This window comes from the organism of the source record quoted next, unplaced genomic scaffold (assembly GCF_019419815.1).
Source record: "Pyrus x bretschneideri cultivar Hongxiangsu unplaced genomic scaffold, Pyrus_bretschneideri_v1 Contig6, whole genome shotgun sequence".
Lineage (NCBI taxonomy): Eukaryota > Viridiplantae > Streptophyta > Magnoliopsida > Rosales > Rosaceae > Pyrus > Pyrus x bretschneideri.
The window spans coordinates 2,671,965-2,806,833 of record NW_025999798.1 but is presented as its reverse complement, the minus strand read 5'-3'; the positions used below and the strand labels follow the sequence as shown (position 1 = coordinate 2,806,833).

Sequence of the window (134,869 nt, the reverse complement as noted above, 5' to 3'; positions counted from 1 at the left end):
ATTGGCAGTCAAATTTCAACAAATACTAAATTACTCTAAAATGTCAATACATTCTGTCACATTTTGACAGAATCTCAATAAAATGTTGTGAAATTGCATTTCGGCGTGTAAATTGCCGATATTTTTGTTTAAGAAAAAATGGTGAGATTAAGTTGGAGTTTAATGGCATAACAAAAAATAAGCCTATATAGATTATAAAACGTCAATAATTAAAGTAGCCATTCTCGGATAGCCATGATATAATGGGAATGATTTTCCAATTAGATGTGGAATTATTAAATTAACTTTTTCATGTTGATGATGACAACCCCGTCCCATTCACGAATTCACAATTTCAAATTCGTGTGAAGGTGAATAATTCTAGTGGCTTAATTCACAAAATGTCTAGATCAAGAGAGGTTGCTGCTTCGAGAAGATATTGTCAAACGAGAAATGCTTAAGAGACTCTTAAAAGGTAAATTATTTATGAATTATTTATTACTTTATATTTTTGACATAAAATTTAACAATATGACATAAAAATTAACGTTAAAATATAAAGTGACATAAATTTATAAAAAAAAAATTACACTTTAAAGGACTCGCTTTAACTTTTCTCTTATCAAACAGTATAAAATGTACGTTAACTCGCAACAATAATAAAGGTGTTTAATATTTATATTTATAATGTCCGCTCGTATTTGTCTCCGGTCTGAACTCTGAAAGTCACTTGCCATTTGAGAACAACCAGGCAATGAAATTGTTGGGCCGGGTCCCAGCTAAACCAATTAAATATGATCTCACGTCAGCCCAGCTCTGTGGTTATTGACTGGTCAACAAGTCAAGGTGGGAACTGGGAAGTACTGACGGTCAAAATATGTAAGATCCAGAAACCCTACCGCCAGTTGCAAACCAACAAGAAGTAGCCTAACGTTAGCCCTGCGGGTTAACGTGAAGGGTTGAGATAAAACGTCTGACATTTGATACAGGTTTATGGACCATATTTGAATTTTAAGAACGTTAGGGTTCATCGTACACAAGCGCATACAAATCGTTTATATTTGCGTGGGATGATTTAAAGTTTTTTTTTTTTAACAAACGATATTATTTGCGCTAAAGAATGAAAAGGCGGGCTTAGTCTCATAATAAGTTAGTAATAATGTAGTTCAATTCAGTTTTAACGATAATCAAACTTAAGACCTTTCATTTACAAGTAAAGAAGAATTCTACTAAATTATAGCACTATGTGATAAATGATTCAGGGTTATGATTCAATACTATTAAGTAAGCAACTGATCATGGCATTGTTCTGTACTCTGTTGAAAATGGCATTAAGTCGCATCAGGTTGTTGGACTGTATTGTGTTTTCCTCAACTACACATAATGAGTAAGTTGACTCACTTCAAATCCAATACGGTGGTAGCTTTGGCCATTTAATTGAGTCATATGACACCGATATGTGTGTGGAAACACATACTGACACACACACATGTGTATATACATTGGCTAGTACTTAGGAGACAAGGATAAACGTTATATATTTTTACATTCATTTTTTTAGCCAACTTCTTAATGTATTTTAATAATTCGAATCGATTATATTTTAGTCATTTGTTTTTTTTGCCAAAAAAATTAGATAAATTTAAAATCATTAAAATATTTATTTTGTTGTGAAGAAAATAGACGAATATAGTTCTACAAAAAAATATTAAATTTAATCTCACGATCATATGATTCTAGATTTTAGTGATTTTGGGCTCGTTTGGAAAGTGCTTTTAAATGATTGAAAAGCGTTTCTAGAAAAAAAATATTTTTGAGTTTCAAAAGCACTTGAAGACTTCCTGAAAGAAGCACCTGTTATGTGCTTCTTGCAGAAAACACTTCATTGTTTTTTCCATAATTAAATTTCATTTTTACTAATGATTTTAAAAAATATTTTATCTAAAAACACTTTCTGTAACATCCCGTCCCGGGATTTATAGAAACGTACATTGAATTTACGATTTTACCCCTAGATCGTTTTTGTCACGTTATTAGTTGTTGGTGTGGTGTGGAATGTATTGGATTACACCCACACACACACACACTTTAACTTTCCGGGATTCCCTCCCTCATTCCCTCACTCTGTCTCTTCTCTCTTCTCTCTTCTCTCAGTCTCTCTCTCTCTCTCTCTTCCTCCCCGAGTTCACCTTCTTCTTCTTCTTCCTCTACACACGGACACACTTACAAACCTAATCAAATCTTCACCAAACAAGAAACCAAGACCACCATCGTGTTCGTGGAGCTGAGAGGAGTTCAAAGGTGCCATTTTCAGGTAAGGAAAACACCATTTTCACGTCGATATCGCTTTGGCCGATTTGAACACTGTTCATGCACAATTAATCTAGCTTGTTTTGGGAGATTCTAAGCTTGTAGTTGTGTTTGTGAGGTTCCCAGGAGCTTGGGAGTGGTTCGTTGGGTGAATTTGGACGTTGGGAAGGCTAGGTTCGAAGTTGGCCGAACTTGGATCGTTGTTGCAGGTGAGATTCTTTAATTTTTAGGCCTTAAAACTAGTCTAACGTTGTTCTACTAGTCCTAGGCTTCATTTTGGTATAAAGAACGTGAAATTTGGTTGAAAAACGAAGGAGAAAACAAGGTTTGAAATTTTCCCAGTTTTCCGGCGACGGCGCCGGCGACGGCGCCGGCGACGGCGCCGGCGAAGGCTCGCCGGAGAAGACAGGGGAATATTCCGTTAAGTTTAACGGAATATTCCTAACGGCAGTGACGGCGTCAGTTAGGGAATATTCCGTCAGGTTAACGGAATATTCCTGACGGCGTCAGTTGACGCCGTCAGTGTGCAGTGCACGTGGGCCGCGCGTGGGGGCGCGTAGGTCCGTGCGTGGTCAGGCGCGTGGGGGCGCGTGCGTGGTCCAAAAATTATTTTAAAAATATGGGTGTGATCCTGAGGTTGTGTAGATCACATTGGTATATTCAATTGTCCAATTTGAGCAATGTATGAGAAGTTATTACGAGAAGTTGCTTAGGTGCTTTTAAATTAATGTTGTCGTAACTTTGTCGCGTATAGGTGATTCGTTTTCCGAGGACGAGCGTACGCATTCGAGGCAGGGGGGCTACGACCCTTCTAATTATCAGTGAGTGGGCTTTTGTTTTCCGTATATACCTATATACAGTTATATTCCCAGAAATTAAATAGAAAATGTTATTTGTTTTATGCCATGCATTATATGAATGTTGTTTACGCATCATTGCATGTATTATTGGTGATATATATACATATATACATGTGCATTTGGTGCGGTGGATGCACAGGTAAGTGCTAGGTAAGCGGTATTCAGGTGGTTATGCATTCCTGTTTATTATGCAATAGTAGTTTGAGATGCTTAGAGAGTTCATAATCTGCACCCCCGGTGTTAGTGCTCCCGCCCGAGGCCAGGGCCCAGCCTTCACGTGTATGTTCACCAGCACCGCATGCTCGCCTTGGATCCAAGATAGGTGCAAGCCTGTCGTACAGACCACATTAGGTGGTTCCGACTTGTAGGTGACCCGCGATTTATCGCCCAGCTTCACGTGATCGTAGCACTAGAGCATACATATATATTACACCCAGCTTGTCGTACAGACCACAATAGGTGGTTCCGACTCGTGTGCAGATTCAGTGATTGAGTTGAGCGTGGAGCTCTATCTACAGCCGTACAGGTCACGTTAGGTGACTCCCGGCTGCTAGATTATATGATATTGATGTGATTTACGTTTGAGCATTTATATTTGATTATGAGTTTCAGAATGGCATATTATGGAGCATGAATGACATATCATGGAGCATGATTGACATATCTATACATACGTATATATGTTCATTTTCTGGGAAGTATACAGGTTTTACGGCGAGGGGTTAGAATGTGTTTTGCTAAAGAGTTTTCAAAGAACTTTGTTTTTGCCCACTCACGCTTTTGTTTTTCGCCCCTCCAGGTTCTAGTGGTCTAGCAAGTTCAGTGGTCTATCCCAGAGGGCGTCCCGGCATTTCTGACAGACACTCACCATTGTAGGGTCACCTTCGGGTGTAATTATGTCGTATCTTTTCCTTTTGGACTGTTGTAGAATTGCTCTGATTTGTGTCTCACATACACTAGTACTTTGTATGCTATTAGGTTTTTATTTATTCGTACTTTTATATTACTATTTTAATAGCTTCCGCACGCGCACATGGTTACGTCACCTTCGTGTGACGGCCAGCATGCCCTGATCTCGGTCGGGGTGTGTCAGCTTGGTATCAGAGCCTAGGTTTGGCAGTCCTGTGTCTTTGTGAGTATTCTAATAGTTGGTGTCTTCTGTCAGAATCATGCCGCCTCGTCGGGAACCACGTCGCTCAGACGAGCCTAATTTCCCTGATCTTACTCAGTTGGGGGAAGTGATTGCTACAGCCCTTCAAACAGTGATGCGCCCTCCCCAGAGGACTCCTCTGGAGACCATGTATAACCTGAAGTTGGATAAGTTTAAAGGTAACGAGGGTCATGAAGGCGCAGAACGTTGGTTGGAACACATAGAGAAGACTTTCCGTGTGTTACATAACCAGGGGAACCTTCCTATGGAAAGGTGGGTCGAGACAACGTCATGGTTTCTGGAAATGGAGTCTGCAGCTTGGTGGGAGCAAGAACTTCGTATGTTGACTCCAGCTCAGAGGACCGATTGGAATGTTTTCAAGGATGTGTTTCAAAGGAGATTTGTACCCCCTGAGTATATCGACCGTAAGAAACAGGAATTTACTGAGTTGAAACAACGAAAGATGACGGCTAACGAGTATTATCGTAAGTTCACTGATTTGTCTCGTTACTATCCTGATGTCGCTGGTAATCCGGCGGAGATGCTTCGTCGTTTTCGCTTGGGCACAAAGAAGAGATGGCGTTCCATGGTAACTACTACTCACTGTGAGTCCTATCAGGAGTTCTATGAAATATTGTTGAGGGTAGAGGACTCTGAGAATATGTCAAGTGATAGTGACGAAGAGAAAAACGGCAATCAGAAGAAAGACGACAAAGGAAAAGGTCAAACATCGCTTGGGCCTCGCCAAACTCAGAACTTTAAAAGGGGTGGTGCAAGTTCAAGTTCGTCTAGTGGTGGTTTCAGTGCCTCTGGACAAGGACGTGGAGGTAGGTTTTATGGAGGTGCTCGAGGTCAGAGACAAGGTGATGGTGGCCGAAACCGAATTCCATTTTGCCGTAGGTGTAATAACCGACACTTCGGCGAGTGCAGGCAGTTTAGCGGTGGTTGTTTCACGTGTGGACAGGTGGGACATAGAGCGGTGAATTGTCCCCAGAGTCAACAGCAGAAGCCGCAGCAGACCTTTATGCCGCCACCTGCACCGATTCGACAAATCCAGGGTCCGAGTAATTATGGTCAAGCAGGTAGAGGTGGTGCCTATCATTATCAGGGTGATGCTGTTCCCTATGCCCCGGGACCGTATCAGTACCCCCAGGATCCGTATTCACAAGGTGGTTATCCCCCGTATCCCAGCAACTACATGCCGTATCCTCCAGCTCCAGTTGGTAGTTCTCAGTGGTACCAAGGAGGACAATATCAGCAGAGTGAGAATGCCACTAGTAGTGCAGGATCTTCGAGACAGATGGGTCAGCCCAGTCAGGGGCGTGGAGCTCAAGGTCGCGGTGTTCATGCGAGCAGAGGTCGTGGTGGACGACAGCAGGGCCAGGGGCGTATTCACAATATTTCCCTGCAGGATGCTCAGAACAACCCGGACTTGATAATGGGTACGTTAAATATTCTTGGTTATTTTGCTAGAGTCTTAATTGATTGTGGAGCTACACATTCCGTTATTTCTCATACATTTGCTCAATTGACGCAACCTCACCCCACACCTCTAGGGTACGATTTAGAATTCGCTATGCCTAGAGGAGAGAGATGTGTCGTAGATTGTATGTACCCAGGATGTCCAGTGATAGTAGAGGATGTGGTTATGCCAGCGGATCTTATCCCGTTAGATATTGTTGATTTTGATGTGATTTTGGGCACAGATTGGTTGCACTTCTATCGTGCTAACATTGATTGTTACGGGAAAGTAGTTACGTTTCACCGTCCTGGATTACCTGAGGTTACTTTTGTGGGTGAGCAGAGCGGAGTAAGACACGGTGTTATTTCGGCTTTGCGAGCGAAAAAGATGTTGTCTAAAGGTTGTCAGGGGTATCTAGCTCATGTGGTGCTGGAAGAGACCGTTCCTAGCAGAATTGAGGATGTGAGAGTGGTTAGACACTTCCCTGATGTTTTTCCTGAGGATTTACCTGGTTTACCCCCAGATCGAGATGTGGAGTTCAATGTTGAGTTGCTTCCAGGTACCAATCCTATTTCTTTAACTCCTTATCGTATGGCTCCTGCTGAGTTAAGGGAATTAAAAGTGCAGTTACAGGAATTAGTGGATAAGGGATTCATTCAGCCTAGTATTTCACCTTGGGGAGCTCCAGTGTTGTTTGTGAGAAAGAAAGATGGGACTTTGAGGCTATGTATCGATTACAGACAATTGAATCGGGTGACGATTAAAAACCGTTATCCATTACCTCGTATCGACGATTTGTTTGATCAGCTGAGAGGTGCTTGTGTATTTTCTAAGATAGACTTGAGGTCTGGGTACTATCAGCTGAAGATTTGTAGGAATGATGTTCCTAAGACGGCGTTCAGGACTCGTTACGGTCATTACGAGTTTCTGGTTATGCCATTTGGATTGACGAATGCACCAGCAGCTTTTATGGATTTGATGAACCGGGTATTCCAGCCTTACCTGGATAGATTTGTCATTGTCTTCATTGACGATATTCTGGTGTATTCTAAGTCCAAAGCAGAGCATGTCCGACATCTTACTTTGGTGTTGAAGAGGTTGAGAGAACACCAATTGTATGCTAAGTTTACCAAGTGCCAGTTCTGGTTAAATCAAGTCGCATTTTTGGGGCACATCATTTCTGCTCAAGGTATTCTGGTTGATCCTCAAAAGGTTGCAGCTGTGGAGAGTTGGGAGCAACCACGAACCGTCACTGAGGTGAGAAGTTTCATTGGTTTGGCGGGATATTATCGGAGATTCGTTAAGGATTTTTCGGTGATTGCCTTGCCACTGACGAGGTTAACAAGGAAAGATGTTAAGTTTGAATGGAATGATAAGTGTGAGCAAAGTTTCCAGCAGTTGAAGCATTGTCTTACTAATGCACCTGTTTTGGCACTTCCGGACGATAGTGGTGATTTCGAGGTTTATAGCGATGCTTCCTTGAATGGTCTGGGATGTGTATTGATGCAGCATGGTAGGGTGATTGCTTATGCTTCGCGGCAGTTGAAACCCCATGAGATGAATTACCCTACACATGATTTGGAATTGGCTGCTATCATCTTTGCGTTGAAGTTGTGGAGACATTATCTTTACGGAGAGAAGTGTAGGATCTTCACAGATCACAAGAGTCTTCAGTATCTCTTCACCCAGAAGGAACTAAATCTTCGTCAACGGAGGTGGTTGGAGTTGCTCAGCGATTACGATTGCACGATTGACTATCACCCAGGTCGTGCGAACGTAGTGGCCGATGCACTTAGCAGGAAGTCACGGGGCCGTATTAATGCATTGTACGCTAGTCGTATTCCTCTTTTGGTAGACTTGCGTGCTACGGGAGTAAGGTTAGAAGCAGAAGATTGAGAAGTGGCATTACTTGCTAATTTTCAAGTTAGGCCAATCTTAGTTGATCGGGTGCTTGAAGCTCAAGTAGCTGATGAACAGACTCAAGAACTAATTCGAGCTCGAGATCAAGGAAGGAGGCGAGACCTCAGAGTTCGTGATTCTGATGGCATGTTGATGTTAGAGGGTAGAATGTTCGTGCCTAGTAATGTGGAGTTGAAGAAGGAAATTCTCGATGAAGCACATATCTCGGCTTATGCCATGCACCCAGGAGCAACTAAAATGTATCATACCATTCGACCATTTTACTATTGGCCGGGTATAAAAAGGGAGATAGCTGAGTATGTGAGCAGTTGTGCTGTTTGTCAGCAGGTTAAAGCAGAAAGAAAGAAGCCGTTTGGATTGTTGCAGCCGCTTCCCGTTCCAGAGTGGAAGTGGGAAAATATCACTATGGATTTTGTGTACAAGTTGCCGCGTACACATAATGGCTTTGATGGCATTTGGGTGATCGTTGATCGGCTCACTAAGTCGGCACATTTCATTCCAGTGAGAGAGAAGTATTCTTTGAACCGGTTAGCGGAATTGTTTATCTCAAGGGTTGTAAAGTACCATGGTGTCCCTGTAAGTATTGTCTCGGATCGTGATCCACGATTCACATCGAAGTTTTGGGTAGCTTTTCAGGAAGCTTTGGGTACGAGACTACTTTACAGTACGGCATATCATCCACAGACGGACGGACAATCCGAGAGAACTATTCAGACCTTGGAAGATATGCTGCGAGCATCAGTGTTACAGTTCAGTGATGCTTGGCACCAGCGATTGGATTTGATGGAATTTGCTTACAACAACAGTTTCCATTCGAGCATTGGCATGGCGCCATTTGAAGCCTTGTATGGTAGATCTTGTCGCACTCCGTTATGTTGGTCGGAGGTTGGCGAAAGAGTCTTAGTAGGTCCGGAGATTGTTGAGGAGACTACTCAAAATATTCAGGTAATTAGGTCTAACCTGAAGGCAGCTCAGGACAGACAGAAAAGTTTAGCAGATCGACATGCTACGGACAGGGTGTATAAGGTCGGAGATTGGGTATTTCTGAAGCTTTCACCATGGAGAGGTGTTGTGCGGTTTGGAAAGAAAGGGAAGTTGAGTCCCAGGTACATTGGACCGTACACGGTCACAGAACGAGTTGGTGAGGTAGCTTACAGGTTGGAGTTGCCTCCGGAGTTAGCTAAAGTGCATAACGTTTTTCACGTGTCTATGCTCCGACACTATGTTGCCGATCCGTTACATGTGATACCTCCTCAACCGTTAGAGATAAATCCAGATTTGACGTACGACGAGGAACCGTTAACGATCTTAGATTGGAAAGAGAAGGTTCTGAGGAACAAAACAGTGAATTTGGTGAAAGTTCTGTGGAGGAATCACTCGGTTGAAGAAGCGACATGGGAGACAGAAAATAGGATGAGGGATTTATATCCTAGATTATTCTTTGACCGTTAGGGGTGTAATTAGTTATTTTGAATTTCGGGACGAAATTCTATTAAGGTGGGTAGGTTGTAACATCCCGTCCCGGGATTTATAGAAACGTACATTGAATTTACGATTTTACCCCTAGATCGTTTTTGTCACGTTATTAGTTGTTGGTGTGGTGTGGAATGTATTGGATTACACCCACACACACACACACTTTAACTTTCCGGGATTCCCTCCCTCATTCCCTCACTCTGTCTCTTCTCTCTTCTCTCTTCTCTCAGTCTCTCTCTCTCTCTCTCTTCCTCCCCGAGTTCACCTTCTTCTTCTTCTTCCTCTACACACGGACACACTTACAAACCTAATCAAATCTTCACCAAACAAGAAACCAAGACCACCATCGTGTTCGTGGAGCTGAGAGGAGTTCAAAGGTGCCATTTTCAGGTAAGGAAAACACCATTTTCACGTCGATATCGCTTTGGCCGATTTGAACACTGTTCATGCACAATTAATCTAGCTTGTTTTGGGAGATTCTAAGCTTGTAGTTGTGTTTGTGAGGTTCCCAGGAGCTTGGGAGTGGTTCGTTGGGTGAATTTGGACGTTGGGAAGGCTAGGTTCGAAGTTGGCCGAACTTGGATCGTTGTTGCAGGTGAGATTCTTTAATTTTTAGGCCTTAAAACTAGTCTAACGTTGTTCTACTAGTCCTAGGCTTCATTTTGGTATAAAGAACGTGAAATTTGGTTGAAAAACGAAGGAGAAAACAAGGTTTGAAATTTTCCCAGTTTTCCGGCGACGGCGCCGGCGACGGCGCCGGCGACGGCGCCGGCGAAGGCTCGCCGGAGAAGACAGGGGAATATTCCGTTAAGTTTAACGGAATATTCCTAACGGCAGTGACGGCGTCAGTTAGGGAATATTCCGTCAGGTTAACGGAATATTCCTGACGGCGTCAGTTGACGCCGTCAGTGTGCAGTGCACGTGGGCCGCGCGTGGGGGCGCGTAGGTCCGTGCGTGGTCAGGCGCGTGGGGGCGCGTGCGTGGTCCAAAAATTATTTTAAAAATATGGGTGTGATCCTGAGGTTGTGTAGATCACATTGGTATATTCAATTGTCCAATTTGAGCAATGTATGAGAAGTTATTACGAGAAGTTGCTTAGGTGCTTTTAAATTAATGTTGTCGTAACTTTGTCGCGTATAGGTGATTCGTTTTCCGAGGACGAGCGTACGCATTCGAGGCAGGGGGGCTACGACCCTTCTAATTATCAGTGAGTGGGCTTTTGTTTTCCGTATATACCTATATACAGTTATATTCCCAGAAATTAAATAGAAAATGTTATTTGTTTTATGCCATGCATTATATGAATGTTGTTTACGCATCATTGCATGTATTATTGGTGATATATATACATATATACATGTGCATTTGGTGCGGTGGATGCACAGGTAAGTGCTAGGTAAGCGGTATTCAGGTGGTTATGCATTCCTGTTTATTATGCAATAGTAGTTTGAGATGCTTAGAGAGTTCATAATCTGCACCCCCGGTGTTAGTGCTCCCGCCCGAGGCCAGGGCCCAGCCTTCACGTGTATGTTCACCAGCACCGCATGCTCGCCTTGGATCCAAGATAGGTGCAAGCCTGTCGTACAGACCACATTAGGTGGTTCCGACTTGTAGGTGACCCGCGATTTATCGCCCAGCTTCACGTGATCGTAGCACTAGAGCATACATATATATTACACCCAGCTTGTCGTACAGACCACAATAGGTGGTTCCGACTCGTGTGCAGATTCAGTGATTGAGTTGAGCGTGGAGCTCTATCTACAGCCGTACAGGTCACGTTAGGTGACTCCCGGCTGCTAGATTATATGATATTGATGTGATTTACGTTTGAGCATTTATATTTGATTATGAGTTTCAGAATGGCATATTATGGAGCATGAATGACATATCATGGAGCATGATTGACATATCTATACATACGTATATATGTTCATTTTCTGGGAAGTATACAGGTTTTACGGCGAGGGGTTAGAATGTGTTTTGCTAAAGAGTTTTCAAAGAACTTTGTTTTTGCCCACTCACGCTTTTGTTTTTCGCCCCTCCAGGTTCTAGTGGTCTAGCAAGTTCAGTGGTCTATCCCAGAGGGCGTCCCGGCATTTCTGACAGACACTCACCATTGTAGGGTCACCTTCGGGTGTAATTATGTCGTATCTTTTCCTTTTGGACTGTTGTAGAATTGCTCTGATTTGTGTCTCACATACACTAGTACTTTGTATGCTATTAGGTTTTTATTTATTCGTACTTTTATATTACTATTTTAATAGCTTCCGCACGCGCACATGGTTACGTCACCTTCGTGTGACGGCCAGCATGCCCTGATCTCGGTCGGGGTGTGTCACTTTCAGTCATTAAAAAAAACTTTCCAAATGAGCCATTTAATTTGTAAATATGATCTTTAAGAAAATACCTAAAAGATAGACAGTTTGGATCATTAAAGTACATTTTAGAATGAATCCTACAAAAAAAACGTGTGTCCAAACTGTGTGTATTCAGAACCTAACCATATATACACACACACACAACTATGTTTCGACATCATGCTTTGGAATGGAGGCAATGGCACTTAAAGTTGGCTTTTGATGGTACATGTCGTGTGGAGGGGATTGAATAAACGATCTACAGCTGTATATATAGGTGTTTCGATTAAAAGAGATTGTAATAAATCTCTGTCATTATTTATTGATAACGAAGATTCAATGGATATTAAAGACTAAACAACGTTTGAATGAATTGTAAATCTAGAAAGGTTCATTGATCATTTTACAAGTTGTAAGAGTAACTCCAACATTGCAAAGGCCCCTAGGACAACTTACTATTGGATCCCCTCATTGAACAGTAACTGTCTTTAATGAATAGTAATTGCCTTTTGCTCTCCACATCTAAACTGAATAACCATGACAATAGGTAATAAAATATTAGTGTTTTATTGATAACGAAGATTCAATGGATATTAAAGACTAAATAATGAATCTCTGTCATTATTTATTGATAACGAAGATTCAATGGATATTAAAGACTAAACAACGTTTGAATGAATTGTAAATCTAGAAAGGTTCATTGATCATTTTACAAGTTGTACGAGCAACTCCAACATTGCAAAGGCCCCTAGGACAACTCACTATTGGATCCCCTTAGTGAACAGTAACTGCCTTTAATGAATAGTAACTGGCTTTTGCATCTCCACCTCTAAACTAAATAGCCATGGTAATGGGTAACAATATATTAGTATTTTTATTTTATAAAATAATAAAAAATAATTTTATTTCAAATTTCGGATATGATTTTTAATCGATCTCGTTGTACCACGTTTCATTAAATAAGAAATTACAACCCAAAGTATTTGAGAAAATATAAAATTGTGGTGTAAGGCGGAAGATAATGATAAGATATTTATAGAAAAATTAAATCTTTTTTTTTGTTATTTTAAATTTTTTAAATTTATTTTTTACATTTTTTAATTAATTTTATAATGTGGCTGACATCAGCACCAATTCGAGCCGGGCCTCTCACTCGGGCCTCTCACTCGGGCCTCCCCCGAGCCCCATTGCCTACATGGGCTGGAGCAAATTGCTGGGACTATCGGGTCATTTTTGTCGCCGGTCCATCGAGCTTCAGCTCCCGCTAGAGTTGCTCTAAGGCCGATTCATAGAACCCGAATTTGTCTTCTTTCCTCTTTGATGTACAACAACTTTCGGAGCTTGTTGCTCGAAAGAATAGGTTAATTACAAAAAAAAAAAAGGCTTGTGGATTGGCTGTCATCAGTGTCACGGATGTGTACTGCACTTGCACTAGCAATGTCGCGCGATCGACTTTTTCCAATGTCAATGCTAACATTATCCCCCCTACTATGCATCACCATAGTCACGAACCCCATCATTACCACCGTCGTCATGACGTACCACCGTCGTTTAAATTCTCACGTTAATTTCCTTATATATATATATATATTATATGTATATAATATGTATGTATATGTGTATATATATAGGAAAAAAGGAATTGAGCAAGTAGCTGGTTGTAAAATGGTAACTGTGTGTGACCGGAATATTAGGTGGCCATTTGAAGTTTTTTAGACTTTTGTGAACTCGCTGCTGTGCATGCATGCCCCATACATGCAGCAGGTTGATGTATATATCTAGTTCACAGCCCTACTTTCCATGGCCCAACCCTCCCTGAAAATTCAGCTCAATTCATCTGTCTCTTGTCCAAAATAATTGAACCCTTGTTTTCTTCCTTTTATTACTTTTCTAACGTACAGCTTAACAGTTATACAAATTTATTGTATGATCTAAAATGTCAGAAGACTTCACTCTGAAAGTAAAACTATGAGTTCCTATTACGCTTGTTACATGCATTACGTAACGAGTGTTAAAGAAGAAGATACATCGCGATGAAATAAGTATTATCAAGAATCACCATGTTTGCGATGAGAAAAAAAAAAAAAAATCTGATGAGTTCTCTACGTGTACCTTATTTCTTCTAAGCACTTGGTCAAAGGTTACAGCCTCATAGGTACCACTGCTAGTCTGCTAGCTCTGTGTGTATGTCCAACTCTGCTGCCCCATGACATGTCCTAAAATTGTAAATTAAACACAAAGTGGGTTCAGCACTGTTTTTTTGCTTTTGATTTTTTCTCCTTTTTATCCGCTTCGGCCTTGTATTATCTACCACTCTCAGACAAAGATTATTGGAGAGAGGGCATTATTTTTCCTTTTTTTTTTTTGGTTAGAATGATTGAAGAATAAGCTAGATTTGGGATGAATAGACTCCATTGATGCTGAAATTAATTAATTAATTAATCAAATCAAATAAAAATCAAAAGAGTATGTTTTAGTGCCTTTGAATTCTGGTATCAGTTCCTTTCTTAGCTGTGCTTTTAGTTTTAGACTCAAACACAGGACCCATAATACACTTCCTTTAGAAGTTTTGGTCTTTTTTTTTTTCACCAAATGATATTCTATTCTAAATTTGAAAAATGAACCTCGAACTTGGCTACAAAAGAAAGCACACAATATTTTAACCAAATGACTTAAAAGACTTACGTACGTAAAACTATATGTTTTGGAATATTAGCTAGGTTTGTAAGAAATTTGACCATTGCTTAATTCTAAACTCTAGTGCAACTAATCATGATTTTGGGGAATATGTATCAATAAGTAAATGATTCCATAAGGACTCTCAAAATTAACAACATGATTAACAATCTGTCTTCTTTGTGAATTGGCTAGAACTAGGTAGTAGATTAATTATGTTACCTTGATTTATTTTAATTTATATTTGAGTTGATGGTGTCAAAAGCCCCCATACGCCAAAATAATGGATTCAGAAGTTGCATCTTTGTCATGCAACTGACAAAACCGGCTTGTCCTTGATTACAACTCTTCTCATGTTTGATAGAAGACAATTAAATAATGAAAATTGCTAGTAGTGTTATAATAACTAATTAGTTGTTAACTTGCTTGCTGGATATTGGATAAGAAAGCTCAAAACCAGCTTCATTTGAAACGATTAGTTTTCAGTATATCATTGATATGTGAATGTTATTTTCATTAATATTTCATCGATATGTCATTCATATTCGACCAATATGTAGTCTATATTTGATTATGATTAGGTCAACAATAGAAATTTGATTTCTCATCGTTTTTAACCGATTTTAGATAAAAACTAATAGAGCTAGTAGTGCTTCATTTGAAACAATTAGTTTTCAGTTTATCATTGATATGTGATGGTTATGTCATCAGCATTTCACTGCTATGTCATTCATATCCAACCAATATGTCATTTATATTTGATTTTGATCAGTTCAACAACAAATTTGATTTCGAATCATTTTAACCGATTTCTCAAATAAAAAACTAATAATTTGGTATATAGAAAAGAACAAAAATACTAGACCTCTAATTATGATTTATCAGTATTTAGTATATGGATGATCAATCATATTCATACGTTTCAACTAAAATGTCAAACAAGTGATAATTAAAGATTGGAGAGCGATGGAAAGCTGTCACTCACCTAATCCTAATGCCAACAAGTAAACATGGTTGGAAATGGAAGGTGGAACCATGACCCTCAGCACCGGGGGAGCGTCTTGCTCTATTTTTTATATTGCCAAGTCCATGCTTGATGCTGACTTCTGTGTTGTTTGAGTAAATTGTAGCAATAATCCTTTAATTTTAACTTAATTGGAGCAATGGTCCATCAACTAAAAATTCATTATCATTGGTTCCTCAACTCATCAAAACGTGCAGTTATGGTCCATTAACTAAAAATTCATTACCATTGGTCCCTTAACTTTAATCTAACTGGAGAAATGGTCCCTCAAATTTAACCTAATTGGAACAATGATCCCTCAACTTTAATCCAATTGTAGCAATGATCCTTCCAACATAACTTATTTTGACAAAATTCTAACGAAGTTGACAAAAATGATCATAGCTGCATATTTTGATGAGTTGAGGGACCAATCATAATGGATTTTTAGTTGAGGGAGCATTGTTCCAATTTGATTAAAGTTAAGGGAACATTGCTACAATTTACTTGTGTTGTTTCTACTAAACAGTGTTTGAAATATCATGGATATGTTCGATATTTCCACATAAATATCTAAAAATTTAGGGAACGATATGACAAGAAGGGTGGAAGTCTAAACTTCACCTCATATCCAGGATATTTCAGGAAATCGGTCAATTTCCTTGATATTTTTTATATTTCCAGAGAATATCTAGTGTTTGCAGACAATTTGCAAAAAGTTTGCAGGAAATATCCATGAGCCTATGCATTCTTTATTTTTTTTAATTTCTTTCTTTATGGTATTAGCTTACTTCAATAAAACTTGTGCTGCTTTCATCACGAAAATTTTAATGAAGTTATGTATAATTTATTCTTTATAGTGAAATGCTTTATTTTATTACTTGTCATCATAAGGAAGTTTTTCTTCTCACATATCACATACTTATTGTTTACACATTATCTAATCATTAATTCTTGATTCATACGTGTGTTGTGACTTCATATGACATTCCCTAAAAAATAATTATAAATTTCCATGTTTTTGAGAAAATTTTCATCATTTCCATCAAAGACAATTGATATCGATATACGATATATCCATTGATATTTCCACAAATTTACCTATCAATATTTCTACCAATACCGATATTTTAAACAATACTACTAAATAATGCCTTCTGATTCTCTGATGAGTCGACTTATTTTCATATCAAAAAAATAAATTTGAGAATAGAAAATATTGCCAAACAAGGCAGAGACTGTGCGGCCTAAAGGGTAGAAAATAATATTTTCCTTAACGTCTTAGACATTAACAAGCTTGCAGATGATGTTTTATCACAGTGCAAGAAGGTAATGATGCATATGTACTTTGGTGCAGATTCGATCTTTACTAATTCTCCTTCCTTCTATCAACTAACAATTTAATCTATAAACAATGTCGTTTGTCGAAAATAAAATAAAATAACAAACCTTGAAAAATTGGTTGGGTACCGTATGAAAGAGCAACCAAACCCAATAAATAATTCGTTTGCTCTAAACCCAGCCCAACTGAAGAAAGCCTCAAAAGAGTCCAACTCAAAAAATTTGATTTACTTTCAAAATTCATGGCTTCGCCCGGGTTCGAACCGGAGACCTTCAGTGTGTTAGACTGACGTGATAACCAACTACACCACGAAACCTTGATGCAATTATTTCTCAATTTTAATATTAAATTATATGTGTGGCTAATACCAAAGCGGTTGATCCACTTGCTCAGTAGCAGGGTGAGCAAAGAGAAACAGGAAGCGGGGACTGAGCGGTAAAGATGATAAGCACCGGCAGGTTTCCACCTCCGTGCACTTCCAAATCCCTTCTCGCTGCCGCCCTCTCATTCCCACCACACAAATCCCAATTGGGTTTCGTCTTCCCGCACCCATCTTCTTCAACTGCCTCCCTCCACACCGCCATTTTCAAAACCAGCTTCTTTCGACAAACCCACCACGCGCTTATCGGTTTTCTTGCTGTCCACGCCTCGAGAAGTAGCGGGTCGGGAGTCTCCGGTTTGGTTAGCATAAACCGTGCGGTCTCCGGAAACAAAACTAAGGACCCCATTTGTAGGGGTTCATTTCAAGACGGAGAACGATGCAACTAGGTATGTGCGGGTTTAGGGTTTATGAAATGGAATTCTAATTTGAGAATGCAACCATTGAATTGTACCTGAGTTTAAATCCCTTTAATGTAGATATAGAGTTCGAATCCCGTCATTGTGAATACAGTAGTAGAATATCGTCTCTTTAAAAAAAGAAACATGAAGAAAGGTAGTGACTGACAAGAAGGGTGCGGAAGTTTTCGGGCTATGTGGATATGTGTGGTTGTGAAATACCTGATAGGGCACCGTTTTAAGTATGAATGTTGACAGTTGAGAATACTATCAAGCATATGGATACCAGCATTTACTTTTGAATCTTGGTTGTATGCATTGTGGTCTAAATTTTATTACAATGCCGGTTTTCTGTTACATACGAGTTGATTGGTTTTTCTATCATGGCAGTTTCGTTGAGATGTTTTCTTCGCAGAGTGTTACATTTGGTAAGATTCAAAAGCAGATAAAATGTGAGCTTAGATACGCCACCGCTGAATTTGGATAAAATACAATCAACGAATAACCGTAGTGCTCTCCCACTAATTGTTTCTGGATTGGAAGAAGATCATAAAGCTGATTTTGACTCGGACAATTGTTCCATGGACACATCGGAGGAGTCTATCCTTGATGAATATGAGGGCTCTGATGTTGAGATTGATGGACCAGAACTGGAAGACGCCATAAAACAATCATCGGATAACGATAATGCTCGTCAACTAACTGTTTCTGAATTGGAAGAAGATCAGAAAGCTGATTCTGACTTGGATGATTCTTCCCTGGACACACGGGAGGAGAGCATAGTTGATGAACACGACGGCTCTGATTTTGAACTCGATGAACCAGAACTGGAAGATTCCATAGAGAATCTGGAATCTATCAGTGGCTCAGACCTAGATGGACGAGACAGAGATAGCATGGAATCATGGACGGAATCCGAGTCTTTATCAGCAGATTCATCCTCCTCTAACCAGCTACTTGTTAAAGCTAAAGAAGAGAAGCTTCCCCGCCAAAAGCCAGTTGTGAAAGGGAAAGTAGAAAGCTCCCCTAAGAAGAAGAAGCAGCTTACTGGCGGATCCCCCAGGAGGTAATCAGTTTCAGCTGCATATTTACTGAGACTTTTCAGTCTGGTTTGTTTTTTAAGGGACAAAATTAGTAAATTACATCAAGATTGTTTCTTGTGCTGTAGGCTAAGGTGAAGGAGAAGGCTGTGCTCGGTGACGTGTTCGCAAAATATGGGTCCAGAGAAGCTGCTTTGGCTTCAAAGGGAGATAGCTAACCAGTAACCGAAGTTGACTTTAGACCATCTCCAATCGATGGTTGGCCAGATGACTTGTTTTAACCATCTGGTCATCTAAGATATTAATATTTTAATGAACATTACATGATCATATTTGCCTTCGTTTCCAACCGAGGGCTAAATGGCTCGTTTTAGCCCTGTCACAAAAAACAGTCTCTAATCGAGGGTCAAAATGTCAAACATAATTTATTATTTAAATTTAAAAACTACAACGGTAATTAGCCCAAACAACCAAAAAAATTATACTTAAATTTAATGAATGATATAGGTATTTATAGGGGGAAAAAAATTAGAATTTTTAAGATTTTTTATTTTTTTTTACAAAAAAAATTGATCCCAAAAAAAAATAATGAATGCAACGGCTAATCAACTAGCCGTTGGATTCAATATTTTGTTTAAGCTATAACCGACATGATTTTTTGAATTTTTGGCTAGCCCTTTCAGATTCCATGGGGCTCACGAGCCCTCTGGCCTAGCCCTCGGTTGGAGACGGTTTTCGGACTATTTTTAGCCCTCTGAACTTTTCGGTTGGAGATGGTCTTTGCAAATTAAACGGTGAAAATTGTTTTAAAGGTCGGACTATTTGGTAGATTGGACTACTGAAGACAAAACCCAAATTACTGAGGCAAAAAGTCTATACTACATAAATTTTTTAGGATAATTCAAGTGGTGAGGGTGGGTGGGTGGACAAATGGTTTAAAATTAAGTGAGTTTTCTTCCATTATAACCAAAAGAAAGAAGGCATGCACAACATTTTGGTTTATACATGAAAAATGAAAATGGCAAAAAATTTCTGTGCAGGATGTTCCAACGCGTCATCGTTTTTGCTAATAATGACAAACCCAAACATTAAAATTGGGTTAGATTGTGTTTGCCATCCAATTTGTCCAACCCGTTCGAATTGCACTCAAATTGAACCAAGTAATTTTTTATTTTATGGCTAAATTGGATTAATGGTGTTTGGGATGAGAGGGTAATCAGAAGATAGTCCTCGTAGTGAAAAAATTTGGATTTAAATTCTTGTGGTGAACTCCGTTAGAATTTAAGTCAAAATTAACATTTATGTGAACTCTCCGTTAACCCAAAATTAACAATCGGTGTCTTCCCCCCAAAGATTTCATTGGATTTTAAATTTTCTGGTCCAAAGCAGTGTCACTTTTTGTGTTCTCTGGGTTAATTCAACCCGAGCGAGTTTTTAAATTTCAGCTCTTTCTCTAAGTAGAATACCCAGAAGAAAAAAAAGGAGCTTTCTTTACGATAAAACCAGAAAAAGGAGCTTGCTTTCATGCTCAGGGTGGCATCTGCGGCTGAGATTTGATATGGGTTGTGAAGTTTTAAGCTTTTGGCTCCAATCCCTTGTAATTTATTAACCTTTAGATTTTGTAAAGTTTGAGTAAGTTTATATTTACCACCCAAATTGCGGTTCGTTCTTATTTTTACAAATCCTGAAGCTTCTTTTACTGCAGAGAGGCTCCAACCACACCATCCTCAATCTGTAGGTCAGTTTTCACAACCCAATATTTCATTTTTCAGTATTTGAATGGAATTGAAGCATGGATCAACGAATTCATAACCTTGGATGAATGAGTTTTTTTCTCTTTTGGTTATAAAGGTGGAATGGGTTAACAGAGAGACGAGAAAGATGTTAATTTTGAGCTTAAATCCTAACGGAGTTCACTACGAGAGTTTAAATCCGAATTTTTTCACCATGACGGCTATCTTCCGATTACCCTCTCACCACGGGGGTCATTAATCCGATTTAGCCTTATTTTATTTATAGAAGCAATTTTTTTTAAACACAATGTATTCACATTTAAAAAATGGGAAATAAATTAATTTTAAACAATTATTCATCATCACGAGATTCAAACTTAAAATTTTTTACATACGTAAGAGTGAATATATATGTGGAGTGTAAAATTAAACTAATAATCCGATCTAACCAGTGTAGCTACGATTAAATGTGTGAAACAAACAAATTAATTGAGTCAAAATGTTCAGCCCAAAACTTGGAAACCAAGCAAACGGATGGCCCTAGAATGAGAGAAATTTTTCATTGTGACGGGAATACGGATGTGGTACATCTGTTTTTATGTAAGTGGTGGAAAATTTTATTTTTAAAATTATTAACATTTTAACATATAAATCCCAATATTTGTATAATAATACGTAGTATATCACTTCTTGTACCGAACATATTGAAAAATCTCTTTCTAGAATGATCTGATCCCATTTTCTTTCTGTGGGAATACAAACTTTGAACGACAGTCGGGGCCGCCGCTAAAAGCCCTAAAAAACCAGAGCCAAAGATGACGGCGGCAAGGCTGATCAGATTGTTGCCGAAACTTACAAAAGCAAGAGCTTCACTTTCTTCTCCATCTCCTTCGTTCAAATGTCTATTTTCTTCCAACTCACCGTCTCCCCGCGACGTCGTTTCGAGCACTGCCGCCAACGTCGTTGATCTGGGCGAAGAAGAAGATGATGACGTGCCCGTCTACAGTAACCCGACTGCTTCCGCGGCTGCGAAGATCGTGCAACCCACTCTCCTTCAGCCAGGCGTCGTGGTGTACGATGGGGTCTGCCATCTCTGCCATGGAGGTATTTCAGAAACCCCATTTCCCCTTTCTCTTTTCTTGTGCGTTTTGAGGGATATGAATTTCTAGGGTTTTCAATTTGATCGGAAATGGGAAATTGGGGTTTGGTCTGAAATGTTGTTGAAAACAGGGGTGAAGTGGGTGATCAAAGCGGACAAGTACAGGAAGATCAAATTCTGTTGCGTTCAATCGGAGACTGCTGAGCCTTACCTGAGATTATGTGGTCTGGATCGAGAGGACGTTCTTCGTCGATTCTTGTTTGTCGAAGGCCCCGGGCTTTACCACCAAGGCTCTACTGGTTAGAATCTTTCGGCTTTCTCGAACTTTGTAATTGTTAATGTGCTTTAGAATTCATATGATCGCATTGCGTATTACAAATAGTTAGCAATTTTCCATTTTGGTTCTGGGTTTGAAAAAATAGTTCATTGTTCCGTTTACCAACTCGGAATTTATGAAGTGACAAGCTAAAATTGGGTAATGCAAAGTGATAGGAAGCAAATAGGGCTTGGTTTTCTTTTTTGTTTATATATACACGTGATATTCGTGGAGGGGGATTTGAACAGAGGACCTCGAGTGCAGGGGTATGCGCTCCTAACTAATTGAGCTACAAACCCTTTTGCGAATGCTTGGTTTTCTTAATATGGTGCGGTGAGGAATAATGCCAAGTGATTATGAAGTATCTTCATAAACAACCCGTACTAGACATCCATATTCTTTGAGTGTTGTTTCTGGATTGTATATGGGGAATCCATTAGATTGGTTTTTTAAGCAACTCTGTTTTAATGCTGTGTCATAATTTGTTGACGCTGTTTGGTAAATAAACTCGATTAAGGAAATTATGATGAAATAATGTATATCATATGAGAAGATAGACACAAGATTGGAAGCATGCTGCCTAAGGTCAGTTAAGTAACTTAGGTTTGTACTATTGAATTTACAGTTTATAAACTTTGGATTTGTACGGAGTTCCTTTTGCTCGGACCGGTGTATGGATCATGGGTTATCTATTTGGTAGATTTATTCTGTACAGCTATGTTTAAAACAGAATGAACAATTTATCTTCCCAGATATTAGGAGTTAGCTAGAAAACTTTGGTTTCTTGCTATTCTTCTATAAACACAAATGTGATGTTAAACTGTCCATCTTGTATGTTATTCTTTTCCTTTTTGTATTAGTAACAGAAAATCCAGTCGTATCGGAACCTTGCCATAGTCCATCTTTTCAAATCCAAGGATCTATTAATAGCATTAAGACTCCCTTGGGATGATGTCTTTAATCTTCAAGGAATTCTTCTGTTGTTGTTGTTGTTGTTTTTTTTTTTTTTTTTTTTTTTTCCTGATTGTAAATAGTAGCAACAAACTTATTGGATTTTCGAACTTTGTTGATCGAGAATACTAGTCCTATGTCTCCACAGAATACTAGTTCTAAGCCTTGTTGATTTGGACGAATTTTCTGCTCTCAGCTTTCAAGGAACAAGACTTTAAACATGGGAAGATTTTATGCAAACATATTATACATTTATGTGAATGTCAATCATGTCAATTGCGATTGCTTTTCCTGTTGGCCTGCATCTTATATTTTCCCCTTGTAATTAGCTTCTTAAAATATAGTCTTAAATTTTCAGTTTATTTATACAATTGAATTCCAAAATTTCATTTGATATGATTCTGCAGCTGCACTGAAAGTTTTGTCATACTTGCCTCTCCCTTACTCTGCTTTGAGTGCTTTCATGGTGATCCCAACTCCTCTGAGAGAGATGGTTTATGATTATGTTGCCAAGCGGCGCTACGACATCTTTGGCAAGTCTGAAGATTGCTTAGTTTTGCGGGAAAAAGAGTTGTTAGAGCGTTTCATTGATAGGGAAGAGATTATGGATCGATCTCCACCAGATTTGTAATTAGCTCCCCGAGAGCTAATCATCATCCACGTATGTTTTGCTTACGAGTTGGATGGAACGAAATGAAATATGACTTTGTGTGTACAGCCTCATGAATTACAGCACTATCCTGTTACATGGATCAAAACTTTTCATATTACCACGTTGTGATGCAACAGTTTAGTCCTTCGTTGCAGCTTAGCTTCGGGGTACGCATTTCTACATTCTGCTTTCTTTTTATTTCCCTTTTACTAAAGGCTGCTGTTTTCGAAGCGGCAGGCTTCTATGTACCTTCTGGCGTATAATCCTTTGACGGGACAAAATGTTGCATCGGTAAAAGCATTGGTCCTCGGCTATTCGGCATCATCAACAGTTATGGCTGTTCGGGGCATCACAAGAAGAAAGATAGGCAGCTGCGAAGGCGTGGATATTCTCCGGTTATAGCCGCATATCCTTCCACATTGCACTTGTCACATTTTACTATCGAATATTAGACTTTAATTTGTAGGGCATTTCAATATAGAAATACCCTTAAAAAAAAAAAAAAAACAGGCGTATGCCATTATTGGCGGTGTGCACACGGTATTCTTTAGTAAAAGGCGAAAGAATAGTTCGCTTTGTGCTCACCGCACAGCTCCGTGAGTAAACAGTTGGCTGGAGAAGCACTATGTCGTGGCTCTCCAGTGGTTTGTGCCCTTCTCCTAAGCGATGTGGGACATCGTGGCAAATTATTCCTCAACACTTATACTCTGTCTTCGTCTATGTTCACCGAAAATCACATAGGCAGTATGAGACATTTATTAATATTTTGGTGGTTTTCGAAAGGGGAACTGTTATTAGCAGTTCTAAAATCTTATTTGACACTCCTCACAACTGTACATTTCCTTCTAAATATAGAAAGTTTGGAGTGCAAAATGAGACTTCTGAAGTGCCAATAACAATTCCCTTCTAAAGTGAACTTGTTTATTTCACAAATATACATCCATTAAGTAGCTTTTAAGCTTAACAACTGTCTATTTAGACCCTTTACTGTGAGTTCGTCCAAGAGAAGAAACGAACTATCAGTCTTCCATCGGTTGACAAAGATAAACATGATTGTATACAATTGGTGATTAAAAAAAATCTACTCGCGACTAATGCCCTTGCACGACATTAAGTGAGAGCGGCTCAAGAATCAACCCGAAAGCCAGGCCTCTGGTGCTAAGTTGAGTTTGCCCAAGATATGCCGAAGTTTCACTGTAAGAACACAGAAGATGTCCTGCCTCACTACACTGCTACGTAAAACTACACCCATGCTCACAGAGCAAAACAAATCAGCGAGTGAATTCATTTGCGGCGAACGATGATTTCGATTAAACTGGATTAAGCCTTGTACTTACGAAAAATCATTCGAAACAAAATGCGAAAACTAACTCGAAAATTTCAACACCGAATAACAGTAGAAGATGATCATGGGATCATAAGGCCGAAGGAAAAGCTCTTCATTGTTAGACCTCAGGAATACATTTTCACAGCATAATGTTACAACAAAAGCAAACTAACACACGTTCAAATTTCCCTTGCCATCAAGTTTTACAAGCACAACAGATATCAAAACTGCTTGACCAACTCTATAACCTATCCTTCAACTAGCAAACTACAACGAAACAACCTCGCATAACATGAGCTTGAGCTTCCTGTTAACTTTCATCACCGCCAGTCCATTCGTTCCAGTCCTTGTCGACATGATTTTGTGCCCATTTGATTGCCGCACGAGCTGCTTGGGGGCCTCCAGGTAATCCCCGTTCATTTAGGGTATCGGCCATGTCAATGAACGGAACTACCAGGAGTGTCCCCGGACCACCATACTCGGTGTGCAAGAAAGTACTTAATATCTGTTCAAAGAACGATTCATCATAGGGAAAAACAGTATAGTGCCCTTGTATTCTACGAATCAACAAGGTTCTTCCCTAGATATGATATCGAAAACAAAGTATATAAGTCCATACACAACAAAGGTGGCTTCGAAAATCCAAGCTCCTTAACGACAAAAGTTCAGTGCAAGAACATTTCTATAAGCAACCTAAGAACTCGGTCACAAAGTGGTTCTGTTATCCAGAAACTGTAACGTGCAAATCCTGCATTTTGCTTTGGATGAACATTTCTTAAACCCACCTAGCAGCTATGCAACTGCAAAAACGTGCTTGGGGGGCGGGGATTTGGTCCGTTGTTGCGCATTTCAATAAGTTCATCAAACAGCGGCCAGAACATTAGTCTAATTTAATCGAAATAGTCCGGTCCAGGGCGAGCCACCCAACGAGGCAATGATGTAATGTACATATATTAAGCAAATTAAACAGCCTAAAAAGATAATTAAGTCAAGTTTAAATCCAAAAGTGGTTCAAGTACCTCAGTGCAGATCCCTACGATTTCTTCAACCGAGTCTTCATACGTTTCTTTCTTGGAGAGCTTGTTCAAGAGATGGGTCCTCAACTTTTCTGTCTCCTGCACCCGAAGAATCGACAAATAGAATAAAAAATCAAATCTTTTGGGAAAACTAACGAGTAACTTACACAAAAATTTACGGAATCAGCGAACTCGGGAATTGGGTCGGGAAATTTGTATTCGCCCGCTGCTCTGCATATCTGCTGCTTTCTTAACGACAAAAATGGCGAAGTAGAAGAGAAGTGTATGCTACTGGTTGTTAAAACCCGAACACTTGGAATCGAAGACGTCGACCAAGAAGGAGAGAGGAAGGAGGAGGAAGGGTGCAGCTTTGGAGGAGGCAGTGATAGAAGCGGAGTTACACTAGCCCAGCTCATTTCTTTCCTCCTTCTCTTATCTAAAACGTCCTCTAAATCCTGGTGTCGTATATACTCGTCGATTTCTCCTGAGGGCCTTTGACTGTTCGGAATTTACAGTTGAGCCCCATGACTGAAGGCGTCAGTGTGAGAGAAAGACATCGTCAGACATGGGCTTATCTCGAGTTACTAATTTATCACGTGTCAATAATTTACTTAATATATAGCACAAGTGGCATACATTACCAAAAGTAGACATTACTAAGGCCTGGTTTGGTACTGAGGTGATTCTGAAAAAAACTGGGATAAAAAAAAAGCTGGGAGCTGTTTTTGTGTTTGGTAAACATTCAGCTTCAGCTTTTTTTAACAGTTTTGGATGAAAAAAAGCCAAAAACAAGAAGTTGCAAAACTTAGCTTTGAAAAACTGGCTTTTTTTCACATCTGTTTTACATAAAAGTTTACCAAACACTATAATACTGCTTTTTTTTTTAAAAGCACTTTTACAAAAAAGTTTACCAAACACTCTGCTGCTTTATTTCACAGCTGCTTATTCTCACAGCACAGCAGAAGCAGTTTTTTTTCAAAGCACAGCAATACCAAACCAACCCTAATACTAATGGGTGGCAATCCAGTGAATCTACAGCACGTTGAGACGTCCTATGTCAATAAAACAAAGGCACATGAATAAAAACGTGCATATGTACTTGTGTTGGAAAAGAATATCACTGTAGTGATATTGGTGCTATATAAGTTATCCTTGTGGGTTAGAGTTTAAGTCAAGAAAAACACGAGTAGGGTTTTTCGAATCCGGATTTTCTTTGTGAGAATTCTGAAAATTCATAAATCGTGTATGTTCATCATACATCGTGCATTCATATATTATTTTAAATATTTTTATTTAAAAATAAACATAAACACTATTTAACAAAAACTGATCGTACGATGTACGATAAACGTACACGATTCACGAATCTCTAGAATCAGTAATGTTCTAAACTACTCACTTGATTAGCAAATGATCCAACGGACCAAAATGCGTCAGTCACGAAACACGCCCGCTTGTTGCTGCCACCGTATTCGCCTCCTAAACTTCTCCCTCCATCTCCAAACCCAATCTTCACACAGCAACAAGGGTTTATCCACATTCCATAAACCCTAATCCCAAAAACCCATCGCTCCGCCACAAAAATGCTTCCGTTCTACAAACTCTCTTCATCTCCGCCCAGGTTCCTCTCCCAGTTCCGGCACTCCTTCTCTCTTCTCTCCAATTCTTCGTCTCCGTTTCGGATCAGCTTGCTCTGGGTCAGTCACCCTCGCCGTTTCGGAACCGCCACCACCGCCGCGTACCGGAAGGAAGGCAGAGATACGTTTTTCACCGAAGAAAGCGTTTCGTGGACGTCCCTCGGCGTATCCGATAAGGTTTCTCAAGCTCTTTACAATGCCGGCCTCGGCCAACCGTCTCTGGTTCAGGTGACAAGTTCAGTCCTAAGACTTCCATTTCTCAATTTTCTCCATTCGGGCAGTGAAAACTCGAACTGGGTCTTCAGATTATTGATCCCAATTTGTGAAATCGCTTCGAAGTTTGAATTTTTATTGATGCATTTTTGTTGTATTGGGAGTTTAGGCTGCTAGCATACCATCTATACTTTCAGGGAAGGATGTTGTTGTGGCAGCTGAAACTGGTAGTGGTAAAACGCACAGCTTTCTTGTCCCTTTGATTGATAAGCTGTGCAATGAGCACGACGAGTCTGCGAATGTTGCTTCTTCTGATCAAGGAGTGTCCCAACCCCGAAAGATTTCTCTTGTTCTTTGTCCAAATGTGACACTTGCAGACCAAGTGGTTCGGATGGCCAATGGTCTTTGTGGCGAAAATGGCGAACCACTTCTGAGTGTCGTATCTCTTTGTGGGAGACAGGTATTGATGTTATTGTTATTCGGTTTTGGATATAGAATGATGCACTTGTATGGTGTTACTTGTATTACTAGATGGATGTGGTTCACCTTCTCTTTTCTCTGTGCCTATCAAATGTTTGTGATACTGTTCTCTCACAAAAAAACAAACTTTGATTGCAGGGATGGCCAGTTAATGAACCTGATATTATTGTTTCGACACCAGCTGCTCTTCTGAATAATATTGACCCAAAAAATTTCCGTCGTACGGATTTTATAAGGAGTGTAAAATATGTGGTATGTTTATTTCTCCATTCAAAATCACATATCTATAATTGCATGCATATAGAAAAAGGAATCACATGATTTATGGCCAATTTGGCATTGGCAGGTATTTGATGAAGCAGATATGCTTCTCTCTGGGGGTTACCAGAATAAGGTTATCCGTCTCATACACATGCTCCGGTTTGATGAAAAACTATTGTCACGGTCAAGTGAGGAGAATCCATCAGAACCCACTTCCTCACATTTCAGTTCAGAAGATGAAGACGATCTTCAGACTGAAGACGTATTTGAAGAAGAGGGAGATTCTGAGAAAGATGGCAACGTACATGAGGAGGAGGTTGAGGCTGGGCACGTAAAAAGTTTAGACTGGAGGAGAGTGAGAAAAGTTTACAAGCGCAGTAAACAGTACGTTTTTGTTGCAGCTACTCTTCCAGCGAATGGAAAGAGAACTGCCGGGGCAGTGTTGAAGAAGATGTTTCCAGAGGCCGATTGGGTTAGTGGAAACTACCTCCATTGCCACAACCCCAGGTGGGACGCCTTTTTTTTATCTACCAGTTACTGTTTATATTCTCCTTTGCTCCCTAGATAACTGCTGTAGTGCTATATTGTGCTCATTTTGCTGCATTTATGGGGATTTGTTTGGAGTCAATTCTGTTAATAGTAGATGTTTTAACATTGATGTGTTTGTAAGTGTTGTTAATTTGTTGCTTCTGTTATATTTCAGATTGAAGCAAAGGTGGATTGAAGTTACTTTTGATACTCAGGTGGATGAACTTATAAAGGCTGTGAAACATGGAATTGAGACGAGATCCACTTCCGGTCAGTGCCGAACTATGGTGTTTGCAAATACTGTTGAGGCTGTGGAATCGGTGGCAAAGATATTGATGAAAGCTGGGATTGAATGTTACCAATACCATAAAGATTGCTCCTTGGAAGACCGTGCAAAGACATTGGTTGATTTCCAAGAGAAAGGTGGCATTCTCGTGTGCACTGATTCTGCCGCACGTGGTGTTGACATTCCAAATGTATCACATGTTATCCAGGTGTGTCTAAGGTTTTTATACTGTTTCAAGTATTCATCGGGTATTTATTAGTATGAACAGAGCTAACTCTTGGCGTCAATTACTCATTTCAGGCAGATTTTGCTACTTCTGCTGTGGACTTTATACACAGGGTTGGTCGCACAGCCAGAGCTGGTCAATATGGACTTGTGACTAGCATGTATACAGAATCTGACCGTGACCTGGTTGCTGCAGTTCGTAGAGCAGGAGAACTTGATCTGCCTGTGGTAAGTATAAAAACATACAATTCGAAACAAGATATTCTTAATTATGATTCAACCGTTTTGCTTCCACCTAATCCTCACTTTTAGACAATGGATTGCATATTGCTGTGTTTTTACTGCTCTGATTGAAGATGGAGTCTTTTTGGTGCATCTTGGTAATTATTAGTTTGCTTTCTTATTATAGGAGACGGCATTTAGCAGGAAAAGAAGCTTTCGAAATAAGCTTAAGAAAAAAGGTAAAAGTTCAGATCTTCAACTGTCCAAAACTCAGGAATACAAAGTTGAGATAAAAATCAAGTGTACATGCTTAAAAAACTGTAGTGCATTAGAAGTTTATTAGAAATTTGGTTAACTTATTCGATGAATTGTTATGGTTGGAAACAGATTGGTTATGATATATGGGGCCTGATTCTATCATTTTTGTTCTTATAGCTGCTTTGCGGAGGATCAAGGATTCATCATCGAATGAGGAGAGCGTTCTAGCATAAGACTGGCTAGGTTAGTAGAATAGAACTTTGCATCTTGAATAATTTCGTTATGATTTGAGTACATATTGGTTATGATACAAGGGACGGTACTGATTATGATGTTTGTACTTTTAGCAGGTCTGCCGAAAAATCACTCTCACAGATGTTGATGAGGATGTTGTAGCATAAGAAAGCTAGGCTGCGAGGAAACTGATGTAAAAAGAAGCACATTCGATTCATATTTATAGATATTTAACGTTTTACGACTATGCCATGGTGCTTCAGCAAGATTAACTTGTCAATTTTATTGACAACATCTCTCTCCGCTTCTCCTGTGGTGATCGATAAGAAATAAGCTCGTAAGAGGCATAGTCTAGTTCAATCTGTGCCGTTCATAAACTCCTTTACTTCTCCTTTCTTATTAGCAAGCCTCAGATGCTCTACAAAATCACCAATGTTCTTGATAGAGCTCCCCCCTTCACTTAATTCGTTCTTAGCCATCTCCCCCCATTTACTCGAATTCTTCTTAATGTCTTTGCTTCTCTCTTCCTCCATTACTTCCTTCAAGCACCCGACAAATGCTTCTTTCCTCATCACTCCCTCCTCGTCTTCCTTAACTTTCACGCCAACCTCCCATATCTCCTCCCCAAACAGCTGATCAGCCCACTGAGGCACAGCCGCCATCGGCACCCCAAGGCTATCGAATTCCCCCCGCAATGAGTCACAAAGCACCCAACTGCTCCATGTGCCAGTGCTGGGTTGCACCATGTCGCAAGCCAACCCTTTTCTTTCGCCGAGTAGATGATTTCACCGGGCAGCTTACTGCGTTCCGATTCTCTTACCATCCACGGGAAATGCACTCCACTTTCTCAATCCCAATGCCAACTACTCCATCTGCTTCGGAGTCAAAGAAACCATACTTCCGAAGGAAACATACACGACGGATTTGGGTAGCTTTGCTTCTAACCATCTGGTGCATTCTTCGCTGAGAGGCATGGACGGATTTGGGTAGCTTTGCTTCTAACCATCTGGTGCATTCTTCGCTGAGAGGCTTGCATGCCTCTCAGCATTGGCTCGCTCCATATTATAGTGAAATCTGACTAAACTAATCTGATAAAATTTGTTCCCCCAACATGCATTCAAAAATTTACAAACTTAAGTTGTTAAGAGCATTTAAATCATGCTTCGTGTTTTGAAGTTACTCCAAATGAAATTGCATAACGAAATAATGTGTATTAACAATTTTCGGCACATTGAAAACTCACTCTTACAGTATCAATACACTTTTACTAAATTAACGTACATTCACATAATTAACATCGACAGAAAATACAAATAACGAAATACATATACAAAAACATCATACAGCATTTAAGTTTTCTGAAATTTATTTATTCCCGATTAATTAAGGCGGTAATTGATAACTAGTGGTAATTAAGGGCACTTGATGTGGTGGTGGTGAGTAGTCATATCAGTGTAGCAGGTCCCGCAGGCTTCTCTGTTGCCGGCGGTGCCGGGAGGAACACACTTGCACCTCATGCAACAGGTCCCACATGCCCTCGTGCACACGTTTGGCCTCGAGTGCTTACTGCACCTCTGATTGCACAACCCTTCACAGTCTGCAAATTAAAACAAACACACATGCGAACCCTATTCATTAACACTAATTAACAATTGATCACTATGTACTAAATCAATTGAATAAGTCACGCACAAATATATCCATGCACGTTGTTTAGAGTTGATATGCTTCTCGATTCGAATACTCCTTCTCACACCATTTAGATCAATTTATAGTAAATAAAATAATTTACATACACTATTTTTCTCTCTCGTCAGTACACTAAGTGCTATTTATCTTTTGCCTTTAGAATATTCAATCCAAAGAAAACTTAAAAGATGAAAATACACACCATTGTGCGGAAGGAAAAAATGAGCGTTCAGAAATCATTTCCTAAGTAAAATATTGATTATAAAAAAGAAAAAGCTAAGTCATTGATTTTTAAGTTAATTAACTACACGCAGCAATAGAAAGATTTAAATTTTGAAAGCACATGAAAATTAAGGCCATGCATGCATACTCAGGAATGGTAAAAGCCTTCTGTTAGCTCCTTTCACCACCGCCTACAAAAAACACATAAGTAATTAATAACTGGTAAGAAATAGTTACAGAAATTCCAGAAACAGAACCCAAAGAGAAAAAACGAAAGCAGTCATGCATGACCAGTGGCTGGTGAGTGGTGACTAATTAGTTAACCTGCGTTTCATGGTCTTCAATGGTAGAATGTTCAGACGGAACCACCGCCATGCAGCCGAAGAGCAAAACCGCCACAACGAGAAGCAAGCGTGACGACATTTTTTTTTGTGACAGTATATATATTTACTCTCTCTGTTTAGCTTACTCACAGGCTCACTGCAGTCGAAACTAGTGTTTCTGAAAACTTAAGTCTTGAAGTACATAGAGAAAGAGTTGTCCCCTTTTGTTTATATAGTCGTTCTCGTCTTGGTAGAGTTACGTCATTGCCCATGTCTCTTGCACCGTATTTGCATGCCCCCATGCCCTGCTGTTCGGCATGTCTTGAACTAATACGACGCCATATCGGTGTCTGAACCATGACGGACCACGCACTTTGGTGACATAAAATATTTGTCGATATTTCCAAAAAAAAACAAAACTCGATTTTAATTTCCACTTCAGTTGTTTGGTGTACGTGGCACCCAGCTAGGTTCTTGCTTGATAAATCATTCATGAATATCGCATGCAGGTAGAATGCGGCTACTTCTTTCGATTAACTCATGGCTTAGCCTTGACGGATATCCACATATGACCCTGTTGGTGCTGGACCCTTTTAGTCGGGAAAAGCGTTTATGAAGGTCTTTCAGGACCTTTACTCAATGAGTGTTTCATGGAATGTCTTTTTAAGAATATTTTAATAACATTTAACATGACGTGTACCATACTCAACAGATTGCTTTAGCATTTGTCAACATCAGTGAAGATGAACATATGCCTATTAATTAAATTCTGGATCTTCCGGAACTAGTATGCATGGCATGCACACGGGCATTACACTTTTCTTGATTCTGCTTAAATATATTTTTTGTCTCTTTATTCTGTGTATCGGTTTTTTCACTCCAAATACATGAAATAAGTGCAGAAGTCACTATCGATAAAACCAAGGGCAAAAAGAAGAAAGGGCCATTACATTTCCATGAGCACCAACACGCATGGGTCGTGGGATAAGGAAGGACATGGATTGTTCATGGCCAATGAGGGGGATTGAGATTCTATGAATGCATGCATGCATGAATGAATGAACGAGTCGGTTGGAAAGCAGTACTGAAGCCCAGCTGGATGGAACTACTTATCAATAATAATTATAATCTGATTTCGTATTCAGCAGAGGACAGCTCAAGTCCAGTTGGATGGATTGATATCAAGAGAATGGGAAGTCACTCTCTTTGTACTATAACGCGTACGAGAAAAATTGATACACGAGGATGAAATTATGTCGATATTTCAAGTCAATTTATATTTTGTACATCAAATTTTTTCATATAATAATGCATCATTGATTTGAAGTACCGTAAGGGTATAACAGCTCTTGACACACTGCAATATTAATCTCATGTTGAGCTGGAGGAAGCCTTCACCTTCTTCTTACTAAACGGACGCCCAAAAACTTCTTGCATTTCTGTTCAGGACATTTTTTCAAGGGTGTTATTCACTTTTTTCGTACTCTTTTTGAAAAATAATTTGCATGAAACGTGTTTTTCATTACGTAAATTTAATAATATAATATAATTTATGTGTTGAAAAATTTATTATAACGAGATGCTATGGTAATAATGAACGGTTATATGTAAAGTTCTTTTTCCTTGGAAATAAAAAAATTGCGGGTCAGGGGTAGGCACGGGAACTGAAACAGTGCGTCGTCCAAGGACAGCCACGAAGTACCAGTCCGACTCCCATGACACGAGTGTTGTTTCCAAGGACAGCCACGAACTCTGTTCACCGCTTCCACGTCATAAAATAGACAATATGGACAGTGGGAGACAACTTTCATGGCCTCATACACCGCCACCATGTCACCGGAATTTTCACGTAATGAAAGTTCTCGGATAGTGGCACTTTCAAATCGGTTCAAATATAATTTAAGCATTATTTGGTTCCTTAGTTGTACACAAAATAAGACATTGAAAACACGAAAATATTATGTGCACGTGTTAAACTAAAATTTACGATAAATGAATTAATGCCGCGAGGAACCAAGTATTTTGCTGGAGAACTGCTAAGGAAACTCTCACAGTAGGACTCTTCATAAACTCTGTCACCTCATAGTTTAACATTAAATCTCATACAAATATAAAATATTGTACCAAAAACATGAGACAGTAGATAATTCCACTCTTTAGACTCTCCTTAGTCCTTCCCATTTCTCATTTTCCTACAAGACACTAGTCATCTTTAACACAAAAATCTTTACAAAACTTGTACGAGTATTTATCAGTTCATTTGACAGATACAAGCTTGCAGAATTATTTTTAACTCGAGTGATGAACACCACCTCCCACTCCCACCCCGACCTCCAAATTCAAAAAAATAAAAATTGACAACCTTTTAAGAACAAACAATGCCTACCACTGAAGAGCTAACTATGATCTCTCAACGTCAAAATTTCCAATTGTCAATTGTTCCTGGTAAGTTGAAGTTGATAAGAACCCAAAAACTTCAACCAAGTGCCTGGACTTTCGAGTTCCTGCCGATGCTTCCAAGGGAAAGAATGAACCGCGAGAACGGTGTTGTTTCGAGTTTCTGCATCCACATTTCTGGTCTAAAAAGTAAGCCTGCTAGAAAAAAATGTTGATTTCCTTTTCACTCATCTCGTACACATGGTCTCTTGCGTCCGTCAAAGCACTCTGCAGCATGAACCAGAACACCGTTGTACAGCGAAAACAAAATGGCAAACATAAATGGTGAAACTCGAAGATCCTTGACGCCGAAAGGGATACCTGACCGAATTTGGTGAGGAAGTTGCTGGCTACGTTCAGAGATGTAACCGTCACGTCTTCATTAGCCTTGAGTGCTTGAGCGATTGCAAAAGCGCCGTCGTCCTGAATACAAAACCAATGTCAGATGGTGTGCAAAAGACCACTAACATGTGAAGGGGTAAACAGAAAACACAACGCCAATACATACCCTAATTTCGTTGAACCCTAAATCCAATGAAGTTAAAGCTTCATTAACCACTTTTAAGCTACGAGCCAGGCACGATGCACCCTGCATTTTTAACGTATAAAATAACATAAGATTTGAGTGATCATAAAGGGTTAAATGGAGTACGAAGACATTGTTTATCTACATTAACGCACTTCATTTCGAAGTCCATTCGCCCGCAAGTCCAGAACACGGATGGTGGTATTATATTTTAACATATCTGCGATGAACTCTGCACCTTTTGCACCAATCTGCAAAACAAAGTTTACAATACACGTTAAAAGCTCAGATCCAAGATTATAAATAGATAAGCGCATATGCAAAACTATAGATTACCTGGCACCAGCCAAGCTTAAGGGTTTCTATGTTTCCATTAAATTTGAGAACTTCGGATAAAGCCTTCACCCCATCAGGTCCCATGGGATTGTAACCGAGTTCCAACTGTGCGAGGAAAGAAGTGTGTGCCATTACATTCATGAATAAAAACGGAAAGATGGAAGAAAAGGTAGTTGACAAAGATTAAGGACTTACAAATGTAATGACGGAGTTATCTTTCAATGCTTCAGCTATTGCAGTGACTCCCTCGGCATGGATGTTGTTCCCCCCCTGTAAGAACGATCCCCATGTTTACTAAACTAGCACGTTAAGGACACCGTTTTTCACAGATACATTGAAAAAAAAATGCTGCTAACAAAGACGCATGCTCTTCTCACCATGTCTATGGTTGTTATCGTCCGGTTTTGCTTCAAAGCATCTGCAATTTTTTCAGCTCCCTAGATATGAACAGGATTTACACATCAGCAAGGAACTTGACTTGGTTTTTGAAGTTATAAAACTCTAGACTAGTCAATGAAGTACTGTTTAGTTACTTGGTATGTTTTATAGCACAAACAATGTACCAAATTGCAGAATGGAGATACTAAAACTAAGTCCAAACTTCCTTTTTGTGTGTTTTTTTTTTTTTTTTTCGGTCGGTCAAATTCTCTGTTCTGTCTTAAGACTGTGAAATGCCAGAAAATCCAAACAGTGATAGCGTAGCAGTAGAAAGTTCAATGCAAGCTGATAACCTTGAAATGAAAAACATATGCTTAATGACTTCATTCATCATAATCTACTTTGTACACAAAATTCCCAAATATTCTAGATTGGCTATTGATTAATTTTCACAATTGAAAAGGAAACCAGACAAATTATGAATTCAGATAATTGTGTAGCAGAAGTGATCAACAACTTGAAAATACTATACCTCGTCGCCTATATCATTCATGTAAAGGTTCAACCATAACAAGTTTTTGGTCTTTTTGATATATCCACCAACATGGAAAGCACCTTTTGCAGTAAAAGAGTTGTTGCCAATGTCCAGAAGTGTAAGTTTACCTAAGAAAATATGCATATGAGATAAACTGCAGGAAACCGAAGAAGTCTGACCAAAAATTGGCAATTAATATAGTGAAACACAAACCTTTATGTAATGATAAACCTGACATCAAAGCATTCACTCCTTCATCTCCAATAGAATTTCCATGCAAATGAAGTTCCTGCATATATATCATAGCTATTAATACCAGAGCCCTCTCAAAAACTTAACCAAATCTGTTGCAAGCTCATATATTTTATGCAGCAACATTGTGGCAGCTAAAAAGAAGAATAATAAGCGGTGTTTCTTGGAAACAATAAACAGAGTTCCGTCAATCTTTAAAATTGCTTAAGAATAGATTTTTGTGGATTACTGTCACTGAATGTCTTCCTCAGGCTTATTATCGTATGAAAATTCACTTATCTAACTTATCGTATTTCCAGTTAACACAGATGTAAAATACCTTGAAAATTTATGCAACATTCAGAGTCATCATCAACATGAGTAGTAATTTAATTTTCTCGCATTGCAATACAGAAAGAAGAGTGGTAGTGAAGAGACAGGTACCCTTAAAGATTTGTTCCCCTCAAGTCCTTTAGCTAAAGCATTGGCCCCCAGGGCGCCACCATAATTGCCACTTCAATCAAATAAAAGATTGTCAGAAGAATTTCTTTAAAAGAAGCCAAAGCCATAGCCAAGCAATACGCACGAACAAGCATTACATAAAATGATAAAAACCAGAAAGTTTGTATTATATGAGAAAAAAAAGGGAACTTGACTAACTTCAGATGTATATTACGTAGTGTGTTATTCTCAGCAAGAGCTCCAGCAAGACTTGTAAATCCCTACCTCCATTTTGTAAATTATAAATAGAATCAGTTAGTGAACTATGACTGAATTCGTTGAAGATTATTATCTTAGAATATCTGGAAGCCATTCCTTACAGAGTAGTCGATCATATTGTTGTTAAGTTCGAGAACACGTAAGGTTGAATTTTTCTTCAACATTTCGGCAATAGCCTTTGCACCCTGCACAGTGAAATGAGCAGCATGCATCTTAAGTGTACCATTCATGAACAAGCCTTTCCTCTTCCATCTTTTGAGAGCACATGAATGTAGTCATTAGGACACCAGCTTGGATAGAAGAAATAATCTAACCTCATCCCCTATGTCAGTACTGTTTAGCTGGAGCTTTTCAATACCATCATTATTCACCAATACCTCGCATAGGCACTGTGAACAATAGTACGCCACACAAACAATCAGCTCTCTAATTTAAGAAAGCACAACAATGTACAATTGTAAGTTGTGACTGAGGTGGACCGAAAAATGTTAGTGGGAGGAATTTGTACTGACCTTAGCTCCCTCATCTCCAATAGGGTTTCCAGAAAGATTAAGAGTTTTTAACATGACGTTAGATTGAAGAACACCATCAAAGGCTTTCATTCCAGTTCCAGTTATGCCATTTGCAGCAAAACTTACTTCTTCAGCAGTCTGGAACACAATAAAGCACGCAATTATAGTCCACAGTAACAGTTTCTTAGTAAACTAAAAAGGTAACAAAAATATATATAACAAAAGCAGAGAGCTTTAGTGTTTGACTGATGAACTCAAACCTGATTGTAACCCAAGCTCTCTGCAAGAAAAAACAATCCTTCATCTCCAAAGTTACGACCTGTCAAAACAAAGTGTTGCCAGAACATGCATGAGTTATTACATTTAGTTAGTAGATATATTAGAACCTTCAAATGACAATGACTGGCATACTAAACCCGGTTTAACTCCAACAAAAAGGAAGGTACAATCAATGAGGAAGTTAGCAAACAATAATAAACCTCTAATAAAAAAAAATATCATACAACATATGATTTCAAATATCAATTGTTCCAGAAATTAGTGCGATTCCAGTTGGTATTCGGATAAAAACTGGTATAAATAAGGAAAAAAACAAAAATAAAGCAGAATATGATTTTTGTTTTTTTTTAGCTGGCTAGTGTTCTCCAAAAGGCTGGCAAAGATAGAGAAACTACGTTCATGAGTACTACAGCATCTACCTGACAGGTCAACACTTCTGAATGACTTAAGTTCCTTGGCAAAGTCATTGAGCTTCAGCTTGGACTCTCTTTCAATCTTTGCACCCAGACCCGATAATAAATTCGTACCAGCGGCAAAAGACCATTTCATTCCTTGTGCACGCGTACTGCTCTCTACCGAGGAAGTCCTCTGCCGCTTTGGAACAAGGATTTTCTCCACCAATTTCCACAAAACTGTCAGCTGAAGACATAAATTAGTGCACCAATTTGAGCGACAAGGCAAATATAATGACGAAACAACAATGCCGGACCACAAATGACTCTGATAACACAAGCATAATAAAGGTATCTATTGATTATGACAAAAATTTAAAGCAAATGCCATTTTCCAGTAGAAATTTGCTAATAATTAAAAATAAATGCATCCTCTATTCGACATTTCAAATTTTCAACCAAGTTAAAGTTTTCAAATTTCTATCCAACATTTAACCAAATTAAAGTTTTTCAATTTCTACCCCACATTTTAACCAAGTTAAAGTTTTCTAGTTTCTATCCAACATTCAACCAAGTCAATTTTTTTGCTGAATAGACAGTATAAAAGGCAGTTGAAAGCAAAAGCAGTACCAAAAGTGACGGCGAAGAAGGAGGCGACGGGACCGACGAAGGAAGCGAGCTGCTTGACGGGAGCAACAGACAATGAGCTCCCACTCTGTGATTCTCTGTACACTCTTCGAGCACCGGATGGCCTAGAAGCAGCTTTTACCGCCAAGCATCTCCTCGGTCGCGGAAGGATAGGAGGTAAAAACACGCCCTGCGCACGATACCCAAGCCAAGCACTTCCTGGACCTTGGGATTCGAATTGAGATTGCAACCTCTGCGGCCGCAGTAGTATCTGCAAACCCAACACGAATTTCAGCACTCAAGTAAGAGAGAGAGAGAGAGAGAGAGAGAGAACCTTGGGACGAGAGCAGAGAAAGATGGCGGAAGTGGAGCCCATAGGGTGAGAGTGAGTGGGAAGTTAGAAGGGCATAGAGATATATGTACGGATACGGCTATGGAGGTTTTGTTGTTGTTGCAGAGAGCGAAAGCTGCGGGGGGACTCTGAAGATTGTTATCGAACAAACGAGCGAGCAGACGATCACTCTATCAACTACCAATACACCTTTCCATAACTTTTGCTTTCGCTTCTTGAAATTTGTTGGGCGTTTTGCCTTTACGGCCCAAAACGAACAGTCTCAATTTGGGCCCTTTGCGATTTCTCTAACACTGGTTACATGTACACCCAAGTTTCTAGACACCCTGCTTATCCGGACACCCAAATTATTCCCACATATATTTTTAGGCACCCAAAATGATTTACTAAAATTTCAAAAATACCCTTCTTTTCCTTTTTTTCATAAATATATTTTTCTCTAAACACCTCTTTTGGCCAATCAACAACGATTTGAATAATAACTACTTAGTTTGAGCCTACAAAAGGAAATTCCATTAGAACATATAACAGAAGCGTGAATGGGGGAATACGATACCATAAGAAGGAATAGAACTTCATATTCTACTACCTGAAGGAGGAGGTATATGACAAATAGCCAAGTTTACGATAAAAGAATAGGACAAAAGTATGTATTAGAAGTCTAAAGTCGCTAAGTCTTTTATAGTAATTTTATATGTAGGCACAAGAGTTTCTTTTAAATAAAATTAATAGGTGTCTAGAGATGAAATTTGAGCGTATAAAGAACCATTCTTTCTCTAATTTTTTTACTAGTCAGGTCTGATTGATAATTCATCTATAATGTGTACATTGTATTTGCTACTATAATACCGAAACACTATCAATGACATATTGACAATCAGCTTTGAACCAATATATTACTGTTTGGATTATTTCATTTAGGCCTCTCATCACTAGCTTAATTTAAACCAATCAATCCATCCATTCAATGGTCTTATTGTATGTTTGAGATTGTTTTAAAATATCTAAAGACATTTCTCAGATGGTGAACTGCTTGTGATAGTGATTATCAAAACAAAAAAAAAAACTTAAAAAATGCTTTTGGGTCACTTCCAAATGAATTTCAAAGCACTTGGGAATTCACTAAAAAATTCACCGTTCTTCTAGGAAAAAACATAATACTTGTAAGCAGAAGTAATTCCAAAGAAACTCTTTAAACAAAAGAAATAATTAAGCAATTATTCCCAACTCAACATGTTACCGTCATGCTTAAAATTTCCTAGATAAAATTGACAAACCAGCAAGCAACTACTGCAGGCAGAAATAAATTTGACAAAACCATAAACCTAGATGGGTACAGAAGGTGACAGCTTCTAGCCTTGTACATTTCTCCCTAACAATTAACGAGTTCCTAGAAACGACCGGCCAATCTAACCCCTTCATCTTTTATATATAGTCTCAGTCCCTGTATTGTTGTAAGCCATAAACCAAATAGTCAACTGCAAGTCTGCAAGTCTGCAAGTCATCATTCCATATATCAGTCATGGCCTCAAGGGCAACGTATGCTCTGTGCTTTGCCCTACTAGTTGTGATTGCTACTGCAGCTGACATGCCGGGTATGCCCGGTATGGCGGCCCCCCCAGCAGCACCACCCTCTGGCAGCAGCTTCACATATCCATCCATGGTTGTTGGATTCCTAGCTTTCGTTGCCGCCGCGGTTCTTGTCTAGAGGGAGGGAGGAAGGTTCTGATCGGCTCTACTATTCTTAGTCTTTTGTTATCTGTATTATTATGTAATTTGGGGGAATTTCACATGTCATAGTTTATGTTTTGCTTTTGTAATTTTGGTTGACATGTTGGTGTAATAATGTATGCTCTCTAAACTTGTTCAAGCATTGATCATTGAATCCTTCTACCGCAAAAATAAAGGTCTAAAATAATAAAATCTGGAATGTGTTAACTTGCCGTGATGAAAAAGTAAAAATAAAAGGAAAAATTTCATTTACCATCCGACTGATGTGATTAGACCTAACAACTTGTCGTGTTTTACTATATTCATGTAACGCGGTGTTAATTACAGTTTGAAATTTTGCCAAACCCAATACCAACTCTTTAACTTACCGTGTGCAAACATATAAATTAAAATCATGTACATATCAATGGAATCGTATTGTGTTGACCCGAACAACTGCAAATTTAATTGCCATTTTTGCAAACTTGGTTATCAAGCAAGTAAATCCAAATGAAGTCAGTCATTGATCCTTTAAATCATAAATCACAAGATCCTATACACCATTTCAAGACAATCTGGATGCATCGATCTTTTTAATAACTTTTAAGGATGACACAAAATGAACATATAATAAGAAGATGGACTTTCAGAAATTATTGCAACTTTGCAGTTGAATCTGATAGGAAAGAATGGGCAAAAGCTGCATGTATGGCAGCCCCAATGGGAAAGACATCCTCATCGATGATGTAGTTAGGACTATGCGGTGCATGTATGGCTCCTATCTTCTCATTTCTTGTGCCTAAAAACAGCATGAATCCAGGCACCTTGTCTAAGTAAAAAGCAAAATCCTCACTCCCCATGGAGGTATGAGCTAATTGTATGTTTTCTTCTCCTACTATTTCGCTCGAGATTCCCCTTACTTGTTCATAAATTCTCTCGTCGTTTACTGTAGGAGGGATGGTAGGATGTTCCTTTCCTAAAAACTCGACCTCAGCGGAGCACCGGTGCACGGCTGCCTGCCCTTTTACAACCTGTCAGCAAGAATGAATTTCAGTTGTCTGTTTACGCTTAGTTGGACGCGGTTACAATTTGCTAAACAAACAATAACTCGTACATAATAAATCGGGTTAGCGTTTCTTTGTTTCTGTTTAGTTCATATGCAATTTTGAATTTTGATAAAAAGTTTGCAACCGGTTCTATATGTGCCTACCTCTTCGATTCTACTCATGAGTCCTTTGAAGTTCTTCTTGCTAAAAGCTCTAAAAGTACCAGAAATTGTAGCAGATTCCGGGATGACATTAAAGGAAGACCCCGCTTTAATCACAGCAACAGAAACCACCTGCATTAATGTTCAAGCAAAATCCTGCATTTTCTTCAAAATAATCACAGACGAAATTACACAAAAAAAAAAAAAACGAAAGAAAAAAAAGAAACAGTATACATACCTGGGAATCTAGAGGGTCCGTTTCTCTCGAGACGATGCTCTGCAAACTGATTACAGATGTTGATGCTGCCAAAATCGGATCAATGGATTGCTGAGGAATTGCTGCATGACCCCCTTTCCCGTGAATTTTCGCTTTGAAGCTCCCACAACCGGCTAGAAATTCTCCAGGCCTCAATCCAACAACGCCAGTCGGATAATCAAGCACTATGTGCATCCCAAAAACTGCCTCCACATTATCAAGCACCCCTTCTTCAATCATGTCCTTTGCGCCGACACCGCGTTCCTCAGCCGGTTGAAATATAAGTACAACAGTTCCCTGCAATAATCTGACAGATTTAAAATATGACATACGTGCGGATAAAATGAGTGGTTAGCGTCGCATTAATTAGTTAGCTTTCAGCGTTCGAGCGCTTGTATATATCGGCAAATGAGTTTTTATTAATTAACTTAATATTTCACTTCACCTGCAATGTGTCTTGCAGTTGTTTTAGTATTTTTGCAGCGCCAAGAAGCATGGCGACGTGGCCGTCGTGGCCGCAAGCATGCATTTTTCCCTCCGCTTTGCTCTTGTTCTCCCAGTCCACCATTTCCTATACTCATATGCAGAAAAGTGCTGTCAACATGACAGTGCTTTTTTAAAAAGCATCAATTTTTTTTTTTCAACATTCCACTTTTAATACCTTGTTACAAACACTTTGATTAAAAGCCAGTGAAAAGGAATAAAGTAGCAACAGAATATATATCAATCAATCTGATCAAAACCCAACAATTTAAATTGCCTTTGAGAAAAGAAGGTTAAACAAAAAAAAACAATTAAATTAAATATAGTGAGAAATAATTAATTAACCTCAATAGGCAAAGCATCCATATCAGCTCTCAGAGCAACAAAGGGAGAAGAGCCAGAGCCAATCGTGGCTACAACGCCAGTTTTAGCCACGGGCCATTTATAAGCAACACCGAGTTTTTCGAGCTCGCGGCGAATGAGTGCACTTGTTTCGAATTCTTCATATGAAAGTTCTGGGTTCTCATGCATTTCCCTCCTCACATTTTTCATCCAATTCACTGTGCTGGGTTCATTGGCCAGCCTAACTATCTGATCTTTCACTGAAGAAGTCTGATATGTGGAGGACAGTTTGAGATGATCGGTTGGGTTACTTTGGAGTTTCAGAGAAAAGCACAAGGGCATGGCGATGGAGATTATTAGGAACAAAAGTTGAAGAAGAAGAAAGTCCATGTTGCACAAATTGCAGATGGAATAATGAGCAAGTAGCTTTGCCAGGTATAGTCAAATATATACATCTATACACACACACACACACACACACACACACACACACACACAAAAATTAAAATTAAAATGATACAGTGATTTGCAAGACTTTTCAGCTTTGAAATGAATGAAAATGACACCAGCACGGAAAAAAAAAGAAGAAAAAGAAATGCTCTTTCGTTGAGGAAAATCAAATCTCAGGCTTTTTTCACACTCACTTTCGTACTTTATTCTTCTTCACCTCGAAGAATTTATAGTAAAGTAAAAGAACAATCGTAAAAATAAATTCAAACGATAACCTAGAATCTAAGTGGAATTAATATTAAGAAATAAATCTAATCCACACAACAAAAAAATCTAAACTTCAAAAGAAAATATAGAAAATAAAACAAAATTCCCAATTTTACTCGAACTTAAAAGGAACCAGAACCCTTTCGGATCAAAGGAACTAAGTTTACTAATCAATGCATTCGAAATATTGAAATTTGATCTAACGGTTACAAACAGATGATCCTTCTAAATTTTACAATAATTATAATTGTTAGATCAAATTTCAATTATCCGAATTTATTGATTAGTGTGCTCAGTTCTCTTGTATCCGAAAAAGATCCGGTACCAACTTAAAATATCAGAGATGATGTAAGCATGGATTCTACTTAGTAATGGTAATACGGTTTCTTTTTCTTGTTTCTCTGACTTTATCCACCATAGGTCGGCTGAGGAATTGAATGGTGGCTGTGGTCGATTGGACCCGACCGCATTATGTGGAGCAGATTGGAACAGCAGGGAGATGCATGCAACTGTACTGATTAGGGACTACCTACCTAAGAGGGGAAAATAGGTCACGTGTTGAAATTTCGATTAGTGGACTTCTCAAATGTAAGAGAATTTTCGTGTTGAAATTGAGGGACAACGATTGTCTGCCTTTCTATTTTCGTTGTTATTTCGTGTCCTTTTATTTTGTGTATTATGATTAAATCATATCAATATTTTTTATTATTTTTTATAAAAATAATTAGATAAAAATAAATAGCAATATAAAATGTTGACGTGATTTAATCGTGATCACACAAACAGAAGGGTACAGAAAGGCACATGAAGTGAGAGAGTAGACAATTCTCGTTCGAAATGGAGACATCAATCGGCCGTGTTACTATTTTATTTAAAGGGAATAGATCTATGACATATTTTTTTACATAATTTTGTACATACATTTTTGTTGAGCTTATTTTGTACTGTATTTTATCGATTTGAACACTTTATTTTTTAGTTCTTTTTTTAAAGATTATGTCTATTAAAAATCACTCATATCTAAAATTATATGACTGTTGGATTAAGGGTTTAGGGAATCTTTGTAGAATCGTATTCTTCTATTTTCTTTACTACAAATGAATGTCTCGATAATTTTTTATTTGTCTAATTTTTTGCAAGAAAAATTCATGAATGATGTTTTAAAATATAGACGTTCGGGTTGTTAAAATACATTAGGAAGTGGGTCTCACAAAAAACATGTGTAAAAAAAATTATCTAAAAAAACGATGCCATGAATCCGCCCCTTACTTAAATTATAATGTATGCATGTATTTTACTTTTAAATACATGAACTATGTTGATCATGGATTATATTATAGATAAAGTAATGCTATATTTACTACCTATTTGTATTATCATTGTACCATCTTTTTGATAGATGTTGAGTTTGCCAACGCATGTAGGTCTTATTTTTATTGGAAAGATAATGTAATTGATAGTATAAATATGTGATAAGAGTATCATTTTTGTTAGACATAACATGTGGAATATTGATATGCAATGTAACGAGTGTTCCCTAAAAATATAATTAAGAAACGTGTATTACATGGATTGGAAAAATCGCACGGAATTTACCTGGAAGAACATATGTAATTTAGCCTAACTAATCCAATACGCAAGCAAGATGATGTGTTAATTTGTAGCGTTTTCAATCTCTTGTTTCTCTTAATTTCAGTCATAAAAAACGTGCGATATTTTCCAGTGCATCCATCATCCGATGAGTTAATTGTCAAACTTAAGTTGGACCTTTTTTCAATTTGCACGTGAAGAAAATGATTCACCTGCGCATTTTGTAAGAGAAAATCGTCTGCACCAAGTCAATTTCAACTAAAAGCTCAGGTATCACGGCGAAAGAAAAAACCACGGGTTGCATATTTAACAACAATGAATCGTGCACCATTTTCTGAGATTTTTCATCGTCTATATAAGGTTCAAAATATACTCAAAACCAAAACTTATCATCACAATTGTATTTAGTTTCAGTAATTTTCAAATTCTATCACAAAAATACATGTATTGTGATTGTATATCTGCTAGAATCATCGTACAGTTCCAACTTATTTTAAGGAACTTTAATCAACGTATATGTTTGAGTACTATAAATTATAGGAAGTTTTAATGAAATACTTTTGATATTGTTCACTTCTAACGTTAATGACATTTTTAATCTAAAAAGTCACTTATGATACTATTCGCTTACAACACATTTTTATCCTTTTGGTTAAATCTCGAAGTTGTCAAACCCCTTTTATTGAATTTTGATGTATATTTGCTTGATCTCAACAATTACAAGATGAAACATATATATAGGGAAGAAAAAGATCATAAGCCTAATTTTGCCTAACTTACCTATCTTGCTTGACTAACTTAACTTGCCTAACTTTGAACAAGAAAATTGACTAGCCTACCATTATTCCAACATGTTTATTTCATGCATTTTAACACTCCCCCTCAAGTTGGAGTGTGAATGTCGATGACACCCAACTTGCTAATTAAGACCTCAAATTGTGCCGAGCTTAGTGGTTTGGTGAACAAGTCTGCAGGTTGATTCGAGGTCCGTATGTAAGCTGTTTGCACCATTCCCATTTGAATCTTCTCACGTACTAAGTGACAGTCTATCTCTATATGCTTCGTTCGTTCATGAAACACTGGGTTCGAAACAATGTGCATGGCAGCTTGATTATCACAAAACATTGTGACTGGTTGTGCATGATTTACTTGCAAGTCCTTCAAAATGTTTCTTAGCCATATAACTTCACAACAAGTAGCAGCCATAGAACGGTATTCTGCCTCTGCACTGGAACGAGATATTGTGTTTTGTTTCTTCGTTTTCCAAGATATCGGTGCTTGTCCAAGGAAGATACAATAACCGGTTATTGACCTTCTAGTGTCTTTACATCGAGCCCAATCAGCATCACAAAAGGCTTGTAGTTGTAGTGAACCTGTAGAAGGCAAAAGAATTCCCTGTCCAGGAGATTGTTTGATGTACCTGAGAACCTTATGCACTGCTTCAAGGTGTGGTTGTCGTGGCTTGTCCATGAATTGGCTCAACATATTAACCACATAAGTCAGGTCAGGTCGCGTGATGGTTAAGTAAATCAGCCTTCCTACGAGTCGCCTGTATGAAGAAGGATCATGTAGGAGCGTCCCATCAGTTTGTGTAAGGGACAGGTTTGGTTCCATTGGTAATCGTGAGGGCTTCGCACCAAGGAACCCAGCATCTTCTAGTATCTCCAACGCATATTTGCGTTGGCACAAGGCAATCCCTTGTTTAGATCTTGCAACTTCTATCCCCAAAAAGTATTTGAGTTTTCCCAAATCCTTTAGTTTAAAATGTTGGGAAAGGAAGAGTTTAGTCTCTTCAATTTCTCTCAAATTGTTACCTGCAAGTATCACGTCATCAACATACACAAGTAATGCCATGAAACTGCCTTGACGGTTTCGGACGAACAATGAGTAATCTGACCATGATTGATGAAAACCAGTAGTCTTGAGAACACTAGACAGCTTGATAAACCATTGTCTCGAGGCCTGTTTTAAACCATAAATGGATTTGTGTAATTTGCATACTCGTGTCTCCCCCTTTCGTCCGAACCCAGGAGGCAGGGACATATAAACCTCCTCGTATAAGTCACCATGCAAGAATGCGTTGTTCACATCAAGTTGATGAAGATGCCAGCCTCGTATGGAGGCAATACTCAGGAGGACGCGGACGGTGGTGAGCTTGGCAACTGGAGCAAAAGTTTCCCGATAATCAAGCCCCTCAATTTGACTGTAGCCTTTAGCAACGAGACGAGCTTTGTAGCGTTCAACACTGCCGTCAGGTTTAAGCTTCACCTTATAGATCCATTTGCAACCGATGGGATGTTTGTGAGGTGGTAAGGGCACAAGAGTCCAAGTGCGATTGTCATGAAGGGCAACAATCTCTTTTTGCATGGCGTCACGCCATTTTGGATCCTGAACAGCCTGCGAAAAACTGGTGGGTTCTTTGATAATGGTGAGGGTTGTGAGAAAGGTTTTGTGAGTAGGGGATACATGGTCATAAGATAAATAATGAGATATGGGGTGAGATGTACCTGATGACTGGACCATGCTTGTGGAAGATGTGGGAGCAACACGGGAAGGGAGGGCCACCTCAACATGAAAGTCCTGCAAAAATGTGGAAGTTTTGGTTGGTCGAGTGCTACGACGGAGTGGAGGTGGTTGGTCTGGTGATGGAGTGGTTGGAGGTGGTGAAGAGTGTAGAGTATGTGTAGGGTATGTGGAGGTGGGTAAGAATGGTGAAGGTGTTGATAAGGTATCTGGTGGTGGAGTTGTAGTAGGTAAAGGAGATGAAAGTGGTGTGATGTCGGTAAGTGTGGGATAGGTGGTGTTTATGTCTTCGGGTGCAAGGCTTGAGTGCGACTCAATGGGAGAGGTCAAGTCAAACGTGATGGATGAGGGTGTAATGTTTGATGGAGACGGGGCAGCGGAAGTGGTATGATTTTGGAATGGAAAATGATTTTCAAAAAAAACAACATCCCTAGAAACAAAAGTCTTATTGTGTTTTATATCAAACAATTTATAACCCTTTTGACCATAAGGATACCCAAGAAAAATGCATTGAATTGCACGGGGGTCGAATTTAGAGGGCCTTTGGGCATGTGTAGAAGCAAAACATAAACTACCGAAAACCTTCAAATGGGAATAGTTAGGTGCTTTGTGAAACAGTTTTTCGTAAGGTGTTTTACCTTGGAGAAGTGGAGTGGGTGTTCTATTGATGAGGTAAGCTGAGGTTAAGATTGCATCCCCCCAAAAACGTTTTGGCAAACAAGCTTGAAAGAGCAAAGCCCGAGCAACATTGAGCAAATGTCGGTGTTTACGTTCGGCAACACCATTTTGTTGTGGTGTGTTGACATAACTAGATTGATGTATGATGCCTTTGAGAACATAAAATTGCTCAAGCTTAAACTCAGGGCCATTGTCACTTCGTATGATTTGAACTCTGGTATTGAATTGAGTCTCAATCATTTGAATGAATCCGACTAAAATGTCTTTTGTGTCAGATTTATGTTTCATCAAATAAACCCAAGTGCTTCTAGTGTAGTCATCTACGATGGTAAGGAAATACTTGGCACTTGAAATAGAAGCAACTTGATAACCACCCCAAATATCAATATGCAATAATTCAAAACATGATTTGGTAGAAATAGAGCTCAAAGGAAAGGGTGATCTTGTTTGTTTGGCCAATGGGCAAATTAAACATTTTTCCAAATCACAAGCCTTATTGTTAAATAAAGGTAATAACGAAGTGGCTTTATGAGATGGGTGTCCTAGGCGTTGGTGCCAAAGCTTTGGTGAGACGGTTTGAATATTGTTGCATGTTCCTTTCTTTGATGGGTCGAGGTAGTAAAGTCCATCCCTTTCAGTTCCTGTCCCAATCATCTTCCCCGAGCGAAGGTCCTGAATGACACAAAATTGGGTGAAGAAAATGGTGACATATAAGGAATCATAGGCTAGTTTACTGATAGATATTAAATTCAACCTAAAGAACGACACACATAGGACATTTTCAAGGATGAGATTATGAGAGAAAACAACTTGTCCAATGTGAGTGACTTTGGCAACGGAACCATCTGGCAGTTCAACTGTATGATTTTCAACAGCTCGTGAGTGTGTAAGGAGACTAGGACTGCAAACTATGTGATCTGTGGCACCACTGTCCAGGATCCAAATACTTTTGGTTCCTTTACATGGAAAAGAGAAGACTTTACCTGAAAGTTCTTCATGACTAGAAGGCTTACTGACTTGATTGGCAAATGATGATTTGTTCTTGTTCAACATCTGAAGGATTTGCTTGTAGTCCTCCTGAGAGAACGGGAAATTAGGCACTGTCTTTTGCTTATTACTTTGTGAAACTTGATTGCCCTTTGAAGAAAAGAGACGATTGGATTCGGTCTCTGTGGCTGCTTTCCGTTTTCGACAGAAATCGAAGGTGTGGCCTTTCCATCCGCAAAAAGTGCACTTGAGATGTGCACGACAATTTTTGGTGATGTGATTGGTTTTATTGCACTTTCCACATCGCATCTCCTTGTCTTCAGGTGTAGGTTCTCGCGACAGATTCTTCACTGCAAAGACAGCAGTTTCTAGTTGTGTGCTTTTTCCATTGGAAACCTCTGCCTGGCGTTCATGTCGAATGACCAATGCATATGCCTTGTTCACCGTAGGCAGTGGTTCGAGAAGAAGAGTATTGCTTCGAACCGTATCATACGATTCGTTTAGTCCCATAAGGAACTTCATGGTTTTCTGAGTTTCAACATATGAGTTCATCTCATTCTTTGTTCCACAACTGCATGCTGGAATGGAACACAAAGTATCACGTTCATCCCATAAACTTTTAAGTTTAGTGAAGTAAGAACTTACACTCATATTGCTTTGGACGCAATCATGAATCTCGTTCTCAACATGGAACAGCTGAACTATATTCACATGTGAGAACCTCTCCTGCAGATCGGTCCACATTTGTCGAGCATCCTTGTAGTTGATGACACTCCCTGAAATCTCCTTTGACATGGAGCCTAGTAGCCATGTCTTGACCAAGTTGTTGCAGCGATTCCATTGCTGCAGCTCCTCAAAATTATCCTCACTTGGTTTGTTGATCGTCCCATCAACAAAACCAAGTTTGTTCTTGACCGTTAAGGCCATACTCATGGATTGAACCCATGTGTTGTAGTTGTCTTCCACCAATGGTTGTGGTACGAGGATTGCACCAGGTTGATCCGAGTGGTGGAGATAGAGCGGGTGGTTGGGACTTTCCCATTTTGAATGAGAGGCCATGCCTAGAATGGTTGACCTCGTGGCTGCTTTAGAGCTGTGTTTTGTGGTTTTTTTTTTTTTTTTTTTTTTTTTTTTTTTTTTTTTTTTTTTTTTCAGATCACAGCTCTGATACCATATTGAATTTTGATGTATATTTGCTTGATCTCAACAATTACAAGATGAAACATATATATAGGGAAGAAAAAGATCATAAGCCTAATTTTGCCTAACTTACCTATCTTGCTTGACTAACCTAACTTGCCTAACTTTGAACAAGAAAATTGACTAGCCTACCATTATTCCAACATGTTTATTTCATGCATTTTAACACCTTTCATTGGTTTTTCTAAAATTATATGATCTATCTCAATGTGTGGTGTCTCATTTTCTTAAATAGAGGCAAGATGCACACAACTTCATTTGTCAAATATCCACACGTAATTGGGTCTTATATTTAGTGGAGAGATAATGGAATGCATCTTTTAAGGGCATTCATTTTGGCGAAGAGTTGGAATTTGAATGTATTATAATTAGCGCAGGAGTTAATACTCTTAACCACTTATGCAATACGTCATTCTTTCACTTCTAGTCAATTTTTCTTCAACTTTTGATCCGTTATTGACATCACTGATTCTTTGAAGGTGTAATATAATCACCTAAAGCTTAGGTTTCTAGTCTAGGATTTCTTAATGGCCTCATAATTTAAAAGTTTTTGTAAGATGTCTTGCCTTTCTTAAAAACATGACATTATCTTGTACAAAGAATTTCTGTTGCAAATCAACATTGATATAATCATTCAGTTAAGATGGTATAAATACAAAATGTAAATCTCACATTCGTTTTATTAAAGAGTTAAAAGGAAAACGTGGTCCAAATAACAATTCCGCTTTGTCAAACAAATTCTTGGGCCTATAGAACTATAATCATGGTCCTATAGACCTACAATCATGGTGCACTAAAAATGGGGACTCACTGCGAAAATAGATGGAGTAGAAAATCATGCCCCCTCGCAAGTCCAACTCAAATCCATGCACATAGAACAGGGTCGACCGCATGCATGCACAGCCGTCCCTTCCCCTGTAATTCCTCTCTTCCACAGAAAACAATTCGCAACACTCTCATACCTTCTTCTCCCCACCCTCCATTCCCCACCCCGCACAAACACAAGAAGGAAACCCAACATACATTCCCCCCATTGATTCCTGCACTTCTCCATCTCCAACATCCCTCTCACTAACTAACCATGGCATTCCATTCCCATTCCCTTTTCTCCCTTCTCACCCTAGTATTTCTCATTCCCACCCTAACAGCGACCCATGCCCAACTCTCCGAAAACTATTACGAGCAAACATGCCCCAAATTCCACGAAACCGTCCACCATGTCGTCATCGAAAAGCAAATGGCCACCCCCACTACTGCCGCTGCCGTCCTTCGCCTCTTCTTCCACGACTGCGTCCTTGAAGGCTGCGATGCCTCCCTCCTGATCGCCTCCAACTCCTTCAACAAGGCGGAGAAGGACGCCGAGATCAACGCCGCCATCCCCGGCGACGGCTTTGACATGATCACCCGTATCAAGACCGCCCTGGAGCTCCAGTGCCCCGGCATTGTCTCCTGCTCCGACATCCTCGCCGCCGCCACCCGCAACCTTATCAACATGGTCGGGGGACCCCACTACACCCTCCTATTCGGCCGCAAGGACGGTCTCATCTCCCGGGCCGATCGCACGGAGGGGCACTACGCCAAGGCCAGCATGACCGTCTCCGAGCTCATCAACCTCTTCGCCTCCATCAACCTCTCTGTCCAGGACCTCGTCGCCCTAAGCGGGGCCCACACCATCGGCTTCTCCCACTGCAGCGAGTTCGCCAACCGCATCTTCAAATTCAGTCCGACGTCGGAGATTGACCCCGCCCTCAACCGCAACTACGCGGAGGGGCTGAGGAAGCTATGCGCCAATCACACGACCAACCCCGGGATGTCGGCGTTCAACGACGTCATGACCCCGGGGAAGTTCGACAACTTGTATTTCCAAAACTTGCAAAGGGGGCTAGGGTTACTGGCGACAGACCACGCCCTGGGGACGGATCCTCGTACGAAGCCGTTCGTGGATCTCTATGCCACCAACCAGGCAAAGTTTTTCGAGGATTTCGTCCAGGCAATACAGAGGGTCAGCTTGATGAACGTGAAAACTGGGAACCAGGGCGAGGTCCGCCGCCGATGCGACGCCTTCAACAACCTCAAGACTTGAACAAGAAGAAAAGAAAACCTTCAGCTTAATTTGAGCTCACCTATTGCTGTTGTAACCAATGTAATTTTTTTTTTTTTTTTTTTTTGGGTAGAGTTTACAAATACGAAAATGTTGTGTCTCCCAGGCATGTACCTGCAAATTTTGCAAGCAATTAAGCGTATCTTATGAAATTACAAGCTTACAAATTCATAAACAAAAAGAAAACTACTTCTAATGTAATGTCTGTTTCGTGTGGCGAAATCGCGGGTACAACAAAATAAACTTAGCAAAGAACAGTTGGGCGCTTGTGCAGAAGCAAATACAATCCTGCCATACTTTTTCATTCCTTAATCCAAAATGACTAGTACCCACGCAACGAGTTCATCGAACAAATTGTGCCAATTTACATGTGTGATTTGATGACAATGCCGACGCAAAAGGAACAGGATAAATAACAAGCGCATTAAGAAAAAAAAAAAAAAAAAATTAAAGAATTTTACATTAACAATGAGCTGCCGTCATCATGCCATGCTTGACTAATGGAGCCAAATCGTATCCTTACGCGGTTGTTTAACGCAATTCTGGTCACCTTGTACTTTGCTTAAATGGATGCCAAAACCACCAGAACCAAGAACTGGAAAGAGACTGCCTGATTGATTCCCTGCAGCATTAGCATACATAGCGCCTCTTAAAGTAAAATCAAGGTATCATCGATATGGAAGGCTGCAAAGCTAATAAAAGAAATTATGACACTCACCCCGGTCAGCAAGGTTTTCTTTTGTCAACCTTTAAGTGAAGGTTGAACCATTTGCTCTTCTTAGATCGATCTCTAAACGAAGGTTTCTTATCTCTCACTTGACCATCTTCTTTGACCTCCTTAGGCTGACCCTTATTTCTACTCCTACTTGAACTCCGCTTCATTGGAGGAGCAAGAGTATAAGAGGCATGAATTTCATTCCTCTGCCTGAGAAGCTCGTCAATCTGAGAAACCCAACGTAAAGAGGGGGAAAAGGAAACAAAATGAAAACAATGGAAACTGAGTGTTGTTCAATATTACCAATATGCTTGAACATTGACATCCAAATGGAGTTCACATAAAATAGGATAAAGAGTGTCACCTCTTGCATTTCTTGTGTGTATCTGGAGGTCATCTCTGTAAATTGTGCTAGAACCTGTCAACAAAGCCATGCGAAAATTAAGGTGAAGGTATTTACAATTTACAAAGGGTATATGCAGTGTCATGTACAGACCTCTCTGTACTCGGTTTCAAATTTGGACAACTCCACTCTTTTTGAAAGTATTTGAGCTTCCACCGCCCTTAAACTTTCCTTTTCTTCTGCAAAAGGTCCACAAGAAAGAACTTCTATCGTGTAGCTTGCACTTTTAAAAAAATTGTCACCTACAATCAAATTTGCGATGAAACCGAGGTGGTAGTGAGCTTTAGCAGAGTACGGTATAACTAATAAACATAATAACCTGGACATACAAGTCGTTAAACAGAAGTAACAAACCATAAACAGCAAACACATGGGTGCCTGCTTTCAGTTCCGTTAATTCACATGGCTGAAACCCATCCAGCTTTTTGAAGAATGCAGCATCAGGATCCTTTGCACTAGCCATCTAGAGCCAAAAGATTTCCAGAAATCATAATAAGAACAATTAGGATAACAAACCTGAAACCATATCAACAAAAACTAGAAACATGGAATTCAAAGGTAGAATTAATAATTACGACTCCAACAGCTCACCGAGTTGGATGTTTGATCCAATCGATATACAGGGAAACCAAGAAAATACATCCCAGCAGATGTGACCTTCCCTGTTTTTGCACTATCCTCCTGCACCAGAAGTAAATACAAATGAGCAACTTAGACTAACATGATAAAACAGGCGTACGCCCCAGCCAACATTATAGACATGAGAAGTTGGTAGTTAGGACAGTATTGTCTAGAATGAAACTAACAGTGGCCATAACAATTATTCATAAGAAGCATTGTGGAAGGTTCCCAATATAATATTGCAGCTGATATGCAACTGTAATTCTTACGCATATATTAGTCAGTAATTGAAAATAATAGCACTGTAGCCCCACTTTCATTCTCCGTTCCACGCCTCCAACTCCAAAGAAAGATCAATTAGGAAAGAAGATGATATTAACATGCAAACCCTTGATTTTACATGACTTTATCCAAAAGAAAGACCATGTTCTTTTAAGATAAGAAACCGTCCCACTCTTCAATTCGTCCTATCTGCCACCTAGCTCTATATCTAAATTCTATAGTTCAGTCATAGGAAGAAGCTTATTGTGGTGCCTGGCTACACTAATGATTCATAACCCAAACAAAATTAAAGGTGAAAAGTCTTGGTACCTGTAGGCAAAGGCTCAATCCACCCGTCTCTTCCTGATCAAAATATAATAGCTACAAAAAGACAATTTCGTCCACAAAACTTGATAAGTTAAAAGAGCAGAACATAAATGAATAGTTACTTTCTAGGTAAACCATGTGTGAAGAGATCTAAGATTTAACCTTGAACTTGCTTTTGTCTGACGATTGCACTTGGCACACAAATCCAGCTCTTGCTTCTGCTTCCGTTATTGTAACAGAATAGAAGTGAGCACATTGCTTTTCAACCTGTTAAAAGACAGAAATATAAATGAATAAATAGAAAACTATAATTAAAATAATAAACCAGGCCAAAAAAGGATAGCTTACCTTTTTCGTTATAGAGTGCCCCAATGGAAGTGGACGGGCAGTGACCATGCCATTTAGTGCCTCCTCCAAGACAGTAGCTGATACGGTGGTCTTTATTGGCACTCCTAGTTTACTGAAGCGTAAAACATTGTTACATCATCAGGAATTCTTTCATAAGTTCAGAGAAGAGAAGAAAATTCTGAAGAACAAAAAGAGCAGAATAAACCAACCAAACCTAAAAAGGGCAGCAAAAATGGTATTTACAGCACCCAAACTTGAAAGATCTAGCTCCAAGTCGTGGCTTTCTGTTTCAACAGCCTAGACAACCAACAAAGAAATCATGTCCAGCAAAAAATATTCATGTTAACCAAAAGATAAAATGCATCGACATAATCCCATAGTTCACAACAGGCCAAATTGTGGGATGAATAATTTGACTCTGATTAAAGCAAAGGTGAATGAATCTTCAATAGTGCACAACAATAAGCACCCCAAAAATTCTCACCTGAAAGCCGGCTGTGTCATACTGACGCCGTTTGTCTGGATCAGACAACATATTATAAGAAAACGTGACCTCCTTGAAGATATCAGCTGCTTTAGGGTCATTAGCATTTTTGTCAGGATGGTACCTGAATGATACATTGTAACATTTATCAATAATTTTTCTCTCTTTTACTCTGTTAGATTTGAACCCACTCAAGCCACCAAACTACAACATGGAATCACGGACCAAGGCCCAGCTCATTTTCAAAATCCTTTACATAATACAAGATTGTCGAGGAAAAACATATACGAAACTGCTATCTGATGCCTTAAACTAACCCATCACATAAATTGAACATTCAATTTAAAACCATATTTTGGATACCAAGCTCATTGACCTCACGCAACAACGTACCTAGGAAACTTCTATCTTTCTACTGTAAATCCAACACCTAAACATCTGAAACTCATGCCTTTGTCTTTGTTTGCATCTAAGTTGCATTTGACTTTGGAATGCGCAAATTACCAGCATTTATTACAATCCAATTAACAACAAGAATCTGTGCGGCCAATTTCACACTCTGGTATTCTCAACTACATAAGCTACAGCTCAAATTTAGGAAATTAAATACAAATTAGCTTCAAAAATTACTGCAGCCATAAGCTCGAACTCATCGAAAAATAAATAAACAAAGTCTAACAAAGTACCTCAGAACTCAAAAGCTGATTAAAAAAATCGACAAATAGGAATAAAATGGAAGAAGAACATACTTGAGAGCCATTTTTCGGTAAGCACTTTTGATTTCCTGGTCGGTGGAATTCCTATTGAGGCCGAGGACCTCATAAGGGTCTCGCCGGAGATGCTTCTCAGCTTCCCGTTTCTCCGACTTCGATCCGCTGCCTGGCATTTTCGAAATTAACGGCCGATTTCTTCACAAAACCCTAGAAATTTCCTCTCGATTACCTCCGAAACACCGAATTCACGACTCCGGGTTGAAAATTTCCCTCATTTCAAAGAAGTGGCGGAGGCAAATCACCTGTCGCACAGCACCGGAGCATCAGAAAAACCTAGAAAACCAGGAGGCAGAGAGACTCCATGCACATCCAAGCTGGAGCCTTGCGGGAGAGAGCAGAGAGAAAGAGACAATAGAGATGGAGGGAGGAATTAGGTGTCATATGGTTTTTATTGTTATAAAGAAATGTGAACTCCTGACAAATTTGAAAAGCAGGGGTTTGCTGATAACGTACGCCGGGGTGCGTAATACGCAGCGGGAAAAGTTAACGTCCTTTCCTTTGCACGGTAGCGTTCGCACGCGATCGGCGTGTGTGGTGTACAAATCCCGCATGTTTTATGTTCCTTTTCAAGATTTAATTTTCTTAATGCGACTACTAAATTTTTTGAAAGCGATCACAAATTCACAAATTCACAATCACAATTAGGTGTGTTGAATGTGAAATATCCGTGATGTCATTTTGATAATATTTCAAGTAAATAACGCATCGTTGAAAAATAATTAAAATGCATAATAATTTTTAATTGACTTTGATACCTTAACAATATAATCCCGTTTTGTAAGTGGATTTTTCACATCAAAGGAAGACAATCATCACTAAACAAAAGACTAATCAATATTGGTATAAATTCTTGATGTTCGTTCGTTTGTATTATGATATTTTTCATCTGATACAGATGATAGTAGAGGATAAAGATTTGAACTTAGAATCTTGCGTACGAGGGGAATGTTATTGGCCAACTAAGTTACAAACTCTTTGCAAACTTACATTATTGGTGAGAAACTTCTTAAGTCTCAAGGGATTGAGGTCAAAATTTGCAAGGGTTTGATTACAAAATATTATAAATGAATTAGAAATGCACCACTTGTGCATCACGAAAACTAATCAATTTTAATATAAATTTATTATGTTTCGTTTTATGGCATGTGCCAATACAATTGATGACTAAATGTACAATCAATTGCAAGAATCTTGTGTACGCTATACGTCGGTGCATACTCTGCATAATAAATTAAGTCACCCAAAACTTTGTGCCTTTTTAAGAGGGACCTGGATTGTCTGCCCTCCCCATCCTATACCTTTTCCATCCTTTTCTATTTCTGTGGTCACGATTAAGTCACCTCAATATTTTATATTCTCATTGCTTTTTGTCTTATTATTTCTATAAAAAAAAATTAATATAAAATATTTACGTGGTCTAACTGTAACCACAAAAATATGAGAGGATGGAAAAGGTATAAGATGGGAAGATGTCCTTTTAAGAGTGCGCGCTGCGCACCAAGTGCAAGATACACACACCTATTCTTGAGGCTTATGGTGATAGGGAGCTGGGTTGCATCATTGCCTCATAGGCATAATCAAAGCTAAAAAGGCTATTAAGGGATTCAAATCGCAATCAGTGGGGTGGGATTGAGTTAGAAACTTGACCTCACACTTTTATAGATTATTTATTAATTATAATTAAAATTTTATCGTTTAAAGTTGATAAAATATTTATTCTTCCTATTTCTGGGGAAATTTTTAAATTATTAGTACGATTTATGGACCGATTTATGGACCCTTCAAACTTAAGCATATAATATCATCATATGATCCGCTTGCTTCATACATTGAAATATAATAATATATAATCTATCATCACCCTTTTTGTTGAAAAAAAATTGAGAGCGGAACATTTTCCTTTTATTTTCGTTTTATTTATTTATTTTATTATTTATTTCTGGAATTAGAAATGCCGATATGATTAAACATAAATATGACAGGCTTGAAATTTCTTGTTGTCTGCAAATTACTGATTGGTGTGAAACTACAATTTTGTTGTTTATTCGATTAATATTTTATAATTTATTTTGTTTTAAAAAATATAAGTACAGCGGTTTTGAAATTTCTTGCACGACTTGTTAACTTGATATGAAAATAATAAGTTTCGGGTACTCTTTAACGAGTCTGGTCATTATCGATTCACACGTTAATGATACATAAACAAATCAGGTTGTTATCGTTTTACTAGTCAAGAACCAGTTAAGATAATGGGTGTGACACGAATGCAACATGTTTGTAAGGTTTAGACATTAGTCATGTCAATTTCTTGTTTGACTCATTAACTTGACACAAACCGACACAAATCATTAAGGAGTCGGGTCGTTATTAGATTGTTTGTTGAGAACACGTAACATAACGAATTTGACACAACAAAATCTATTAAAATAAAGAATATGACGACAAACACGATCTGTTCGTTAGGCCTACGTAAAACAAAGCAATAGGTATGAATGTGTGAGATATATTTGGGCAAAGTATGGGGGTGGCACCAATAAAAGGTGTTAGGATGCAAGAAAAAGTTTGATGAGGGTGGATGGCTTGCATAATATAAGCCACATGCAATGCCCTGCAAATTTTAATTATTTGAGCATAAATGTATGGTAAAAAAATCATTAATTTATAATTACAACTGAATTCTATATGTAGCTCAGAGAACAATGGAGAGATATAATATGAAAGTTTACTGTCATGACAGAGAATAAAAGGTTAAGTAACAATAGCCAACATCGGCCAGCTTCATGAGGGATGTGTATTTACCTACTAAGACGTATGCTTTGCTGGACTTCTCATATAATGATAGATACTTTTAATTATTTGAGTTACAAGTTGCGACATTTTTTATATTATACTTGTGTTTAGCTATTTTTTAATTATTTATGTGCTTGGGTGGTTTAGTTAGAATTTTGTGGGTTTAGTTAACAAAGAAAAAGACTAGCAGATGAATATGAGTTGAAAGAAACATAAATTGTGTTCTCAAATTTTGTAAGGTTTTGTTATATTTATATATATATATATATATATATATATATATATTATATACATGTATATTATTATTTTTTTGTGAGCTTTGGCATGAAGGTTTCTTTCTTGTAGGGAGAAGTCAGACCGTTAAGAGGGCGACCCACTGCCTAATCAAGCACTAAGGAATCAACTACTGTCACTAAATAATTAAGCAATCAATTTTGTCTTATTAGAATTAATCTAATGTGTTAGTGTGAGACAGCGAAAATGAGAGATGTAATGTAACACCTTCTCATCCTTATCCACGTCACATTGATCCATTCTTTTGACAATTCCAGAAAAATATATCATATGAAACGGAATATTCATCCATACATTTATGTCATATGTTCAGTTCTCTATCTTTTTATTCAGAAGATAAAAAAATATATAAATACATCTTTTTAGCTTTTGACACACTCGCATTTAATCTCGGGTGTTATTTCTGCTTGACTTATTCAATATCAAAAATCAAAAGCGATGTGTGAGAGCCTAAAATACTCTGAAAATCATCTTCTTAAAATAAAAACTCATGAGACTAGTTCGTTTAAGTTGTCCAGGCCCATATTGTAGAAAAAGGTTTTTGAGGCCCAACTGAATTTTGATACCAATTTAAAGATTTGAGGCCCATTAGGCTATCATTCCAAGTTTTTGTATTTGTTGGGGTCTGGATTTCATTCAAAGTTGAGTGTTAACTTTATATGGGCCATCTAGACCACTTTCAAGTTGAATATTATTTGTGTCAATGAACTAACTGGATCTTCAACTTCGTCAGCTGAACTAAAACTCCAACGTCGACACCTCTTCTTTATGCCCAAGCCGCACTCATGACTTAAATTGTAATTTTCCTTCAAAAGGATGGTACTAATTTGTTAGATTCTAAAAAGATAACACGAGCTAATTGGCAGCGAACAGGGCCTAAAGCTTAAGTAGTTTTTTTATTTTAATTAAATTTATTATATAATATGTGTATATATATAAGTTTACTTATACTAAAAAATATATACTTACTTATACTAAAAAACATATAATTGTATTGAGAGTATAAATTGCAAAACAGAATGACGTATAGATTATAAGGTAATAACTTATGAAAAAACATGAGGAACAAATGTATAACGTGCGTTCATTAAAGTATTCAACAAATCTCTTATAAATTGAAAAAATAAAATGGATGATGAAAGTTATTTACTTTTTGTTGAAGAGTTCATCTAAGTATTCAATAATTCTCTTAATTTCAAACATCTAGAAATTAATCGGACATTTTTAGAACAATGATTTTCCTTTGTGCATAGTACTCTTTTTCCTTCGATCATATTAAGAGTCTCAACAAGATTTTAGCGAGGTCATCTTGGTGCTTCGTATCTTGTTATGTATTTTTTTAATAAAAAATAAAATAAACACAGAATACGGGATCAAAACTGATAAAATTGAAACCACGCCAGGCCACTGAATTTGATATTTGTGACCAAACATATGTACCATAAACAACACAAATGCTTATTTATTTATTTATTTAATTAACAACTTGTACATACTTATTAAGATATAAAATTGCATTCGTTAATACTTAATAAATATTAGAAGAAAAGAAAAGGAAAAGGTTTCGTACGTCACGTGGGTGTTTTTATATGCAATGTGCATGGAACGCGTACCAGGCTTAGTTTCTCATCGTACGTACGTAACACGATTTTAAATACATACTTGCATTACTTAAGATTAAGAAGGCAATTAAGTCAATCTATAGATAATTAATAATTTAATAGATATGCTGCTTTAAGTAATAGTGTGAGCATATCTGCAATTAAAAAATCAATTAGGTGAGGAGGGTTATTGGACCGATCGACTACCACCACTACCAGTTTTAAATTTTATTAATTAAAAGCATGATTAATTTTGGGATTTAGTTTTGATTAATTTACAACCATATGAACTATATGATATGATCAGACGGAAGGAAAGCTTCATCGTAACCGTGAATCCAACTCCACCTTTTTATATTAGCAATGACAAAATGTGAAAGAAAAGCCATCGAATCAAAGCCTTTTATATGCCACTAGAAAAAGCCATCAGCTTTATTTCAGTGACAAGAATAATTCAAACAAGTTGTTTATAATTAATTACAAATTAAGGTTGTTCAAACTAACACTTATGTTAAGAATTAATTAAGACATACTTAAGTGTTTTTAATTACTTAACTAGTAGACGACTAAGCAGTGTTCTTTGTTTATTATAACATCCATATATTCCATGATCTGAATTCAAGACCCTTTCTAGAGTATTATGATTATACCGGAATGGGTCAAAACCAATAAATTAGAAGAAAAAAATTACAAATTATCATACGTTAACCTAGTTGTTTAGAATTTTTTTTGGTGTAATAAACAAACATGCGATGTCACTAATCCACACGCTATAATATTGTACATAGACGGCAATTAATATACTTCATAGGGCTGTTAGAGAAATAGACGTTTTGTAGCATGAGAGAATTGCGAAAACACCAAAATCGCACTAAAAAAATTTGTTGTTATGCTATTCGAAATATTTCACTTCGAAGTTTTTTATTTTTGTTGAAAGAAATTACTGTGGGGCTCACGATTTTTGTTTGTTTGTTTTTGCCTTGTTATAATTAACGGAGATGAAGAACTTCTGGCGATAGAAAAGAAGTATTATTAGATTAAGACCTAGTTCATCACACTTGAAAATAAAAGAAAATAATTCTTGTAATTAGTTGACTCCTCGAGTCATATAAAGAAAATTGAGTCGGATATAAAGTGGCTACAATCAACTTTCACTTTTACACTAGGTTTTTTTTTTTGAAAAATTAGATCTGTTTTAGGGATGCTAATCTGGATTTCAGAATGAAAAAGAAAACATATATATAGCACGCACATAACAAATAAAGAACATATAATTTTCTCCATATCAACATATCAAATTTAAACGATAAGAAAAATGTCCTTTAACATTAGAACTTGAGAACAGAATGAAGTGTAATATCCAGTTATATATCCACGTACACAAGAAGTCTGAATTTAAATTCTGAGTTAGTATTCAACTGCTAATACAGTACAAAACAATTGTCAGCATACTATATATATAATGCAATCCATATATTTTTTCTTTGTTTCAAGTTGGAAGATGTTAAAGTAAAAATAAAAAAATCTCAAACTACTGGAGAAGAAATGGCAGCGTTTGTAATGAACAACCATGCTAAACCTCACTTCTAGACGATCTCTGAATCTTCGCCGGCGAGCTGAGCCCTAACTGAAGATCCAACGGCTTACAGCTCTGATGAGTCGAAGCAGACAAAGGGGAAGGCGTGAAGACGACAGGCCTGCTTTCTCCCGACCTGTCCGTTTGCGTCAACGTAAACTTACTAGGGTTTGTAAGATGATCTTGTTCTCCTGTCTGGCAAGGAGGAAACTGCTGCTGAGGTGGCATGGAATACCAATTGGAAACCTTGGAGTGGGACCCGCTCGACGACCCATAATTTTGATCGAACGGGATGAAACTGATCTGGGACTCTTCGTGAAGGGTGAATGGATGGTCAGAACTGAGACATGAGGAAGGGTCGTAGAACCACGACGGTGCCGCTGTAGAACCCTGGTGGTGGAAGGTTTGGAAAGGCTGGAGGTAACAGTTGATGCTGGCTTTTCTAGCTTGAAGCTGGAGCCTTTTCTTCTTCATTCTCTCCTTTTTGTGTGCATTTTGATGTCCACCGAGTGCTTGTGAATTTGCAAACTCCTTGAAGCAATATTGGCACTCGAATTTCTTGTCATCTGGTTCACTTGTTGAGCTCTTCTCATTCTCTCTAGATCGTTCCAATTTTATCGGATGTGAGACAGAGTTTGATGAATTTACACTTTCATCCCCACCACCTTCTGCTGATGACCCTCCTCCTTTGATGGAGGTTTCTTCATTCCTAAGTGGATTCAGTTCAAACCCGAAAAGCCTGAGCTTCTTCTCAACACAAGATCCTGCGGAATAGGTTTCCGATTGCATTTCTAATTTTGTAATGTGGGGGAGGAAAAATATAGGAAGAAGAGATTTTGAGTGGTTGTTTTGTAGGGATTAGTTGTTTGGGTTCTCTTCCTTTTATAGTAAACTCTATGGGTTCCAACGATGCACTGCATCTCAAATTATATTGATTTTTTTAATGTTCATGATGGTATTAAGAAATGCACACCAGGCGCCAATAAAAAAGACAGAAAAAAGAAAAGTCAGATCGGAGAAGCCGTCTCATGCAAATATCAGTTTTTTAATCCCTTTCAAATTAAGTTAGATGTAGAACAGTAGAAGTAGATGCACACTTGGAAAAGTATGGAACTTTTCTCCAATATCATCATCAAAGGATTCATACTGTACGTTTGCATTGTTAAGCAAGAAAGAAGTCTATTTGTTTGGGTCTGACTAATTTATCTGCGGTTTCATTGTTAACATGAAATAATCTATTTGTTTATTTATTCGAGCAATTTTTTAATTGAATTTTTGAACTTTGGGGAGAGCGATTTTAAAATTTTGGCATATAAGAAAGATATATTGCGTAATCAATTGAGCTATGTTCAAGTGTTTATTCATTAAACCATAATTAATGTGATATAATTATAGCACTTAGAATATATAAAACATGCCATCATAAACCCCCACTTGGTTTACCAAAAAAATAAAAATATAAAAACCCCACCTCAGGCGTTTTAAAAATGTTTTTTTTTAGCCAAAATGGTCCAAAGATTGACATAACTTCTCACTTTGGTTATTGACATTAAAACCGATAGAAGTAATTCTTAAGTTTGTCCATTGTCAATCATTTGGTTTTTCTATGAAAAATCTCTATTAAATTGAGGGTACTTTTTGTCCAATCAACCCCTCCACTTGTTTTTCTATTTGAATGAGATTTTTCATAGAAATACTAAAATGATTCACAGTGCACAAACTCAAAACTATGAAGCAAGGGTTAATTGCACGTGATTCGTTGAAATGGCAAATCTTTTCGAGAATGAATAACTTATATCGATTTTTAATATCAGATATCAAAGTAAAGAATTATATGAATTTCAAATAACATTTTAGCTAAAAAGTCCTTTAAAAACCTTTATTCCATGCTTAAAGTTACTGAGAACATAATTAACTGCATCTAATTAACAAAAGTCAAAGAAAGATGGGAATTTTTAAAAGAAACAGGAGGTTAACTTTGCAGCAACCAACAAAATCTTTTTCACTGTACTCAAATGCATATCTTAGATTATGTTACAACGACTTAATGAGTCATGAGTGGATTCATGTATTGTCATCTACCAAAGAACCCTAATCATAATATTAAAAAAAAAAAAAAACAAAAGAGCATTAAAATATAGTTTATTTTACAGGTGTTGGTGCCCAGTCCCATCCACCCCAGGAAACCAATAATGTAATTAATATACAATTTTGGGATCTGTAGCTTTGTGATTAATCAGCACTAAAATGAAGCTTCTTGGTAATTAGAATGATTATCCTGAACCAACAAACACAATTAAAATATGTGTATTTTGACCATGTTTCTGAATTAATATATACTTAATAGGAACATAGCAAGGCAGATTAGTTGATAAACAAAGGGAATATTTAAGAAGTGGGCAATGAGGTCAGCATATATACTAATTAGGGTCTTGGATGAGATCTGGGCATATCTTGTTAGAGCGGGCAAAACCCTAATTTTTCATCCCCAAAAAGCATATGTGGTGAAGCAAGTCATCATGTAAATATTATTTTTATGAATTAAGAGAAGCATTTGGGGTGGACACTTGTTCTGTTTGGACCCCAGATTTTGTAGCTTTGGGTTACACAGATTTTATAAACTTATATTGTGTTGTTATTCCGTTGTCTTTACTTGAGATCTTGTTCATGGTGGACTTCTTCCACCAATTGATATTTTTCTCATGCTCATCAAATTCTCACTCCTATTTCTTTCCACTCTCTCTCTCTCTCTCTCTCTCTCTCTCTCTCTCTCTCTCTCTCTAAAATCGTGTTCTTTTGTTACTCAATATTATGATTTGGGGTATTCTTTCTTACTTGTAAGTGAGATGTCTTAGGTTCAAATCTCGTAGATGACGATTCGACACTAAATTATGTTGTTCATTATGTAACTTAACCGAACTCTCTCTTCTCTTAATCTAAAATATATCGGTGTACTCAATCAAAAAAGCCATATTCTCTTTCTCTAAATTCCAAATCTTTTTTCCTGCTTTTGGGAGAAGAATTCACAATTCCAACCAGACATGCTGTCATCAAATCATTTTCAATCGTTTGTGGAATAAAAATCAGACCGTATAGAGATGGTGGGTTGGTTTTGAATGGTTGATTTCATATAATTCCATTTGATTTGTCCATAATTCGGTTCATATTTGATAACTTGATATATGATCACAAATGGTGGCCCCTAAACCACCCTATTAAAAAAAAAACCTATTTCCATCCACTACCCTCTATTGCTTTGCTTCCCCTTCTGGACTACTTCCCAAACTAATATTCTCTCTGATCTTATTAATCTACAAAGAAAACCAAAATTGACTGAGGCCAAGTAGTTCGCCAAGAGAAATAATATATGGATTACCTGTTTCATTAAAGATCAGAACTACTAAAGTTAAATGAGAGAGTGACAGTTTATATATGTAGTTAATTGGATTGGATGTTTGTCCCTTTGAGGAGAAAATTTTCCTTAGATTCGGGATGTCATGCTGACGGGAATACACTAATTAAAGGTATTTACACATTGTTATATGAAAACATTAATAGTAGCATATGATTCGTTTATAATAATACCAACTGGTGTTCCAGTTGCATAAAAGTTCTTTTCATCTTTTTAACTCTGTTAATAAGAGATATCTATGCCATCCAATGTATACAAATGATTACGTACAAGACTTTCTATAGCTGGTACAACTGAATTTGAATCCAAAAGCCTCCGGAGTACAAAGGAAGTTGCGTGGCTATCTGCTGCATAAACAAATTAACCAATGCATTAGAGAATAAGTGCCTTTTGGTTAGAAATTTGTCACCCATATTTTCATGTAATAATTAATTCAACCATTACTTGGACATAGTTCATGAAAGTGATGGGCAATTGGGAAGCAACAAGCCTGTGTCCAAACTGATGCCGCCTTAGTCATTTCAAGGAAAGAGCCAGGTGTGGGGAAACTTATCTTCATATAAGTGGACCACAACATTATAAACACGTGCCTTTATCATTTTAAACTATTAATTGTATTCCTAGTTAATTTTGCATTAGGGTTCGAAGAAAAACCAGTACTGATAGTGATAGAAGAAACTTCATATGATTTGAACTTTCATCAAAATAATGAGCAGTAGAATATGCACTAGCAGAAATAGGTATTATTTTTTGTTTTGGTACATTCCTTTATAAATATGTATTTTAAATATGCTTTTAGAGTAGTCATGTTGAAAGTGAATCTCACATCGGAGAAACAATGAATGTTGTAGGTGCTTATAAGATATTGGGCTACTCCCACCTAACTTTCTTTATAGTATCAGAACAGGTTGTCTCATGTGCGACACCCAACGACCATTTATAGACTTGAAAATTCGTTACACATGAGAATACGTGTAGAGAATGAATTCCACATCGGAGAAAGAATGAACCTTGTATGTGCTTATAAGAGATTTGGTCGGTTACTCTATAATAACAACTAACATTATAGTAAAACTCCAACTTTCTTCAAGTAAAAGGTTGACTTCTGGCCTTTTTTCAGCCGCAGGTTATCCAAGTCCAAATATTAATCTGAAAGAGTAGGTTTAGGCACAGAGCTGGGTACTGCCGACATCTTATGTATGTGTATATAATATGCAATAACTCGTCTTTACATAACGCGTGCAACTTCCAGGTGCTTGGCATGTATATGATTAGGATAGACGGAAGCCAAAACTAAATTACTTGGGGCATTTGAATATCTAACATGGAGTTTCTTATTTTAAAGTCTCTAATACTCTGCACCTTGAACTGCAATAGCATTCTAATTGCTTTGGGTATGTCACTACTTTGGAAACGTTGAAATTGCATTTTGACAATCAAAATCGCTTCTAACAATGTATAGTACGTAAAAATTAAATGTGCATGCAGATCATAAAAGCGCTCCTAGGAGAAGCAATTTGAAGTTTTTCTTTCTTTCTTTTTTTTTCCCAAAAAGCAATTCAATTTTAACTAAAATTTCCCCGCATTTATAGTAAAACGAACTTATGAGCGACAGTATAAAACAACCACCACATTTTGAAAGATCATTTACATAAAATTCTAAAAGTTTTAAGCAGAAAAGTTGTTGATGAAAACATTAAAGCAATCGAATTTTCCAATTAAAAGGGGAAAAGGAGCAAGGGACAAATCATTCTACATCTCAAAATTTTCTGGTACCATCAATTACTATATAAACCAACAACGATTTCTAATCCAAAAATGTGGCAACTGGTTGAGGGGCCAGTTTATAACACCCCGATTGTGAGCAAGTACATTATGATCATTTCATAAAGAAAGGAGCTCTCTAATATGCGCTTTCAATCACCTAACAGTAACTAATGGCCCCAAAATATCTTGGTTTTCAACGTATATTTGTAGTTGATGGCCGCTTGGAACGAGGCAGGAGGGCAAGAAGAAGCTTCTTCCTAGGTCCCTGCAACAAAATCGATCTTCATAAGAACCATCAATGCATTATAATTCGAGCATGTTACCTCTATATTCTAAAACGAGAACCTCTAATACATTCACAACCCACATCCAAAGGTCACAAGGCAAAACACAGACACGCACCCAGACTGCTGACGAGGTGCCAGGTTGATCCACATAAAAGTGGGGATTTGAACAAGTACCACAATAAGACACTTTCCTAGATAGTATCATGCATGCAACACAATGCTACTCGGAAAACTAATAAAGTAGGATTAAACAAAACCCATAAAACACCTGAGTTGGACATCATTTAAAAGTAAACTAACAAGAAAAGTGAAAAAAAAAAAAAAAAAAAAATACTGGGGAATGGCAAGTACCATAGGTATTCCCAGCTCTTTGAGGTCATATTCTCCCATCTGCTTCAATGCAGTCATATCAATCTGTGTAAGATCAGATATATCAATTATAAGTTGAATCCGAGAGAAGCTATTAACTTATTTATGTCCACAGCAAGCACCCAAACTCCAAAAGTTAGCTATCTGGGCAAGTCTCATAAAGGTTAAAACACTTCCAAACATTATTTTAGAAGCACGTGCTGTTTCACTCATATGGTTTAGAAACAATGCTTATAAAACGAGCGGCGCTATGCATAAAAAGTGTGATGCCGAAGAAACAAAAAAGGGTTTCACTGAATGCAAAACAATCTATAAACTTAGGAACGGAAAAAAATGCATTAGATAAATTATAAAACTACAGGCCAAATGCTCATGAATTTCGGGTTAATGTAACCAAAGAAATAATTAGAAAACAACGATATGAAGCAACATACTTCCTCAGCCTTAAAAATAATGGCATATTTTCCCAACCCCAGCGCATGTAGCAAGCCATCTACAGTCTGTTGTTCATCACTCTGCAAACACCAAACACCCAGAAAGTTCCTAAGTCCATAAACTGAGGTGGTTATCAATCCAAATTTGAAACATGTCAAATAATACACGTTCTATAGCAGAATATCACTTTCAGGTACAGACTGAAGAATATGTAGTTTAATACATAGCCAACGTTTAGGTAATTATAGTTACAGAGCATAAAAACATTCAAATACAGCCATAGAAAAGTACTTAATTTCCTACTGCTTCCAGGAACCAAGGCTAAAAAATAGCTGCCATAGGCACAGGTGAGACACGAGCATGGTGCAATTTCTCATGTCGTTAAGAATTTTAACCTTACAACTACTAGTGAATATTTTGGTGGTTTTCAAAAACATACCACAAACTCTTTAAACTGGTATCTGCTTCGAATTTATGGCCTGACTGGACCTCTACATCTAAAACCACGTACAATGATTACTCATCCTCCAAATGCATGGCAACATAAGGGTGTGGACTAACAAATTCTATTTTGTTCTCTTGGTAGTTTTGTCAGTATTTCAGACTGTAAACTAACAAATAGCTTTTATGGCGATGGACCAATTTTCTAGAAAACAACACCAACTTTTAATAGGTTTTTGTATTTTAAACAAACTTACCTCTCCAAATTCAATGATTTAATTTCAGCAAGAAATTGAGTCACTTAATCTATCTAATCTTGACAAACTGCCTAACCACTGTTTTCTTTATCATGCAGGCAGAGCAAGTTTTTGCATCATGAAAGATAGAAAAGGTTCTAATTTTGTGTGAGTGTGTTTTGGGGGGAGGGGGAGGGGGAGGGAGGGAGCTTTGATACAGGCATGAAAATGATGATGATAAGATCAGCATTGCTGAAAACACAATTTGGCCCTATAAGCATAGACAAGTTTAAAGAGTTTATTCTTAGACATTCAATTCAGTTACTATTACATACAGCTACAAATGCAGAGCATATTTGCAATTGGATATACAATTGAAGAAAATAGCGAAAGGCAAGTAGCATGTACCACATATGAACTTTTCTGTACAATGCTGCTCAGAGGAGGAATTTGGCTCAAATGAGGTGGGGGTGGGGCCACAGGCTTCGCAGATACAGGAGGCAATGGAGAACTGGACATGAAAGGAGTTGTACTTGCAGGCCTTGTAGCATTTAGAACATCTTTGCTCATATATGGAACCGATCTGACATCATCAAATGCCCTACTTACTGGCCTTCTCTGCAATTCTTTGGGATTCCTCGGAGGGGAGAGACCCCTCGAAGTGACTACAACTCTATCTGGGGATCTTCGTCTTATATGGTCCAGTGTCCAAGGGGAATAAGAATTTCTTAATGAATCCACACGAGGTAAATCATCTGCCCTTGAAGAAGGAATTCGGCCCATAAAGCTAGTCTCTTTTATTTCGGAATGGTGCTGACGTGGGTCATGGCCAGTAACAGGGCGCTGAACTGCCTTTGACAGCTTTTCACGGAGGTCCCCATGCCTATGACCATCATCACTCTGAGCTCGTCTAAACGCATTTTTTTGCATGAGTTTAATTCGAAGATCACCTTTACCAATGCGTGCATCTTGGAGATTTAAAGCAAAGGTTAGAAAAAGGAAATTAATTCAGAAATACAGTACTGCAGCAATTTTTCAATTGCTCCGGAGTAAGCTTATTACCATCATAACCATTGGAACTCATACTTGACCTACCATTGTCTCCTCGCTGGCTGCAAAAAAGGTATGATGATAAATTATTTTGAAAATTTGACTTGTTTAGGGAATTTCTGACACATTGGATGTAAGAACTAAACATATGAAATCCCTTTAGCTCTGTTTCCAACTCATACACAAATTTTGCAACTTATACCAACATTTCAATTTAACTCGATAGGCATGTTATTCAATTTCATATCAGTAGTATAATCTATAGGAACACAACCACTGAGTCAGACATGACAATATTCCAAAGCAACGGTAGATTTCAGCAGCAGATAAAATTTAACTTTATAAGTAACAAGGGTCACACCGTTTATTGCTGTGTAGGCTTCCGTGTGACAAAGCACCGTCTACATTACCTCCTAACCTATCTCTAACAGAACGCTTGGCCCCAGCCGCAGGTATATGATCAGCTAATGAAGACCCCGAAACAGACCTCTTCACCACCTGTCAAATGGTGATACAAGTCATTGCACTTTCAAGAACAAGAAAACCAGGAAGAAAAAAACTTCAAACTCTAACCAATTGTTGATATATAATCAAGTAAACGCATAAAATTTATTACTTTACTTCATGTTTCTATACTTTCTCTTCACTAACTCAAAAAGTATGCTTATTTAGTTCTATAAATCCCCCAATATACATATTTATACATATATACACACATAGACACAAACACACACATGTACAGGTCTCACTTTTGTACAGGAGAAAATGAGAAATTGGATACCTGACCACCGCGCCCAAGCGTTATGGTGACTCGGCCCCTCGAATTCCCTGACATAGTTTCAAATCAGAAACACTAGGTAATCAATCGGCTAATCAAGCTTTTACTGCAAGGCATCACCGCCGCAGAAACCCTAATCCGATAGCCGATGCCAGGCAAAGCGAAGCTCGGGGAGATTGATTGATAAGCGCCTGCTTGTCTGCGACGTCTGGGGAGCAATTAGGGTTAGAGAGAGAGAGAGAGAGAGAGAGATTGGTGTTTTTTGGGTAGAAAATTCGAAATGAATCGAAAACGATGACGCAGCGTTGCAGAGGAATATCAAAAGGCCGGAGTCGCGAAAATCAGAGAGAGATGGGTGTCGTTATTGATCGGCCAATACGAGCCGTCTGATTACTGGCGCACTCTAAGTCTCAAGCTTTTTTCCTTCCACAAATCAAAACCACCTTTTTAAGTGTTTTGACCCCTTTTCAAATGAAAGGCTTAAAATTAAAAATTGAAAATGTCCTTTTTAGTGAAAAAAATCTTTAGATTGGCATAATAAAAATGGTTTCTAAGTTTGTTTATCATTAACTATTTTGATTTAATTTTTTTTTTTTAAATAAGAGTTAAAATGATTTGGCAAAAATTGGGGTATTTTTATCATTTTATTCTTATTCAATAAAGATTTTCACGAAATGATCAAAATGATTGACGGTGGACAAACTCAAAGATTACTTCTATTAATTTCAAATCTCAGTGGCTAAAGTGAATAGTTATGCAAAACTTAAGGACCATTAAATATTTTGACTAAAAAGTCCTAAAAAAAATTGCGCGCACAAATTATAAGAAATGCAAGGAAAGGAGAGGACCATGTTTTCTTTGGTAAATAGCCTTTTTTTTTTTTTTTCATACTTTGGTAAATAGTTAAATAATTATCTTATTTTTTGTAATTAAGTCGCAAATTTGCAAGAGACATAATTATACTTACAACATGATTTTTTTTTAATCCCTAAAAATAAAACCACAAATTAAGCCACTCATTACTATGATTTTTACTTGTAAGTGAGAGATCTTCAATTCAAATACCGTGGATGATGAATTTAATACCAAATTAGGTTGTCTATTATGTGGCATAACCAAACTCCCATTCTTCTTAGTGTAAAAATATAAGGTTGTACTAAAAAAAAAAAAAAAAAAATCAAAACCAGAAATTACATATAAATTTGTTGCATTAAGGGCCGGTAGTCTCATCGGGCTTCATTAATATAAAAGCCCACCATAAACATACAAAGCCCAACTCAACGTCAAAACACAACTCAATTATCAGGAGAAACTTCAATGTTAGAGTACGCAAAGAACAGTTTTCATGCAACGAGAATTTTTACTGTGAAAGTATGTCTCTCTGTGCTATCGCTTTCTAGCATTTTAATTGGTACTCGAATATTGTTCGTTCATTTAACCTTAGTTAAATCACTTAATTGCAAGTTTACGAGACCGTCTTCTTAATTATGAAAAAGTGCACATCAAATCATTGGTAACGTATAAAACAATCATTTAGAGTTTGATTGTGTATGCTTTCAGCTACTGGACTCTCCCCATACAGGGTGCGACACTCCACTGCTTCGCCTAGCAGCACAACACTTGTATTGTAGTGAGCTCCCTCTAATGTGTGACTTCCAGTCACACAAAATATGAGAATATATACAGAGACGAAGTCAAATAAGATTTAACTTAAACTTTTTACATCACATTACACAATACTATAAGACCTTGTTTGGCATGATGTTTGAGACACTCTCATATTAAATAGTCACCGATCAAATAACATTTTTGTATACATGGTAGGTAAATTATTTTTCGTGTATTATTACATATATTAGCCTATTAGGGACCTTTTTTGGTAAAAATATATAAAGTAATATGTATATGATTGTTTGTAGGTAAAAGATAAAATCAAAAGCATGATCCAATTCCTAAGTTTATACAATATTTTGTTGTTGGTATACAATATTTTGCATAATTGGAAATTAACATTTCAAATGGTAGGTAGGTAAATTAATTTGGTCTAATATATAAATAAACACACACACACACACACACACACAAACAGAGATATATATATACACACACACACACATATTTATACACATTTTGAATCAAATAACATTTTTGTACATGGTAGGTAAATTACTTTTTATTTTATTTTATGTATTATTGCATATATTAGGTTTTTTCTTTTTTTTTTTTTGTGAATATATATATATATATATATATATATGAACTCATAATGCCAGATACATAGAATTAAGCCATCAATTCTCATATTTGATATTAATATGCAATGAACATTTTAGCATTAATGTCTTATTTTTCTTTTTGCAAAATCATTAACTCTCTCCTTACAATCTGCATAGAATTAATTATGCACATCAAATATGCAATAGGGGCATTTTAGGCATCTAAAAATATAAAATATGTAAAGTAATATGTAATTAATGAATTCACTTAGGTGGGTCCTAGTCACTAGGTTTTTTTTTTTTAGTAAAAAAATTATGTCGAATTTTATATGAAAAATTTTGAATTTGAAAGGTTAAAGTCATATTTTCAGTTTTTATAATTCTATTAGAGTTCTCTCGTTTCCACTCTTCGGACTCATTAAAGCAACAGGATGACCGTATGTAATAAAATTATTCCAATTAACTAGTTAGCAAAACTATTTAGCTCACACTAATTGATGATCATATCATGACGCAGTTATATGATCATCACCGGAGAGCAACAACCATGAGGAAAGGAATCATGACATCATGCATGCAGTCATCGGCTTGAAGAACTTAACTAGATATATATAAGCTAGCGTTAGATGCATGTGCATGGAGTCACATCATCATCATCATCACCATCATGCTGTACTATATGGAGAAAATGTAAGCTAGAAATAGAAGGCATATGGTCAGTCCTTCAAAAAATGTCATGATTAAGAATCCTAATTAATGATTAATACTTCCTTAAGTATAAATGTAAACTGTGCTAGGATCTATATTGAGATTTAGAGGTCTAAAATGTGGAAATCAAGTGAGCCATTCATGATTCTCCTTTTCTCTGTAAATATGTAGAGATGGAAATTCGATGAATCAAAATTAATGAGGATCGACTAATTAAGCCAATCAAACCACTCATGGTTTCCAGTCCAAGTATTAGGTCAGAAAACAAATTTGATTAAGATACTTTGAGGCCCCTAAACGAAGAACAAGTAACAAACCCTAATGTAATCAATATATTGCAGATCGAGCTTATATGATCACTCGATGGATGTGCAGGCATACGATACAGCTCTCTCGAAAATTGAATCCACTAGCATCCACAGGTGACAAATAACAACCATAGATTCATAGAATCACAATATTCATTTGTAGGAAGAGATCGATCGAGAGAGAAATTGAGAGAGAAATTGAGAGAGAACGTACATAATATTCTTTTACAGCATAAGCAGCACACAACACAACATATGGTATATCAGTTATTCAATCAACCAAACTTTAAAGCTCAAAACATACATACATACATACATATATATATATATATGACTAACCCTTACAAATCCAATTAAGAGACCAACAAATTAAAAGCAATCCATCGTTCATATAGAGAAAACTTTCAACCTTGCGTAGAGATTTGCTTGATCTAGCAAACAATCGGACCACAACGCTTCAATTCCCCAAGAGATCTCAAAAGAAGAAAGAAACTAACATCAAAATCTGCTGCTAGTCTATATCGATCCAAGAAGAAGATCAGGGGAGAGAGCACCCTAGCTAGCTAGCTAGGGTTTCTTCTTCTTGAGTGAACCGATATCTTCTCAATCTAGTAGTCGTCTGATCTCTCTCTGGCTTTCTTCTTTCGCTTTCTTTGAGTGGAGTTGGAGGTGGAGAGCGGTCTTGGTGGGTGGTTTAAGGAGGAGCACTGGTGATGATGATAAGAGTGAGGAGGGGTTAATGATGAGAGGAAGAGGGGAGAAGAAGACATGATGATTATTGCTGAGCTTGTTGTGGTTATTGTGTTTTATTTATTTATTTATTTATTTTTGCGTTGAAGGGAGTGAAGAGATTTAAAGAGAAAATTTGATGGCTAATATTACTTGTTGTTCCACATGGATAGGTAATTATCACAATGCTATACCATCACACTGTCGACTTTCTCTCTCCGAAACTCCAGAAAGTTTTTGATCTAATAACCCTTTGTTGTATTGTACTTCGACCACCTAAAAGGCTAAAAGAGAGGCGTTGTTTTTTAATGTACAGAGAAGAGGGAGAGAGAGAGAGTAGGGCACCGGAGAAATATGCTTGTGTTTTTACCTTTACAATCTTTTGCCTCTTTTTCTGTTAATTATTATTATTTTTTTTTAAGATGGAAACATTACTTAATTAATTGGACATTGATAGCCTTGTGCTTGTGAAGTAATTTTTTTTACATTGTTCCTTAAATTTTTTTTTTTTTTTTTTTTTTTGTTGGTAGATATTTTCCCTTTCAAAAGTAATTTGTTAACGCGGGTTTCTGGAATGACTCGGCTCCACTCTTGCCATGTCATCATTATGAGGGAAGACTCTTTAACTTAGGACCAGGTCAATGTTGTTGGATGGAGGAGACTCTTTGACACATGATAGACCATCTCTTCCAAATGATTAGCTCTCTAATGGCCTACTCTCTAGTGGTCGGTGTTGTACCATACAAGGGTTCTCCACTGAGACCACCAGACCAGGATGCTCTACTGAGACCACTAGACCAAGGTGTGCTACCAAGACCACCAGATAAGGGTGCTCTACTGAGACCACAACATCGCCTCTCCTGAACGCTCTATTGAATGAATATCCGTTAACCTAGACTACATATTTGTTGGTCTAGATATTTATTGGTGGATATGAAGAGGCTGCATCTTGCCCTACGAATATTTGTATCTGTCGGCAAACATATCTTAGGACAGCTTTTGCGCGACCAAGTTTACCCGACGGAAGTCAGTCGCCTTAATTGCTTCGCAACGAACGTTATCCTTAAGACATGAATTCTTTTTGTCTCCTACGTCGTTTCTTTTTGTAGTGAAAGCGCACAAAAATAAAAAACTGAAAAAGAAAAACAAAATGGTTATTCAACCAGCCTTTAATTACTTAATTTTCTATATATTTGCCTTTTATTAGATATCTGCTACAAATTATTACATTCCAATTCGATTCAATATATCTACGTTGTATAAGTTCTATTACATATTGGGCATAATTTGCTTCTATATGATTATGAGTCATGATCCGTATATGGTTAGAAAACAAAGTTTCATCTGTACAATGAAGGTAGAGTTACAGAAATGAGAAGGACTGGTTAAAAGGCAGATAAAATGACTGAATCACTGGATTTTATCTAATATATATTAATTGTCGGTTTTGCCCTAATCATGAAATGTTGATTGCGATGAGAATAATTACAAAACTGAATGATTATGGTTAGGACCATAGGAAGCTGAAGATAATTAAGCAATTGAAAGGAGCTGGATAAAACAGATCGAGATTAATAGCTCAAGGTGATGATTTCAGCTCCTGATTGAGGCCAGTTCTTCTGTCATCTCATTGATAAAAAGTGACCAGATACTTAAGTAACTTTTGTTTCCTTTTCTTTCTGCTTGCTAGCTACGAACTTCTACAAAGTTGAAGGGGGAAACTTAATTAAGCAAAACATTTGGTGTAAGGGTTAATTAGGTTCTACAATGCAATTAACCACGTTTTATTAAATTACAGAGATTTAAGACGAACTTCACAAAAATGATTGAAGAGCAAGAATGTACAAGAATTTTGGCTAAGTCATATATAGAAGGGGAAGCATCAGCATGTGAGGCTCATTAATCGATTGTTCATATAAGCTACATAAATTTTTGCTGAATTTAAAATCTTCCAGAGCTACAAGAAGAAGGTGATCATCATGTCAATACATTTAGTTACTTTGCCACGGCTATGATTATGATTCCATTTCCTGGGCCAACCCAAAAAGTCATACTCTTTGGAATCAAATTTAATCCTTTTCATAAATTTGGGGGAGCCATGGAGTAGAATACTGCATAAAGGATAAGAGAAATGTTATGGGGCTCTCTCAAACGTGAGATTTTTTATGGACTCTCTGATTCTTCACAGTTTAATATCAATTCTCGTTCCAACATATAAAACAATGTGGCAAAAACATGAAATGACAAAGAGTCATAAAGAGTCTCATCTTATAAAGAGTCCCCCTAGCATTTCTCAAAAAATAAAGACACGGCAGCCACCATGTCGGGCTCCACAACAAATTTACTCCAGCCCTAGGTAATTCTTTCTTTCTTTTGTTAAACTTCAAAACCAGTTAAACCAAAGGACTATAGTTTTGATTAAAAATAGAGCTTTGAACCATGCAGTTCTGGTTTATTCTTACCCGTTATTATATTCACCCTCATCAACGGACTAAATAGAATAATTTCTACAAGGGAGTTAAAACGGAAGTTATAAAATGGACTATTTCATAAAATGGACAGAGATTTATGACCATTATGATTACTTAGCCAGAAATTCAATTATTAAGAGGCCAACGATCATATGCTCCAGTCCATATTATGAGCCGTCCCACACTAGTCAAATTTCTCTCATGAGTATAATCTCTTACGTAAGATTGCACCAGCACAGAGGTATTCATCTTTTTTGTCTCTTTACTTCATTTTTCTTTGCTTATGAGGAAATTTTTCTTGGTAGATTTGGAGGTGGGGACTAACTAGTTTCATTCCTCATCTATATCTTTAGGACAGAAGAGAGGAATTTGCGGTGCAATGAGAATGTGGGTTAAAGTTGGACATGATTGTTGTGTGGTAGAGATGATAACGTAGAAGTGTGACTAGAAAGCAACTAGGAACCGAAACGAAAAGGAATAAAAAGTCAAACCACTTGTTGACTTCACACCATACTTCGTTTTTACTTCTTCGTCGGCTAACTCGAAACGTCTTCTCAAACAGGTCCGAAAACATAGCCAAATAGCCCAAAATTTGGGATCATGGGACGAGACATGCAGCAATGAGCTCAGCCCAAAATACTTCCAGTAGGGAATGATTTCCATTCCGGTTTTCTCCTTCTCACATTAAATAAACAAAAAAGAAGATTTGAAAAAGGAAATCAGAGTGCGAAAATAACACACAAATAAAACTCAGCAATAATTGAGCCACTAGGTTTAATTATTGTTTGTCCTCATAAACATAAAATATATGGCACCAAACTGCAGTTACTTAAATTTGATATTCATAGGATTAATCTCTAATAAGTTAAGAAGTAGGTTAATGTCAACGTTTAAGGAACTTTGTTATGAACAGGCACGTAAGCATTACTTGCATAATTAATATTATTAATCTTTTCTACTATTATATGATATTGTGTTAGGTTAAATGGTTTCTCCGTCCATTCTCAAACAACGAATCGAATATTATTTTTCAACACGCACGTACTCATGATTTGACAAATTGTGGACTTCTTCATTTGCAAAATATATTTCAAATATTTAAACCTACGTTAGGTAGGTTGAACCGAAGGTTAGGTTGAATTTTGAAAGTGGTGATTTTACTTTATCAAATATAGAAGTATTTAAAAACGCTTAATTAGCTTTCTTCATGTAATTAAAAGCTTTGAATAGAAGACATTGTATATGGGTGCAGTAGTATGCTAGCGTTTCAACGTGCATGACAGCTGATGGGGGTGTTTCAAGAAAATGGGGCAATGGATGTTTGGCATGTTTTCTAAAAATCAAGTAAATATGTTAGGTAGACTAATTTTTTAGACCGAATTTACAGATTATGTGATGTTTCATCAATAAAAAATAAGCATGTTAATCAACATTTAAATAATAATCAAATTATTAACCACTATGTCATATAGTTTACAAAATTTGATTTAAATAGTTGATTTCCTTAGCATCCTCCAAAAGTTCATGAGTAAAATAAGTTGTCTTTAAGAGGAATATTATCAATTGATTAGATGGGGTTATCATATTGTCTCCCAAAATTCCATCTCCAGAATCTTCACATGTAACAACAAAGAAAAGGAAAACTGTAACACTTATTAAAAAATTAGGTTCAATGGATTCTAACCTAATTTCAAGTAATTCATCACTTGCTTAGAAAAGTAATCAGTAATGTGATGAGTAAGTTTGATTGAAATAGCAGCATTATGTATATGTTAATGGCAAACGCAAACTTTGTAGTACTAGTTTTATTTTCTCGATCGTTTTGTACAGCTTTGGAGAGCTATATACATGAGGATTTTTTCTCACTCTAATAATATGTAGAACCAAAATAAATAAAAAATTGTTTAAAGTCCAGAAAAAAATATTGTAGAACCTAAATAAATACAAATTATGAAAAGGGGACCCGTATTTGCCAGACCTTAATATAACAATCCAAGCTGCCACTATAAACAAAATAAGAATCACCAGAATAATCAGAATCAGTATTATCAACAGCTGCAGTCAAACACTTCACCGGCCGCCTGTGACCTTCCAACACAGCCAAACAGCAATAACTCCTATTACGATAATCGCCAACTAGCCCTGACGATAATCTCCTCCAAACCCTAACACTATAATCTGCCGACCCACTACACACCAAATCTGCCACCACCGACAAACACAATACCGCCTTTGTGTGTCCCCTCAAAGCACCCACCACCACCATGTGCCCCCCACCGCCGTCCGCACCACCATCTCTTTCCCAAACCAAAATCGACCGGTCGCAGGCACCGGAGTACAGCACGGACCCGTCGGTGTTAAAAGCCAAGGCATTCACAGCTGACTTGTGCTTCTCTAGAGTTCCAACAAGCCTCACTGACATTGACTTGTCTTTCTTCCACGTCCACACCTTTATTTTCTTATCCGCGGAGCCGGTGTATACAAACGTTCCGTCACGTGAAAAAGTGACGGCGTTGATGGCGTCGTCGTGGGCGTTGCTCACCGACTCCAAGCATTTAAAATCGGAAGTCCGCCATATTTTGAGTGTCCGGTCCCATGAAACGGAGTAGAGAAACGACCCGTCGTTGGATATGGCTAGAGCGGAGACGGTGTCGACGTGGTGCACCCAGGTGTACTTCTTGTGGCGCCGGATTTGCACGTAGTTCTTGGGGAAGAAGAATCTTGTGGCACGGTCATTTAGAGTTGGGAGTGTGGCTATACATTTTAGTTTTTCATGCGTGTCGGTCGTGTTGATTTTCCAGACTCGGATTTTATGGTCTTGGTGAGCACTGAATAAGAGCTTGTTGCGGTCGTCCCCGCTCCCAACAACCACCAGAGACTTTACAGTGCTGGGAGTGGCTACCACCTTGTTGTACCGTGGATTTGAAGGATGTGATAGGATACTACTCCACGCTGTAATCCGGCCGTCGGATGAGCCACTGTATAAGAAGTTTCCAGAAAGGGCTAAGGTACAGATGTATGACTGGGATTGGAGGGTGGCTATGCAGTGGTGGTGGACACTTGGGGATCCCAGTACTTCTAATTGGTTGGATTTTGATGGAGTAAGAGAAAGAACAGAAGGGAGACTTGGCTGGGACGATAGGGAGGAGGAGGTTGATGACACAGAGTGAAGACCGGATGTCGTGGAGCTAGAGGTTAAGGATTCTTCAGTAGATTCTTTTGTGTGACAGGGCAAGGGGAAAGGAACAAGTCCCATAATATTGAAAAGGAAAATAGAGAAAACGCAGCTACAACTATATGATGGAGTTTACATTCTTATACAGAGATCGAAATGACCTGAAACGTAGAGAAGCTTAATTTGTCGATCGAGTCTCGAAATGTGCAAGTACCTTCTTTTGAGACGCTAGGTTATTATATATATAATATAGAATTTCAAGAGAAAGCCAGATTCTTCCACCAAAAGTAGGTACTGGTGTAGGATGGCAGCGAGGGGGCAGATTCTCTTCTCTTCCACACTTTTCGTCTCTTTCTGTTTGTGCTGTTACGATTAAATTATGTTAAAATTTTATATTACTATTTCTTTTTATCTTATTATCTCTATAAAAAAAAAATATAAAATGTTGATGTAGTTTAACCGTGACCACACAAAATAGGAAGGCACGGAAAGTGGAAGGGCAGAGAATCTGCCTCCGGCAGTGAGATGTCCTATCGTATCAATCGGCCGTGCCTAATAATTAGTTAAGGATTTATGGGTTCACGTACGATTTGATGAACGCCACTGGCTTTGTATGCTGGTGCTAATACAGCTGAAGTAGCAATATTATGGGGTCTGTGTAGTCCGTAGCTGATTAGGTTGAAGCGCTTAGAAGTTGGGACATATATACATCCCATGTGAAATTGATCCTTTGATGATGGGCTGTATTCTATACTTTAACATGTAGCGTGCTTTGGATTGTTTCTTAAGAAACACTAAAATCAACTCATGAAGGAGCTGACCTTTATAAAGGTATTCTTCACTGAGAAAACAAAAAAAGATTATTAGATTAGTTTGCACTGATGCACGATTGATCTATATATGTTCTCGTCTAAAACTGAAAAGGTTGAATAATCTGGTGGACGTGGGTCCAGTGCTTTTCTTCTTTCAAACTCTTGAACTTGTCGACCAAGTAACATCATCAATGTCATTTCACATTGTTTTTTGTAAGATTCCGCTGGTATATATTTTCTTTACCGGCTGCCAAACTTTGGCTCATTGAGGGTGACCAGTAGTACCTAAATGCAAAAGAAATTAGTTACCCTTAATTTCGTCAAAATTGGAGAAGAAAAGGATAAGTTAAGATCGAAGGTTCCTATAAGATCAGCTGCGGGGATGCCATGGAGTCATATATTACATGTAACCAGGATTAGGGATCATTCGTTGTAATTATTATTATTTTGGGAAAATTAGAATTCCTACAGTTTTTTTATATATATCATTTAGATTAAACATGTGTGTCTTTTTTAAATTTGATTAAAGTGTTTTGACCAATAGTCACCTCTATTTTTTAAAATTAAAATAATTTCTAAATTTATCCTTTTATCTACATGATGCACTTTTCCTTATTTAGTAGAGATATTAGTAATTAAATTATATCTTCTCTTCTTCCAAATATATTTTTTCAATCACAGTTTTTTTTTTTTTGGTTATGTAAAAATTTAATATTATTTTTTTTCCAAATGGTTTTTTCTTTTTCAAATAGTTGGTGATCAACATAAAAGCTCTGTGTAGTTTTTTCAATTTTTTTGTGAAATTATATATATATTTTTGCTGTTTTTTTAATTATAGTTGTTGACGAATTGTTATTAGGTACAATACATTACGTATATATTATATGCAGGTACGTTTGAATTTACAAAAATTATTAATTGGTACGTTTATTTGCAATTTTGGTACGTTTGATTTAATAGATATTGTTAATATTGGTACATTATTTTTTTTTGTACACATTGTGTATTGGTACGTTTATATTATTCTTAATCCTATTTTTTCTTAAAGTACTAAAAGAAAATTTTCTTTCGCTTGATTTTGGGGGATTTAAAAATATTTTAAATTATTTTGGAAAGAAAATATCTTAAATCGTAGATAATTATTGCTAATGTCACATCCCGGGCTCGACTCCACCGTAGCACGATATTGTCTGCTTTGGGTCCCTACCATGCCCTCACGGTTTTGTTTCTGAGAACTCACACGAGAACTTCCCAGTGGGTCACCCATCCTGGGATTGACCTCGCACGAACTCGCTTAACTTCGGAGTTCCTACGGAATCCGAAGCTAGTGAACTCCCAAAAGGCCTCGTGCTAGGTACAGATGGGAATATACATATAAGGCTTCAGGATCCACACCTATGGGCTATGTGGGATCTTATAGCTAAATTGTAGCATTATTGTGAAAATAATTTTGAATCAAACCAACTTTTTTAAAAAAAAAAAAAATTTAATTTAATTTTTTTTTTACAATTATCTCTAATAGAGGAGAGTGTAATCAAAATGCTAGATTATAGGAATTTTGTTACAATATAATGTGCATATAGAACCAAAATTATGACAAAAAAAAACAGTTTAATCAAATCACTAAAAGCAAAATTAAGGCGCCTATGTCAAAAGATCTCTATTATTTTTTCAAAAAAGGGCTGATTAAATCAACGTTATGTTGTGTTAGCTTTCATTTAAACAAAAATTTAAGAATAGTGTTAAAGAAAAAGTAGAATATATAATAGCACAAAAATCAGATTGTTTAAATATCTATATGAATTAAAGAAATTAACAGTTATGATCATAAGTAATATCTTTATGATTAACGGGTCAATTTTTTTCTAATTCATTCGAACGCTTAAAAGTTACTACGTAAAAAGAACAAATGACTTCAATCATAACATCTGTAGGGCTAAATGATGTAATATTATCAAAGAAAAACATTTTTCCTTGTTACTGAAAATGAGAGGACCAATTATTGGCTCGGTGGACAAGTCACGAACAAGCAAACATTGTAAGGATATTGGTGGAAGAAAATAAAAATATAATTTTCTTTATAAAAAAAAATGAAAAAACTGTATATTCAACTATACTGCTGACAGTATCTGTTCGTCCTAACTGTATTCAACTGTATCTGTGTACGGTGCCAAATCCAAACCAAAAAATGTAATAAATAATCGGTAAATCTAATCCTAGTCAATAAACCAGAAATTAAAGAGAAAAACTAAAACAATAGTAACAGGAATCCAACTGCCAACACGACACTGGGGCCCCACAAACGCGGAGTGGAACCCAGGTGGTCCCCTGCAGCAGACGTGTCCCTCGCCTGGTTGGACGGCGTAGACGAACTAGTCGTACCGTCGTAACTGGGATTGGCGCCGTACAGCGACTGGATTCCCAAGACGTCGTCGTTTGCTAGCTCAACCTTCTTCGTCCGCGACGCGATCGTCGGGTACATAATCGCCCCCTCCACCGACGAGTGCCCCAACCCCAACAGATGTCCGATCTCGTGCACCGCGACGGACTCCAGATCAACGGCCGACGTCATGGAGGATTTGCTGATGTCACCGGTGATGACCCAGTTCTCGTCGCCGTCCAAGTGGAACCTCCCGCTCGGGGGCGAGAACGCGTGCGCAAGAGTCCCCAAAACCCCGTCGAACGGCTCGCCGTCGCCGTGGTCGCCCTTAAAGAATCCTATCTTGATGTCCGCCGAGTCGAAAGTGGTAGTTTCTGTAAAAGTCAACGTCGTCGCCTCCGACCACCGTTGGAAGGCGCTGACGAACACGGCTTTTACCGGGTCGGAGAGCTCATTCTCTGGCACGAAAGCGTAAGTGAGGTCGCGGCGGTTCTGCGGCCAGACGGGCGTGCCGGGGAAGAAAGTGTAGTGAGAGACGGTATGGAACTTGGTGGCGTTGTACGACGCTGGTTTTCCGGAGTTCATGGTGGTGGTGCCGTTGACTATGTCGGGGTTGCCGCATCGGGGTTTGACGAGGTGTTCGACGGTGGGGCCGTCGAGCTCACCGGTGACATTGAGGTTGAAGTTCGTTTGGTAGGTTTTAAGGGCGGCTTCGAGGTCGTCGTCGAAGTCGTCGGTGAGGTTGGCTGTAGGTAAATTTGGAATGTAGCCAAAGCGGTTGAAGTACTTTTTGAGCTTACCGAGGCCATCGACTTTTTCGCCGGCGTGGCAGTTGCCGAAGTTTTTGAAGGCGTCCCAAGCACCAGGAATGGTGGCATTTGGGACGAGGTAGGATGGTATGGAGGAGATGTTGGGGAAGAAGCGAGCTGAGGTTTGCGAAAGTGATGAGAGGCATAGGGCAATGGCGAAAAGGTGGAGTGGAAATTGGAGATTCGTCATGATTAACTTTAGGTTTTTTGTTTTGTTTGGATTTTTAGTGGTTGTGAGGTTTTTGAAGATTGATTTTAAGAGGGAAGTTTGGAGTTTGAGAAAGTAAGAGTGGAGATGGAGATATTAAAAAGAAAAGTTAGGGGCGGCGAAGACTTTGTGTAGGGTTCAATATTTGTCCAACTTGGTGAATATGTCTTTAGAAGTCTTTGTCAATCAAAATTAATAAATTGAATTGCGTGTTTGATTTTTATTTTCTTTTAGGTGTGGGTTTCAAACGGAGCTTCGAATGCTTGTGTGATAGAAGCTTCTTTGTAGATTCTTATAGGATTTTTTAGCATGTTATAATGTATTTTGCATTCAAATGCTCACGGTTACATCATTTGTTAAGAACACAATGAACATGATTTGACGATAAAAAAAACTCTATACACTGGAATTTGATAAAATACTCAACATTATTTTTAAGAAAGTTAAGTACGCACAACTTTGAATAATTTGGTCTTATACGATACTACATTGATTTTAACCAATACCAGCATGACCCTAATCAAGTGACGCTATCCGAAATAATTTTTATCTGATTCTACGTATTTGTATTCATGAAAATTAAAATGATGGATACAGTATATGTGTGAAAACAAAAAGAAATAGAAAGAAAAAGGAAAATGAATGGAAGATGGATATATGTTTTGACTTGGATCGTTTAATTTAGTGATGATATGCGAATTGAAAGTGAAAAACGGTCAAAGTTGGGGGTTGAACTGCTTTTGCACTCCTGATCACGTAACGATCGATCCCCAGGAGGAGTTGTGGATGTTGTTGAGCTTATAAACGTCGACGTGTAACAAAATAACTGATTAAGAAATGTACATCTGGTTGGCCCCATCCCCGAAGATTCATCTTTCTATATCAATCATATTATCTGTTGGTCGCGCACACAGCCAATAATGTTATGGGGTCTTTATGTAGGTTAACTTGTTCAACTAGTATTTGGTACGTATTTGTATATTTTATAAAGCGATTTCAATTACAGTAGCACGTTCATATATTACTAACAGTCGTTCATGCAACAGTCTCTTTGTTTATTTTGATTAGTTTATCGTCTGCTGCACTTTTGGGATATATGTGTCCCAGTCAGCACAGTTTGGTTCTCTCCATTTGCATGTTGGACATTATTAAGGAGTTTGTTTATCTGCACACCAAAACTGATCATTTGTTTTCCCCCTTTTCAATTTCTTCCGTTCATTGCGAAAAAACCACCGAGTAATTTCATTCTCCCCATTCATGCATGATAAAACAAAAAAAGATCTTTTGTATGCGAGAAAACATATGCGGAAAAGGCTAGTTTCTAAAGTTATCATTTTTTATGATATTTGTTTGCAAGGAAGGCCGCACACCACCACCCCCACCACCCCACCAACCCCCCCAAAAAAACAAACACCAAAACAAGATGTATCTTACTAAAGACTTGTCCTAGGTCAGTTTCCTGTTTCTTGTGCTGTCTTGGGGGACAAGTACATGTATATTTCTAAATTCCTTCTTCATTCTTTTTTTTTTTTTTTTTTTTTTTTTTGCTGAACAAATATATAGTTAGGACAAGTACCAAAGTGAGAAAGCAGCCATTTGCATTTGGCTAGTTCAACCACATATATAATTGGGGGGCCATTCGACGTTGTGTGTATATACATCTATTTCCTTAAATCCTTGTCATTTAGGGACTGACGCCGTATCGAAAGGCATAATACTACTTTCACGAGAGATTTTTCAGTGTGATCGATACAAGGGACGATACACTACATGTCATTATACACATGGTGAGATATGTATGCTAAAAAGTTAATAACTTAAAAATTTTAATTTCTCACCACTCCTATTAAAACACGTGGTGTACCACTTGTGTTCCCGTCATAACTAAAAATTTCTCCTACTTTCACATTGAACCAATCAAGCTAGACCGCATGAGAGAATAAGAATATACTTTGGAGTGCGTAATGACTTTTTTAAAATATCAATAACAACTTATTAAGTAAAAAAATAACGGTAATGTCAGCTAGACTAAAACTTTCAAATCCGAATCCTTGCCGGATTCTCTTTGTGAAGATTATGGGGATTTGTAAATCATATTTGTTCATCGTACATTGTGCGGTCAAAAATCATTTTAATTTTTTTAATTTAAAATTAAACACAAATAGTACCTAACAAAAACTGACCACATGATGTACGATAAACGAACACAATTCACAAATCCTTAGGATCCTCTCACAAAGAGGATCCTATGCAAATCACATGATGTGTCACTAATAAGAAATAAGCACGTTAATCAACATTTAAGTAATAATCCAATCATCAATAACCACATTATTTAGTTTCAAATTTTGGTTTTCCTAGCATCACCCAAAAAATAAATATATATAATCTAATCTAGATTGATTTGCATAATGCAATTAGTGGGCGGTATCTTCGTCTTCAACCCAATTGTTTTTCAATTTTAAACTCTCCTCCTCCCCTTAGTTTAGTTTAGACTTGTAGTATCGCTTTTAAAATAAAAAATTAGCCAAAATTAATTATTGAAAAATTAACAAATGTTTTTATTTTTTTGACGAAGGGTAAATTACATTACAACAAAGAACAAATACAACAGAGACCCAAATACAATTTAAGCACAAAAGAAAAGATGGCCTACAAAAACACAGAGGACAAAGCCTAAAGCCAGCCTTTGAGCCCAACCTGCACAATAAAAACAACACATAAACAACCCTAAATTAGGGCTCTTGAAGCTGCAGCCGCCTTCTCCAGAAATCCACGCAACGATCAATACGAACCATCACCTCCCACTAGCACCTGAGATCACACCAGCAAGAACCCCATAACTAAAAAAGAAAAATGCCGCATCATCCTCCAAGGACCAACAAATCAATTGCCACCACAAAACCGACGAAGCACGTAGGAAGAGAGGTCAATTGTCGAATCAAATCAAGTGCTTATTGCAGCCGATGATTGAAGATGATTGTAGTATATATGTAATGTTCTATATGTGTCATTAAACAAACATGAAACCTTTAAAGGAATAGATCCTTATTTTTGTTATAAAAAATGAGGACTAGTTGTATGGTTCACATCACATCGAACTTTAACGATCCAGATCGTCTATATTTTAAGTTACCCCTCATAGACTATCCTTGCAAAATATTAGCTAAATCGGAGATGTTTAAGACATCTAATTGAGTTCAAAGAAATTAACGAATACTATGTTACATAAGAAACAATGAAATTTTATCTTGATAATTAAATAGGTAAATGATTTCAGATTGAATTGAATTTTTGCAAGGATAATCTATAAATCGAGACTTACAAAATAAACAGTTCGAATCATTAAAGCTCAATGTGAAATAGATTCCACACCTAATCCTCGTTAAAAAAAAAAAAAAAAATCCTTTTGCATAAAGTGCCTGAACAAACATATATGCCAATATGAACACAAACAAGCCAAAGAATTATAAGAAAGGTCAAAAGTCTTGGTTTCCATCATAATTCATTACTTTATTACAACCGTTTGTACATTCAGTTAAACATCATCCATTGCGTTATATACATACATGTAGAAAATGGAACCTTCGACAGCAGTAGTCCATATTTGACAACTTCCACGGTTCCTAATCAAATTATTTCTTTTTTCTTAATCCCCAGAAGGTTCCAAAACCTCACTTATTTAAATTTAATTAATTGTTTTCCTGTAATTAGAAGGAACCCTATCTTGTAATCAAGCGAGTCGTCGTCACATGAACAACGTGTTCGCCTTTGAAAATACATGGAAAGACCGCGTTTTCAATTCAGGCTGCCACACAAACCGTATAATATGTGGTTATATAGACCTAAATCCCTCCCAAACCAAAACCATCATTATTTTTACTTACTAAATTCGAAACAATTACTCAGCGAGCAATGGCAAGCATCCCGAACCACGAAAACTCATGGGCCGATCAGTGGGACTACAACCCCGACCCTCTTCCTGCTTCCTACACCAAGAGCTCCGGCGGCGGTGCAAAGGCGAAATATGGTAAAAAAGTGGAGGAAGGGTTTGGGAAGACGAAGGCAGTTGCAGCAAACGGCATGAACAAAGTGAAGGTCGGGACTCAATTTGGGTTCCACTGGATCAAGGACAAGTGCCACAAGACTACCGGAAAACAGTAGGGCTACGTACATAGCTACACAGCTTGATCGTTCTCTGATTTTTGTGACCTTCTGTTTGTTGTTTTTGTTGTATATTTTGTACACGGATTTGATTGTTTATACTCTGGTTAATAAATGATTTTTTGATTTGTATCCGAATAGGAGTAAGAATTTATGGTTTTTTTTTATACAACATTTTACTCAGTTTGTGATTCGAATTCTTTTTCTTATATATTACTACTGAATTTAAACTAGTCGAGGCCAAACAGAGCTTTGTTTCTTGGTCACAAATCAACTTAGTTAGTTGATTCATGATACCTAACAATCTCCGGTACTTCGGATCAAATCACAATTTATCCATCCTCGACGAATCGTTTGAACCATCCGTTGTTTCTAAGCGCCATCATTCAATTAGTTGGAAAATCTCATATAAGATTCCACCCATCGGACCCATCCGTTGTTTAACAAGGTGGTTAAATTGAGGACGATATAAACACTATACCGGATTTTATACTGATTTCACCTCGCTCTGATGCACAGAAACAAAGACATTATAGAAAACTTAATTGAGGAGTTAACCTACACAGTATTAATCTATGCGTATTGCTGAAGCTCTCCGTACTTGCACGCTTCTGCAACAAGAAATATAATATAAACAGCCTACGCAATTATGAAAACCGATTTGCTTATTTAACAAGAAAACATAATTTCAAAATAAACAATATAATCTGTTAGTAACTAAGTTGGGCATGTTCTTGTTGACATATCGTTAAAAATTGAACCGTCTTTGACCCCCCCCAAAAAATATGGAACCTTCCGCAAGGCCAAAGGTGACAACTGCCCTTAACAGAGCTTTATTTCCTTCCAAGAAGGTTCAACGTCGTCAGTTATTTAAGAGGTGTTTGTTGATTTATCTTTGAACTTGTATGCAACTGCTAATTTCTTCCATGAACTTTAATTTTAACCGATTACCCACTTGAATCTTTTCAATTAGCCAATTTCCCCTTTGAACTTGAATTTTAGCTAAGTATCTCGTGAACTTTTTATAAATATCCAATTCCCCTCTCGCGTTAGATTTTAAAAACTTTCATTCAATTTTTCATCCTTTTTGCTCTCATATAGTTGTCATGTATTGTTTCCGTGATCAAGATGGATGGAAAATTGGATGAACATTTTTAAAATCTAACACAAGGGAAGAAATTGGCTATTTATAAAAGTTTAGGGGGTAATCGGCTAAAATTATAGTTTAAGGGGAAAATTGGCTAATTATAAAAGTTCAAGAGGGTAATCAACTAAAATTAAAGTTTAAGGGAAAAATTAGTAGCTCCATACAAGTTCAGGAGGCAAATCGATAAATATGCCGTTATTTAATTGTGTGTGAGAAGAGAGAAGGTTCTTCTGTTCCTTTGGGACACTTTCTGTTTTCTGTTACGTCACAAAAATAACCGCAAATTCAGGCTGCCATATGCATATATAAGAACCAACCCCCTCACAACAAAACGGATTACTTGGAATACAAGCAAATCTACTTACTCCCAAGAAAACTCTTATTCTGCATTTCAACTGAGTGTGGATGGAATCGACTGGCCCGAATCGGACGCCACGGCCAGATCAAGGGGACAGCAGCAACCAAGACTCGGCTCCTGTTTCCGAGACCAAGACAAGCTCCGGTGACGGCGCCAAGGTTAGCCATACTAAAAAAGTGGAAGAAGGGCTTGAAAGAATAAAAACTGCGGCATCAAATGGTATGAATAGGGTTAAAATAGCAGCTCACGTGGGCATAAATTGGATCAAGGGCAGGTACAAGTCGAGCCGAAAGCAGTAGCAGCAAGCAACCATTGAAAGAAGAAGTCACCCACAATTCTTCGATATTCTTTTTAATTTAGGTTGGTTGTATATTTCGTACGGATTTGAACTGTAACAGTTGGTTGATTTCTTTGTTTCCAAGTCACGCTTTGATTCATTTTGCTGTTGAAACTTGTTTTTCTTGGGCATAAACGGAAGCGTGTGAGGAATGTATGCCCGGTTGCATGATAGAATCTCTTCGACTACACGTCTTAACTCAGAATAAATAAATATCTTGCATAACCAAGTCAGACACAGTATGTGCGAAAAAAGCAAACTATACAATTACAACCATTTTGATATAACACAGTTTGTAAACATATTTCCTTCCTTGATCCACAAATTATATACATTTATTTAGCTAAAGAGAAACAAAGAAAGAAAATGCCCGGCCCCTTACTTATACGTCTTTTGAATTTTTTCTCAAGACACCAGCAACTTGATAAATTATGTCATACATGCCAACGAGGGACGTATAAATCTTGAGGGAATTCAGATTTAGCATCGGGTGGGTCTGTCGTAAGTAGGAGGCAGGGAAGGGCAGTGCTCATTCATGTTAGCGTATGGCTCTAGGGTGTTATATAGAGGTAGTTCCATCCGGTATTCACCAAGGATCTGGCAGAATGGGAGCTTTTCATCCTTACCGTTGCACCAACTTGGCAAGCGGGTTTGGTTATCCTCAAAAATCTTAAGCATGTATGCATCACGAATCTGCGAGCAAGTGCAATAATGTGACTTAGAGAGTGAACTTATGAAGTAATATTGGCATGGTGCATTTATGAAAGCGAATGAAAACAAATTAAGTGCAAAATGACTTACAGTGAACTCAGTAACTTGTATAGAGTTGGAAATAGGACCGAAAATCCCAGCTTCTTTATACATTGCAAGAATAAAAGCAACACATGTGGTAGATTTTCCATCACTATATACCCATTCATCTTGTTCAGGAATTGTAAGCAAGTGATCAAAGGCCATTTCGCGGCTTTCAACCTCAGCTAGAATCTCATACAGGTCCAAACCCTACGAGGGAAAACACGAGAGAAAATTGAGAAACAATTCAATATGAAGCAAGCAGATAAAATACTTGAATAAACATAAAAGATAATTAGAATTCCTAAGCAGACCTCTTATCATTCATTTCTAAAAAATAAAACAAAAAAGAAGTAAACAGACTGGCGTACGATGTGAAATAACATGATATATAGTAACCTCAAGTGAAGCACAGTTACCTCTGTACCAAGCCGCTTGTTGAGAGCCTCATTCCACATATTTGCAGCATATGCAGGCTGCATTCTGGTCCACATAGACATGACAGAAACAACCTGAAAACAGGAGCTTCCATTTAGGATAAAAACTTAATAAAACCAAACATGCTACATCCAAAATACCATACATACCTACGTAGTACAAGTGTGGATACTAATCATAATACGCATTATGAAGCTTGTGTGCACATGTGGAATGAAAACTTAATAAAACCAAACATGCTACATCCAAAAAACCATACATACCTACGTAGTACAAGTGTGGATGCTAATCATAATACGCATTATGAAGCTTGTGTGCGATGACAATATAAAATAAACTGACAACCAACACAATGAGACTGCACTTCATTTACAAACAATTTCTATAATGCTTATTGTACTAGACCATATAAATTTTCAAAGAAGTAAATGCCATACCAAGTGAGTATCAAGAGGAGGAGGAAAGTTGTCGGCCATGGTGTCAATCCAGCTAAATATCATGTTGTGATAACCATATGGCTTCCGTGACATGCTCCGAGCATATTCCCATGCTGCAGTAGAATTGAATTTTGCACGCAACTCTGGATGCAAGGGAAGCAAGGCTATTTGGGGATTAGAACTATCCTTGAGTGCCAACTCCCACCACTCATCCCATGGAACCACTGCTATAATCTCTTCACCCTGCAATATTAATAAATGTAAATTACAAAAAGAAAAAAACTACGCACAATAACTCTACAAAAAGAAACGAACTGAGCAAAGTTGAAGATAATTAAGAATCTGTGCTAGGTTGTCATCTATTTAATTTTGTCCCTAAGCAAACGCTCATCATATGCTTATCACTATGATCCTAATTCAACTATCACCACTCTTAGCAATAACCAAAACTTTTAGCTTAATTTCTATTCCAAATAAATCCAAAACCCATGAAATGAGTTGCTTCCATAAGCTTCAACTCAATGTACAATTGGTCCTGAAACCGTCACTTGTAGAAAACTAGGGCAATACCAATTGATAATAAGGGATAAAAGGCAACAAAGAAACCTACACGATAAAATCCAGACCCAACAAGCAAAAAAAAACATGAAATGTACATGGTGATCTTTATTTACTAAAGCTATATACCATAGGGTGGACTTGTGCCACCCTATCGTCAACATTTTTTCCTTTATGAGCTACAGTACGTCCTTAACCCAATTCAAATTCATGACACTGTTTGAACACAAGGACAGTGCAACCCTTAGTACTATAATATACTGAAAAAAATTGTGACATACTACTCTTTATATTTAACCACTATGTAAGGTCCTCGATGTGATACCTTTTCATTCTCATGTCCAGATTCACCAACCCATAGATTGCCCATCTCATCCTTCAAGCACACTGATGTATGGCCAGCAAATGCTCCCGTTACCCATTTTTCCAATGTCTCAAATCCACCCCATCTACCACGGATCTTTGAAACTGCTAGAAAATCACCAGAATGAACATCTGCGGGATTTATGGTTGTTTGCCACGGCTGAGAACGTTTTTCAAATGTTGCACCCATGTGCTTCTTCAAAAAATCCAAGTTTGCATTTTGACCCCACGCAGTGTTAGAAAACAGAGGCAAAACATCTATCAAAGACAGCATTGTCCCCAGCATCCCTGATGGCATGAGAAACACAGAGACCCCGTGCTGCTTTACCTGCTCAACAGTCATCACAGTGTGTCAACTCGAATCAAATAAGTTTTCCTAGATTATCGAAACAGATTACAGATGAATTTCATACATATTCCAACTCTGCAGATTCTTCCCACGAGTCGAACTTCAAAGTATGTTCTCGAGCAGAGAAGTAATAATCCCATGTAATACGATACGGTGTTGCAAAAACATAAAGATCCATACAGGCCCAGCTGTGTGCCTCAGAAGTCTGCAGATTAAAGTTTGATAAACCATCCCCATCAACAATAAATTCTACAACTTAAAGTCCAAACCATGAATACCATAAACTGATTTCAGCTTGCCATTTACTCAGTTGAAAACAAAACCAATGAAAATTGTCGGAAATGCATTCAATTACCCAAACACTACCAAATTTCAAAATTTATAGAACAAAAGCAAAATATCGAACCTTTAGATAGAGAACGCCACCTCCCAAATCGGATTTACCCCGATCGCCTTCGGTGAACTCGAGCCGGGCCTGGTTACCGGAAAAGCAAGCCCCTTCCCATTGAATCGAGCTGTTATCAGGAGTCACCGCCCCAATAAAAGAAGGCAACAAATCCACAGCACTATGGAAATTGTTGAGCACCGGCCACGATATCTGCCTCGGCAGAACCGGAAGCACGTCCTTGATCCTAAGGGGCACCTTCAGAGCGTCCCCAAAGCCTAACCCTAACCCTAGTAAGCATAACAGAACTAATAGCAGCCGTGGAATGGGGGAAAATAGAGACATTGATTGGTGGTTGGATGGATGGGATTTTCCGGTAGAGAGAGCCCTAACCCTAACCCTAACCCTAACCCTATCCCTAACCCTAGAATCTGGGGACGTGAAGCGAAGACGTCGGTCAACAATGGAGTTGAAAGAGGTGGTGATTATCCATGTTGGTTCTTGCTGGAATTTTTTAGAAATTATTTTTGGAATTTTGGGTTTATTTTTGGATTTTCATTGACCGACTTTGATTTTGTTTTGGGTAGTTCGGACGTTCCCACGGGAATGCTGGCTACGTTCTGTTAGGTCCGTTGGATGATCAGTGTGAAACGACACCGTTTCTCCATAAGTATTCTGAAGTCCTTAATCGTGAAAATCAAGAATGACTTCATCTTTAAAAATGCGTTGTTTGAAAAACTTTTACGTAAAATAATTATAAAAAACAACGCGCACACATTTTTAATCGAAAAAAGCTAAAAGAAAAACACATTAAATTTCGAGTTTAGTCGATATGATGAGCTAAGTAGAGAGATGAATTAGAATTACGTGAGGCAAACTGAGTTAGTTAATTTTGACAGGAATGTACTACATCAGCCAAGCTCTAACTGCATACAATAGATATATACATCATGAACTGAAAGTATACAATTGATGTCATACAAACTGACCACCATTCGAAGAGAACATCGTTGCGAAACGGGTCTCATCTACCTTGATACCTTGCCCTCCTTTTCGTCAAGAGACTCGGCGATCTTTAAAACAATGCATATGATTTTAGGCCGACCAATTTGACATCCCATAGAGGAATCAATCTGAGTAGCAAGGAAGAACAAGAACACTGTCTTCCACCGCCATCGGTTGCCTCAATGGATTTAACTGAATCTACAAGGCAGAGGCATGAATTTTGGTATGAACAGATTAAGCAGTTACGGTTTAATGCAATACTATAATAACAGTTGAGTAAGGGTGACGCACAGGGATATCGAGGGGATGGCCAGTTACGCTGCTTACGCAACGAGCTCCAAGATGACAAGCTTCTTTGCAGTAATCGGAAAATACCGCTGGGATGTTCATATTCTTTATTAACTCCTGAAACACACAGCCATGCAACCAACTAAATTAAGAGAAAAGGATTAAAATAACGGAACCAAAACAAGAGATGATTAGGTATCAAAAACTGACAATAGTCGGTGACCAGCTTGAATAGGCAGCATTTTCTGCATTTGGAGCAAGGTCTAAGTGAGGGGATAAATCCTGCACACATTTAAGAAGTCATGAGAAACTGCAAAATGGAAAACCGATAAGGCTAAAGAGAAAACACATGATTCTTAGCATGAATTTATGTCCATTGAAAGAGACAAGAATACAACCTTAGTTATATCCATGTAACGGTCATGATAAAAGCCGCTTCTAAGCTGCAATGTAACTACTGAAGGTTCACTTCACTAGTATGTACATCCCCGCTGACAGTCTCACTTGAGGATTTACAAATGCAATCTCTATCAAGGCCATGTGCATAATTGGATAACGTGACCATCTCGCCATCCCTATCCATCTCAAAGAGTACAGGGAGAATCAAATATGAATGAGAGATCATTTCTCCACAAGATTGCAAACACAATTAAGCAATCCTTGTTTTATCCTCATGAGTGAAGTTCAATAAAATAAAGGAATGTGTATGAATACCAAGCAAAAAATCATATCAAACTGTAGAACCAACCTATGCTGTGGAATGGAAGGCCCAACAAGCTCTATCATGTTGGGGAAAAGCACACGCAACTCTGAGAAGACAGAAAGCTGAAGAAGCTCTTTCTCAGGGCCTGACAAGTTCAGTTCATGTATTGAAATTTCAATGTAACAATTATAGTAAATCATAGATATCAAACCCGACAACTTCCATGATGACAGTTAAAAATTTGTAATAAGTTAGAAATTTGAAGGAAACACATACCAAGATAGTGTATGTACAAGTTGTTGCTTATTCCAGAAGTCCAGCTTCCCAAACCAGCCACTTGAGTGGCATAGTAAATTGTACGAGGCTGAAATGAAAATCCGGATGTTAATAATTTTAACAAATATCCACACATCCCAAAACGAGCAGGCCTACAGCATTTAAATTGGACTCATGAATTTGGATGGGAGCAAAACTTAAATTAGACTCCCATGTACTCAAGCCAACTAGGTATCTTTCCTTAATATGCATACTCCCAACAGGTTACAAATTGTTCGGGTTTGATTTTATACACAAATTCTAACACTCAACTAAAACACCTTTCATACCCAATGGAGAAGCAATGCAACAGGTGAATGCAGCGGGATGGACCTCCACTCACAGTACTCCTTCCAACTGGTTAAACACTCAGATATCGTTACAGAAGGATCTGCATGTTGATATTATAAATAGAGGATCTGCAAATGTAAGTCATAAATCTATAAACATCAACTTCTCTTAAATTATCTTATAAGATGAACAAGACGATACCAGTACAAGGGCAAAATATATTCGAGAGATCCCAAGAATTATTTAACCTGCAAATAGTAAGATATAACGGACCGGAATTAGAATCAATGTGGAAAACAATAGAATACAGAGAAATTCAGATGCACCAGGTAGAAAGAACCTTAAACAATCAAATGAAATAACTGAATCCCCACAACCACATTCCCGTTTGATGGACCCCTATTTTTTCCAAGACTGAACACCTCGTCTCCTGCTTTACACACACCTAACAAGATCACACCAAAAGAGATATTATCAACGACGCCACTCAGATAACAGAAACGGCACAACTCAATGCTCTCCGTCTTACATAGAAATTGTTGATTACCTGAACAGTAGCTTGTTGAGTAAAAGTGAAAGGAAACTCATTCAAGATATCCATGTGCTTCATATGTTGCTCTAGCCTTCCACACTCTTCTTTATGATCGGGCCAATGCGCAATCTAGGAGAAAAATTTATATGGTCGAAGAAAATCATGTCAAGCATATGAATTTTAAGCCATTGAAAGTTAGAGGTAAACGAAGCCTCACCAAGTGAACAGCATTCAACACCAATGAATTACAATACGCGGTAAAGCCCGTTAGTTAGAACAGTGTGCCCTGACCCTTTGTACCCAAGTTCAAAACCCCCCTTGTAGATTAAAATAGTTTAGAATATCATATTGTTGAAAAAAAAAAACAAAAAAAAACTTTTAACAAAAATTCTCGAAACTACTTTAACGAAAAATCACATTTTTACACTAAAAATTATTATTCATTTTACCCTTTATTTTATCCTTATACTTAAAACTCAAAGTTTTCAAGTATTTTTCATTAATTTTCTGAAGAAAAAAATAATAATGAAAAAAAGAGAAGTAAGGAATGAGCAGTCCTATTAGCTCAGCTGCAATACAATTTTGTTGAGAGCTGCATTACCAAATCAACACCCTAAGCCCAACTCAACAAATAATTTAAATCCATTTATCCTTTCCACACAGACCATTTCTGCAGAAATTAAGATTAACCCAATTGCTATTATCTTAAATTAAATCTAAAACCATGATTACGATTGCATGATTTACTTAAAGCACCAAAAATCGAAGAGAGAGACTCAGAGAAGTACCTGGTGAGATACGGAGCAGAAAGCGACGGCTCCACAGCGAACACATCGTCTGGTGGGTGGGCCCGTGCACCTAGTTCCCAGTCACTTGCCGGCACACTCCATCGTTTTCGCAGGAACTCTGCTCTTCCTCCGTTTGAACTTGGATACATTTATACAGTGCGGAGTCCGGCCCACGGACTTCGTATTGGACAATCCTGGGCCTTTTGGAGTCTACCCATATTTTTAATGAAGTTTGAAGCCCATTAATGTTTTGTTTGAAAGTGTTTCTTTACTGATTTTTTTCGGTACGAAAGCGCTTTTACTAAAAGTATTGTATTTAGATCTGGTTTGGTACTGATGTGATTCTGAAAAAAGTTGGTATCAAAAAAAGCTGGGAGCTGTTTTTGTGTTTGGTAAACATTCAACTTCAGCTTTTTTCACAGTTTTGGGTGAAAAAAAACCAAAAACAAGAATTTACAAAACCCAGCTTTGAAAAATCGGTTTTTTTTCACATCTGTTTTACATAAAAGTTTACCGAATACTATAATACTGTTTTTTTTTTTTTCCAAAAGCACTTTTACAAAAAAGTTTACCAAACACTCTGCTGCTTTATTTCACAGCCGCTTATTCTCACAGCACAGCAGAATCAGTTTTTTTTCAAAGCACAGCAATACCAAACCAGCCCTTAGCAGCAGGATTTTTTTTTTATTAAACTTCAAAAGCTTCCTAGAGCAAGTGTTTCTTAAAAAAAAAAAAAAAAAAAAAACACTTTCAAATGCTTGGTAAAACTCAGGAAAATAACCTTTTGTGTAGAAAGTACTTCAGGAAATTATACAAGAGCGTCTTGTGTTACTAAATAGGACGTCTACTCTGTGTAAATTAGGAAGATGAGTCAATAAGCAAAATATATATCCCACCTTTTAAGGGGTCGATTTTAGCGGCTGTTACAAGATTCTTTTAAGCTTTCGGTCATTTTCCTAATAATCAAACCCAACTGCTGATTTGAGTGATTAATTAGTTTAGTAGTTTAAGCATGCACAAACAACACACTAACTTTTCCCACCAAAAAAATAAACATTTTTGTATTTAAATCAAATGAAAATATATCCAATTACGAACATTATAGTAACAACTTCTTAGTTCTCACAAGTGCCTTCATGTTTGGTACAAATATTATAGCGTGCGTCCGCTGTATTGTGCTGAGATTGTATGTTTAGAGAATTAGGTAATTGATAGTGTTTATTCTTTTTCGTAGACAATTGATATTTACTTTACACTAATCCAACTTACAGAAAAAAGAGTTTGAACTCAAAATTATAAAAAGAGCACATCCACTCTAACCAATGTTTGTTTGGTTTGCATTGTTTAAAATAAAAAAAAATAGTGATCCCAAGTCAAAAAGGTTCCCCGCTTTGCAAGGATCAAGGAGAAACGTCTATCGTACGCAACTTTACATTTACTTTACTAAAAAACTGTTTCCACAACTGAAACCCGTAACCTTATTGTATGCATTGTTTATCTAAAGAAAATTGCTAGCCTACGGCCTACCACATGATGTTTTCACCCTTAATTATTCAGCAGCACCATCCCTAAACGCCATTAGAGTGATCAGATTCCATTTTCCTAATCTTATTAAATAATAATATTTTATATTCACATAGTATCCCATTCCTCAGTTCAGTCAACTGTTCCCCTCTCAAAAACTTTCATTGTGGTTGAAAAATAGCAAAGGTGTCCTCATTGCCTGTTTGGCAAACCAAGACAAAAATGCCCCAAATCACACTTCTATCCACACTTAATATTATCGCCTAGTGATATATTTCTTAACTTATAAATGAGAAGTATTATGATCGATTCTCACCAAAGATAAATTCGAACTAAATTATTATGGTTAATACATTATAAGTCTTAGCCACTTCCCAACCCCTCAATGTAGATAATACGAGTATTAAAAAAATCACACTCCTGTTGCAAAAAAGTGAGATGCCATATCTTTAAAGAAAAAGAAGGATCATTCACAGCGTGATTCTATCTCTTTTTACTACCAAAAGACACGTATAATATTAATTTCTATTCTTGCATCTCTTTTTAGTATTGTGAGTAAGATCCATAAAATAAAAACACTTCTCATTAGGGCAGATATTTTACGATGGAGGTGTAACATACATCATATATGATACACCTTTTTTTTTTTTTTTTTGATGAAATATATGACACATTTTGATAGATTGCAAAGAAATGTATTTACCATATGGTTACTAACGCTAATATATGACATTATTTTAAGGCTTAAATGTGAAAATGGTTCCTATGTTTTAGTCACTAGATCAAATCAGTTCTTGTGTTTTCAATTTGGTCAATTTGATCTTTGTGTTTATCTCTGTTAGCAAATTGAGGACATTTCCATCTAATTTATGTAATTTTTTTTATTTATAAATTATTATAAACTTATTTATGAAATTATAATTTATTTGATTTAAAATATTTAAAATGAAATAAAATTAAAAAAAAAAAAAAAAAAAGTATTTTGTGACATCCCACATCGCCCAGGGGAGCGATCCTTAAATGTATATTCACATCCCTACCTAGCACGAGGCCTTTTGGGAGCTTACTGGCTTCGGGTTCCGTAGGAACTCCGAAGTTAAGCGAGTAGTGCGCGAGAGCATTCCCATGATGGGTGACCCACTGGGAAGTTGCTCGTGAGTTCCCAAAAACAAAATCGTGAGGGCGTGGTCGGGGCCCAAAGCGAACAATATCGTGCTACGGTGGTGGAGCGGGCCTGGGAAGTGATCTGCCCCGAGCCGGGATGTGACAAATTGGTATCAGAGCCAATCCCTAGCCGGAAATGTGCCGACGAGGACATCGGGCCCCTAAGAGGGGTGGATTGTGACATCCCACATCGCCCAGGGGAGCGATCCTTAAATGTATATTCACATCCCTACCTAGCACGAGGCCTTTTGGGAGCTCACTGGCTTCGGGTTCCGTAGGAACTCCGAAGTTAAGCGAGTAGTGCGCGAGAGCATTCCCAGGATGGGTGACCCATTGGGAAGTTCTCGTGTGAGTTCCCAAAAACAAAACCGTGAGGGAATGGTAAGCCCAAAGCGGACAATATCGTGCTACGGTGGTGGAGTGGGCCCGGGAAGTGATCCGCCCCGGGCCGGGATGTGACATATTCTCCTCCCAACTCTCCAACCTCCTGTCTAACATTACCTCATATCTTTTCTGTGTCACAATCTTAATCATTTTTCAGATTGGAAGTTTTATTTCTTGTAAGTGTTATTTCTCATTGATTTGCATTTTTATGTAAAGACAAAAGGTAATAATTTCTCATACAATTTTTCTTATAAGTTTTTTTAAAACAGATTGAATGAAATGTCCTTAATTGGCTAACAAAGACAAACACAAGGATTAAATTAGTCAAATCAAAAACACGGGGACTAAATTGGCCATATGGCTATAACACAAGGACCATTTGACATTTAATCCTTATTTTAATGTCATTTAAAGGTAATTTTAGTCTTTCCAAACTAATGTGAAATGAAACGAAAGTTATAAAAGATAGTGCTATTTATCTTCCACACACTCTTGTTACTTTTTGGTCATTGATCTTCTTGAATTCATTCAATTGGACGGTCGAAAATTGAGAGAGTTGTATGAAAAGTAAAAATAGATGTGTGGATAACACTATCTATTCTAAAATGGACTCATTGCATGGACGATGGTCGTAGGATCTAATAATTAAAATTCAACGATCATGGATCATAGTCTGTGGTATGTGTCGATCCATAATAAAGAAACTTAATCAAACAATTATAAGTAAGAGTTTTGAGTTCAATTGTAATTCGTTTTCAACCTTAATTGCATGACCGAATATGCTCCACTTCGTACATCTAGTTATGGTGAACTGGCATATAGGCTATCCGTTACCTTCCATATTCTAACCTGTATCGACCCAGCCCGACCCGATGAATGTATTTGGGACAATGCCGAGTTACGACCCCACATTATCAACGGTCTTTTGACAATCATGTACGAGGAATGGTGACAGATTCTTTTAAAAGTGAGATTGTTTAGTAACGTGGTACTATGGTCTAATGGTATTCTTATTCACATGTAAGTAAGAGATTTTAGGTTCAATTCTCATCAAATACGAATTTGAACCACATTATTACTAACCCATTGTGAGGGTAAGCCCACCGAGTGGCGGATCCAAGAAATAATATTATGGGGGTTAGTAAGAATAGAACGCGCAACGTGCAAATTTTTTTTTACCAAAATTAGCATGCATGTCGTCATTTCATCGAATCTTGGTAGGCCTGAAGTCATTTGGAAAGACATATGCACACCTGTTAATGTATGCAAGGGGCAGCACCTAAGGTATCCATGAACATTCATTGAGTCTTGGTAGGCCTGAAGTCAGTTGGAGGGCATGTATGAAGTCAACTCTAATCTTCAAAAGGTCAGCACCCAAGGTATCCATAGACATTCACCAAAATTCAGAGGGTCAGCACCCAATGTATCCATAAACATTCACCAAAGTTTGAAATGTCAGCTGACCCCCCCCCGAGGGCCCTTAATGCGGCCCTCAATGCATCCTCCACTGAGCCCACCCCACTCCCCTTTCGTATTGAAAAAAAAAAGTGAGAATTTTTATAGACTTTCTGACACCACACAACTTAATGTCAAAATTTTTATACCAATATCATAAAACATTGTATCAAAAGCATGAAGTGACATAGAATCAATAGAGAGTCTAACATTTGTCATCATGGAAAGGTGTAAGGGCAATATAATTTTGTGGGACCCAATTGATTCCCTAAAGTTGAGATTAAGTTTGACTAATATGAAATATAGTGTTATTTTATAGGGTCTAATTGTACAAAAGGGATCAGGATCCTCATCGGATTCCTTTTGTAGGGATCCCAAGGATCCAGTAATTATATCAGTTTATTGTATATAGTGTGGTTAAAAATTATTTAAAATTTAAAACTGAATATAAACAGTACCTGACGAAAGCTGAACGCATAATATACGATGAACGGACATGATTGCTTGATCTCCTAGATCCCCACAAAAGGGATCCGGTGAGAATCCTGATCTGTAAAAAAAAGCTTGTCTAATGGAATGCTTTTCATGATTACAAAGTCAACCAATTCGTATTAATAATACGTGGCAAGGGGAATATTAGAAACCTTTGTTTATGTTTCTAGTTGCTTTAGAAGATTTCAAGCCATACTTTTTTATTTTTTGGGTCAAATTCAAGCTATAATTCAAGACACCATAACAATAAGGTTGGTGTAAATGCATGCATCCACCTCGTAGTAGTTGTTGGAATGCATGCGTCCTCAACAATTTTAAATGAGTACAATGTAGGTTTTATTCATGAAAGGAACTAAGAAGAAGGTTTATGGTTTATGAACTGTGAAGACTTGTTAACTGTGTTAACACATGATCCTTTTTTACTTTCCAAATAGTACAAGCCAGACAAAAAAACCTAGAAATGCCTCATAAAAGACAAGGCCCAAAGAAGAAAAGGAAATCCAAGGCCCAGTGGAATTGGAAAGAGGCATTTCCGAGCGCTGTAGTAGACCGCTCATCAGTCTGGTTAGACCAAGTAACATAAAACACTTTTCCAACCGACAAGAACACGTGAGAAGACTGACAACGTTATGGCATAAGGCTCTAGGAACAGGTCTACTCAAACACCAATCAGGCCATGTGTTGGCCACCAATCAAATGTAGAAGTTTAGGACATGGCATAAGGTGGTCGGGCCACTACTCAGAAAAGACATTATTGACTACTCATGGCCTAGCAAGTCGTTTGGCATGTATTGACCTAGAAGAGTGCGATCCCGACTGAACGATTGTCACTTCATCGCTGAATATTTGTTGATGGGTGAAAAGGTTGCCAGCACACCAGTCTACATAGCCAACATATTAAATGCTAGAAAAGTAAATGTAGTGAGCCCAAGGATTTTTGGGTTCAGTGAGGGCCTATATAAAAAGGTGAGAACCTCTTGTAATGGGGTTGGACGATTGAGAAGAGAGGGAATACTAGTCTTTAGTCGAGCATTACTTGTAACCTTCAAATCAATATAATACGAATAACACAATGGATGTAGTCCAGTTTTGAGGGGCGAACCATTAAATTTTGAGTTTATTTATTTCATAACTTTGATCCAAGCCCACCAAGGGCTAATTGTTCTAGTTTGTTTGTTTGTTTGTTTTTTTTTTTTTTTTTTTGTTAAGGGACAACTGGTGGCATGTCACGGTTATCCATCCATTTTGGGGGCCGAGAAGACTCACAAAAGTATTTTAGCCTCCTCCTGACCACAATAACATGGATTGAGGTTGGTTCAATAATAAAGGACATACCGTTTATGTTATATATAATATGTCTATATCACTGCAACGTTTTCTCTTGTTATTACCCAATACTGATACCAATTTGTCCTCTAATAAGCGACATACAATTGAAATAAGAACTTTTGCAAGTGTACAGACTAACAATAGTAACTTAAGATTTTATTGTCTCTCAATGACTATTGATCAATGATGCAAAAGATCTTACCATACATCGATGACCGATCCACAAGAAGCATGCTGAAGAGCAACTCTGACCAGAGGCGGACCGATTGAGGGGCAAGGGGGGTCGGCTAATCCTCCGAACTTTGGTGAATCTTCACGGATGACTTGGGTGCTGTCTCTTTGAAGGTTGGAGTTGCCCTTCATATATGGCCTCCAACTGCTTAATAAAATGCGTTAGAGAGGTGTTGCCCTTTACAATCTAGTCTTAATATAATTTATCTTTGGCTTATTTGTTGGTTATGATTACAATTGTAAGAAGAAGAAAAAAGAACCAAGTAAAACACTATCCAAAAATGCAAAATAAATGAAATGGTAATTTTAGAGAATGAACAAAGCATCATCATTCTTGGACAAACATATTAATGGGGTGCAATGATATTAATCAATTTGTTAGTGTGTTCAAAATGATCTTTTGTTACGCATTTATATGGGAGCAGCCTTGAAATATATTAGTTACCTACACAAATGAGACATTAACAAGTGTGTAATATGCCTTTGCAAATGACTTTAGGCTTACCAAGACTTGATGAAATGACGATATACATGATATTTTTGTTTAAAAAAATTTGCGCACTACACGTGCTATTCTTACTGACCCCCCCCTAATAATATTTCCTAAATCCGCCACTAACTGTGACTAGCACAACTCAAATTGATTTATATTATGATTAAACAATTTAGTTTGGGGTAAAGTAATGAACAAGTGTGTACCAAACGTTGGGGGTGAAATTATGTCACAAGTTGAACCAAAATCGGATGAGATATGGTGAGGTGATCAAATTGCTTGTAAGAATACAATTACCCAATAATCCGCCCTATTGAGCGGTAATAATAAAATAAATAAATATATACATATGTGTGTGTGTGACTACAAGAGAGATGGAAAATCAATCTTGGAAGCGATGGTGATATGCCAAAAGATTTGATATTATACAGTGTCCGAAAAGAAAATAATTTTTAGAATTTTGGTAGCAAAACTCGGGAAAAAAAGCCTATTGTATGGAAAATAGTTCAAGAAGTTATGTAAGAGTATCCCGTATTATTAAATAATGCATCTAATCTGAATAGATTAGGCATACAAAGTGTTCCAAGCCATTTTAGTAGAAGAAGCACTTTTTAACATCTGAAAAAGCTTTTAGCAATTCTAAAGGTCCAATAGTAGTCATTTTCATGCCCCTTTATGAGGAAGATGAGTCAGTAAGCAAAATATATATCCCACCTTTTAAGGGGGTCGATTTTAGTGGCTGTTACAAGATTCTGTGCTTTTCTTCTAAGCTTTCGGTCATTTTCCTAATAATCAAAACCCAACTGCTGATTTGAGTGATTAATTAGTTTAGTAGTTTAAGCATGCACAAACAACACACTAACTTTTCCCACCAAAAATAAACATTTTGTATTAAAATCAAATGAAAATATATCCAATTATGATCATTATAGTAACAACTTCTTAGTTCTCACAAGTGCCTTCATGTTTGGTACAAAAATTCTAGCGTGCGTCTGCTGTATTGTGCAGATTAAATGTTTAGAGAATCAGGTAGCTGATAATGTTTATTATTTTTCATAGACAATTGATATTCACTTTACACTGACCTAACTTACAGAAAAAAGAGTTTGAACTCAAAGTTATAAGAAGAGCACATCCATCATAACCAATGTTTGCTTGGTGTGCATTGTTTTAAGAAAAATAGCAACCCCAAGTCAACAAATTTCTCCGCTTTGCGAGGGTTGAGAAAAAATGTTTATCGTACGCAACTTTACCTTTACTTTACAAAAAGCTGTTTTCATGACTAATGACTGGAACTCGTAACATTTTGGTGTGCATTGTTTATCTAAAGAAATTGCTAGCCTATGGCCTACCACATGATGTTTTCACTCAAAATTGTTCAACAAGAGAAATTTTTCAGTGTGACGGGAACACGGGGTAGTACATCATGTGTCACTATATAAATTGTGGGATATGTGTGTTAAAAAGTTAATAACTTAAAAAATAAAAATTTTCAACATTTATATAAAAGCACGTAATGTACCATTCATATTTCGATCATAATAAAAAATTTCTCGTTCAGCAGCACCTTCCATAAACACCATTGGAGTGATCAGATTCCTTTTTACTAATCTTATTAGACAATAATATTTTATTATTCCCATAGTATCCCATTCCTCAGTTCAGTCAATTGTCCCCCTCTCAAAACCTCCTTTGTGGTTGAAAAAAAAGAAAAGGTGTTCTCGTTGCCTGTTTGGTAAAGAGATATCCATTACTCGTACAGATCAAGACAAAAATGCCCCAAATCACACTTCCATCCACACTTAATATTATTGTTTAGTTATATTTTTCTCCATTTATAAACGAGAAATCTTAAAATCAATTATTGTCAAAGATAAATTCGAACTAAATTATTATAACTAATATATTACGAGTCTTAGCTACTTTTCAATCTCTTAATGTAGATAATATAAGTATTAAAAAAATCACACTCCTAATACAAAAAAGTGAGATGCCATATCTTTAAAGAAAAAGAAGGATCATCCACAGCTTGATTCTCTCTCTTTTTCCTACCAAAAGACACGTATAAAAGTATTTTCCATTCTTGCATCTCTTTTTAGTATTGTGAATAAGATCCGTTAATTAAAACGTTTCTCATTACGGCAGATATTTGACGATGGTGGGGTAACATACATCATATATGATACATTTTTCTTTTTGATGAAATATATGATACATTTTGATAGATTGCAAAGAAATGTATTTACTAAATGGTTACTAACGCTAATCTATGACATTATTTTAAAGCTTAAATGTTAAAATTGTCTTTGTGTTTTAGTTATTGGATCAATTTAGTTCTTGTAACGTTCCGAAAATTTTACTTCAGAAGCCAATTTCTAAGATAGGCCCAAATAATTCATGGTTAATAAATCTACTCTTAACCACCATAAATTAAATTCAATCCTATTTTGGCTACATCTAACCATCTTGTTAAACTACATACGTACCTTACGAAGGGATCAAGTCATTCGTAGTTCACATTTAAATTTCAAATCATTTCCAAAAATATTCAATTAACGGAAGTGTTCCACATTAGTGTTAAGTTATCAAAGCCGTTCAATTGTATTTCAAATACGTAAATTAGAATAATGAAATATGCATCAAATGGCGGTGTCGGCCCCCTGACCATTAGCCGCCGCAGGTGATGGTTGGCCGCCCCGACTCGCCAGAAAATATCAACTATTTCTAAAAATTCTCAAATTTCACAGAAATGAAAATCTCAACAAGTAGAGCAAGTTTTATACATGACCAAGTCCAATTTAGTTGGGAAAAGCCCCAATTTCACTTAAACCCGCCGGACCCTAGAGTTTGGGTGGCCTCGATCCTCAACCTCCGGTGTTCCGCCACACCAACCAATATTTGGGCTTTGTTCCTGGCCCCTAGAGAAGTGTTTTGGTGGTGCTAATTGCAGGAACTAGCTTCAGGATTTGAGGATTTATCACACGAACCCGTCGCACCCACCGACGGTTCATCACCAAATTACAACCAAATTTTCTTCTAAATTTGGTTGGAAATGGAAGAGGGAAGGGTTAGATGATGATTGCAGGTGTTGGAGAGTTATGGTTCGCCGGAAATAATGGCGAATATCACCAGAAATGGCTCGGGGAGGTCTGGGCTCTCCTCGGGTCGAACGGGTCACAGGGATGAAGGGCACGGGTTTGGTGCTTCTCACTTTCCTCATTTCCCTCCCTGATCTCCCTTCCTGATTGGTTTCTCCCCATTTTCCCCTTCTATTCCCCCCTTTTCTTATCTTCCTTAATTGGTCCCCCTTCCTTCTCCACCACTCCCGTGGCTTCCCCCTCTCTTCCCGTGTCATATTTCCACTAAAACAAAATCTGGAGCCTTCCAGATTCATGACAAATGATTATTTTGCCCTTACTTTCGTTCGTTTCCATTTCATTCGTTATGATTTCGTTTCACGAACGATTTTCATCCACGCGTTCGTAGGATCGAACTCTATCTGAATGTGTCAAGAAATTCGATAAAATATACGAAGATAAAATACGTCCTCGTAAAATTACGTTTAGCCCCCTAGGGCATTTTCGTCATTTCCACTTATCGATAAAAATTTCCACATAATCATATATATTTTAATTTTTCTAGGGTATTACAGTTCTTGTGTTTTTAATTTGGCCTGGTCATTGTGTTTATCTCTGTTAGCAAATTGAGGACATTTCCATCTAATTGGTGTAATTTTTTTTTATAAATTATTATAAAGTTATTCATGAAATTATAATTTATTTGATTTAAAATATTTAAAATGAAATAAAATTAAAAATTAAAAGAAAATTTATTCTCCTCCCAACTCTCCGACCTCCTGTCTAACATTACTCCATATATTTTCTATGTCACAATCTAATCATTTTTCATATTGGAATTTTTATTTCTTATAAGTGTTATTTCTCATTGATTTGCATTTTTCTTTAAAGACAAAAGGTAATTATTTCTCATATGATTTTTCTTATCAGTTTTTAAAAATAGATTGAATGAAATGTCCTTAATTAGCTAACAGAGACAAACACGAGGATTAAATTAGCCAAATTGAAAACACATGGACTAAATTGGCCATATGGCTACAACACGAAGACCATTTTGACATTTAAGCCTTATTTTAATGTCATTTAAAGGTAATTTTAGTCTTTCCAAACTAATGTGAAACAAAACGAAAATTATAAAAGATAGTGTTATTTATACATTTATTTTTATCTTTCATACACTCTTGTTACTCTTTGGTCATTGATCTTCTTGAATTCATTCGATTGTACAGTTGAAAATTGAGAGGGTTATATGAGAAGTAAAAATAGGTGTGTGGATATCACTATCTATTCTAAAATGGGCTCATTGCATGGACGATGATCGTAGGATCTAATGATTAAAATTCAACGATCATGGATCATAGTCAATGGTATGTGTCGATCCATGATAAAGAAACTTAAACAAACAATTATAAGTAAGAGCTTTGAGTTCAATTGTGATTCGTTTTCAACCTTAATTGCATGACCGAATATGCTCCACTTCGTACATCTAGTTATGGTGAACTGACATATAGGCTATCCATTACCTTCCATATTCTAGCCCGTATCGACCCAACCCAACCCGATAAATGTATTTAGGACAATGCCGAGTTGCGACCCCACATTATCAACGGTCTTTTGATAATCATGTAAGAGGAATGGTAACATACTCTTTTAAAAATGAGATTGTTAGTGGTATTTCTATTCATATATATAAGTGAGAGATTTTAGATTTGATTCTCGTAAAAGGCGAATTTGAATCACATTATTGCTAACCTATTGTAAGACTAAGCCCACATCACTCCCATTTAGTATCGAAAAAAAAAAAAAAAAGACTTTTTATATACTCTTTGGCACCACACAGTTTAACGTTAATTTTTATACTAATATCATAAAATATTATATCAAAAACATAAAGTAACAAAAAGTCTAACATTTTTCATCATGTAAAGGTGTCGGGGCAATATAATTTTGCGGGACCTAATTGATTCCCTAAAGTTGAGATTAAGTTTGACTAAAATGAAATGTAGCGTTATTTTATTGGATCTAATTGTAAAAAAAGAGCTTGTTTAATGGAATGCTTCTCATGATTACAAAGTCAACCAATTATTTTTAATAATACGTGGCAAGGGGAATATTAGGAACCCTTGTATATGTTTCTAGTAGCTTTAGAAGATTTCAAGCCATAATTTTTTATTTTTTGGGTCAAATTCAAGCTATAATTTAAGACACCATAACAATAAGGTTGGTGTAAATGCATTCATCCACCTAGTAGTCGTTGTTGGAATGCATGCGTCCTCAACAATTTTAAATGAGTACAATGTAGGTTTTATTCATAAAAGGAACTAAGAAGAAGGTTTATGGTTTAATGAACTGTGATGACTTGTTAACTGTGTTAACACATAATTCTTTTCGACTCTCAAAATAGTACAAGCCAGACCAAAAACCTAAAAAGGCCCAATAAAAGACAAGGCCCAAATAAGAAAAGGAAATCCAAGGCCCATTGGAATTAGAAAGAGGCATTTCCGAGTGCTGTAGCTGATCGCTCATCAGTCTGGTTAGACCAAGTAACATAAAACACTTTTCCGACCAACAAGAACACATGAGAAGACTGACAACGTTATGGCATAAGGCTCTAGGAACATGCATGCTCAAACACCAATTAGGTCATGTGTTAGTCACCAATCAAAGGTAGAAGTCTAGGACATGACATAAAGGTGGTCGAGCCATTGCTTGGAAAAGACATTATTGACTACTCATGGCCTAGCAAGTTGCTTGGCATGTATCAACCTAGAAGAGTGTGCAATTCCAACTGAACAATTGTCACTTCACCGCTGAATATCTGTTGATTGGCGAAAAGGTTGTTAGCACACCAATCTCTATAGCTAGCATATTAAATGCCAGAAAGTAAATGTAGTGAGCCCAAGGATTTTTGGGTTCAGTGAGGACCTATATAAAGGGGTGAGAACCTTTTGTAATGGAGTCAGACGATTGAGAAGAGAAAGAATGCTAGCCCTTAGTCGAGCGTTACTTGTAACCTTCAAATCAATATAATACGAATAACACAATGGATGTAGTTCAGTTTTGAGGGGTGAACCACTTAAATCTTGAGTCTATTTATTTCATAGCTTTGATCCAAGCCCACCAAAGGCTAATTGTTCTAGTTTGTTAACCTGCAAATTTTGAACATTAACAAACTATCAATTTGTGTATCGACAATTTATACCTTTAACTTTCGTATCATAAGTTTATGAAAACATTACATACAAGCTTTTCTTGTTGTAAGTGTATGGAAACATAATACGTATTGAGGTTGGTTCTGTAATGAAGAACATACCGTTTAGGTTATATATATAATGTGCCTATATCACGGCAACATTTTCTCTTGTTATTACCCAATACTGATACCATTTTGTCCTCTAATAAGTGGCAGACAATCTGAATTAGAACTTTTGCAAGTGTACAGACTAACATTAGTAAATTAAGATTTTAATGTCTCTAAACGACTATCAATCGTTAATGCAAGAAATCTTACCATGCATCACAACTCAAATTGAATATATTCTGATTAAACAATTCAGTTTGGGGTAAACTAATGAACAAGTGTGTACCAAAAGTTGGGGGTGAAATTATGTCACACGTTGAACCAGAATCGGACGAGATCCGGCGAGGTGATCAAATTGCTTGTAAGAATACAATTACCCAATAATCCGCCCTATTTAACGGTAATAATAAAATAAATAAATATATACATATATGTGTGTGTGTGTGTGACTACGAGAGAGATGGAAAATCAATCTTGGAAGCGATGGTGATATACCAAAAGATTTGATATTATACAGTGTCTGAAAAGAAAATAATTTTTAGAATTTTGGTAGCAAAAGTCCAAGCATTAGGAAGGGTAATGTCGGTCCCATCTCAGATTATTTTAGGACTTGCAAATCTCCTCAATTCTATCGTCTCTTGTTTGTATTATTTTATTTAATGTATCGAGTTGTATTTTTGTCATATTAAAAAATTTATCGTTCCATCAAAAAAACTTTGGCAAAAAGTCATTTCGATTAAACAATATTTCCTACTTCCATGCTTCATGGCCATAGTGTTGTACGATGGTATATAATAATTAAGGGTCGTTTAATAATAATTTTATTTTGAATATATTATTTTATCGCTCTATTATAATATTAGATAACTTTGATTTAATCTATTCATTACGTAAATTTTAAAATTTAAACTCATTCAATAATAATTAAGAATGATAAGCAAAAATATTTTCTTTCAATTTTAATAATTAATTTTTGTTAATTCGTTCGGTAACAATTTTAAAGATAGTAAGACCTGAAAAATAAAATATTAAGACCATCTCCATGGAGATGTTAAATTCCATTTTTATAGCTGATGTGACAAAATAACATTTTATAAAGATTATCATACGGATCCTTAATAATTTAGTATTACGTTCGAGTGATATTCTTCTTCACTTGTATAGAAGATGTTTTAGGTCCAATTCTCGCCAAAGATGAATTTAAACCACATTATTCCTGCTAGCCCATTATAAGGCTTAGAACTCACACACACTCGTAGTGTAGATAACACCTTAATCACGATGAATTGTTTAATGTGCTAGAAACACAACTCAGTAAATCAAGTGTCATAAAATAATTGATTAAATTTTTTTTTTTTTTTTTTGTTTAAGTTTCAAACTAATTGCATTATTACATATAGTGTATTAAACGTGTTCTGAACATACTGAAAAAATATCTCCCTAACCACAACAGTAAGTTAACAACAACAATTACCAATAAAAAGTAGTAAAAAAAAATCCAATATTAATACAAAGTTGAGAAAAAATGGAAAGGACTTACGGAGCACGAGGTAGCACGTGGAAGGAGAGGCGGTGGGGCAATCCAAAGATTCGCGAGGAGATATTGCCTGCCAAGTCTTTTAATTACAACAAAATAAGACGCAGGAACCACTCGGGGAAGCTCACAGGGTCACTCTGTACAACCCTCACCAGTCAATGCCACCGGCGGAATCCGGTCCCCCTTATTTTACCCGTTTTCGCGCGCCGGTCCAAATTTGCCAAATTCCGCCCCTCGCCCCAAGGTTTTGACGGCGCGGTCCACCGCTGACCGCTGGTCAACGAAAAATAGGATTATATGTAATCAATTCATCAAAATTAAGAAGAAAAAGAGAAATAAAAATCAAAGTATAATTAATATGTGATGTAAGTAAATGTATGATCACATGGACATTGAGCCGAACGGATTAAAATTAGTTTGTAATCTTACACAAGATTGTAGTATAAAAGTGATCATTTTTAAGGACTAAAGTAAAATTTTATATGAATTAAAAATTAATGACCTAGCAATACGATACATTTAACGTATCGATACAAGATTTGTCGAAAATAAATATCAATTGTTAAACTGTTACAAGATCAAGAACATATCGATACATATAACGACTCAAGAGTAAAGACAATAAGTTTGAAAACTTTAAATTGATTCGTGCATATGTTTTGCCATCGATAGTTTTTATGATTTTATTATAACTATCCTATCATCTGTTAATAAAAAGTTGACAACATAACAATTTGACGTCGATGACATATTATAAAACTGATTGTTTTAAGAATTGAGAATCGAAAAATGATGGTTTTGACCGTGTATTATTTTTTAAATGGTTTTGATTGGGAAGATGGCACCAAAGTGGATTTGAGAATCTCACCGTTTAATAAATTAAAATTAAACAAATATAATAAAGTAGATTTTGAGATTTGTTAGAGAGAAAGATTTGATTTGGCGAAAGAGACCAATACTATATTAAGAGAGAGAAACCCCCCACACTCTTGTGTCTGTGACGCTGACAGACAACTTCCACCTTCGCCATTTCTCTCCTCCATTTTCTACTGTATAAAACACCGCCCGCAGAAAGCACAGCAACCCTCGTTTCGTTTGTCTGATTCCAATCCGTACGATGGCGAGGAACGGCGTCGTTTCATGGCGGAGGATGTCGGAGAAGCTCGACCTCTCGCCGCCGTTGATTTCGGAAGAAGCTCACGTGCTCGCCGTCGACGACAGCCTCGTCGATCGCAAGGTCATCGAGCGGTTGCTCAAAATCTCCTCCTGCAAAGGTAGAATCTGAAAACAGAGTTACATTTCTGGAAACGTCGTCGTTTTTTGTTTTCTGTGTTTTTGAACTCGATCTTTTTTGGTACAGTGACGGCTGTTGACAGCGGAAGAAGAGCTCTGCAGTTCCTCGGCCTGGACGAGGAGAAGAGCTCCACCGTCGGATTCGACGTAAGTTCGATCAACGACTCCTAGTTTCCATCGGTAAAATTTCAATATTTTCGAATAAAATTTTTGATTCTCTGTAATTATGTCCAGGGGTTGAAGGTGGATCTGATCATCACGGATTACTGTATGCCCGGAATGACCGGCTACGAATTGCTCAAGAAAATCAAAGAATCTTCCACATTCAAAGAGATTCCCGTCGTGATTATGTCATCCGAGAACGTTTTGGCGCGCATAGACAGGTAATTTATTTTCCCCCCAAAATTAATGTTTAATTGATTAATTATCCATTTTTTTTCGAGGTTAATTGGTTCTTGCACTTAATTTCGATTTTTAATTTAAATTTTGGGTTATTTTTGTGTTCGCCAGGTGTTTGGAAGAAGGCGCGGAGGACTTCATAGTGAAACCGGTGAAGTTAGCTGACGTCAAGAGGCTGAAGGATTACATGACGACCGCGAGGGATGTCGGAGTGGAGGAGAGCGGCGGAGGAATGAACAAGAGAAAGCTACGGGAGCCGTGTGATCTGATGATGCCCACATCACCGCCTTCCATTTTACCGTCGTCTCCTTCGTCGTCCTTATCGTCGCCGTCTAAATCTCCGTCGCCTCCTATGTCATCGTCGTTCTCGGCTCCATCGTCGCCCACGTCGCTTGATTCTCCGATCCGACGGCTCAAAATGACCAACGCTGATTAGATCAATCGGACCCGATTGTACCGCAATCGCGCTTTTTTTTTTCGGGGCCAAACTGCAATTACCCGTTTAAACGGTTTTTGATGAATTACTTTCCTTTTTTGTTTTTAATTTTTTTCTTTGGCTATGATTTATTTTGTTTGTTTATATGACTATTAGTAACAATATTAATTCTAATGATTAACTAATTACATTTCTGATCTTCAATTCAAAATTTAACTCCGTCTATTTTCCTCTTGAATGTATTGTGTAGGATGGATACTGATTATTATTTTTAAATGTCTACTTATTTATGTGAATTTCGTATGTGTTAGTAAACGAATAAAAATATACGAATTGTGTGTGGTAGTAAAAAAATAAGAAAAGTCAACAAAGGGAATAGTTCGGTGCTTTTGAATCTTAACCTCTCGTGGTTACTCGAGGAAGTATTACCCCTTTTAGTACACAACGTAATACAAAATGTGTATCACGGTTTTGGCAAAGATAAATGTTCTGATGCGAAATTGCTTTTATGATACATACACGCTTTGGATTAGAGTAACTTTGAATATCGCTTTTGTTAACCGTGATAAATAGCAAGCAAGCATTAGAGAACGTTAGGTTTGCTTCAAAATTCAAACAAATAAAATTAAGAAAAAAAGAATAAAGGAAGAGAAGAAGAAGAGGGAAGTGGACGTGCATTTGTAGAGAGTGGGGTAAATCGGTGGGGATTGGAAATTAAAAAGATATAGAGATTTGGTATGGATTTGGTTGAGTTGGAGAGATGAGCCTGCAAGATCTTGTCTGGTAGAGAGAATATATTGGAATGGGATTGTGAATTGGACGTGTTTGAAATGCCCCTGAGCTCAACTCCCCTGTTTTGTCTCTTTGTCCCTCTGGAAGTGGGCATGCTTATCGATTTTTTTTTAGGCAAAATTTACTTGAAACGATAGAAGTTATAAATGAGTTTGGTTTTCGTAGTCAAGCTTGCTAAGTAATTTGATCTTTCAAATAATATACACTTTGTTTTTTCAGAGTCAAACTTCATTGTTCATTTTGTGGACTAGTATTAGGCATGGGCTATTGAAAGGTTTTTTAGCTAAAATGATTTATGAGATTGACATAACTCTTTACTTTTGTTCCTAAGAGTTTAAATCAATAGAATGGTCTCTGAGATTGTCTACCGTAAATCATTTTGGTCATTCCGTGAAAAATCTCCGTTAAATTGAGGATATTTTGGTCAAATTAACCCCTCCACTTGAGCTGGTGATTTCTTCAATTTAACGGAATTTTTTCACAAAATAAATCAAAATGATTGACGGTAGATAATCTCAAAGATTAAAGTGTAAAGTTATGTCAATCTTAGAGACCATTTATTTTCTTAAAGTCTCTTTCCAATAATTTATTAACAATATTACATAAAACTTAAAATTGGAATTGAATGGAAGAGATTATGTGATATATGTAGGAGTGGCTAATCTTTGAGAAAATATCATTTGGACCCCCACATGGGAAGTTGAGAGGGAGAGAGAAGACAATGCAGAGCTGTAGTTTTTGTTTTTGAATCTTTTTGAATGTGAATCAAGAAAAAGAGAGGAAGTGGGTCTAGTGGTTGTGACTAGTTTGGCTTTTGGTCTCACCAAGGGCATCAACTTTTTTATTCTCTAAGGTGCCACCAACGCAACAAACAATCAAATGTAATCAAGCAAAAATTGATCTTAATTTGCCCTTAAAACTATATCCTCAAGACTTTGGTAAACGATATAGTTTTTTTATTTTTTTACTTTTGCCACTAGTTAGGCGTAGATGATTCTAAACCGTTGATTTAGGTGAGATTTGATGTGAAAATTAAAGACTCACGACAGCTGTGAACGACACCCATTTATGTGTGGACAAAAGAGGTTGAGATTTCTTCCAAACCTAATTTGGTAACCATGATTTGAGTGAAGAAACTTGGACACAATTACCTCTAGAAGAACATTTTATTTTTCTGATTAAAAGAGAAAAGAAAAAAACATTTTACTCCTTACGGGTTTGTTCTCATGTGGTTTTGACATTTTGAAAACCGGTTCAATTGTGTTTTTCTTTTTGATATTGAGAAATAAAAGAGAATAATATATGGTGATTAAGGCATTTCTCTTTAACTCGTTGCATTTCGAGTTTAAATCATTGCCGCTTCTTTTAGCGTAGAATATCACTTGTAATCAAAAGAGAATAAACCGAAAACCGGTCCGGTGCGTGTCGGTTTTCTTGAAGCAATCTGGCCATGCACCTTCTTTTAAAATGACCATGCCCCAAGCCTTCAGCCGACTGTCAATCACAAGAAGGCGCATTGCTTGAAGCAAACTGGCCCATGTCACCTATGGCATTACCAAATTGGGCCCTTTTTTCAATCTATGTCAATAGAAATGGCCTTTAAACCACAAAAACAAACAAGGCCAGTTGTCCCAACCCAAATAAAAGAGAAACATCTAAACATAAAGCCCATGAAAGAAGCATTTGGAGGACCCTAAACCCACAAATTGTGGTAGGATACTAGGAAAGAGTAGCATTTTTCTTTTAAATTTTACGATGATTAGAAGGAGGGAAATCAGTTTGAAACTATTATAATAATTTAAGAGAAGAAAATTGGAAAGTTTCAAACTCGGTACGTATGGTCATACAGTTGAAGGAATTAAAAGGACTTGTTTGACTCTTTTACCCTTCAAATGACAGAGAATAATTAAATTTGCAAGCACGACAACGTCTAAAAAAAACTGCATAGTCTTCAGACGTGAAAAAGCAAATCATTATATAATTTTAGAGATCTTTTCCATAAGTGGTCTAACATTTTATTGAATTGGGTATTCGGTTTCTACCCATGCGTCCTGAGTTAAAACTCTCTATCCTTTAAATTATTGACCTAATTAATTAGTTTCAAAATGATCCAATATATATATATATATATATATTTGGTTTCAAAATTCAAATTCATAATATCACCTCTGACCAAAACAAAAGTATTATTTACCTTAGATGTCATGATTATTCTCACGAATATAAGCTAAAAAAAATATTAATTTCACAATTTTCGTTCAGATACAATATTTTAAGCACAAATCATTTTAGTTCGAGAAACCTTCAAATATTATCGGAATGTTCTTCTTGAAGAATGTATCTCGCTTTTTTGAATATCAACAATACAACCACCAATTCTCCAATAAAAAATCCAATTTTATTTCAAATTTCAAACTTTTTTTTCTTTTTTTTTCCCCTGGTGGGGGAAGAAATAGTAATCAATTTGTGGGGTTTTTTCAACCACTACACACAGGGTTAAGACAACAACCTCCAAAATAAAATAAAATAAAATAAGCGTTGCTGAAATTAATTTGGTGAGCCACTATTTCTCTAATTTCTTCATGGGGAATGTAATGTGTCAATGAAGTCATCGTCAAAACCTACAATTCCCCATTTCTTCTCCTTAACATATGAAACCGAGGTCGTTGACCAATTTATCTCGTTGCCTTTTTGGCTTAACGTAGTTTTCAACGCGTCCAAAGTCCGGATCAATAAAGACAACAACAATCTCTTCATGCTTGCTTATTCGAATTATCTTCACATTAACAGATTGATCATTAAAACATATATTTACGTTATGCGATCGATGACGGAGTGCGGAATTATTCAACAGATGAGATAAACTAAAATTATTATTGTTTTCTAGGCTTCTACCCTTCAAACTTTCATATGAATCGTGTGTAGTATAAAAGTTTTAGTTTATTACTATTAAGTTTTAGTATTGGTTAAAGTGATAGAGTTTATTTAACACTTACTAACTCTTACTTTCCCTAAAAATAACTCTAAAATTCGTACTTTTCATTTAATAGGTGGGCTATGACAATCCAAAATTATAAAACAGTTCAAATGATGATTATCTTTAATCTTAAAAACTAAACTCTCTCTATGTTATACCTACTAAAATTTAGTAGTTAGCTCCGTCGGTGCATGCGACAATTGTTGTAATTGTTCTTGATGAAAGAAAAATCGCGTCATTTAAAAAAAAAAACGCGTCAAAAGCCCAAATGCTTTTCAGCTGTAAAAATTATTGAAGGAAGGAAGGAAGGGATGGGGAATGTTGATAAAGTCTCCCCTTCTGACTTTGTTCGTTGATATTATCATTACGTACAAGATTAACTAATCTCTAATTACTAGGTCAGCAAGATTAAGTAAAAGGTTCAGAATGAGACTTGGGAGTAAACATGTTGGCTTAGCCAACTAAGTTTCACAGCATATTTTGGATTTGCTTCTTAAAAGTCTTTTCGGTTTTGGAAATGAAAACTGTCGTGACAAATCCATCAACTAGTCACTTTTTTAAAGTTTATAATAATGAAAGAAGATGGTTTGAACCCAAGACTAGTGACTTAAAGAAAAAAAAACCCTAACTATTAGAACAATCCACCACTTATAAAACTAAATTCATTTTTCACTCAAGTTTACCAAGATCTAAAAAAATTAAGACCTATCACCCTAAATCTAAGCGATGGAAGCATCGATATCTTTGTAGGAATTGGATATGCTTTCGGAGCCTAGGGATCAATTAATCTGACAATTATAAATTCATAAATATATTAGATAGAAACAAAATTGGGTGATTTACCACTTCAACAAACCGTCCATAATTTCTGGCTTGAAACAGTAAACCAATCATGTCATTTGTTTAATTAATTTTATGAATTAAAAATCTAATCTTGAATTACTAAAGCGTGGATTTGTAGTTAGTAATGGGATGTGAACTTAATCCAAGTTAGAAACGTCTTTTGAGTGGTTGAATATATATATAAAAGCCCGGGAAGAAATTCTGGAAAAACAAACAGCTAACTACTAACTTTGAAGCTTTCAGCTTTTCATCAACCAAACCCTCCCCAAAAAGCACCACGACAAATCCATACATTAAAGGTTTAGACTTCTTCCATTCAATGTCAACAAATTTACTGAGAGTTCCAACCGATTCAGTTTCCAAAAACCCATCTCTCCAATTTTTCCAAAAAGCTTCATGGCTGCCAGGAATCGGCCATGGATGCTCTCTTGTTTTTTCACTTATGGTTTTTTAGTCACTTTTATTATTTTTGTAAATGTTATTCCTTCTTGTCATGGCCAATCCCCTCAAAATATTGAAACTTTCTATCCGTTTACGGCTCCGTCACCCGAAATCCGACCTTCATTGCCTCCCAAAGACTCTCCGCCGCAACCGGAATCACAGCCGCTGCCGGTGCCTTTGCCGCCAAGAAAGTCTGCGTCAAAGCGTCAGATTGCGAAGGCTGCGGCGATCACTGCAGCCTCCACTCTGGTGATTTCCGGGCTGGTTTTCTTTTTTGTGCATAGGTACCTTGTTGCGCGGCGCAAGAGAATTAATGGCGGGAGTTATGATGGTGGTGGTGGTGGTGGTAGTGGAGGTTTGCAAGGAGGCCAGCCTCAGCCGGGGCCGCCTGTAGCGGTTCAGAGTGAGTTTTCAAGATATGATGGGAATCTCAAGGGGTTCATTGTTGATGAGAACGGTCTGGACGTGCTTTACTGGAAGAAGCTCGAAGCGATAAACTCGAAGAAGAGTTTTCGAAAGGAGTTGTTTCGAAAAGATGGTGAGGAAGACGAAGGGAGTAGCAGAAGAAGAAGGCGCGAGCCCATACAGGAAGTTCCTCTGCTCAGAGGAAAGTCTTCAACTTCCCACATCAATGATGTACCAGAATTAGTGAGTGATCGAATTCGAAATGGATCAACGGCTCTTAAAGCTATTGAGAAATCAAAAGAACCAGAAGTAGAGCTAACTATTCGATCGTCAAGTCCTCCGCCTTATACTTCCCCACCACCAACGCCACCTCCACCGCCGCCGCCGCCAATGCTGCCTCCTGTCCCAATTGCAATTAAGAAAAGCTCCGCAGCGCTTCCTCCTCCTCCAGCACCGAAAGTTGCAGCTAAGAATGGTCCTGCACCCCCGCCTCCACCCAAAGTGCGGAGTTTGAACGCGTTGTCAAAGCCATCTCCGGGACAGAAAGGTGAACCTGGGGAATCTTCATCAGGAGCAGGAAATGATCAGGTGAAACTGAAGCCCCTGCATTGGGACAAGGTGAACACAAATAATACTCAGAATTCCATGGTGTGGGACAAAATGGATGGTTCATTCAGGTAATGAAGTGATTTCCGCTTGCCATTTTTCTCCTTCTACACACCATTGTTTATTTTGCGTTTCACCGTGTTGTCTTGTTGTATTTGGTTTTGAAGTTTCTAAAAGTTTGCTACTCTCAGATTTGATGGTGACCTAATGGAAGCGCTTTTTGGTACGGTTGCCACCAAACGGTTATCCCCCGGAAGAGACAGCAGCCAAGCGAATCCGAGGGGCGCCAACGTCGGTCCATCAGCGCAGATTTGTCTCCTGGACAGCCGGAAGTCCCAGAACATTGCCATTGTCATAAAATCGCTGATGATTTCTCGAAAGGAGCTCCTTGATGCGCTCATGGAGGGCAGAGGTCTCGATGTAGAGACTCTCGAAAAGCTTGTTAGAATTGCTCCAACCGAAGAAGAACAATCCCAAATCCTTGAGTACAGTGGAGACCCTACAAGGCTTGCTGACGCAGAGTTCTTCCTCTACCACATTCTCAAAGCTGTTCCCTCAGCGTTCATTCGATTCAATGCCATGCTCTTCAGATACAACTACGACGAGGAGATTGCTAGCCTCAAGGAGTATGTACAAACACTTGAACTCGGGTGCAAGGAGCTTCGAACGCGAGGGCTTTTCATGAAGCTGCTAGAGGCAATTCTCAAGGCTGGAAACCGCATGAATGCAGGAACTTCGAGAGGCAATGCCCAAGCTTTCAACCTCAGTTCTCTTCGAAAGCTATCCGACGTTAGAAGCAGTGATGGGAAAACAACCCTGCTCAATTTCGTTGTGGAAGAAGTGGTGCGATCTGAGGGGAAGCGGTGTGTAATCAACACGAATCATAATTTGAGTCGCAGCAACAGCCAGAGCCATAACAGAAACCCAAGTGCTGAGAATATAAAACCGAAAGAGGAAAGAGAGAGGGAGTACATGACTGTAGGATTGCCCGTGGTTGGAGGCATCAGTGCCGAGTTCTCTAATGTGAAGAAGGCGGCTAGTATAGATCATGACAGCTTCGCAGGGATGTGCTCGGCTCTCACAACCCGCGTGGCGGAAACTAGAGAACTCCTGCTCCAATGCGAGAACGACGGTGGAAGATTCGTTAGGGACACGAAGGGTTTTCTGAAAGCAGCAGAGGAAGAGCTGAAGGTGGTGAGAGAAGAGCAGAAAAGGGTGATGGAGTTGGTGAAGAAAACAACAGAATACTATCAAGCAGGGGCTTCTAGGGATAAAGGGGCTCACCCATTTCAACTCTTTGTCATAGTTAAAGATTTTCTGGGCATGGTTGATCAAGCATGCGTTGAAATTTCTCGAAATATACAGCAGAAGAAGGCGGTTGCAGCGAGTTTAGGATCATCGTCAGCAGACTCACCGCCCAGGAACCCCGTAAGGTTCCCGATCTTGCCTAAGAATTTCATGTCAGGAAACTCTAGGAGCACTAACAGTGAATCAGATAATGATTTTTGAATTGGTTTTTTACAGTGTATAGATTACAAAAAGCTCGATTACAATCCGTAAATAGCTTAGTGATTTTTCAACGTTCTATTCCGTAAACTTTCAGCCAATAACTTGCATAGTTCGTCTTCCTCGTCTTTTCCACTAACGATTACGGGCGTTCCATCCACAAATATTTGTTCTTCAGTTGTTCTTTGGTCTGCAATTTAGGTGTAAACATTTATGATAGATTTACGCAACCAACTTTGGATTTCCATGTAATTATAACAGTTCCAACATTTATACCTTCAAATACAACAATGTGTACGTAGCATTTCTAACTCCGAATACTGTTTGGGTCAAGCAGGGAATGAAAAGCATGGCCCCGACCTGTCTCTTATCATCTGCATATTATTACTATGCCGTAGATCTGTTCTAGCCATCAAGATATACAGGTTGCGACTCACCATGGTCACTTTGTCATCATCTAAGCGACAATACTTAAGCATGGATCTTCCATGAGAAGGAATTCCGTCATGTATACTTTCCTTCTCGTCAATCCACTGAAGTAGACATGGTTCTTGGAAGATGACGAGTGACCTTGCAGCCGCCTGAACGATTTTTTCATCGATGGGTTTCATTGTTGGAACTCTCCTACACAAGTCATGACAGTTGACATTAGGATACGGAAAGAAACACATAAAATACACGAATCACACCGATAGTTTCAGAAATGCAGTGCAGTAACGCATTGTGCAGATTGAAATGCTAGCGTTAAGGCATACACATGCATCTTTCCTTCTTGCATATGTGTATTGAATGTGTTTAACTCATCATGTTTTTTGCATATGCATAAGGCTAATTAGTTTTTATGCTCGTTCTGAAGTACACAGCACGCGGGAGGCTGCAAACTTTACGATATAAAGAAAATTAATCCCCAAAACGTTCCCCCTATACTTGACTTTCAAGTGTATTCAGTGACATAATAAGGAGGAACTTCGTGAAAGACGGATTTATAAGTATCACTAAGATGAATTGTATGTAGTCTGGTTCTATTGAAAATAAAAATGGAGCAAACAGATCTTATGCCATAACATAAAAACAGAATTGGACTATACCTTTTCTGAAGTACTTTTTGACACTTTTTGCCCCCGATGGACGCATGGCGTAGGTGTAGCCTTAAAATTAAGACTACGTCTGAGCTTTTTTATCTCTGCCTCCTTTTGATCCTATGTCAAGCATACAGTTTCGATAAATAATTCAACTTTTGCAGGCTATATGACATAATTATATTTAGCACAGGTACAATATTATGCTCCTTAAAAGAATAGTTATTTGTATGATCACACCTTTGACTTCGGTTGGGAGTGTGCTTTCTCCGTCACTTTCGCATTGGATTTCGCCGCCAGTTTCTGTGAAAACTGAAATATATTGCTTAATGAGATTACATATATATGGTTAATAAATTAAAACAAAACGAGGTCGGGGGTCTGTTAACGGATACCTCTCTTTTATCTACGCAGTCATCACTTCTCAAGCTAACAGATGATGGAGCGGCCTTAGCAGTTCTTTTATCTAGATATCTATGACAAAAAGAAAAAAGTCGCATCGACTATGTGAAAGAAGCGCATGCACACAGAATACACAATCAGCAGTCACATATGAGTTTAAGGCTTTACCCTCCATTCTCTTTTGTCAGGGGCACAGAAGTGGAAACCCTTGATTCTTTTCCCTTCGTAGAGAGCTGCTTTTTCAATAGAAATTTTCAAGAAATAAAATTTGACGTTAGATGCTCTGATGCCAATCGAGGTACCCAGTCACTCTTCAAACGAGAAAATGTACTAAATTGACAAACCTGCTTTGGTGTTGGCGGTTTCTCTTCATTGGAGGGTTGTGGTTGGTTGTAATTGTTTTGAAATGTCTTAAATGCTCGTTTGACGATGTCCTTATCTCCCATATTCTCCATAATGGAAGACTTTCTGGTTGTGGTGGTCACAAAAGCTGAACCAGACATTGTGGGACTGGATTCCAAATTGAGTGACAAGTGCAAACGCTTGGGAGGAACTTCCTTGGTTTCCTCAGTTGAAGGATTTTTGCTCCTAGGAAAAGAGGAAGCAGTGCTCTTCTTTACTGAGGACCGCGATGCAGGTTTTGCAGTAGAGGTTGACAGAGACTTTGACACTCTAGGTGTGGAAGTTGATATAGACTTCGATACTCTAGGGGTGGAAGTTGATATAGGCTTGGACGTTTTAGGGGTCGGAGTTGATATAGGCTTCGACGCTTTAGGGGTCGGAGTTGATATGGGCTTCGATGATTTAGGGGTGGGAGTTGATACAGACTTTGACGCCCTAGGGGCAAATTTCTGTGGTGTTTTGGCTATTGGTGGAACTGGTTTCTTCTTAATGTTTGCCACATTTCTCTCCTTGCTCAATGGAGTAACCTACACAGCAAGAAAATGCAAAAGATATGGAAATCAGACAAGAAACAAACAAGTTCTCGGATTATGAAATAAAGAACATGGCATCTGGAGAAGTTTTGCTAAATAGGTTCAAGAGCTAAGTACTTCACCTTCGGAGATCCCTTCAGAAGATCCAATCTCGGTTTTACCTCTTGCACCTCTTTAACTTCTGGAGCGCTTCCTACATCATTGTCCAAAGTCTTTGGAACCTCCTGTACTCCCTGAGATTCAGCAGGGACATTTTCTACTTCTTTCACCACAACAAGTTCATCCTCCGGATTGTTCAAATCGGGACTATCCGTTCTGCTATCAGATTCTTCTCTCTCTCCCTCAGCCAATGAGCTTGGAAACTCTATGGTGAAAACATCATCCTCCTCGAGATCATCCACATGAGTTTTAATAATCTCGTTGTCGAAATTCGCTTCTTGATCATTTCCTTGGGCATTAATTTTATTGTTGGCCAAATCAATTTCGAAATGCACCTCAGAATCCGTCTGATCTCCACTCGTCTGGTCAGATTCCGACCTAAAGGTATCACCATCTCGCAATTGCTTCTCCTGTTCCATCATCTCCTCGGCTTTTCGAGCAGCAACCCTCTTGTAATGAGCTTCAAAGTAAGCCCTTTTCTGGGCCACTGAGCCAGGAGTGGCACATTTCTCCACTTCCTCCAAGTACTTATTCGGCGAAAACGTCGACCATTTCTCCCAAGACAGTGAAGAATCATTCTCAAATCTTCCGAAAGACACCGACACTTCCAGTAGAGGATTTGAACAATTTGAAGCTACCGTCTCCCTCTCAACCACCTGTTTATTTACCCAAAAAACCGAGAATCCAAAACATGTCCTTAAGCAACAACATAGTGGCAAAACCAAATCATGCAAATCTAGCAATTATACAGTGAATCAATCAAAACCGACAAAGCATAATCCTCAAACGACAACAATTGCAGACAAAATCGACCACATGGGTTATGTCCTTCGACAAATCTAAGGTAGAAACTAGAAAGCGTGTACCTTTTCAGCATCATTGGCAAAATCCACCATTGATTCACCCATGAGTTCTGAAAGAGTTGGAAGTGTTTGAGAGCAACCAGAGAGCTAAAAAGCAAGAGCTTTGCCTACCAGCAAGCATGGGGGCACATCACCAATCTATTGGATCACACACACACACGCAAAAACAATACCAAGAGTGAGAAAAAACCCAGAATATGTACCCAAAAAAAAAAAAAGGTTTAAAATTGTAAGAAGAAAAGAATATAAAAAAATTAAATTAATATTAAATAAAATAAAAAAACCATATCCATGTGTTGTTGTTCTGCCCTTTATTTTCTCATTACATGTTTTTCACTGTTTGCGGCACTTCTGGGGACTCCAAAAATGATAAAGGCAATCAATCATCAGAACAAGACAATTCCAATTATATGAAGAAAAATTGAAAGGTGGAGATAAAGGTTGAACTTGCAGATGATGACCCACCAAACACCAATTATTAATTTCCAAGGAAGATTTGGTTTTTACTTGCAGTCTCTTTGGATTCAAAAAAGGTTGAACAGATTGGGGACTTTCTTTTTCTCAACTACATGTGGATTAATGTCTGAATGGGAGGATTAATTAGTGGGAAAAAAGAGATTAATTGGGTAATTTCGAAGGTTTTTATTATTTGGTGAAATAATTATGAAGGCTCAACAAATCAGAGTGGGCGTATTGAATCAGCAAAGATATGAGTCGTTTACCCATCGTAACTAACGAAGCTTTTAATATGTTTTTGGTAGGAACAGACACTTTTTTTATTCATACATGTGATTCTATTTATTTATGGCTCGTTTTTTGAACTGCTTTTAATATAGCTGTAGGTGTTTTTTAAATTAATTTTTAGTAAAAATGCAAGTAAAATTTAAAAAAAAAAAAAAACACTTAGCTTCTTAACAAAAGCACATGACTGGTACTTCTTGCAAGGACTTTAAGTGCTTTTGCATTCCAAAAACATTTTATTTAAAAGAGACAGTTATTTTAAAAACACTTTTAAACGAGCTTTTACTTTTTTGATAGACCCAGACTAGAGAGGGAATTGGACTCAGTCATAAAACATGTCATCAATAATTTCTTGAGATCATTAATTATAGAAGTTGAATTTGAGACATCTCACCTATAAATGAAAAGAAATATCATCAAATTATAATACTAAAACACAAATATATTTTTTTTAAACTGATCTAAAAATATTAGAAATGTGATTCAAACTCTGTTAAAATGCGACTATTCATACACACGTCTAAGTAATAATATTATTGATAACACGTGGATTTCTCATTGGGTGCTTCAAAGAGACACCCAAGAGGTTCCAAGAAGTGATAAAAAATAGATGGACCGCTTGTGAGAGTGAAAGAGCACTACAGAATAAAGACGTGATAGTTAAAGTTACATGTGACAGGTCTAAACTTCAAAAGCTTCTAAGCACCCAACACCTTCAATTTCTTGTCTCTATCTACTTTAGGTTGTATATGGTACCCTCACAACTAAACAATACAGGTGACGTTTTACGGCATTAACATAAAGTAATTATATTTATGCATTCTGGTGCGAATTTAATCTCCATCTCCTTCCTCTCCATGTTTTGCATCATTAACCTTTCTAGGCCTCTTATTTCCGACTATGATTTTCTTCCTCCTAACTTGCCTTGTATTTTCCTCCTCCAATACCCCTAAGCTACTCAATCCCCTCCCCCCAAATCCGACCCGGATCCGGTACAAGATTACTGCGTAGCTGATCCAAAAACCCCTCAGACGTTTTTCCTCAATGGTGCACCATGCATTGACCCAAACCTGGCAACGTCTTCCCACTTCACCACATCAGTCCTAACCAAACCGGGGCAGCACAAAAGCCAACCCGTTCGGGTTCAACGTGACCCTCACCAACCGGTTCAATCTACCTGGGCTTAACACCATGGGCCTGACATAGCAGCCTATGGGATTGTGCCACCTCGCTTGCACCCAGGGACTCCGAAGTCACAATCTGCCTCAAGGGCTTGCTTCTTGTGGGCTTTCTGGATACTTCAAACACAGTCTTTACCCCAACTACTGAAGCCTGGTGAGTCATTTGTGTTCCCCCAAAGCTCTGATACATTTTCTGTACAACTAGGACTCGGTGGCTCCACCTGTGGCCTTGGCCGGGCTCAGTAGCCAAAACCCGGATTTAGATTCTCTCCAGATCCCCTCAATTGGGATCCCGAGGATCAATGCATAGTAACCGTTCATCAAAGATCGTGCAGCCATAATTTTTTATTTTTATTTTTTTTTTCACGTAAAATGAGGCTGTTGTACTTTTAAAAATATAAAAAGCATTCAATTATGATCACGTGATCTTTGATAAACGATTACTATGCATTGATCTCCGGAATTCCCAATGAAGAGATCTGGAGAGGATCTAAATCCCCAAAACCCTGGTGCACAGATTGTGTCACTTGCGACATTCACATCCAAACCTTTCAATCCCAATTGAGAAAAAAGAACCTCGAAGTTGATTTTGTAGTATAGTTGCGAAACGTAAGTAGCCAATAAACCGAATGTTGTGCCGGTTGCCCACTATCCATTCACATCCTGGAACTATCCTACCTTGGAAAATAAAATCCCTATTGATCATACCAAGCGCAAATATTTTTTACTGAAAAATATCATGAATTCAAATTTCGCGCACGATTTGAGAAAACGCAAGAAAATGTGAAGCATTTGTAGGAATTAAAAAAAATGAAGTGATTGGATCCCAGCTCATACCTCTGTGCTCACTGCTGCTGCAGTGCAAGTGGTTTTATGCCATGCATCTTTGTCGGGAATTTTTCCAGCTTTCATCACTAGGTCTAGGTCTCTATCCAAGGTTTTGTCACCATTAGGTAACTTACAAATAATTACTTAGGTGAAAAAAAACGTGTGGTAATAACTTGATTCCCCATGGTAAAAATAATCAAATCCTTATCTTGGACTGGGATTTTTTCCGAATTCCTTCCGTCCTGATCCTTCAGATCCTTTAATTCTAGAGAGAGAGAGAGAGAGATGAATAGGAGAAGGTGAACAAGAAATAAGAGGGAAGAAAATGAACCGAAGAATGTGAGGATGGAAGAAGATGAACATGAATAAGTGAAGGTGAACATGGTATTAATTCGTGACCGTTCGATTTTCGGTTGAACAGACAGAATTTAAGGATTGGAGTAGAAGGATCCGAAGAGGATCTTATTCCCTTATGCTCATCATTTCATATCCCAACCAAAGGTCCACTTCCTTGCGAGTGGATCATTAAACTCATTGGGTTTATAATGGTTACTAATTTGCCAGGTACATCGAACAATCCTACATGGCTTAACTGTCAAACGTCAAACACATAAATTTTTAAGTATCAGAACGCCAAAAATAGTTGTTATTCTAAACTTATCATATACTGACATACGTTTTAGATCATGCATATAATATTGTATAATTAGTTTAAAACACTAGCATCTTCGCGTCCCAATCACAGTGGTAGGTAAGTTCTTTCCCTTTCATCACTATAATGCATTTGAATTAAAAGTTGAAATTTCTCAAGCTAAAAAAAAGAGTTGAAATGAAAAAGTCCAAATTAAAGAATAGAAGGTTCAACCAAACTTGATGATGTGAGGAAAATACAGGGGAAGAGAAGGGCACTTGGCAGCTTATTGGCATCATGACATGATACGTGGTCAAGAATTGTTGCAAACTACCCATTTTATTGTCTTTTCTTGACGCACATCATCCACCTGAAACCGAGTGAGTTTTGCACTAGAGTTTAAGCCCCTGCTCCTACTCTTAGCCACCCAATTAAATAACGGAAATGGATTGTCTACCCTCTTATTTTCATCTATTTCTATGTCATCCTATAATGTGTGATCACGGTTAAGTCACGTCAATATTTTATTTTAATTTTTTATAGAAATAATAAAATAAAAAGTAATAGAAATATAAAATGTTGACGTAACTTAACTGTAACCACACAAACAGAAGAGAATGAGGAGAGTATGGAAATGAGAGGGCAAACAATCCACCTCCTTAAATAACTTGACAATTTGAATTTTTAAAATATAAAAATGGTGACGTCAAACCAGCAATGCTCGTTATTTTATAAGTTTCGGAAGAGAAACATCTATCGAACAAATACCCCAAAATTAAAAATTAATAAACCCCACAAATGGTAAGAAAATGTGAGTTGTACAAATACCAAAGTAAATTAAAAATAAATAAATACTACTGGGTGGAAATTGAAAATAATATGGAGTGGAGTGTGGAGCAAACTTAGCAGCACTTAAGATGCCAAAGTCGGATTTTTAAGTCAAAGAAATTAGTTTAGAACACCAACTCAGTTTTTAAGTAATCACACATTATTAGGGATTAGTTGGAACACCAATCGATTTTTAAGTCAATCACATACTGTCAAAAATTGATCGAAAATACCGTCAAAATGACATCCCAACAACGCTCCCAAGAGAGCCCCGTGAACCCATTGAGCTGTAACACATTGATTTCACTGTCTACACTGTCATTCAGATTCTCAGGCCACTTCCAGAATTTGCAATTATTGAGAGACAAGGCGACAGAAAATGAATACACCAAATATACAGTCCACATCTAAGAAAAATAAAAATTGGAAGCGCTTTGAAGCGGAGGAAGGAAGAACAAGAAGCGCATGATATTTGAGATGATAACATTCTCTCCTCTTTGGGACCCAGAAATTGAAAATTGGATCTCATCACACATGTCAAATCCGCCGAGAAAATTCCAGAAACAAGAAAAAAAGAAATTAAGACTGACGAACAATCCATGAATTTTCTGCTCACAGTTTCACCTAAAATTCAATCAATCTGTACACAATCGCTATCAAAAGAATGTCTGAATCAACAATGTATGAAAGAATTATCATAAACCGTGTCATCTCACGACAAATAGCTCGAAAACAAGATCAATGTAGATGCAGAGATCGACGATAAGGATTGAAACTTCGCCGGGTTGTGGTGGTGGATCGGCTTGTAAAGATCGTAAGGCTCCCAGAGGTGGTCCAGCGGGCACGGGTTTTTGGATTCGAGTCTGACCCACGGCTTTCCCTTGCCGCTCCAATGGAGGAGGCTGACCGGACCCGGGTGCAGAGACCGGCAGCTGCCTCTGACATTGTCGCCGCCGAGGCCGTGCTGGTTCCACCGGTGGTCTATGGCCTCCACGTTGCCGGCGAAGACGAGTAGGAACGGCGGCAGAGAACCCAGCTCGTAAATCCTTCGCTTTCTCTGTAATTCCATCCAGTTCTCGATCCTCTTTCGGTAATTTCCCTCCCTCCACCTCACCAGGTCCATCACCATCACACCGGTGTTGAAATAGCAGGGGTTTCTTGAGGAAAAAACCCGGGAGAGAACCGGGTCGGACCAGAACCCGTCGGTGAAGTACTTGGTAAAGTTGGCATGGCAGTACTCCGGGGCTCCGATGACCCGCGACCCGGTGAGCGAAATGTTCCAAAGCTTGTGAATGTCGTCGACCACCAGTAAATCGGAGTCCAAGTAAATGACCCGGTCCACGCACCGGCCCAAAATGTCGCCCAGGTAATTTCTCGCGTAGTTGAGCGGGTTCTCGAGCGCCTGCCGAATCGACGACGAGATGAGATTAATGACGGTGTCCTCCCGGAAGATGTAGACCTTGAAATTAAGCGAGGGAAAGGTGGATCGGACGAGTTGGGTCAGGACCCGGGGACTCGCGGGGTCGAACTCGGCTGCGATGAAGTGGAAAAAGACATTTTCCGGGCAAGAAGCGTGCTTGATGACGGAGTGCACGGCAGCTACCGACCCCCGGAGGTACTCGGAGTCGAGAGTCATGGCGATGTGAACCAGCGATGGGTCGCAGGAGGACACCATTTCCCGGTTCAACGAAACGGCGCATTCGGCGCCGTTTCGGTAGTCGGGGGCTTCGGAGAATCGGGCCCAGGCGGCGGAGCCCGGTTCGAAGGCATCACCGCCGTCGATCGCCCTTGTCGGGAATGAGCGAGTCCCGATGCAGAAGGGGGGGAAGAGGAGGGAGATACTGGAGACGAACAAAACGGCGGCGTACAGCCGGAATGGGAGCATTGCTCGCCGCTTTTCGTGGTGGGGGTTTCGTATTGTGTATTCTTGCTGGGTTTATGGTGGGGTTTCTTGCTGGGTTTATGAGAAATCGAAGAGAGTGATGGAGTAACAGAAATGGTGGGTGCGGGGTGTCTGGATGTGTCCGGGTGGAGGATGAGAGATAGTTATTATAGAGAGAAGAAAGAGACGGTTGTGGGAGATTTGCAAATTTTCACTAATTAAGTAAGTATTACCCAATTAATTAGACACTTCAAATGCAATCAAATCTTAACAATCCCAATTTCTGAAATTACAGAAACAAAAAAATAAAAATAAAAAATTGCAAAGGAAAATGAAAAGTGAGAAATGCCAAACGCGGAGATATGGCCACACGGACACAGAGCGTAGAAAAAGGTTTTTATTATTTTACTATTTACCGTCCTCCCTCCCTCGGTCCTCTCCGTAACCGCAGTTAAGTACTAATAGTTTTTTTTTTTTCTTTTTGGGTTTTGTTAAATTAACTATTGATAAAATTTGAATTTACGCTATCATGTAAAAGTTCAACTCTTTACCGTAAATACTAAATAGTTTGATGGCTTTCTATTTTTCGTTTTCTAGGTAAAAAAATAAATTCTATTTTTACTAAAACACGTCGGAAAATTGAAAAAATGGGAGGGATTTAAGAAAAATATGTGCATGAATGTAAACTTCCTAAAATAATTATATTCCTTTTTTTTGGTGAATCGGGATTAGTGAAAATTAATATGCATTTAATTGAAAGAAATAAAATAAAAGAAGAAGGAAGGGTTGGGATTTGGTTTCAAAATTGATGGTATATTGGGGACTGAGATTGATTCATCAATGTGCATTTAATCTACTTCATCAGAATCAGAAGCCTTTTTCATTCATGACCAAACATGCCTTAAACCTCCTGTCAATAGAATTAATATTCATTTTAAAAAATAATATTCATTTCCATTTATTATAGATTCATTTTTTTTTTATTCTGACAATTAGGAAATGCGATGATCTATTTTAAACTGAGTAATGATATTCATACCATGTTTTTGTACCACATTTTTATACCATCTTAGGTGACATCTAATGTGGATAGCCACATCATTTGAAAAATTTGCAAAACCTAAGGAAAAACAGGAGAAAAACTCATCATATACCACAATCATCATTTAATTAACTAGTTTTTCTTAATTATTAGTTTATTAAATAATGAACTAAATTTAAAAATCTGATTAATTCAAATGATGTGGTTGTCCACATCAAATGTCACCTAAGTGATATAAAAATATGGTATGAATAACATTACTCTTTTAAATTGTACTTAGTTTGATTTGAGAAACCTCCAGATGTTATACGAAATACCCTCTACCAAGATAAATCTTTGGAATTCAGTTTGATATCAATATATTGGTTTTTTTTTTTTTTTTTTTTGAAGAAATCAATATATTGGTTTTGAAGAAAAAAACAATATTAATTTACATA

The 134,869-nt window shown here is 37.6% G+C and overlaps 20 protein-coding genes, 1 non-coding gene and 3 pseudogenes across 29 annotated transcripts; 8 read left to right on the top strand and 16 right to left on the bottom strand.

The window, feature by feature from the left end:
* Positions 1-16,777: 16,777 nt before the first annotated feature.
* On the bottom strand, positions 16,778-16,851 carry TRNAV-AAC. Its single transcript has one exon. It is a non-coding gene; the product is annotated as a tRNA-Val (tRNA).
* An 801-nt stretch (positions 16,852-17,652) lies between these two features.
* LOC125471368 lies at positions 17,653-18,570 on the top strand. Its single transcript, XM_048571696.1, has 3 exons — positions 17,653-17,740; positions 17,856-18,325; positions 18,481-18,570. The coding sequence occupies exons 1-3, from the start codon at positions 17,653-17,655 to the stop codon at positions 18,568-18,570; spliced, it is 648 nt and encodes a 215-aa protein (XP_048427653.1).
* A 2,330-nt stretch (positions 18,571-20,900) lies between these two features.
* LOC103950930 (uncharacterized protein YuxK) lies at positions 20,901-23,301 on the top strand. Its single transcript, XM_009362192.3, has 3 exons — positions 20,901-21,189; positions 21,316-21,483; positions 22,859-23,301. The coding sequence occupies exons 1-3, from the start codon at positions 20,901-20,903 to the stop codon at positions 23,080-23,082; spliced, it is 681 nt and encodes a 226-aa protein (XP_009360467.2). The 3' UTR covers positions 23,083-23,301.
* Positions 23,302-23,587: 286 nt separating this feature from the next.
* On the bottom strand, positions 23,588-23,697 carry LOC125471700 (annotated as a pseudogene).
* An 824-nt stretch (positions 23,698-24,521) lies between these two features.
* LOC103950929 (protein PLASTID REDOX INSENSITIVE 2, chloroplastic) lies at positions 24,522-25,884 on the bottom strand. Its single transcript, XM_009362191.3, has 3 exons — positions 25,626-25,884; positions 25,450-25,545; positions 24,522-24,935 (listed from the first exon to the last, which is right to left on the bottom strand). The coding sequence occupies exons 1-3, from the start codon at positions 25,860-25,862 to the stop codon at positions 24,741-24,743; spliced, it is 528 nt and encodes a 175-aa protein (XP_009360466.2). The 5' UTR covers positions 25,863-25,884; the 3' UTR covers positions 24,522-24,740.
* A 1,055-nt stretch (positions 25,885-26,939) lies between these two features.
* On the top strand, positions 26,940-30,037 carry LOC103950927 (DEAD-box ATP-dependent RNA helicase 22). 2 transcript variants are annotated; one of them, XM_009362189.3, is made up of 9 exons: positions 26,940-27,311; positions 27,466-27,756; positions 27,915-28,028; positions 28,123-28,544; positions 28,741-29,059; positions 29,152-29,304; positions 29,486-29,537; positions 29,734-29,799; positions 29,907-30,037. In XM_009362189.3, exons 1-8 carry the CDS (start codon positions 27,030-27,032, stop codon positions 29,787-29,789), a joined length of 1,689 nt encoding a protein of 562 aa, XP_009360464.2. In that variant the 5' UTR covers positions 26,940-27,029; the 3' UTR covers positions 29,790-29,799; positions 29,907-30,037. The 2 variants fall into 2 exon arrangements, with proteins under 2 accessions (XP_009360464.2, XP_009360463.2); XM_009362188.3 differs by having other exon boundaries at positions 29,904-30,037.
* A 1,001-nt stretch (positions 30,038-31,038) lies between these two features.
* Positions 31,039-32,230, bottom strand: LOC103950926 (gibberellin-regulated protein 3). Its single transcript, XM_009362185.3, has 3 exons — positions 32,026-32,230; positions 31,850-31,892; positions 31,039-31,387 (listed from the first exon to the last, which is right to left on the bottom strand). Exons 1-3 carry the CDS (start codon positions 32,122-32,124, stop codon positions 31,203-31,205), a joined length of 327 nt encoding a protein of 108 aa, XP_009360460.2. The 5' UTR covers positions 32,125-32,230; the 3' UTR covers positions 31,039-31,202.
* A 1,865-nt stretch (positions 32,231-34,095) lies between these two features.
* LOC103950925 (NLR family CARD domain-containing protein 3) lies at positions 34,096-39,545 on the bottom strand. Of its 2 annotated transcripts, XM_009362182.3 has the most exons (18): positions 39,331-39,545; positions 39,000-39,267; positions 38,397-38,609; positions 37,959-38,017; positions 37,699-37,836; positions 37,501-37,575; positions 37,288-37,371; positions 37,127-37,188; positions 36,911-36,980; positions 36,449-36,524; positions 36,233-36,363; positions 35,700-35,759; positions 35,518-35,592; positions 35,323-35,427; positions 35,142-35,237; positions 34,969-35,049; positions 34,782-34,883; positions 34,096-34,688 (listed from the first exon to the last, which is right to left on the bottom strand). In XM_009362182.3, exons 1-18 carry the CDS (start codon positions 39,370-39,372, stop codon positions 34,620-34,622), a joined length of 1,806 nt encoding a protein of 601 aa, XP_009360457.2. In that variant the 5' UTR covers positions 39,373-39,545; the 3' UTR covers positions 34,096-34,619. The 2 variants fall into 2 exon arrangements, with proteins under 2 accessions (XP_009360457.2, XP_048428294.1); XM_048572337.1 differs by lacking the exon at positions 39,331-39,545 and having other exon boundaries at positions 38,397-38,616; positions 39,000-39,142.
* A 2,014-nt stretch (positions 39,546-41,559) lies between these two features.
* On the bottom strand, positions 41,560-43,751 carry LOC103950924 (IAA-amino acid hydrolase ILR1-like 4). Its single transcript, XM_009362180.3, has 5 exons — positions 43,350-43,751; positions 42,967-43,092; positions 42,504-42,818; positions 42,269-42,397; positions 41,560-42,089 (listed from the first exon to the last, which is right to left on the bottom strand). Exons 1-5 carry the CDS (start codon positions 43,734-43,736, stop codon positions 41,712-41,714), a joined length of 1,335 nt encoding a protein of 444 aa, XP_009360455.2. The 5' UTR covers positions 43,737-43,751; the 3' UTR covers positions 41,560-41,711.
* A 5,737-nt stretch (positions 43,752-49,488) lies between these two features.
* Positions 49,489-50,900, bottom strand: LOC103934183. Its single transcript, XM_018644220.2, has 2 exons — positions 49,838-50,900; positions 49,489-49,526 (listed from the first exon to the last, which is right to left on the bottom strand). The coding sequence occupies exons 1-2, from the start codon at positions 50,898-50,900 to the stop codon at positions 49,489-49,491; spliced, it is 1,101 nt and encodes a 366-aa protein (XP_018499736.2).
* A 727-nt stretch (positions 50,901-51,627) lies between these two features.
* Positions 51,628-53,621, top strand: LOC125471557 (peroxidase 65-like). The gene has a single exon (XM_048572105.1). It carries the CDS (start codon positions 52,123-52,125, stop codon positions 53,122-53,124), a length of 1,002 nt encoding a protein of 333 aa, XP_048428062.1. The 5' UTR covers positions 51,628-52,122; the 3' UTR covers positions 53,125-53,621.
* On the bottom strand, positions 53,416-57,471 carry LOC125467892 (chaperone protein dnaJ 16-like). The gene is made up of 12 exons (XM_048572104.1): positions 57,051-57,471; positions 56,302-56,425; positions 56,032-56,114; positions 55,818-55,929; positions 55,632-55,736; positions 55,473-55,523; positions 54,852-54,941; positions 54,615-54,723; positions 54,354-54,502; positions 54,222-54,275; positions 53,861-54,084; positions 53,416-53,764 (listed from the first exon to the last, which is right to left on the bottom strand). Exons 1-11 carry the CDS (start codon positions 57,185-57,187, stop codon positions 53,866-53,868), a joined length of 1,233 nt encoding a protein of 410 aa, XP_048428061.1. The 5' UTR covers positions 57,188-57,471; the 3' UTR covers positions 53,416-53,764; positions 53,861-53,865.
* Positions 57,472-63,149: 5,678 nt separating this feature from the next.
* On the bottom strand, positions 63,150-64,207 carry LOC125471556 (zinc finger protein 5-like). Its single transcript, XM_048572103.1, has one exon. The coding sequence runs from the start codon at positions 64,122-64,124 to the stop codon at positions 63,333-63,335; it is 792 nt and encodes a 263-aa protein (XP_048428060.1). The 5' UTR covers positions 64,125-64,207; the 3' UTR covers positions 63,150-63,332.
* Positions 64,208-68,435: 4,228 nt separating this feature from the next.
* On the bottom strand, positions 68,436-72,544 carry LOC103950919. Of its 2 annotated transcripts, none has more exons than XM_009362176.3 (7): positions 72,114-72,544; positions 71,694-71,830; positions 71,378-71,394; positions 70,691-71,250; positions 69,605-69,685; positions 69,153-69,215; positions 68,436-68,779 (listed from the first exon to the last, which is right to left on the bottom strand). In XM_009362176.3, exons 1-7 carry the CDS (start codon positions 72,165-72,167, stop codon positions 68,708-68,710), a joined length of 984 nt encoding a protein of 327 aa, XP_009360451.2. In that variant the 5' UTR covers positions 72,168-72,544; the 3' UTR covers positions 68,436-68,707. The 2 variants fall into 2 exon arrangements, with proteins under 2 accessions (XP_009360451.2, XP_009360450.2); XM_009362175.3 differs by having other exon boundaries at positions 71,345-71,394; positions 72,114-72,542.
* A 7,876-nt stretch (positions 72,545-80,420) lies between these two features.
* LOC103950971 (protein JINGUBANG) lies at positions 80,421-82,001 on the bottom strand. Its single transcript, XM_009362234.3, has one exon. The coding sequence runs from the start codon at positions 81,796-81,798 to the stop codon at positions 80,491-80,493; it is 1,308 nt and encodes a 435-aa protein (XP_009360509.2). The 5' UTR covers positions 81,799-82,001; the 3' UTR covers positions 80,421-80,490.
* A 2,703-nt stretch (positions 82,002-84,704) lies between these two features.
* On the bottom strand, positions 84,705-85,908 carry LOC125471461 (metalloendoproteinase 2-MMP-like). The gene has a single exon (XM_048571853.1). The coding sequence runs from the start codon at positions 85,906-85,908 to the stop codon at positions 84,778-84,780; it is 1,131 nt and encodes a 376-aa protein (XP_048427810.1). The 3' UTR covers positions 84,705-84,777.
* A 3,878-nt stretch (positions 85,909-89,786) lies between these two features.
* Positions 89,787-90,222, top strand: LOC103950917. The gene has a single exon (XM_009362173.3). It carries the CDS (start codon positions 89,842-89,844, stop codon positions 90,088-90,090), a length of 249 nt encoding a protein of 82 aa, XP_009360448.1. The 5' UTR covers positions 89,787-89,841; the 3' UTR covers positions 90,091-90,222.
* Positions 90,223-92,176: 1,954 nt separating this feature from the next.
* Positions 92,177-95,750, bottom strand: LOC103950916. The gene is made up of 7 exons (XM_018648329.2): positions 95,276-95,750; positions 94,934-95,074; positions 94,483-94,848; positions 93,600-93,842; positions 93,144-93,236; positions 92,734-92,934; positions 92,177-92,625 (listed from the first exon to the last, which is right to left on the bottom strand). Exons 1-7 carry the CDS (start codon positions 95,597-95,599, stop codon positions 92,413-92,415), a joined length of 1,581 nt encoding a protein of 526 aa, XP_018503845.2. The 5' UTR covers positions 95,600-95,750; the 3' UTR covers positions 92,177-92,412.
* A 340-nt stretch (positions 95,751-96,090) lies between these two features.
* Positions 96,091-99,278, bottom strand: LOC125471367 (annotated as a pseudogene).
* Positions 99,279-115,120: 15,842 nt separating this feature from the next.
* LOC103950970 (two-component response regulator ARR5) lies at positions 115,121-116,481 on the top strand. Its single transcript, XM_009362233.2, has 4 exons — positions 115,121-115,437; positions 115,524-115,603; positions 115,691-115,839; positions 115,967-116,481. The coding sequence occupies exons 1-4, from the start codon at positions 115,281-115,283 to the stop codon at positions 116,289-116,291; spliced, it is 711 nt and encodes a 236-aa protein (XP_009360508.2). The 5' UTR covers positions 115,121-115,280; the 3' UTR covers positions 116,292-116,481.
* Positions 116,482-121,070: 4,589 nt separating this feature from the next.
* LOC125471442 (formin-like protein 4) lies at positions 121,071-123,935 on the top strand. The gene is made up of 2 exons (XM_048571804.1): positions 121,071-122,426; positions 122,547-123,935. The coding sequence occupies exons 1-2, from the start codon at positions 121,300-121,302 to the stop codon at positions 123,862-123,864; spliced, it is 2,445 nt and encodes an 814-aa protein (XP_048427761.1). The 5' UTR covers positions 121,071-121,299; the 3' UTR covers positions 123,865-123,935.
* A 147-nt stretch (positions 123,936-124,082) lies between these two features.
* On the bottom strand, positions 124,083-127,942 carry LOC103950913 (protein WVD2-like 7). 6 transcript variants are annotated; one of them, XM_009362169.3, is made up of 9 exons: positions 127,584-127,942; positions 127,303-127,437; positions 126,400-127,092; positions 125,687-126,271; positions 125,511-125,575; positions 125,336-125,414; positions 125,181-125,252; positions 124,950-125,060; positions 124,083-124,485 (listed from the first exon to the last, which is right to left on the bottom strand). In XM_009362169.3, exons 2-9 carry the CDS (start codon positions 127,342-127,344, stop codon positions 124,456-124,458), a joined length of 1,677 nt encoding a protein of 558 aa, XP_009360444.2. In that variant the 5' UTR covers positions 127,345-127,437; positions 127,584-127,942; the 3' UTR covers positions 124,083-124,455. The 6 variants fall into 6 exon arrangements, 4 of the variants coding, with proteins under 4 accessions (XP_009360444.2, XP_048427762.1, XP_048427763.1 ...); XR_007253630.1 differs by lacking the exon at positions 127,584-127,942 and having other exon boundaries at positions 124,083-124,482; positions 124,950-125,105; positions 127,303-127,577; XM_048571805.1 differs by lacking the exon at positions 127,584-127,942 and having other exon boundaries at positions 124,083-124,482; positions 127,303-127,577.
* Positions 127,943-128,223: 281 nt separating this feature from the next.
* LOC125471366 lies at positions 128,224-129,891 on the top strand (annotated as a pseudogene).
* A 2,066-nt stretch (positions 129,892-131,957) lies between these two features.
* On the bottom strand, positions 131,958-133,608 carry LOC108867504 (probable galacturonosyltransferase-like 9). The gene has a single exon (XM_018648306.2). The coding sequence runs from the start codon at positions 133,391-133,393 to the stop codon at positions 132,221-132,223; it is 1,173 nt and encodes a 390-aa protein (XP_018503822.2). The 5' UTR covers positions 133,394-133,608; the 3' UTR covers positions 131,958-132,220.
* Positions 133,609-134,869: the final 1,261 nt, after the last annotated feature.

Bases quoted from the DNA above. Each gene is read 5' to 3' on its own strand.
- LOC103950925 (XM_009362182.3), bottom strand. From the start codon at position 39,372: ATGGGCTCCACTTCCGCCATCTTTCTCTGCTCTCGTCCCAAG. The intron at 38,610-38,999 runs GTACTGCTTTTG...TTCAGCTGACAG, and splicing joins CTTCTTCGCCGTCACTTTTG to TTTTGTGGAAATTGGTGGAG. The intron at 37,576-37,698 runs GTCAGTACAAAT...TATTGTTCACAG, and splicing joins TTGGAGATGAGGGAGCTAAG to TGCCTATGCGAGGTATTGGT.
- LOC103950970 (XM_009362233.2), top strand. From the start codon at position 115,281: ATGGCGAGGAACGGCGTCGTTTCATGGCGGAGGATGTCGGAGAAGCTC. The intron at 115,438-115,523 runs GTAGAATCTGAA...TTTTTGGTACAG, and splicing joins CAAAATCTCCTCCTGCAAAG to TGACGGCTGTTGACAGCGGA. The intron at 115,604-115,690 runs GTAAGTTCGATC...AATTATGTCCAG, and splicing joins GCTCCACCGTCGGATTCGAC to GGGTTGAAGGTGGATCTGAT.
- LOC103950926 (XM_009362185.3), bottom strand. From the start codon at position 32,124: ATGTCGTCACGCTTGCTTCTCGTTGTGGCGGTTTTGCTCTTCGGCTGC. The intron at 31,893-32,025 runs GTTAACTAATTA...TGTTTTTTGTAG, and splicing joins TTGAAGACCATGAAACGCAG to GCGGTGGTGAAAGGAGCTAA. The intron at 31,388-31,849 runs GTATGCATGCAT...TTTAATTTGCAG, and splicing joins AAGGCTTTTACCATTCCTGA to ACTGTGAAGGGTTGTGCAAT.
- LOC125471461 (XM_048571853.1), bottom strand. From the start codon at position 85,908: ATGACGAATCTCCAATTTCCACTCCACCTTTTCGCCATTGCCCTATGC.
- LOC103950924 (XM_009362180.3), bottom strand. From the start codon at position 43,736: ATGGACTTTCTTCTTCTTCAACTTTTGTTCCTAATAATCTCCATCGCC. The intron at 43,093-43,349 runs GTTAATTAATTA...ATATGAGTATAG, and splicing joins TGGATGCTTTGCCTATTGAG to GAAATGGTGGACTGGGAGAA. The intron at 42,090-42,268 runs GTAGGCACATAT...TCTTGCTGACAG, and splicing joins TCATGAGTAGAATCGAAGAG to GTTGTAAAAGGGCAGGCAGC.
- LOC103950930 (XM_009362192.3), top strand. From the start codon at position 20,901: ATGACGGCGGCAAGGCTGATCAGATTGTTGCCGAAACTTACAAAAGCA. The intron at 21,190-21,315 runs GTATTTCAGAAA...TGTTGAAAACAG, and splicing joins CTGCCATCTCTGCCATGGAG to GGGTGAAGTGGGTGATCAAA. The intron at 21,484-22,858 runs GTTAGAATCTTT...ATGATTCTGCAG, and splicing joins TTACCACCAAGGCTCTACTG to CTGCACTGAAAGTTTTGTCA.
- LOC103950919 (XM_009362175.3), bottom strand. From the start codon at position 72,167: ATGTCAGGGAATTCGAGGGGCCGAGTCACCATAACGCTTGGGCGCGGT. The intron at 71,831-72,113 runs GTATCCAATTTC...ACCATTTGACAG, and splicing joins CGCTTGGGCGCGGTGGTCAG to GTGGTGAAGAGGTCTGTTTC. The intron at 69,686-70,690 runs GTACATGCTACT...TGGTGTTTGCAG, and splicing joins TACAGAAAAGTTCATATGTG to AGTGATGAACAACAGACTGT.
- LOC103950971 (XM_009362234.3), bottom strand. From the start codon at position 81,798: ATGGGACTTGTTCCTTTCCCCTTGCCCTGTCACACAAAAGAATCTACT.
- LOC103950916 (XM_018648329.2), bottom strand. From the start codon at position 95,599: ATGTCTCTATTTTCCCCCATTCCACGGCTGCTATTAGTTCTGTTATGC. The intron at 95,075-95,275 runs GTTCGATATTTT...TTTAATCTGCAG, and splicing joins GTGGCGTTCTCTATCTAAAG to ACTTCTGAGGCACACAGCTG. The intron at 93,237-93,599 runs GTATGGCATTTA...TCCTGTTTTCAG, and splicing joins CTCCTCTTGATACTCACTTG to GTTGTTTCTGTCATGTCTAT.
- LOC103950927 (XM_009362189.3), top strand. From the start codon at position 27,030: ATGCTTCCGTTCTACAAACTCTCTTCATCTCCGCCCAGGTTCCTCTCC. The intron at 28,029-28,122 runs GTATGTTTATTT...TGGCATTGGCAG, and splicing joins TAAGGAGTGTAAAATATGTG to GTATTTGATGAAGCAGATAT. The intron at 29,060-29,151 runs GTGTGTCTAAGG...TACTCATTTCAG, and splicing joins ATGTATCACATGTTATCCAG to GCAGATTTTGCTACTTCTGC.
- LOC103934183 (XM_018644220.2), bottom strand. From the start codon at position 50,900: ATGGCCTCTCATTCAAAATGGGAAAGTCCCAACCACCCGCTCTATCTC. The intron at 49,527-49,837 runs GTAAAGTCTTCT...TGTGTCATTCAG, and splicing joins TAGTCATGAAGAACTTTCAG to GACCTTCGCTCGGGGAAGAT.
- LOC103950913 (XM_009362169.3), bottom strand. From the start codon at position 127,344: ATGGGTGAATCAATGGTGGATTTTGCCAATGATGCTGAAAAG. The intron at 127,093-127,302 runs GTACACGCTTTC...GTAAATAAACAG, and splicing joins TTGCCAATGATGCTGAAAAG to GTGGTTGAGAGGGAGACGGT. The intron at 125,061-125,180 runs GTGTGATCATAC...TGCTTGACATAG, and splicing joins ACTCCCAACCGAAGTCAAAG to GATCAAAAGGAGGCAGAGAT.
- LOC108867504 (XM_018648306.2), bottom strand. From the start codon at position 133,393: ATGCTCCCATTCCGGCTGTACGCCGCCGTTTTGTTCGTCTCCAGTATC.
- LOC125467892 (XM_048572104.1), bottom strand. From the start codon at position 57,187: ATGCCAGGCAGCGGATCGAAGTCGGAGAAACGGGAAGCTGAGAAGCAT. The intron at 55,737-55,817 runs GTAAGCTATCCT...GTCTTTTAACAG, and splicing joins GGCACTCTATAACGAAAAAG to GTTGAAAAGCAATGTGCTCA. The intron at 54,276-54,353 runs GTCTGTACATGA...CTTTGTTGACAG, and splicing joins TTGAAACCGAGTACAGAGAG to GTTCTAGCACAATTTACAGA.
- LOC103950917 (XM_009362173.3), top strand. From the start codon at position 89,842: ATGGCAAGCATCCCGAACCACGAAAACTCATGGGCCGATCAGTGGGAC.
- LOC103950929 (XM_009362191.3), bottom strand. From the start codon at position 25,862: ATGAGCTGGGCTAGTGTAACTCCGCTTCTATCACTGCCTCCTCCAAAG. The intron at 25,546-25,625 runs GTAAATTTTTGT...CTTCGGGTGCAG, and splicing joins TTCCCGAGTTCGCTGATTCC to GAGACAGAAAAGTTGAGGAC. The intron at 24,936-25,449 runs GTACTTGAACCA...TTCTTTGAACAG, and splicing joins TCGTAGGGATCTGCACTGAG to ATATTAAGTACTTTCTTGCA.
- LOC125471442 (XM_048571804.1), top strand. From the start codon at position 121,300: ATGGCTGCCAGGAATCGGCCATGGATGCTCTCTTGTTTTTTCACTTAT. The intron at 122,427-122,546 runs GTAATGAAGTGA...TGCTACTCTCAG, and splicing joins AAAATGGATGGTTCATTCAG to ATTTGATGGTGACCTAATGG.
- LOC125471556 (XM_048572103.1), bottom strand. From the start codon at position 64,124: ATGCAATCGGAAACCTATTCCGCAGGATCTTGTGTTGAGAAGAAGCTC.
- LOC125471368 (XM_048571696.1), top strand. From the start codon at position 17,653: ATGCCGGTTTTCTGTTACATACGAGTTGATTGGTTTTTCTATCATGGC. The intron at 17,741-17,855 runs GTAAGATTCAAA...CTGGATTGGAAG, and splicing joins TTCGCAGAGTGTTACATTTG to AAGATCATAAAGCTGATTTT. The intron at 18,326-18,480 runs GTAGAAAGCTCC...CTTGTGCTGTAG, and splicing joins AGCCAGTTGTGAAAGGGAAA to GCTAAGGTGAAGGAGAAGGC.
- LOC125471557 (XM_048572105.1), top strand. From the start codon at position 52,123: ATGGCATTCCATTCCCATTCCCTTTTCTCCCTTCTCACCCTAGTATTT.